The sequence below is a fragment of the Oncorhynchus tshawytscha genome, linkage group LG28 (genome assembly GCF_018296145.1).
Source record: "Oncorhynchus tshawytscha isolate Ot180627B linkage group LG28, Otsh_v2.0, whole genome shotgun sequence".
NCBI classification, from domain to species: Eukaryota; Metazoa; Chordata; class Actinopteri; order Salmoniformes; family Salmonidae; genus Oncorhynchus; species Oncorhynchus tshawytscha.
Genome location: NC_056456.1, coordinates 36645592 through 36788397, shown reverse-complemented (window position 1 = coordinate 36788397; position 142806 = coordinate 36645592). Strand labels below are relative to the sequence as shown.

The 142806-nt window shown below is 44.4% G+C and overlaps 1 protein-coding gene, 39 non-coding genes and 1 pseudogene across 41 annotated transcripts; 40 read left to right on the top strand and 1 right to left on the bottom strand.

Annotated features, from left to right (window-relative positions):
• The first annotated feature begins 64545 nt into the window (after nucleotides 1-64545).
• On the top strand, nucleotides 64546-67754 carry LOC112227233 (annotated as a pseudogene).
• Nucleotides 67755-72605: 4851 nt separating this feature from the next.
• LOC112227232 (WW domain-containing adapter protein with coiled-coil-like) lies at nucleotides 72606-83548 on the bottom strand. Of its 2 annotated transcripts, none has more exons than XM_042307988.1 (13): nucleotides 83265-83548; nucleotides 82976-83009; nucleotides 82055-82241; nucleotides 81219-81298; nucleotides 80258-80373; nucleotides 79873-79967; nucleotides 79237-79497; nucleotides 77790-77912; nucleotides 76930-77081; nucleotides 76648-76733; nucleotides 75794-75971; nucleotides 74391-74518; nucleotides 72606-74281 (listed from the first exon to the last, which is right to left on the bottom strand). In XM_042307988.1, the coding sequence occupies exons 1-13, from the start codon at nucleotides 83303-83305 to the stop codon at nucleotides 74212-74214; spliced, it is 1551 nt and encodes a 516-aa protein (XP_042163922.1). In that variant the 5' UTR covers nucleotides 83306-83548; the 3' UTR covers nucleotides 72606-74211. The 2 variants fall into 2 exon arrangements, with proteins under 2 accessions (XP_042163922.1, XP_042163921.1); XM_042307987.1 differs by having other exon boundaries at nucleotides 75794-75974; nucleotides 83265-83547.
• Nucleotides 83549-90599: 7051 nt separating this feature from the next.
• On the top strand, nucleotides 90600-90671 carry trnaw-cca. Its single transcript has one exon. It is a non-coding gene; the product is annotated as a tRNA-Trp (tRNA).
• Nucleotides 90672-91363: 692 nt separating this feature from the next.
• On the top strand, nucleotides 91364-91435 carry trnaw-cca. The gene has a single exon. It is a non-coding gene; the product is annotated as a tRNA-Trp (tRNA).
• Nucleotides 91436-92129: 694 nt separating this feature from the next.
• trnaw-cca lies at nucleotides 92130-92201 on the top strand. The gene has a single exon. It is a non-coding gene; the product is annotated as a tRNA-Trp (tRNA).
• Nucleotides 92202-92895: 694 nt separating this feature from the next.
• Nucleotides 92896-92967, top strand: trnaw-cca. The gene has a single exon. It is a non-coding gene; the product is annotated as a tRNA-Trp (tRNA).
• Nucleotides 92968-93660: 693 nt separating this feature from the next.
• On the top strand, nucleotides 93661-93732 carry trnaw-cca. The gene has a single exon. It is a non-coding gene; the product is annotated as a tRNA-Trp (tRNA).
• A 695-nt stretch (nucleotides 93733-94427) lies between these two features.
• trnaw-cca lies at nucleotides 94428-94499 on the top strand. The gene has a single exon. It is a non-coding gene; the product is annotated as a tRNA-Trp (tRNA).
• Nucleotides 94500-95197: 698 nt separating this feature from the next.
• trnaw-cca lies at nucleotides 95198-95269 on the top strand. Its single transcript has one exon. It is a non-coding gene; the product is annotated as a tRNA-Trp (tRNA).
• Nucleotides 95270-95962: 693 nt separating this feature from the next.
• trnaw-cca lies at nucleotides 95963-96034 on the top strand. Its single transcript has one exon. It is a non-coding gene; the product is annotated as a tRNA-Trp (tRNA).
• Nucleotides 96035-96728: 694 nt separating this feature from the next.
• trnaw-cca lies at nucleotides 96729-96800 on the top strand. The gene has a single exon. It is a non-coding gene; the product is annotated as a tRNA-Trp (tRNA).
• A 695-nt stretch (nucleotides 96801-97495) lies between these two features.
• Nucleotides 97496-97567, top strand: trnaw-cca. The gene has a single exon. It is a non-coding gene; the product is annotated as a tRNA-Trp (tRNA).
• Nucleotides 97568-98261: 694 nt separating this feature from the next.
• Nucleotides 98262-98333, top strand: trnaw-cca. The gene has a single exon. It is a non-coding gene; the product is annotated as a tRNA-Trp (tRNA).
• Nucleotides 98334-99026: 693 nt separating this feature from the next.
• Nucleotides 99027-99098, top strand: trnaw-cca. Its single transcript has one exon. It is a non-coding gene; the product is annotated as a tRNA-Trp (tRNA).
• A 694-nt stretch (nucleotides 99099-99792) lies between these two features.
• Nucleotides 99793-99864, top strand: trnaw-cca. Its single transcript has one exon. It is a non-coding gene; the product is annotated as a tRNA-Trp (tRNA).
• Nucleotides 99865-100556: 692 nt separating this feature from the next.
• trnaw-cca lies at nucleotides 100557-100628 on the top strand. The gene has a single exon. It is a non-coding gene; the product is annotated as a tRNA-Trp (tRNA).
• Nucleotides 100629-101322: 694 nt separating this feature from the next.
• Nucleotides 101323-101394, top strand: trnaw-cca. The gene has a single exon. It is a non-coding gene; the product is annotated as a tRNA-Trp (tRNA).
• A 694-nt stretch (nucleotides 101395-102088) lies between these two features.
• trnaw-cca lies at nucleotides 102089-102160 on the top strand. The gene has a single exon. It is a non-coding gene; the product is annotated as a tRNA-Trp (tRNA).
• A 694-nt stretch (nucleotides 102161-102854) lies between these two features.
• On the top strand, nucleotides 102855-102926 carry trnaw-cca. Its single transcript has one exon. It is a non-coding gene; the product is annotated as a tRNA-Trp (tRNA).
• Nucleotides 102927-103619: 693 nt separating this feature from the next.
• Nucleotides 103620-103691, top strand: trnaw-cca. Its single transcript has one exon. It is a non-coding gene; the product is annotated as a tRNA-Trp (tRNA).
• A 694-nt stretch (nucleotides 103692-104385) lies between these two features.
• Nucleotides 104386-104457, top strand: trnaw-cca. Its single transcript has one exon. It is a non-coding gene; the product is annotated as a tRNA-Trp (tRNA).
• A 693-nt stretch (nucleotides 104458-105150) lies between these two features.
• On the top strand, nucleotides 105151-105222 carry trnaw-cca. Its single transcript has one exon. It is a non-coding gene; the product is annotated as a tRNA-Trp (tRNA).
• Nucleotides 105223-105918: 696 nt separating this feature from the next.
• On the top strand, nucleotides 105919-105990 carry trnaw-cca. The gene has a single exon. It is a non-coding gene; the product is annotated as a tRNA-Trp (tRNA).
• A 1458-nt stretch (nucleotides 105991-107448) lies between these two features.
• trnaw-cca lies at nucleotides 107449-107520 on the top strand. The gene has a single exon. It is a non-coding gene; the product is annotated as a tRNA-Trp (tRNA).
• Nucleotides 107521-108977: 1457 nt separating this feature from the next.
• trnaw-cca lies at nucleotides 108978-109049 on the top strand. Its single transcript has one exon. It is a non-coding gene; the product is annotated as a tRNA-Trp (tRNA).
• A 2989-nt stretch (nucleotides 109050-112038) lies between these two features.
• Nucleotides 112039-112110, top strand: trnaw-cca. Its single transcript has one exon. It is a non-coding gene; the product is annotated as a tRNA-Trp (tRNA).
• A 695-nt stretch (nucleotides 112111-112805) lies between these two features.
• trnaw-cca lies at nucleotides 112806-112877 on the top strand. Its single transcript has one exon. It is a non-coding gene; the product is annotated as a tRNA-Trp (tRNA).
• Nucleotides 112878-113571: 694 nt separating this feature from the next.
• Nucleotides 113572-113643, top strand: trnaw-cca. The gene has a single exon. It is a non-coding gene; the product is annotated as a tRNA-Trp (tRNA).
• Nucleotides 113644-114337: 694 nt separating this feature from the next.
• On the top strand, nucleotides 114338-114409 carry trnaw-cca. The gene has a single exon. It is a non-coding gene; the product is annotated as a tRNA-Trp (tRNA).
• A 1028-nt stretch (nucleotides 114410-115437) lies between these two features.
• Nucleotides 115438-115509, top strand: trnaw-cca. Its single transcript has one exon. It is a non-coding gene; the product is annotated as a tRNA-Trp (tRNA).
• A 691-nt stretch (nucleotides 115510-116200) lies between these two features.
• On the top strand, nucleotides 116201-116272 carry trnaw-cca. Its single transcript has one exon. It is a non-coding gene; the product is annotated as a tRNA-Trp (tRNA).
• A 694-nt stretch (nucleotides 116273-116966) lies between these two features.
• trnaw-cca lies at nucleotides 116967-117038 on the top strand. Its single transcript has one exon. It is a non-coding gene; the product is annotated as a tRNA-Trp (tRNA).
• A 695-nt stretch (nucleotides 117039-117733) lies between these two features.
• Nucleotides 117734-117805, top strand: trnaw-cca. Its single transcript has one exon. It is a non-coding gene; the product is annotated as a tRNA-Trp (tRNA).
• Nucleotides 117806-118502: 697 nt separating this feature from the next.
• On the top strand, nucleotides 118503-118574 carry trnaw-cca. The gene has a single exon. It is a non-coding gene; the product is annotated as a tRNA-Trp (tRNA).
• A 692-nt stretch (nucleotides 118575-119266) lies between these two features.
• Nucleotides 119267-119338, top strand: trnaw-cca. The gene has a single exon. It is a non-coding gene; the product is annotated as a tRNA-Trp (tRNA).
• A 693-nt stretch (nucleotides 119339-120031) lies between these two features.
• Nucleotides 120032-120103, top strand: trnaw-cca. Its single transcript has one exon. It is a non-coding gene; the product is annotated as a tRNA-Trp (tRNA).
• Nucleotides 120104-120798: 695 nt separating this feature from the next.
• On the top strand, nucleotides 120799-120870 carry trnaw-cca. Its single transcript has one exon. It is a non-coding gene; the product is annotated as a tRNA-Trp (tRNA).
• Nucleotides 120871-121561: 691 nt separating this feature from the next.
• On the top strand, nucleotides 121562-121633 carry trnaw-cca. The gene has a single exon. It is a non-coding gene; the product is annotated as a tRNA-Trp (tRNA).
• Nucleotides 121634-122326: 693 nt separating this feature from the next.
• On the top strand, nucleotides 122327-122398 carry trnaw-cca. The gene has a single exon. It is a non-coding gene; the product is annotated as a tRNA-Trp (tRNA).
• A 694-nt stretch (nucleotides 122399-123092) lies between these two features.
• On the top strand, nucleotides 123093-123164 carry trnaw-cca. The gene has a single exon. It is a non-coding gene; the product is annotated as a tRNA-Trp (tRNA).
• Nucleotides 123165-123858: 694 nt separating this feature from the next.
• trnaw-cca lies at nucleotides 123859-123930 on the top strand. The gene has a single exon. It is a non-coding gene; the product is annotated as a tRNA-Trp (tRNA).
• Nucleotides 123931-142806: the final 18876 nt, after the last annotated feature.

Here is a 142806-nt window from a genome sequence, read left to right as displayed (position 1 = left end):
TCATTCACGACTCAGACGACTCAGTAGAAATCATTCACAACTCAGTAGAAATCATTCACGACTCAGACAACTCCGTAGAAATCATTCACGACTCAGGCAACTCTGTAGAAATCATTCACGACTCAGACGACTCTGTAGAAATCATTCACAACTCAGTAGAAATCATTCACGACTCAGACAACTCCGTAGAAATCATTCACGACTCAGGCAACTCTGTAGAAATCATTCACGACTCAGACAACGCCGTAGAAATCATTCACGACTCAGAACTCAGTAGAAATCATTCACGACTCAGACAACTCCGTAGAAATCATTCACGACTCAGACGACTCAGTAGAAATCATTCACGACTCAGACAACTCTGTAGAAATCATTCACGACTCAGACAACTCCGTAGAAATCATTCACGACTCAGACAACTCCGTAGAAATCATTCACGACTCAGACGACTCTGTAGAAATCATTCACACCTCAGACGACTCAATAGAAATCATTCACACCTCAGACGACTCAGTAGAAATCATTCACACCTCAGTAGAAATCATTCACGACTCAGTAGAAATCATTCACACCTCAGTAGAAATCATTCACGACTCAGTAGAAATCATTCACACCTCAGTAGAAATAATTCACGACTCAGTAGAAATCATTCACACCTCAGTAGAAATCATTCACGACTCAGACAACTCAGTAGAAATCATTCACACCTCAGTAGAAATCATTCACGACTCAGATGACTCAGTAGAAATCATTCACGACTCAGTAGAAATCATTCACACCTCAGTAGAAATCATTCACACCTCAGTAGAAATCATTCACGACTCAGTAGAAATCATTCACACTCAGATGACTCAGTAGAAATAATTCACGACTCAGTAGAAATAATTCACGACTCAGTAGAAATCATTCACGACTCAGACAACTCTGTAGAAATCATTCACGACTCAGGCAACTCTGTAGAAATCATTCACGACTCAGACGACTCAGTAGTAATCATTCACGACTCAGACGAAATCATTCACAACTCAGTAGAAATCATTCACGACTCAGACAACTCCGTAGAAATCATTCACGACTCAGGCAACTCTGTAGAAATCATTCACGACTCAGACAACGCCGTAGAAATCATTCACGACTCAGACGACTCAGTAGAAATCATTCACGACTCAGACAACTCCGTAGAAATCATTCACGACTCAGACGACTCAGTAGAAATCATTCACGACTCAGACGACTCAGTAGAAATCATTCACAACTCAGTAGAAATCATTCACGACTCAGACAACTCCGTAGAAATCATTCACGACTCAGGCAACTCAGTAGTAATCATTCACGACTCAGACGACTCAGTAGAAATCATTTACAACCCAGTAGAAATCATTCACGACTCAGACAACTCCGTAGAAATCATTCACGACTCAGGCAACTCTGTAGAAATCATTCACGACTCAGACAACGCCGTAGAAATCATTCACGACTCAGACGACTCAGTAGAAATCATTCACGACTCAGACGACTCAGTAGAAACCATTCACAACTCAGACAACTCCGTAGAAATCATTCACGACTCAGACGACTCAGTAGAAATCATTCACAACTCAGTAGAAATCATTCACGACTCAGTAGAAATCATTCACGACTCAGTAGAAATCATTCACACCTCAGTAGAAATCATTCACGACTCAGTAGAAATCATTCACACCTCAGTAGAAATCATTCACGACTCAGTAGAAATCATTCACACCTCAGTAGAAATCATTCACGACTCAGACAACTCAGTAGAAATCATTCACACCTCAGTAGAAATCATTCACGACTCAGATGACTCAGTAGAAATCATTCACGACTCAGTAGAAATCATTCACACCTCAGTAGAAATCATTCACACCTCAGTAGAAATCATTCACGACTCAGTAGAAATCATTCACACTCAGATGACTCAGTAGAAATAATTCACGACTCAGTAGAAATAATTCACGACTCAGTAGAAATCATTCACGACTCAGACAACTCTGTAGAAATCATTCACGACTCAGGCAACTCTGTAGAAATCATTCACGACTCAGACGACTCAGTAGTAATCATTCACGACTCAGACGAAATCATTCACAACTCAGTAGAAATCATTCACGACTCAGACAACTCCGTAGAAATCATTCACGACTCAGGCAACTCTGTAGAAATCATTCACGACTCAGACAACGCCGTAGAAATCATTCACGACTCAGACGACTCAGTAGAAATCATTCACGACTCAGACAACTCCGTAGAAATCATTCACGACTCAGACGACTCAGTAGAAATCATTCACGACTCAGACGACTCAGTAGAAATCATTCACAACTCAGTAGAAATCATTCACGACTCAGACAACTCCGTAGAAATCATTCACGACTCAGACGACTCAGTAGAAATCATTCACGACTCAGACGACTCAGTAGAAACCATTCACAACTCAGTAGAAATCATTCACGACTCAGACAACTCCGTAGAAAACATTCACGACTCAGGCAACTCTGTAGAAATCATTCACGACTCAGACAACCCCGTAGAAATCATTCACGACTCAGACGACTCAGTAGAAATCATTCACGACTCAGACAACTCCGTAGAAATCATTCACGACTCAGACAACTCCGTAGAAATCATTCACGACTCAGACGACTCAGTAGAAATCATTCACAACTCAGTAGAAATCATTCACGACTCAGACAACTCCGTAGAAATCATTCACGACTCAGGCAACTCAGTAGTAATCATTCACGACTCAGTCTGTAGAAATCATTCACAACTCAGTAGAAATCATTCACGACTCAGACAACTCCGTAGAAAACATTCATCAGGCAACTCTCTAGAAATCATTCACGACTCAGACAACTCCGTAGAAATCATTCACGACTCAGACGACTCAGTAGAAATCATTCACGACTCAGACAACTCCGTAGAAATCATTCACGACTCAGACGACTCTGTAGAAATCATTCACACCTCAGACGACTCAATAGAAATCATTCACACCTCAGCCGACTCAGTAGAAATCATTCACACCTCAGTAGAAATCATTCACGACTCAGTAGAAATCATTCACACCTCAGTAGAAATCATTCACGACTCAGTAGAATCATTCACACCTCAGTAGAAATCATTCACGACTCAGTAGAAATCATTCACACCTCAGTAGAAATCATTCACGACTCAGACAACTCAGTAGAAATCATTCACACCTCAGTAGAAATCATTCACGACTCAGATGACTCAGTATAAATCATTCACGACTCAGACGACTCAGTAGAAATCATTCACGACTCAGACGACTCAGTAGAAATCATTCACACCTCAGTAGAAATCAATCACGACTCAGATGACTCAGTATAAATCATTCACGACTCAGACGACTCAGTAGAAATCATTCACACTCAGACGACTCAGTAGAAATAATTCACGACTCATTAGAAATAATTCACGACTCAGTAGAAATCATTCACGACTCAGACAACTCTGTAGAAATCATTCACGACTCAGGCAACTCTGTAGAAATCATTCACGACTCAGACAACTCCGTAGAAATCATTCACGACTCAGACAACTCTGTAGAAATCATTCACGACTCAGACAACTCCGTAGAAATCATTCACGACTCAGACAACTCCGTAGAAATCATTCACGACTCAGACTCTGACTCTGTAGAAATCATTCACACCTCAGACGACTCAATAGAAATCATTCACACCTCAGACGACTCAGTAGAAATCATTCACACCTCAGTAGAAATCATTCACGACTCAGTAGAAATCATTCACACCTCAGTAGAAATCATTCACGACTCAGTAGAAATCATTCACACCTCAGTAGAAATAATTCACGACTCAGTAGAAATCATTCACACCTCAGTAGAAATCATTCACGACTCAGACAACTCAGTAGAAATCATTCACACCTCAGTAGAAATCATTCACGACTCAGATGACTCAGTAGAAATCATTCACGACTCAGACGACTCAGTAGAAATCATTCACACCTCAGTAGAAATCAATCACGACTCAGATGACTCAGTATAAATCATTCACGACTCAGACGACTCAGTAGAAATCATTCACACTCAGACGACTCAGTAGAAATAATTCACGACTCATTAGAAATAATTCACGACTCAGTAGAAATCATTCACGACTCAGACAACTCTGTAGAAATCATTCACGACTCAGGCAACTCTGTAGAAATCATTCACGACTCAGACAACTCCGTAGAAATCATTCACGACTCAGACAACTCTGTAGAAATCATTCACGACTCAGACAACTCCGTAGAAATCATTCACGACTCAGACGACTCAGACGAAATCATTCACAACTCAGTAGAAATCATTCACGACTCAGGCAACTCTGTAGAAATCATTCACGACTCAGATGACTCAGTAGTAATCATTCACGACTCAGACGACTCTGTAGAAATCATTCACAACTCAGTAGAAATCATTCACGACTCAGACGACTCAGTAGGAATCATTCACGACTCTGTAGAAATCACCCACGACTCAGATGACTCAGTAGAAATCATTCACGACTCAGACGACTCAGTAGGAATCATTCACGACTCTGTAGAAATCACCCACGACTCAGATGACTCAGTAGATGACTCAGTAGTAATCATTCACGACTCAGACGACTCAGTAATAATCATTCCGTTTCTGCTGGAGCGACAGATTCTACAACATCATCCATCACCCTATGACAGCCCTTTGCTGGTTCATCTATCTCATGCAGAAGGGTTTTCGCAAAATCCTACCCCTTCAGTCATTTACCCAGCAGTCTGTGAGGTTGCACATATAGGGCTCTAAGGTTGCTCGAGCACCTACCATTTTGCCCTCATAAGAGACATTTTGCCTTCATATAAGAAAAGTACCCTTGCAGATTGTTGATGTTTATTTTTTTATTTTATTCTCTCTTGTAACTGTAAATGTAACAAATTCCCATCAAACCAGTCAATGTCACAAGCTTTTGAATCTTAGAAAATATCTGTACTTCTACTGTAGCAGTTCCCCAAAGGTCTGTCCACGGCACTGGCAATGTTGCTGTGAAGAAAGCCCGGCCCTGAGTGAGGCTGTGGGAGTGAAGAGGGCGGTGGGTTGTGGTGGCTAAAGGACAGCTAGCTAACTGTGAGGATAATCTCTATTAATGTGCTGATGAATAGGTTAAGGCACTGGATTTTCCATCTGCCCTGTTTGGAGAGGACACTTGGAAGCTCCATCTCGGTTGGCTGCAACCCAGCTGCCCTGTCTAGTTGGCGGCAGTAGCTACAACTCAGTCGAGACTTTAAGTAGAAGTCCTGCTGTCTTTCTTTTATGTGGTCCATCTCTCATTCTCTCTCTGTTTCTCAATCTATCTCTCTGTCCATAAAGAAAGAGCAAGAGTGACATTTTTGAGGCCCCATCTCCCTTTTCTGTCTCTCTTTTCTATCAATCTCTCCCTCTCTGAAACATTTGTCTGAGAGACAACAGCAGGGGGTGTCCTAGTGGGAAATCTGTACGACCGTCCAAACGATAGACAAGGCCATCTGCTGTCTCAAATGGAAGAAACAAACAAACAAACAACAACATAAATTGTTCAGGTCGTGCTTCAATGCTAATCAATGCTAATCAAATTGGCATCTATCTAGGGGGTGGGGGTGGGGGGTGGGGGGGGTTGGGGGGTTTGGAACACAATAAAGAACTGTGACACAAAAGACCTCCACTAACTCAAAGAGAGAATAAAGCAGAGATTTTTGAAAGTAGCTCAACATACTCGATTTCCCCCCGACCTTGACGAAGTAGCTGAAATAATTGAATGGGCAGGAGATATCCTCCCCTAGGTGTTGACTTCACACAGGTGCCGTCTTGGCTGCGACAATTTCCAAGCCAAACAAGTTCATCAATAAGTGTCACGCCACAATAAATAACACCTGGCCAATGTTGAAGAACGCCCAAGTAGTGTATTTCTTCATCTTTTGCAGAGAAGTTAGTTTCTCTGTACTGTGGTTCTGAGAGAACAATTCTCTGGTTTGCTGGTGTATATCAGGGTGGTCCTGGAAGATGGCCAATCTAATCAATATGCTCTTGGTATTATGTTATCTCCCTTCTATCTGATCTTGGGGAGAGAAAAAAACAAACCCAACCTCTCAACATCCTAAATATTTTAAAAGTTTACCTCCTTGTTCAAACTTTTAGTAGACCCTAAAGCAATACTTTTCTTTGTTGAGTAAAGTATTAGAAAGCAGGAACCGTACATCTATCAAACCCCAATGAAAGAAAAAAAGAGTGAAAGGGCCTTGAGGGGGTGGGGGGGGATATTTCCAAATTTATACCGGAGCTCTAATGTTTGTAGACAGCTAAACACTTTACCGGTAACTTGAGTGGACAAAACATTAAGAACACCTGCTCTTTCCCTGACATAGGCTGACCAGGTGAATCCAGGTGAAAGCTATTATCCCTTATTCATGTCACTTGTTAAATCCACTTCAATCCGTGCAGATGAAGGAGAGGAGGCAGTTTAAAGAAACATTTTTAAGCCTTGAGACAATTGAGACATGGATTGTGTGTGTGTGCCATTCAGAGGGTGAATGGGCAAGACAAAAGATTTAAGTGCCTTTGAACAGGGTATGGTTGTAGGTGCCTGGCGCACCGGTTTGTGTCAAGAACTGCCACGCTGCTGGGTTTTTCAGGCTAAACAGTTTCCCATGTGTATCAAGAATGTTCCACCACCCAAAGGACATCCAGCCAACTTGACACAACTGTGGGAAGCATTGGAGTCAACATGGAACGATTTCGACACCTTGTAGAGTCCATGCCCTGACGAACAGAGGCTGTTCTGAGGGCAAAAGGTGTGGGGGAGGGTGCAACTCAATACTAGGAAGGTGTTCTTAATGTTTTGTACGTCCTTGGGAAGGAAAGTGAGTATATCTTTGCCACCTGGTCACATAGACCTCATCACGCAATCCCCCCGGCGAAGTTGACTGATGAGCTGTGTGATTAATGATGTCTTTATAATCTCAAAGAAATTCACAGGGGCAGAGGCAACTGTCAGAGGAAAAAAAAGGGATTAAAGGTAAGGCTGAGCATGGAGCTGCCACTGGTGGACAGCCACTGGTGGACTTAACATTAGGCAGAAGAGGCAACTGCCTCAGGCCTCACTCAACCCCCCTATGATTGGGTTGAGTCACTGACGTGATCTTTCTGTCTGGTTTCATGCGGTGGAGGAGATCTTTGTGGGCTTTACTCAGCCTTGTCTCAGAGTTGGTGGTCTTTTGATATCCCTCTGGTGGTGTGGGGACTGTGCTTTGGCAAAGTGGGTGGGGTTATATCTTGCCTGGTTCTCCCTGTCCGGGGGTAACGTTGGGCGGTGCCACAGTGTCCCCCACCCCCGTCTCAGTCTCCATTATCTATGCTGCAATAGTCTATGTGCCAGGGGGCTAGGGACAGTTTGTCCTTATCTGGTGTAATTCTCCTGTCCTATCTGGTGTAATTCTCCTGTCTTATCTGGTGTAATTCTCCTGTCTTATCTGGTGTCCTGTGTGATCTTAAGTATGCTCCCTCTAATTCTCACAACTCTCTCTCTCTCTCCCCCTTCTCCCGGAGGACCTGAGCCCTAGGACCATGCCTCAGGATTACCTAGCCTGATGACGCCTGGCTGTCCCCAGTCCACCTGGTCTTGTTGCTGATCCAGTTTCTACTGTTCTGCCTGCAGCAATGGAACCCTGATCTGTTCACCGGATGTGCTACCTTTTCCTGGACCTGCTGTTTCGACCTTGCCCACTCTCTCTCTCTCTCTCTCTCTCTCTTTGTCTCTCTCTCTCTCTTTGTCTCTCTCTCTCTCTTTGTCTCTCTCTCTCTCTCTCTCTCTCTCTCTCTCTCTCACATCTGTTGTCTCAACCTCTGAATGCTTGGCTATGACAAGCATTTACTCCTGAGGTGCTGACCTGTTCCACCCTCTATAACAACTGTGATTATTATTTGACCCTGCTGGTCGTCTATGGACATTTGAACATCTTCAAGATCGATCTGGCCGTAATGGACATGTGCTCTTATAATCTCCAGCGTGCCAGAAGAGGACTGGCCACCCCTCAGAGCCTGATTTATCTCTAGGTTTCTTCCTAGGTTCCTGTCTTTCTAGGGTGTTTTTCCTAGCCACCGTACTTCTAGATCTGCGTTGCTCTATAGGGTTGTAGGCTGGGTTTCTGTATAAGCACTTTGTGCACACTGCTGATGTAAAAATGGCCTTTATATATACATTTGATTGATTCATCAAGGGGCCTCATGAACTTGGCGTTATGAAAAAAGTATATACATTTTCATTTGTATTTTTGTAAATAATTTCAAAAATACAAATGCCCCCCTGTGCTCCTCCCCCTGACAAACGACCTGTTGTTGTGGATTGCTCAGCTCATTGCTCTCACTCTGTTTTGGTTTAGCAGTTTGGTCTGTGGGAAGCTTCAAAATTGCAAAGGACATTTGCAGGGAGGGGATTTTTCCTGGCTACTGTGCCGAGGTTAATGAGGACACATTGTTGAGAAAAATGGACCTCCAAAAAATGTTATGAATCCATACAGCCGAATAATAATAATAATAATAGATTAATACTTGTTTCCATACATACATACATTTCATATCAATATTAATATAATCCAAGTTTTTCTCATAATAGTAGAAACAGGCTTCATTCATCACCCACGGGCCGGTTCACATTAATAATGAATTATTCCACCCTGACTATAGTTATCTTGCTGGTATTGCCGTGCATTGTTTCACGTGATATGATTGAAAATGTGACTTTCATTGAACGTAAGCTAGAGCAAAACATTCTGTGATGAGGTGGTTTCAGAAGAGCAGAGACAAGAAAAAGAAAGAAGATGACATTTTAACCAACGATTGACTTTCTTTAGTTAAAAGACAGGTGCCGCTGATAATGCTGCCATCATCGTCGAGGCAGAAGACACGACGACAAGCCTATAGGCGGCAGGGTAGCCTAGTGGTTAGAGCGTTGGACTAGTAACCGGAAGGTTGCAAGTTCAAAACCCCTGAGCTAAAAAAAATAGACAGTGTATTCAAGTGAAGAGGGCATGACAATGCCTATTCCCCCATCAGGAGACTGAAAAGATTTGGCATGGGTCCTCAGATCCTCAAAACGATCTACAGCTGCACCATCGAGAGCATCCTGACCAGTTGCTTCACTGCCTGATATGGCAACTGCTCAGTCTCCAACCAAAAGGCACTAGTGAGTACGGCCCAGTACATCACTGGGGCCAAGCTTCCTGCCATCCAGGACCTCTATACCAGGCGGTGTCAGAGACTCCAGCCAAAGACTCCAGCCACTCGAGTCATAGACTGTTCTCTCTGCTACCGAATGGTAAGCAGCTTCTACCCCCAAGCCATAAGACTCCTGAACAGCTTATCAAATGGCTAACCAGATTATTTTAATTGACCCCCACACACACATTTTTGTTCTGCTGCTACTCGCTGTTTATTATCTATGCATAGCCACTATACCTCTACTACATGTACATATTACCTCAATTACCTCGACTGACCGGTGCCCCCGCACATTGACTCTGTACTGGTACCCCCTGTATATAGCCTCCACATTGACTCTGTACTGGTACCCCCTGTATATAGCCTCCACATTGACTCTGTACCGTAATACCCTGTATATAGCCTCCACATTGACTCTGTACCATAATACCCTGTATATAGCCTCCACATTGACTCTGTACTGGTACCCCCTGTATATAGCCTCCACATTGACTCTGTACTGGTACCCCCTGTATATAGCCTCCACATTGACTCTGTACTGGTACCCCCTGTATACAGCCTCATTACTGTTATTTTATTGTTGTTCTTTAGTTACTTTTTTCTTCCATTTATTTAGTAAATACTTTCTTAACATTTATTTTTCTCTCAGTGCAAGAGGTGTTACTACAGTCCCTGGTTCGATTCCAGGCTGCATAACATCCGGCTATGATTGGGAGTCGGTGCACAATTGGCCCAGTGTCGCCGGGGTAGGCCGTCATTGTAAATAAGAATTTGTTCTTGACTGACTTGCCTAGTTTAAATAAAGGTGGAAAATGTATTTAAAAGATTGTACTGAGCATTTACAAAACGGAGAGCTGGCAAAGATTGAAAACAGGCACAACGATTGATGCAATTCGCCCAGGAGTTAATGGCACTTGAGTTAAATCACTGGAGGATGATTTTGAGGATATTGCTCGCCATTTTCTGTCATTAGGCTGAACGAAACCAGGCCTTTCGTGGACACTTAAAGGATCATCATGCGCCTAGAAATGGCAACTTCCTTGGGCAGGTGGAGTTAACGGCACAATTTGACCCTGTAATGAGGGAACGTTTGAAAATCAGGAAATAAGTGATCGTTATCTAAGCAAGTGTATCCAGAATGAACTGACAACTATGGTTACACAAAAAAACAATAGAGCCAATCGTTGAGAAGATTAAAAAGGCAAAATACTCTGTTGTCATTATGGACCCCAGATATAAAGCCTGAACAGCTGTCGTCAGTCTTACACATATCGTACATTGAAGAGCACTTTGTGGGATTCATCAATGTCCATGACAAAACTGGGAGGAGACTGTTCAACACTTTTCTTTTTTAAACCCTCTGAACAGACTCAAACTGAACATCTATGACCGCCGTGGCCAGTTATACGTGAACGGCAGCAACACGCAGGGGGGTAGAACCATGGGGTACAACGAAGACTGCTTGATGTAAACAAAAAAAGGCTCTGTTTGGTCCATGTGAGAGTCACACCCTCAATCTGGTAGTAGTGGATGCAACAAAATCATTTGTAAAGTCGCTGAGGTTCTTTGGACTTCTCCAGAGGTCAACTTGTTCAGCTCCTCTGTGCAGCGTTAGGAGATAATGCAGAACAAGCAGATGTTGTTAACACTGTTAACAGATGTTGTGCAGACAGTGTTAACAGATGTTGTTAACACTGTTAACAGATGTTGTGCAGACAGTGTTAACACTCTTCGGTATCAAAACGCCTGAAGTTTTTGAGTGACAGTGACTGGTGTGGTGTACTCCTCAATGCCATCAGACAAATCCCTGAACATATTCTATTCTCCGCTAGCAGCACAGTCCTGTAGTTTAGTACCTGCTTCATCTAACCACTTTGTTATAGACCGAATCACTGGTGCTTCCTGCTTTAATTTTTGCTTGTAAGCAGGAATCAGGAGGATAGAATTGTGGTGAGATTTACCAAATGGAGGGCGAGGGAGAGCTTTGTACGCATCTCTGTGTGTGGAGTACAGGTGATCTAAAACAAAATTCTCTCTGGTTGCGCATTTAACATGCTGATTGAAATGAGGTAAAAACTGATTAAAGTTTCCCTGCATTAAAGTCCCCGGACACTAGGAGCGCCGCTTCTGGGAGAGCGGTTTCCTGTTTGCTTATTTCCTTATACAGCTGACTGAGTGCGGTCTTAGTGCCAGCATCCATCTGTGGTGGTAAATAAACAGCCACATGAAAACTCGCAAATAGTGTGGTCTACAGCTTATCATGAGATACTCTACTTCAGCTGAGAAAAATCTAGAGACTTCCTTAGATTTTGAGCACCAGCTGTTGATTACAAATATACACAGACCACTCCCCCTCGTCTTACCGGAGTGTGCTGTTCTATCTAGCCGGTGCAGCGCATATCCCGCCAGCTGAATGTTATCCATGTCGTCATTCAACCACGATTCGGTGAAACATAAGATATTACAGTTTTTGATGTCCCATTGGTAGGATATTTGTGATCGTACCTCGTCTAATTTATTGTCCAATGATTGTATGTTGGCAAGTAATATTGATGGTAAGGGCAGATTTCCCACTCGCCGTCAGCAGATCCTTACGAGGCACCATCTGTGTCCTCTGTACCTGCTTTTCCTTTCTCTTGCCAATGACAGGGATTTCAGCCTTGTGGGGTGTCTGAAGTACATCCTGCACTTGTTGAAGAAAAAATATTTTCTAATCCGAGGTGAGTGATCGCTGTCCTGATATCCAGAAGCTCTTTTTTGCCTGTAAGACACTGTGGCAGAAACATTATGTACAAAATAAGTTACAAATAACGCGAAAAAACAAACACGTAATAGCACAATTGGTTAGGCGCCCGTAAAACTGCTGCCATTTCTACCGGCACCATTTCTCAATTGGAGCTGGATGTAAGGGCTGCTGTTAAGGCCTTCCCCGACTGCATTTCTACACCAACACAATTGCTGGACTACATGCTTGATTTGTATCCCAACTTAAGCATCGCCTTCTGCCTAAGATGAATGATGTAAGTATTTACACCAGGAGCCCTGCAGCGTGTGTTTGAAGCAGGACTATATTATCCTGGTGGAGAAGCAGTACAGGATGCAGCCTAAAGCTCTGGGCAGGGCTAAAGATGTGTAGGAGATCAATGATTGGGTCAAGCAGCTGACTGGCTACGAGGTAGATTGTATCCTGACAAAGCCCCTGGGTGGAAGCGGTATCTTGGTTGATCTGGGTGTTACCTACTTCAAAGGAACTAGAGGGCTGGGGTTTCATCTCCTGATGTTGTTTTCACCTTTCACCTATGGGCTCGTGTGTGTGTGTGTGTGTGTGTGTGTGTGTGTGTGTGTGTGTGTGTGTGTGTGTGTGTGTGTGTGTGTGTGATGGATAACTCGGTTCAGTCAAAGTAGAGGGATGGAGGACTTCCAGCTAGATGGGGAGGCGCTCACCCACATTGCCATGATGACCCAGGACCATTACTGTGCAACCTGGGTTGCACAGTAAGTACACAGTTAATTTGTTCTTACAGCATAAAAAGTTTTTCATCAACATATTTTCCAATTCATCTGATCTCTCTCTCCCCTTCTCTATTTTCTCCCTGCCTCTTTCTCTTTCTCCTTCCCTCCCTTTCTCTCTGCAGATTGTTCAGATGAGGGCACCTGAGTGGCACAGCGGTTTAAGGCACTGCAGCTCAGTGCTAGAGGGGTCACTATAGTCCCTGGTTCGAATCCAGGCTGTATCACATCTGACTGTGATTGGGAGTAGCATATGGTGGCGCACAATTGGCCCAGCGTTGTCTGGGTTTGGCCGGGGTAGACCGCCGTTGTAAAATAATGATTTGTTCTTAACTGACTTGCCGAGTTAAAAAATGCAGAATGTTTGTGCTGCTCCCTGATGAGGTCACTATCAAACTCATAACCCTGGTGGTGAGTTTGTCCAGGACCTCTCCATGAGCCTTCCTAGAGTTCAGCTACACCACTGACCTGCTGCCTCTGCTCACTGACCAGAGGGAGTACTCATTCATCCTGTCTTTGAATGGTTGTCCCCCTCACTTCTCAAACCTTAGGACCACTAAAACTCATAGCTTTAGGAGTAAAGTAACTATAATGAAAAAAATGATGAGGGAAGATAATAGGTGTGTCCAGTGGTGATTTTAGCATGTAAATCTTATTGGGGGGGATGCATGCCAGAAAAGCCACTAAACAATACATTAATTGCACCTTAACGGTGACAAACGTTGCCCACAAACTGTTAGGGCCGACATAAAGCTGTCCCTATAGCAGACCATTCAGCACCATGGAGTGAATCCTTACCACCTCTACACCTGGCTATCAGCAGAGCCTTGTCTGGCAGAGAAACAGTTCATTCACCATGGACTGAATCATTACCACCTCTACACCTGGCTATCAGCGGAAGCCTTGTCTGGCAGAGAAACAGTTCATTCACCATGGAGTGAATCATTACCACCTCTACACCTGGCTATCAGCAGAGCCTTGTCTGGCAGAGAAACAGTTCATTCACCATGGAGTGAATCATTACCACCTCTACACCTGGCTATCAGCGGAGCCTTGTCTGGCAGAGAAACAGTTCATTCACCATGGAGTGAATCACCTTACACCTGGCTACAGCGGAAGCCTTGTCTACACCTGGCTTACCACACACCTGGCTATCAGCAGAGCCTTGTCTGGCAGAGAAACAGTTCATTCACCATGGAGTGAATCCTTACCACCTCTACACCTGGCTATCAGCGGAGCCTTGTCTGGCAGAGAAACAGTTCATTCACCATGGAGTGAATCATTACTACCTCTAGACATGGCTATCAGCGGAGCCTTGTCTGGCAGAGAAACAGTTCATTCAGCCTCATTTACTGCCTTTAACAAAACATCGCTGATATGGCTGACTTTCTTCAACAAATGTGGTTTCTCCTGACAATTGAGATGTACAAACTATGGCATAAGGGGATGACAAGCGGATAAGAGGCACTCCGTAAATTTGATTAAGACATTAATGAGCGAGCGACGACAGATGTTGTCAATATAACTATTTGTTCAGCACTTTTGAAATGTACAGCGACATAATTCAGAACATGGGCAATTCTTACAGTGTTCTCCCTGTACACCAAGTCAGAATTGTAGGATAAATCAAAGGGCACATAAGCAGACAATGAAAGCTCTTACAATATTCAATGATTACATTTCTCTAAAACTGGTTAAAGGCTTCATGTGCACCACCAAGTTAGAACAGTAGGTGAAATTAAGAGGTGAAAATATACCAAATTATTAGGGTGAGGCACTTAGAATGCCATTTGTGTCTTTGTCAAAAAAGATATACGTCAAATAACAGTATTTGACGTGCTAAATAAGCTTTTAATATGCCACGTCAAAAAACACAATTATATTATAGAATGTTGTGTGTGCTGAATTTGCACAAGCCAATCATCACCACTACTATCAGTAGCACTGTCAAAGCTGTACAAAAAAAGGTCTGCATACAAGCACACACCAGCCACAAACGATGTGTTTACAATACCGCGTTGGTGGAAATAGACCAATTTATTAGGGTGAGGCACATGGGCTACTAACTTACTACACGACATACACTTAGTATTAGTTTCTTAGCTACAATATACATGTCCCCTTGCATATTACATCATGTATGCAGCAGCAAAACATTACAAGACATTTTTGTACTCGCTTAAACAGGAAGGTGTGTGTCAAGCAGAGATTCAATATCTACCTAGCAGCCAGTGGTGCAGGGGGAGAAGATGACAAATTGAAAGCTTCCATTGTTCTGCATGTTATTGGAGAGGATGCATTGGACATTTACAATCGCTTTCAGCAAGACGAGGCAAACTTCACATTGACTGTGCTAATGAGAACATTTGAGGAATACTTTGTACCAAGCCAGAATCTTGTATCTCTCAAACGTCATGTTTTTCTCTCATGATTCGAAACAGGAAGTCAGTTTTGACCAGTATTTGGCTGAGCTGAACACACTGAGCAAAACGTGTGAATTTGAAAATCTGAAAGACTCACTAGATATTGGACTCAAGGAGAGATTGCTGCGTGAGCAAGATTTAACTTTGTATAAAGCAGTGAATATGTGTCGAGCAGCTGAACGTACAGACTGGGTAAGCTCACTGGTTATTGTGGTGAAAAATAATGGCGATCTCAGGAAATGTCTAGACCTGAGAGATCTCAACAAAGCAATCAAGCGAGAGCATTTCAAGTTGCCAACCATAGAAGAGATAATGTTGCAGTTTTGTGGAGCAAAGTGGTTCAGTAAGCTTGAAGCCTCATCAGGATTCTGGCAAATGAAGCTAGACGATACAAGCTCAAGGCTATGTACATTCAACACACCTGAGGACAGGTACACATTTCTTCATCTACCATATGGGATTCTCTCAGCGCCAGAGGTCTACCACAAGACAATCCACATGATCTTTGAGCACTATGATGGATGACATCATCGTCTGGGGGTCCACAAAAGAAGAACACGATGTGAGAGTGAGACAAGTGAGACAAGTGCTGGACCTGACACGGAAAGTCAACCTAAAACTAAACAAGGACAAATGCGAGTTTGGTGTGAAAACACTTACCTTCGTGGGAGATGTACTTTCAGAGGACGGAGTCAAACCAGACCCGAGGAAAACATCAGCCATCAACAACATGGACCGCCCGAAGAACAAGGACGATGTGAGACGCTTTATGGGCATGATCACCTACCTTGCAAAGTTCATACCTCAACTGTCAGCACAGTCCGCTCCACTCAGATGTCTTCTGGAACAGAAAAATGAATGGGAATGGTTCCATGAACAGGAAAACTGCTTCAAAAACCTAAAGAAGACAATCACAGAAGAGCCAGTGCTCAGGTTCTATGATCCAGAGAAAAGCACAAGGATTTCTGCAGACGCGTCACAGTTTGGCCTGGGAGCAGTTCTTCTGCAACAGCATGAGGACACATGGCAACCCATCGCTTATGTGTCCAGAGCCTTGACAGGCGCAGAGACAAGGTATCCACAAATAGAGAAAGAACTACTGGCAAGCACATACGCTTGCGAAAGGTTTCACCAATACGTCGAAGTAGAAACCGACCATAAACCATTGGTGTCAATCATGTCTAAGCTACTGAATTATTGTCCGATGAGAATCCAGAGAATGTTTATCAGACTGCAAAAGTATGACGTGAAGATGATCTATACCCCGGGAAAGTTCATGTTCGCTGCCGACACTCTTTCTCGAGCAGTCGACAAGAAGGAGAGCTTTGACACACAGAAAAACACTGAGATTCAGGCCTCGACATGATCATCACTTCATGATCGTAGCATCAGCTACTTTACCTTGCTACTTACTTTACAAGCTACTTAGCTTGTTCTCTTTTCTACTGTGCAGACAGATGCCTTCCTCTTTGTGAAATCGATGGAATAGCATCACTTTTCAACGATCGACGACATGGCAAACCCATCAGTTGAGACAGTTGAGACTTCAGACTGGCTTCTTTTTGAGACAGTTGAGACAGTTGAGACAGTTGAGACAGTTGAGACTTCAGACTGGCTTCTGCCTGGGGCCTCCAAATCACTAAGTCCGCACCTGCAGACAGCTTCACACCTTCTCTGGAGGAGCAACCTGGTCTCAGAGCATTTCGTATTATTCTGAATGTAAATCCGCAACACTCCCTTTAGTATGCTATTTTACGTTTCGTATGTATTCATTTGTGGATGTCAGACATTTCATATGATATTTTTTTACAATTACAATTCGTATTATATGTTACGAATTTGCTAAATGTATGATATGTTACAAATGTTTGCTAGATGGCTAGCTGTCTAATGTTAGCTAGGTTAGGGGAAGGGTTAGCTGACATGCTAAGTAGTTGAAAAGTAGATAATTAGCTAAAATGCTAAAGTTGTCCGTGATGAGATTCGAACTCGGAAACTTTGGGTTGCTAGACATTTGCTTTATAAGCCCACTCAACCACCCTAAATTAGTTTTTGCCCTAAGTAACCATCTGTCTTCTGTAACCATACCAAACGTAACAAATCATACTTAAATGGGTGTCTCAGTGTTACGTTTACTATGTTACGTCTAGTCTATGAGACCAGGCTGGGAGGAGAACTGTAGCCTCATGTTTCATCTGACAGCTTCTCAATTTCTCCAGAGGAGAAAAACAAGCTTTGGTTGCTTCTAAGAAGTCAAATTAAAACAATGGTATGATATATGTACTCAGTTGTAACCTGTAATTAGCAGCACATCTACATTGAGTCTACTACAAAACAATTAATACCTTATTAATATTCAAATCAAATCAAATCAAATTTTATTTGTCACATACACATGGTTAGCAGATGTTAATGCGAGTGTAGCGAAATGCTTGTGCTTCTAGTTCCGACAATGCAGTAATAACGAGCAAGTAATCTAACTAACAATTCCAAAAAAACTACTGTCTTATACACAGTGTAAGGGGATAAAGAATATGTACATAAGGATATATGAATGAGTGATGGTACAGAGCAGCATAGGCAAGATACAGTAGATGATATCGAGTACAGTATATACATATGAGAAAAGTATGTAAACCAAGTGGCATAGTTAAAGTGGCTAGTGATACATGTATTACATAAGGATGCAGTCGATGATATAGAGTACAGTATCAACGTATGCATATGAGATGAACAATGTAGGGTAAGTAACATTATATAAGGTAGCATTGTTTAAAGTGGCTAGTGATATATTTACATCATTTCCCATCAATTCCCATGATTAAAGTGGCTGGAGTAGAGTCAGTGTCATTGACAGTGTGTTGGCAGTAGCCACTCAATGTTAGTGGTGGCTGTTTAACAGTCTGATGGCCTTGAGATAGAAGCTGTTTTTCAGTCTCTCGGTCCCAGCTTTGATGCACCTGTACTGACCTCGCCTTCTGGATGACAGCGGGGTGAACAGGCAGTGGCTCGGGTGGTTGATGTCCTTGATGATCTTTATGGCCTTCCTGTAGCATCGGGTGGTGTAGGTGTCCTGGAGGGCAGGTAGTTTGCCCCCGGTGATGCGTTGTGCAGACCTCACTACCCTCTGGAGAGCCTTACGGTTGAGGGCGGTGCAGTTGCCATACCAGGCGGTGATACAGCCCGCCAGGATGCTCTCGATTGTGCATCTGTAGAAGTTTGTGAGTGCTTTTGGTGACAAGCCGAATTTCTTCAGCCTCCTGAGGTTGAAGAGGCGCTGCTGCGCCTTCCTCACGATGCTGTCTGTGTGAGTGGACCAATTCAGTTTGTCTGTGATGTGTATGCCGAGGAACTTAAAACTTGCTACCCTCTCCACTACTGTTCCATCGATGTGGATTGGGGGTGTTCCCTCTGCTGTTTCCTGAAGTCCACAATCATCTCCTTAGTTTTGTTGACGTTGAGTGTGAGGTTATTTTCCTGACACCACACTCCGAGGGCCCTCACCTCCTCCCTGTAGGACGTCTCGTCGTTGTTGGTAATCAAGCCTACCACTGTTGTGTCATCCACAAACTTGATGATTGAGTTGGAGGCGTGCATGGCCACGCAGTCGTGGGTGAACAGGGAGTACAGGAGAGGGCTCAGAACGCACCCTTGTGGGGCCCCAGTGTTGAGGATCAGCGGGGAGGAGATGTTGTTGCCTACCCTCACCACCTGGGGGCGGCCCGTCAGGAAGTCCAGTACCCAGTTGCACAGGGCGGGGTCGAGACCCAGGGTCTCGAGCTTGATGACGAGCTTGGAGGGTACTATGGTGTTGAATGCCGAGCTGTAGTCGATGAACAGCATTCTCACATAGGTATTCCTCTTGTCCAGATGGGTTAGGGCAGTGTGCAGTGTGGTTGAGATTGCATCGTCTGTGGACCTATTTGGGCGGTAAGCAAATTGGAGTGGGTCAAGGGTGTCAGGTAGGGTGGAGGTGATATGGTCCTTGACTAGTCTCTCAAAGCACGTTTATCTCAGTTACCTTAGCTTTCTTGGGAACAGGAACAATGGTGGCCCTCTTGAAGCATGTGGGAACAGCAGACTGGTATAGGGATTGATTGAATATGTCCGTAAACACACCGGCCAGCTGGTCTGCGCATGCTCTGAGGGCGCGGCTGGGGATGCCGTCTGGGCCTATTGAGTTGCACCCCGCGTCCCCCTCCCTTTTACTCTCAGAACAGCCTCAATTCTTAGGGGCTTGGACTCTACAAGGTGTCAAAAGCATTCCACAGGGATGCTGGCCCATGTTGACTCCAATGCTTCCCACAGTTGTGTCAAGTTGGCTGGATGTCCTTTGGGTGGTGGACCATTCTTGATACACATGGGAAACTGTTGAGCGTGAAAATCCCAGCAGCGCTGCAGTTCCTGGCACATGTGTATTAACAGACCACATTCAACAACATCCTGTATTTTATTTATTTATTTATATATATATATTTTTTTACCTTTATTTAACCAGGCAAGTCAGTTAAGAACACATTCTTATTTTCAATGACGGCCTGGGAACAGTGGGTTAACTGCCTGTTCAGGGGCAGAACGACAGATTTGTACCTTGTCAGCTCAGGGGTTTGAACTCGCAACCTTCCGGTTCCTAGTCCAACACTCTAACCACTAGGCTACGCTGCCGCCCCATATCCAAGAGCACATCTGTTTATACACTTGGCACTTAGCCTATCACAGAGCAGCTGAACTGGACTGACCATGCAGACAACGGTCACCCCTGTTTGGTACCACGGTGCCTGTGTGTGTTGTTTGTCCGCAGTAGAGCCGTTGCACTCGGTTTGACTGTTAGAGACGTTACATTTGTGAAGCTCATAGATCGCGTGGATGACGAGCACAGAAGTGTCAGGAGAAGGCCGTTTTCTGAGATGTATGTGTTTGTTGCCTTGGAAACACCCGGAAGACAACAAGTGTTGTTTCAGATGACACAGCTGTTTACTCAGAGCATATTTTTTAGAGTATGTTAAAAACACTCCTCAGACTATGACTGCAACATACTGAACATAATCATTATTACACAGTTGTGGTTTTTCCAGGAACAACAAACATTTGTTTCTTTGGAGACAGACTATCCAACCAAATAACTTGTTGTTGTTGTTGAAAAAACAACATCTTCAAATAGTTTACGACATGTTAGACTGTCTAAAAACAACATCTTCAAATAGTTTACGACATGTTAGACTGTCTAAAAACAACATCTTCAAATAGTTTACGACATGTTAGACTGTCTAAAAACAACATCTTCAAATAGTTTACGACATGTTAGACTGTCTAAAAACAACATCTTCAAATAGTTTACGACATGTTAGACTGTCTAAAAACAACATCTCCAAATAGTTTACGACGTGTTAGACTGTCTAAAAACAACATTTTTAAATAGTTTACGACATGTTAGACTGTCTAAAAACATTTCCAAACAGTTTACGACGTGTTAGACTGTCTAAAAACAACATCTTTAAATAGTTTACGACATGTTAGACTGTCTAAAAACAACATCTTTAAATAGTTTACGACATGTTAGACTGTCTAAAAACAACATCTTTAAATAGTTTACGACATGTTAGACTGTCTAAAAACAACATCTTTAAATAGTTTACGACATGTTAGACTGTCTAAAAACAACATCTTTAAATAGTTTACAGTGTTAGACTGTCTAAAAACAACATTTTTAAATAGTTTACGACATGTTAGACTGTCTAAAAACAACATCTTCAAATAGTTTACGACATGTTAGACTGTCTAAAAACAACATCTTCAAATAGTTTACGACATGTTAGACTGTCTAAAAACAACATCTTCAAATAGTTTACGACATGTTAGACTGTCTAAAAACAACATCTCCAAATAGTTTACGACGTGTTAGACTGTCTAAAAACAACATCTCCAAACAGTTTACGACAAAAGGGCAGGACCTGCATTCCAACAAACTCACAGTAGGCCCATGCATCTCCCTCAACCATGAAATAAACACTTCAAACAAAATGAAATATCCTAAATGAATCTTTTCAATCTTTGTCTACTGGTTGGAAAAGGACTTTTCCTTACCCTTATCATTCTGTCTAGTGTAGCCATTGTTTGGTGAGCAGGTTAACTCCCTGTGTTATAAGAGCAGCCTATGGAAACCACTGTCTGCCCTTTTTTATACATTTTTTGTATTTTAGTTTTGTATTTTACCTTTATTTAACTAGGCAAGTCAGTTAAGAACAAATTCTTATTTACAATTGGACGACGCTGAGCCAATTGTGTGCCGCCCTGTCGGACTCCCAATCACGGTCGGATGTGATAGAGCCTTGATTTCTAGAAAGATATTACTCCTTTCAACTTTGTATACTCTTTTCAATCACCAGTACTGTGCCAACTTAAAGGGATAGTTCACCCCAGAAACTTGGGGTGAACTAGGATGATTTGGACAAAATATTGGGGATATTGACTTGCAATGGAGTGTGGATTTCTGCCACAAATGCTAAAACATTTGATTTTGGAGACAATGGTCAGGTAAACAAAACCAAAGAATAGGTTGTGGTCTTTCCTTTTCCTTAGACTGCTTAGACGTTAAGGAAACCAACATCTAATTTTCAAATTTTTGGTAAACTACACCTTTAAAGGTGCACTCTGAAGCCATACGATTTTTGTTTGTAAACAGATGGGTGAGTATTGGAAAATGTGACAGCCACTGACTGATGTATCAGAATGAATTATGTGGTGCTATCTGCAGAATTAACATAACTCTGATCATTTATTGAAATAACAATCTCAGAGGCAGTTACTGTACATGTTCCAGATCCCACCCATTTCATCTCAACAGGGATTAAGAAATGTACCTTTAAGGTGATGGGTTTGGATTTATGAACTTTTACTGTTATTAATCATTAGTTATATTGTTAATCATTAGTTATATTCTTAATCATTAGTTAAATTATGAATCATTAGTTAGAATAGAGACATGGGGGGTGCCATACTTATGCTTGGGAGGGGCTGAGTGCACTGTTTAAGGAACTGTTTAAGGCTCATATCACTCAGCTCCCTGACAGGCAATAACGATGCAATGTTTAGCGATAAGGAGGTGAGTGAGGTATGTATACTACCACGGGTGGAATCATGTCTTTGTCGATTCAGCTGTTCGATCCTCTGGGAAGAATAAACTTGGTTTAAGCTTTCACAGTGTCTGTCTAATAATTAGAACCTAACAAAAGCATGTACATGTTCCGGAACCCACCCATTTAATCTCAACAGAGACTAAGAAATGAAGCGTTAGGGCATAGCACTTTGCTAAAACGCTACATTGTACCCGCCGTCATTACACACTGTGCACTAACCCTAATCCTATCAGTGGTTTGATTGGATTGCTCCAGAGTTTGGATTGCCCCAGATGCCAGATATTGTCCAAGTCTTGGACCCTCTAGGAAAGCCCACAAGGATCCTCAGGATTTCTTGAGATAAATCGGTTAGGGCCTTTAAAAAAAAAAAAAAAAAAATCATTCTGGGGTGGTTTTTGAATTTCCCAAGAGTGTATCGAGAGGAAACTCATCCAGTACCTCACAACCACAGGGCAGAGATAAAATCAGCTACTGACCGTTGACTTTGGAGGGAAAAATATAACTGGTGAAAACATAGAGGGAATGAAGCATAGAGGGCAGAAGAAATAAATTAAATGGGTTAAGAGCCTGAATGACATTCAGGTTAATGGAGACAGTTTCACTTTTTGGCTTTTGTTTGGTCCTAGTGCAGACGCTTAATACACGAGGCTCTTTTTGGTGTTCTTTGATATGTCTAGCAAGGAGCAAGATGCCAAGGTTACAAAGTGATGTTCAGAAAGCGATTGAACAGACAAATGTATATGACCCATGAAAGACGGGATCTGAACATAAGACAGACAATATTTAACTCTACATTTACAGGGCTTCTGGGATCCCCTTTGCAAAATAGGGTGCTTGCCTTTAAAACAAAATGACTGATTCATGTCCACAATTACCTGTATCTGTATCTGTTTTTCCGCCATATAATATTACAGAGTTTATCGTTTCATGCCCATTTCTGTCCTTGACTATAGGTGTCTCGGATTCTGTACATACTGTAGCGATCACAGCTCTATGGTTGAAATGCACAGCTGCCTATTTATGTTCAAATTGATCGACATGCTCTCTCTCTCTCTCTCTGCCGTTTCTCCCTCTTTCTCGCTCATAAAAATCTCCTTCTCTCCGGACTGTACAGGTGAATGAAGTCACATCAAGGCGATATCAAGATAAACATAAAAAGTAGTTCAAGGTTGACAGGAAAATGAGAGTCATCCATCAACCGCTTGGCTACTTACACTACATGTCAGCGAGACCTCAGGGTTCTCAACGTGCCTGACTCACCAGGACGGTGAACCAAATCGATTACGCCTCAAACAAACTGGGAGCCATTAAAAAAAAGAAAAAGGTCACTTTCGTTTCGTTAACGGGCACTTGATCCGTCCAGTCTGCCTTTACACTCCTCATTTTTAACTACCGTACCTCAGAGAAGTGGCGATGTGGTGAGAATTTTCAACACTTTATCTACCTTATGGAATCGGCCACAACCGTCTCCAACCCTCTGCTATATCTGACCCTATATTTTTTTATTTATTTTACTCCACCATTGACCTTTTTGACACAAATGTGTTATATTTCATTCACAGGATAATGACAATCGGTGGGCCACATCATTTTTGTGGTTGTCGGAGATTAGACAATGTTTATAGAGATGGCTCTTCTATGTTAACTCACCGAGGTGAAGCCATCTGGATAAATGCTAAAAAACAGAGCAGTATTTTTTTTGCTTAAACTTATTCTCCGAGGTTATAAATCACTCCCTTTTAAAGATACTTTGAGATTTAATGGTCTTCTATTTGCAATAATCAAGTAGTAATGTAGGCAGAACTCTTGTCTCTACAATTACGCAATTCCTATTCACATCGTATAGCAACCAAAAAAGGTAATGATATAATCCTATTGCAGTGACCTGTAAATTCACCATGATATAATGAGGCCATTAAACACAATCATTTGTTGCCCCAAGCAGCTCACATACACATGAACCGTCTTAATATTCGACTAATTATCCCATTGATTTAGTAGTAAATTAACTTTCCATTACATGTCTATGTATCGATAAATATCAATGAATTATAGCAGCTTCATCAAACGGAAACAGTCAGCAGATGATTTTTCCTGATTAGATCTGTGTTGAAATTGTCACACGGTGTCAATGAACCCCATCAAGGCATGAATACCGAATGATGTATTTCAACAGACAAACATTGTATTTGCAGGCCATATTGTTTAGCTTAATAGCAGATAGTGTTCCAGTCTGGGTGAGGACTTCTAGAACATTCAAACAAGACTTTTTAAATCTCTTTTGTCTCTTTCTGCTCAGAACAGAAGTTGAATAATCATTGTTCACAACCTTTGTCACAGGGAAACGTGTGAGTGGAAGACCTGAACATTGTTACGGGGGAACATGAGTGTGTGAAGGACCTGAACATTGTTACGGGGGAACATGAGTGTGTGAAGGACCTGAACATTGTTACGGGGGAACATGAGTGTGTGAAGGACCTGAACATTGTTACGGGGAACATGAGTGTGTGAAGGACAACATTGTTACGGGGAACATGAGTGTGTGAAGGACCTGAACATTGTTACGGGGAACATGGGGAACATGAGTGTGTGAAGGACCTGAACATTGTTACGGGGGAACATGAGTGTGTGAAGGACCTGAACGTTGTTACGGGGGAACATGAGTGTGTGAAGGACCTGAACATTGTTACGGGGGAACATGAGTGTGTGAAGGACCTGAACATTGCTCCATTCCAAGACTAAAAATGACTCTCAGGTAATTCAATCCGTATAGTGAAAGTTCTGCGTTACAGCGTGATTGAAATTGAAAGGCAATGTTCCCGCGTTAGTGGAGATTGCATTCACGGTTCACGGTATGAAGGTATCTGTGACCAACAGATGCATATCTGTATTCCAAGTCATGTGAAATTCATAGATTAGGGCCTAATGTATTCATTTAAATTGACTGAATTCCTTATTATGAGCTGTAACTCAGTAACATTTTTGAAATTGCTGCATATTGCGTTTATATATATTTTATGAATATGATGGTGCCTATTCTATTACTTTAGTCCATTACCACCACCACTTTCTCATTCACTTTGATTCTTTCCCATAGAAATAGCATTACACCTACCACAGAACAATGATTAGAATCAGACATTCCTGTTCTAGTAATTCTATTTCTATGGTGTATTGTTTTTCTCACCATACTGCAGGCTATGTGTTGATGACTCCTCTACAGCGAGCAGTGTCTTAAACACCCCTTTCTCATTCGCTGTTGGGTGTTGCTTTGTCCACATTGCAGCACACAGCCTGGCCTTTGCAATGTTACTATACATGAGGCATGAGAGCTGGCTGGTCGCCACGTCTTGTGTCAGTCCACAAATCACAGTAGTGCACATGCAGGCCTGAGAGGTAGATAGTGGAGAGTGGACTGTTGCCGAGTGCATGTTTGAAGAGAGTAGCAAGCCCTTCCGACCACACTGTGGTATTCTGGGAATCACTGCTGCGGTCAACACCATTCATCAGTGCCACACGGTAGGTAACATCCCATTAGTTAGAATATACTCTGCCTTCCGTACCGATTCTCACCACTGAGAACAATTTAACTGGAGGAAAGGGCTGAAACTGTACATAGTCTAGGGCCATTAAACTCTGGACCTTGAAGCCTGTTCCACGGCATTTTTTCATTGTTCCACTCTAATCAGGGAGTGATTTAGACCTGGGACACCACGTGTGTACAATTCATTATTAGGTAGGACAGAAAACCCGCAGGCTCCGATCTCCTCTCTGCCTTCTCACTGCTCTACCCCCCTCTCTCCTCTCTACACCCTCTCTCCTCTCTACCCCCTCTCTCTCCTCTCTGCCCCTCCTCTCTGCCCCCTCTCTCCTCTCTGCCCCCTCTCTCCTCTCTCTGCCCCCTCTCTCCTCTCTGCCCTCTCCCTCTCTCTGCCTCTCTCCCCCTCTCCCCTCTCTCCCCCTCCCTCCTCTCTACCCCTCTCTCCTCTCTCCCCCTCTCTCCTCTCTCCTCTCTACCCCTCTCTCCTCTCTACCCCCTCTCTCCTCTCTACCCCCCTCTCTCTCCCCCTGCCCCTCTCCCCCTCCTCTGCCCCCCTCTCTCTGCTCTCTGCTCTGTCCCCCTCTCTCTCTCTACCCCCTCTCCTCTCTGCCCGCCCTCTCTCTCTCTCTCTCCCTCTCTCCTCTCTACCCCCTCCCTCCTCTCTGCCCCCTCTCTCCTCTCTGCCCCTCTCCTCCTCTCTACCCCCTCCTCCTCTGCCCCTCTCTCCTCTCTGCCCCCTCTCCTCTCACCCCTGCCTCCTCTCTCTCTCTACCCCCTCTCTCCTCTGCTCTGCCCCCATCTCACCGCCTCCCTCTCCTCTCTACCCCTTCCCTCCTCTACCCCCTCCCACTCTCTCTACCCCTCTCTCCTCCCTCTCTCCCTCTGCTCTACCCCCTCCTCTCCTCTCTGCCCCTCTCTCCTCTCTACCTCTCTCTGCTCTACCCCACTCTCTACTCCCTCTCTCCCCCTCTGCCCCCTCCTCCTCTCTACCCCCTCTCCTCTCTGCCCCTCTCTGCCCCCCTCTCTCCTCCTCTGCCCCCTCTCTCCTGTCTGCCCTCTCTCTCTCTGCCCTTCTCCGCTGTACCCCCTCTCTTCTCTCTGCCCCCCCTCCTCTCTCTGCCCCCTCTCTCTGCTCCTCTCTACCCCCTCTCTCTCTGCCTCTCTCCTCTCTCCTCTCTACCCCTCCTCTCTCCTCTCTCCTCTGCCCCCTCTCTCTGCCTCTCTGCCCCCTCTCTCTGCTCTCTACCCCCTATCTCTCTCCTCCCTACCCCCCTCTCTCTCTCTCTGCCCCCTCTCTCTCTCGCTCTACCCCCTCTCTCTGTTCTACCCCCTCTCTCTCTCCCCCCTCCTCTCTACCCCCTCTCTCTGCTCTACCCCCTCTCTCCTCTACCCCCTCTCTCTCTCTCCCTCTACCCCCTGCCCTCTCTCTCTCTCTACCCCCTCTCTCCTCGCTCTACCCCCTCTCTCTCTCTCTGCCCCCTCTCTCTCCCCTCTCTCTCAGCCCCCTCCTCTCCTCTCCCATCTACCCTCTCTCTCTCTCTCTGCCCCCTCCTCTCTCTCTCCCTCTCTCTGCTCTACCCCCTCTCTCCCTCTCTCCTCTACCCCTCTCTCCTCTCTCCCCCCTCTCCTCTCTACCCCTCTCTCCTCTCTACCCCCCTCTCTCCTCTCTACCCCCTCTCCTCTCTCCCCCTCTCTCCTCTCTACCCTTCCTCTCTCTCTTCTCTCTACCCCTCTCTCTACCCCCTCTCCTCTCTACCCCCCTCTCTCCTCTCTACCCCCTCTCTCCTCTCTTCCTCTACCCTTCTCTCTCTTCGCTCTACCCCCTCCCTCCTCTCTCCCCTCTCTCCTCTCCCTCTCTCTGCCCCCCCTCTGCTCCCCCTCTCTCTCGCTCTACCCCCCTCTCTCTCTCCCTCTACCCTCCTCTCTCTCCCTCTCCTCTACCCCTCTCTCTCTCCTCTCTACCCCTCTCTCTCTCGCTCTCTCCTCCTCCCCCTCTCTCCTCTCTACCCCCTCTCCTCTCTCTACCCCCTCTCTCCTCTCTACCCCCTCTCTCCTCTCTGCCCCCTCTCTCCTCCTCTCTCCCTCTCTCTCCTCTCTACCCCCTCTCTCCTCTCTCCCCTCTCTACCCTCCCCCTCTCTCTCTCTGCCCTCTCTCCTCCTCTCTCTCCTCTACCCCCTCTCTCTCTCTCCTCTCTGCCCCCTCTCTCTCTCTCTGCCTCTCTACCCTCTCTCTCTCTCCCTTTGCCCTTCTCTCTCCTCTCTACCCCCTCCTCCTCTCTCTCTCTCTACCCCTCTCTCCTCTCTCCTACCCCTCTCTCTCTCCTCTCTACCCTCCTCTCTCTCTCTCTCTACCCTCCTCCTCCCCCTCTCCTCTCTGCCCCCTCTCTCTCTCTCGCTCTCTACCCCCTCTCTCCTCTCTGCCCCCTCTCTCTCTCTACCCTCCTCTCTCCTCTGCTCCCTCTCTCCTCTCTACCCCCCTCTCTCTCTGTTCTCCCCCCTCTCTCCTCCCTCTCTCTCTCTCTCTGTCTACCCCCTCTCTCTCTCTCTACCCCCTCTCTCTCTCTCTCCTCTCCCCCTCTCTCTCTCTCTCCTCTACCCCCTCTACCCCTCTCTCTCTCTCTCTACCCCCTCTCTCTGTCGCCTTCTGCCCTCTCTCCCTCTGTCGCTCTACCCCCTCTCTCTCTCTCTCGCTCTACCCCCTCTCCTCTCTACCCCCTCTCCTCTCTCCCCCCTCTCCTCTCTACCCCATCTCTCTCTCTACCCCTCTCTCCTCCCCCCCTCTCTCTCTACCTTCTCCGCTCTGCCCCTCTCTTCTCTCTACCCCTCCCCCTCTCTAAGAATCGCTCTGCCCCCTCTCTCCTCTCTAAGAATCTCCTCTCTCTCTCTAATGCACCCCTCTCTCTCTGCTCCCCCCCCCTCTCTCTCGCTCTGCCCCCTCTCTCTTCTCTCTACCCCCCTCTCTCCTCCTCTGCTCTACCCCCTCTCTCTCTCTCCCCCTATCCCCCTCTCTCTCTCTGCTCTACCCCCCTCTCTCTCGCTCTACCCTCCTCTCTCTCTCGCTCTACCCCCTCTCTCTCGCTCTACCCCCCTCTCTCTCTCCTCTCTACCCCCTCTCTCCATCTCCCCCTCTCTCCTCTCTCCCTCTCTCGCTCTACCCCCCTCTTTCCTCTCCTCTCTACCCTCCTCTCCTCTCTCATTCTACCTGTCTACCCTCTCTCTCTCTCTGCTCTACCCTCTCTCTCTCTCTCTCTGCTCTACCCTCCTCTCTCTCTCTGCTCTACCCTCCTCTCTCTCTCTCCTCTCTACCCTCCTCTCTCCCTCTCGCTGCTACCCCCCTCCTCTCTCTCTGCCCTCTCCTCTCTCCCCCTCTCTCTCCCCCTCTCTCTCTCTCCCTCTACCCCCTCTCTCTCGCTCTCCCCTCTCTCCCTCCCCTTCTCTCTCTTCTCCCTCTACCCCCTCTCTCTCGCTCTGCCCACTCCCTCTCTCTCTTCTCTCTACCCCCTCTCTTCTCTCTTCCCCCTCCCTCTCTCTCCCCCTCTCTCCCCCTCTCTCTCTCTGCTCTACCCCCTCTCTCTCTCGCTCCTGTCTACCCCCTCCTCTCTCTCTCCTCTACCCTCTCTCTCTCTCTCTACCCCCCTCTCTCTCGCTCTACCCCCTCTCTCTCTCTCCTCCCCCCCTCTCTCTCGCTCTGCCTCCTCTCTCTCTCGCTCTACCCCTCTGTACTCTCTCTCGCTCTACTGCCCCTCTCTCTCTCGCCCCCTCTACCCTCCTCTCTCTCTCTCCCTCTACCCCCTCTCTCTGTCTCTACCCCCTCTCCTCTGTGCTCTACCCTCTCTCTCTCTCGCTCCCCCTCTCTCTCCTCTCTCCTCTACCCCTCTCTCTCTCCTCCTCTCTACCCTTCTCTCTCTCGCTCTACCCCCCTCTCTCTCTCTGTCTGCTCTACCCCCTCTCTCTCTCTCGCTCTACCCCCCTCTCTCTCTCCTCTCGCTCTACCCCCCTCTCTCTCTCTGCTCTACCCTCCTCTCTCTCTCGCTCTACCCCTCCTCTCTCTCTCTCGCTCTACCCCTCTCTCTCTCTCTCTACCCTCCCTTGTCTCTCTCTCGCTCCTACCCTCCTCTCTCTCTCGCTCTACCCCCTCTCTCTCTCGCTCCTACCCCTCTCTCTCTCCTCTCGCTCTACCCCTCTCTCTCTCTGCCCTCTCTACTCCCTCTACCCCCTCTCTCTGTCGCTCTACCCCTCTCTCTCTGTCTCTCTACCCCCTCTCTCTCTCTCCCTCTACCCCCTCTCTCTCTGTCTGCTCTACCCCCTCTCTCTCCTCTCTACCCACCTTGCTCTACCCCCCTCTCTCTCGCTCCTTTCTACCCCCCTCTCTCTCTACCCTCTCTCCTCTCTACCTCCCTCTCTCTCTCCTCTCTACCCCCTCCCTTCCTCCCCTCTCTCTCTCCCCCCTTGCTCCTACCCCTCTCTCTCTCTCCCCTCTCTGCCCTCTCTCTCTCCCCCTCTCTCCTCTCTACCCCCTCCTCCTCTCTCCCCCTCTCTCCTCTCTACCCCCCCCTCTCTCTCGCTCTACCCCCTCCCTCTCTCGCTCTACCCCCTCTCTCTCGCTCTACCCCCTCTCTCTGCTCTACCTCCCTCTCTCTCGCTCTACCCTCCTCTCTCTCGCTCTACCCCCCCTCTCTCTCTCTCTCTCTACCCCCTCTCTCTCTCCCTCTACCCTCCTCTCTCTCGCTCTACCCCCCTCTCTCTCTCTGCTCTACCCCCTCTCTCTCTCAGCCCTACCCTCCTCTCTCTCGCTCCCTCTCCTCTCTCTCTCTTCTCTACCCCCTCTCCTCCCCCCTCCTCTCTCTCTGCTCTACCCCTCCCTCTCTCTCTCTCGCTCTACCCACCTCTTGCCTCTGCTCTCTCTCTGCTCTACCCTCCCCTCTCTCCTCGCTCTACCCCTCTCTCCCCTCTCTCCTCTCGCTCTACCCCCCTCTCTCTCGCTCTACCCCCCTCTCTCTCTCTGCTCTACCCTCCTCTCTCTCTCTCCTCTGCCCCCTCTCTCGCTCTCGCTCTACCCCCTCTCTCTCTCCTCTACCCCCTCTCTCTCTCCCCCTCTCTCCTACCCCCTCTCTCTCTCGCTCTACCCCCCCTCTCTCTCGCTCTACCCCCCTCTCTCTCTCTCCTCTCTACCCCCCTCTCTCCCCTGCTCTCTCCCCTCCCCCTCTCTCTCTCGCTCTACCCCCTCTCTCTCGCTCTACCCCCTCTCTCGCTCTACCCCCCTCTCTCTCTCTCTCTCTACCCCCTCTCTCTCTCGCTCTACCCCCTCTCTACCTCTCGCTCTACCCCCTCTCTCTCTCTGCTCTACCCCCTCTCTCTCTCGCTCTACCCCCCTCTCTCTCGCTCTACCCCCTCTCTCTCTCGCTCTACCCCCTCTCTCTCTCTCGCCTACCCCCTCTCTCTCTCGCTCTACCCCCTCTCTCTCTCTCTCTCTCTACCCCCCCTCTCTCTCTCCTCGCTCTACCCTCCCTCTCTCTCTCGCTCTACCCCCCTCTCTCTCGCTCTACCCTCCTCTCTCTCGCTCTACCCCCTCTCTCTCTCGCTCTACCCCCTCTCTCTCTCTCCCCCCTCTCTCGCTCTACCCCCTCTCTCTCTCTCGCTCTACCCCCCTCTCTCTCTCTCCTCTACCCTCCTCTTTCTCTCTCGCTCTACCCCTCCTCTCTCTCTCGCTCTACCCTCCTCTCTCTCTCGCTCTACCCCCTCTCTCTCTCGCTCTACCCCCCCCTCCTCTCTCTCTCGCTCTACCCCCTCTCTCTCTCGCTCTACCCCTATCTCTCTCTCTCCTGCTCTACCCCTCTCTCTCTCCCTCTCTCTGCTCTACCCCCTCTCTCTCTCGCTCTACCCTCCCTGTCTCTCTCTAATAATCTCTCCTCGCTCTACCCTCTCTCTCTCGCTCTACCCCCTCTCTCTCTCGCTCTACCCCCTCTCTCTCTCGCTCTACCCCCTCTCTCTCGCTCTACCCCCTATCCTCTCTCTCTTCTACCCCCTCTCTCTCTCGCTCCCTACTCTGCTCCCTCTCTCTCTCTCTGCTCTACCCTCCTCTCTCTCTCGCTCTACCCCCTCTCTCTCTGTCGCTCTACCCCCTCTCTCCCCCCTCTGTCGCTCTACCCCCTCTCTCTCGCTCTACCCCCTCTCTCTCTCGCTCTACCCCCCTCTCTCTCTCGCTCTACCCCCTCTCTCTCTCTCGCTCTACCCCTCTCTCTCTCTCGCTCTACCCTCCTCTCTCTCTCTCTCTCTACCCCCTCTCTCTCTGTCCTCTACCCCCTCTCTCTCTGTCGCTCTACCCCCTCTGCTCTCTCTCTCCCCCTCTACCCCCCTCTCTCTCTGTCGCTCTCCCCCCCTCTCTCTCTCTCTACCCCCTCTCTCTCTCTCTCGCTCTACCCCTCTCTCCTCTCTCCCGCTCTCTACCCCCTCTCTCTCTCTCCCCCCTCTCCCTCTCTCTCTCTCGCTCTACCCCCTCCTCTCTCTCTCATCTCTACCCCCTCCTCTCTCTCTCGCTCTACCCTCCCTCCTCTCTACCCCTACCCTCCTCTCCTCTCTCTACCCCCTCTCTCTCTCTCTCCTCTACCCTCCTCTCTCTCTCGCTCTACCCCCTCTCTCTCTCTCGCTCTCCCCCTCTCTCTCTCCGCTCTACCCCCCTCTCTCTCTCTCTCTACCCCCCCTCTCTCTCTCGCTCTACCCCCCTCTCTCTCCCCTTCTCCTGCTCTACCCCCTCTCTCTCCTCCTCGCTCTACCCCCTCTCTCCCCTCTCCCCCCTCTCTCTCTGTCGCTCTACCCCCTCTCTCTCGCTCTACCCCCTCTCTCTCTCTCCCCCTACCCCCTCTCTCTCCTCTCGCTCTACCCCTCCCCCTCTCTCTCTCTCTGCTCTACCCCTCTCTCCGCTCTACCCCCTCTCTCTCTCTCCCCTCTACCCCCTCTCTCTCTCTCTCTACCCCCTCTCTCTCTCTCCTCTACCCCCTCTCTCTCCCCCTCTCTCCTCTACCCCCTCTCTCTCTCGCTCTACCCCCCTCTCTCTCTCCTCTACCCCCTCTCCCCTCTCTACCCCCCTCTCTCTCGCTCTACCCCCTCTCTCTCTCGCTCTACCCCCTCTCTCTCTCTCTACCCCCTCTCTCTCGCTCTACCCCCTCTCTCTCTCTCGCCTCCCCCCTCTCTCTCTCTCTACCCCCTCTCTCTCTCGCTCTACCCCCCCTCTCTCTCTCGCTCTACCCCCTCTCTCTCGCTCTACCCCCCTCTCTCTCTCGCTCTACCCCCCTCTCTCTCGCCCCCTCTCCTCTCCAACCCTCCTCTCCCTCCCCCCTCTCTCTCGCTCTACCCCCTCCTCTCTCTCTCTACCCCCTCTCTCTCTCTCCTCTACCCTCCCCTCTCTCTCTCGCTCTACCCCCTCTCTCTCTCGCTCTACCCTCCGTCCTCTCTCTCTCTGCTCTACCCCCCTCTCCCTCTCTCTGCTCTACCCCCCTCTCTCTACCCCCTCTCTCTACCCTCCTCTCTCTCTCCGCTCTGCCCCCCTCTCTCTCTCGCTCTACCCCCTCTCTCTCTCGCTCTCTACCCCTCTCTCTCTCTCTCTCTACCCCCTCTCTCTCTCTCCTCTACCCTCCTCTCTCTCTCTCGCTCTACCCTCTCTCTCTCTCGCTCTACCCCCTCTCTCTCTCTCTCGCTCTACCCCCCTCTCTCTCTCGCTCTATCCCCTCCCTCTCTCTCTCGCCTCTACCCCCCTCTCTCTCTCTGCTCTACCCCCCTCTCTCTCTCGCTCTACCCCCCTCTCTCTCTCGCTCTACCCTCCTCTCTCTCTCGCTCTACCCCCTCTCTCTCTCTACTCCCCTACCCTCTCCCTCTCTCTCTCTGCTCCTACCCTCCTCTCTCCCTCTCGCTCTACCCTCCTCTCTCTCTCTACCCCCTCTCTCTCCCTCTCTACCCTCCTCTCTCTGCCCGCTCTACCCCCTCTCTCTCTCTCTCTCTCTCCCCCCCCTCTCTCCTCTCTACCCCCCTCGCTCTACCCCCTCTCTCTCCCGCTCTTCCTCTCTCTCCTCTCTACCCCTCTCTCTCTCTGTCCCCCTCTACCCCCTCTCTCTCTCCCGCTCTACCCCTCTCTCTCTGTCTACCCCCTCTCTCCTCTCTCCCCTCTCTCTACCCCCTCTCTCTCTGCTCTACCCTCTCTCCTCTCTGCCTCTACCCCCCTCTCTCTCCCTCGCTCTACCCCCCCTCTCTCTCTCTCGCTCTACCCCCTCTCTCTCTCTACCCCCTCTCCCTCTCTGTCCTCTACCCCCCCCTCTCTCTCCGCTCTACCCCCCCTCTCTCCCTCTCCCCTCTCTCTCTCTCTCTCTCTGCCCCCCTCTCTCTCTCCCCCTCTCCTCCCCCTCTCTCTCTCCCTCCTCTACCCCCTCTCTCTCTCTCCCGCTCTACCCCTCTCTCCCCCCTCCCTCCTCTCTACCCCTCTCTCCTCTCCCCTCTACCCCCTCTCTCTCTCGCTCTGCCCCCCTCTCTCTCTCGCTCTACCCCCTCTCTCTCTGGCTCTACCCCCTCTCTCTCTCGCTCTACCCCTCCTCTCTCTCTCGCTCCTACCCCTCTCTCTCTCGCTCTACCCCCTCTCTCTCTCGCTCTACCTCCTCTCTCTCTCTCTCTACCCCTCTCTCTCCTCGCTCCCCCTCTCTCTACCCCTCTCTCGCTCTCTACCCCTCTCTCTCTCCCCCCTCTCTCTACCCCCCCCTCTCTCTACTACCCCTCTCTCTCTCTCCTCTCTACCCCCCTCTCTCTCTCTCTACCCCCTCTCTCGCTCTACCCCCCTCTCTCTGCTCTACCCCCTCTCTCTCTCTGTCGCTCTACCCCCCTCTCTCTCTACCCCCTCTACCCCCCTCTCTCGCCCCCCCTCTCTCTCGCTCTACCCCCTCTCTCTCTCCTCTCTACCCCCCTCTCTCTCACTCTCTCTGCCCCCTCTCTCTCTCCCCCTCTCTCCCCTCTACCCCCTCTCTCTCTGCCCCCTCTCTCTACCCCCCTCTCTCTCTCGCTCTACCCCCCTCTCTCTCCCCTCTCCCCTCTCTCTCCTGTCGCTCTACCCCCTCTCTCCTGTCGCTCTACCCCCCTCTCTCTCTGTCTCTCTACCCCCTCTCTCTCTGTCGCTCTACCCCCCTCTCTCTCTGTCTCTACCCCCTCTCTCTCTGTGCTCTACCCCCCTCTCTCTCTGTCCTCTACCCCCTCTCTCTCTCCCCCTCTCTCTCTCTCTACCCCCTCTCTCTCTGTCTGCTCTACCCCCCTCTCTCTCTCTGCTCTCTCCCCCCTCTCTCCGCTCTGCCCCCCTCCTCTCTGCCCCTCTCTCTCTCTCCCCCTCTCTCTCTCTCTACCCCTCTCTCTCCTCTACCCCCCTCTCTCGCTCTACCCCCCTCTCTCTCTCTCGCTCTACCCCCTCTCTCTCTCTCTACCCCCCTCTCTCTCTACTCCTCCTCCTTCCTCTCTCTCTCGCTCTACCCCCTCTCTCTCTCCACTCGCTCTCTACCCTCTCTCTCCTCTCTGCTCTACCCCCTCTCTCTCTCGCTCTACCCCCTCTCTCCTCGCTCTACCCCCCCCTCTCTCGCTCTACCCCCTCTCTCTCTCGCTCTACCCCCTCTCTACCCCCTCGCTCTACCCCCTCTCTCTCTCTCTACCCCCTCTCTCTCTCTCTCTACCCTCTCCTCTCTCTCCCTCTCTCTCCCCCTCTCCTCTCTGCCCCCTCTCTCTCTACCCTACCCCCTCTCTCTCTCCCTCTACCCCCTCTCTCTCTCTCTCTACCCCCTCTCCTCTCTCTCTCTCCTCTCTCCCCCCCTCTCTCTCGCTCTACCCCCTCTCTCTCTCGCTCTACCCCCTCTCTCTCTCTGCCCCCCCCCCCCCCTCTCTCCTCTCTCCCCTCTCTCCCCCCCCTCTCTCTCGCTCTACCCCCCTCTCTCTCTCTCTCCCCCTCTCGCTCTACCTACCCCCTCTCTCTACCCCCTCTCTACCCCCCCTCTCTCTCGCTATGCTCTACCCCCTCCTCTCTCTCTCGCTCTACCCCCTCTCTCTCTGCTCCTCTCTACCCCCCTCTCTCCCTCTACCCCTCTCTCTCTCTACCCCTCTCCCCCTCTCTCTCCCTCTCTCTCTCTACCCCCTCTCTCTCTCCTCTCTACCCCCTCTCTCTCTCCTCTCTACCCCCTCTCTCTCTCGCTACCCCCTACCTCTCCCTCTACCCCCTCTCCGCTCTACCCCCTCTCTCTCGCTCTACCCTCTCCTCTCTCTCGCTCTACCCTCCCCTCTCTCGCTCTACCCTCCTCTCTCTCTCGCTCTCTACCCTCCTCTCTCTCCGCTCTACCCTCCCTCTCTCTCTCGCTCTACCCCCCTCTCTCTCTCGCTCTACCCCCTCCTCTCTCTACCCCCCTCTCTCCTCTCGCTCTACTCTCCTCTCTCTCGCTCTACCCTCTCTCCTCTCTACCCCCCTCTCTCTCTACCCCCTCTCTACCCCTCTCTCTCTCCTCTCTACCCCCTCTCTCTCTCACCTCTACCCCCTCTCTCTCTCGCTCCCCCCCTCTCTACCCCTCTACCCCCTCTCTCTACCCCCTCCTCTCCTCTCTCCCCCTCCTCTCTCTCCCCCTCGCTCTCCCCCCCTCTCTCTCTCTCTACCCTCCTCTCTCCCCCCCTCTCGCTCTACCCTCCTCTCTCTCTCGCTCTACCCCCTCTCTCTCTCGCTCTACCCCCTCTCTCTCTCCCCCCTCTCTCCTCTCTCTTCCCCTCTCTCTCCTCCCTCTCTCCTCTCTCCCCCCCTCTCTCCCCCCTCTCTCTCTGCCTCTCCCTCTCTCTCGCTCTACCCCCTCTCTCTCGCTCTACCCCCTCTCTCCTCCCCTCTCTCCCTCTCTACCCCTCTCTCTCTCGCTCTACCCCCCTCTCTCCTTCTACCCCTCTCTCGCTCTACCCCTTCCTCTCTACCCCCTCTCTCTACCCCTCTCTCCCCTCCCCTCCCCTCTACTCCTCTCTACCCCCCTCTCCTCTCTACCCCCTCCTCTACCCCTCTCTCTCTCTACCCCCTCTCTCCTCTCTACTCCCCTCTCTCTCTACCCCCTCTCTCTACCCCCCTCTCCTCTCTCGCTCTACCCCCTCTACTCCCTCTCCTCTGCTCTACCCCTCCTCTCTCTCCCTCTACCCCCTCTCTCTCGCTCTACCCCACCTCTCTCTTCTCTCTACCCCTGCTCTCTCTCCTCTCCTCTACCTCCCCTCTCTCCTCCTCTACCCTGCCTACCCCCTCTCTCCTCTCTACCCCCCTCTCTACTCCTTCTCCCCTGCCCTTGCCCCTCTACCCCCCCCTCTCTCCTCTACCCCCTCTCTCCTCCCCCCCTCTCTGCTCTACCCCCCTCTCCTCTCCCCCCTCTCTCCTCTCTGCTCTACCCCTCTCTCCTCTCTACCCCCTCTGCTCTCCCTCTCTACTCCCTCTCTCTGCTCTACCCTCTGCCCCCCTCTCTCCTCTCTACCCCCTCTCTCTCTCTCACCCCCTCCTCTACTCCCTCTCTCTGCTCCCCCTCCTCTCTACCCCTCTCCTCTCTACCCCCACCCTCTCTCCTCTCTCTGCCCCCTCTCTCCTCTCTACCCCCCTCCCCTCCTCTCTCCCTGTCTACCCCCTCTCTCCTCTCTACCCCCTCTCTCTCCTCTCTACCCCCTCTCCTCTCTACCCCCCCTCTCCTCTCTACCCCTCTCTCCTCTCTACCCCCTCTCTCCCTCTCTACTCCCCTCTCTCCTCTCTACCCCTTCTCGCTCTTCTCTCTACCCCTCTCTCCTCTCTCTACCCCCTCTCTCCTCTCTACTGCCTTGCTCCTCTCTACTCCCTCTCTCCCCCCTTGCTCCTCTCTACCCCCCTCTCCTCTCTCTACCCCCCTCTCCTCTCTGCCCCCTCTCCTCTCTGCCCCCTCTCTCCCCCCCTCTCTCTTCTCTGCCCCCTCGCTCCTCTCTACTCCCTCGCTCCTCTCTACCCCCTTGCTCCTCTCTACTCCCTCTCTACTCCCTCTCTCCTCTCTACCCCTCTCTCCTCTCTACCCCCCTCTCTCCTCTCTACCCCCTCTCTCCTCTCTACCCCCTCTCTCCTCTCTACCCCCTCTCTCCTCTCTCTCTACCCCCCTCTCCTCTCTACCCCCTCTCTCACTCCCCCTCTCTCCTCCCTCTCTCCTCTCTGCCCCCTCTCTCCTCTCTCTACCCCCCCCGCTCTCCTCTCTCTCCTCTCTACCCCCTTGCTCCTCTCTACCCCTTCTCTCCCTCTCTCTTCTCTCTACCCCCTCTCTCTCTCTCTACCCCCATCTCTCCTCCCTCTACCCCTCTCTCCTCTCCTCTACCCCTCTCTCTACCCCCTCTCCTCTACCCCCTCTCTCCTCCTCTACCCCCCTCTCCTCTCTACCCCCCTCTCTGCCCCCTCCTCTCTACCCCCTCCCTCCCCTCTCTACCCCTCTCTCTCCTCTCTACCCCCTCTCTCCTCTCTACCCCCCTCTCCTCTCTGCTACCCCCTCTCCTCTCTCTACCCCCCCTCTCTCTCTCTACCCCTCTCTCTCCTCTCTAACCCCTCCCTCTCCCTCTCTCCTCTCTACCCCCCTTGCTCTCTCCTCTAGCCCCCTCTCTCCTCTCTACCCCCTCTGCTCCTCTCTCTCCCCCTCTCCCCCTCTCTCTCTACCCCCTCCCCCTCTCCTCTCTACCCCCCCTCTCTCCTCTCTACCCCCCTCTCTCCTCTCTCTACCCCCCTCTCTCTCCCCCTCTTGCTCCTCTCTACCCCCTCCCTCCTCTCTACCCCTCTCTCTCTCCCCCTCTCACCCCCTCTCTCCTCTCTACCCCCTCTCCTCTCTCCTTCTCTCTACCCCCTCTCTTCCTCTCTCCTCTCTCTCCCCTCTCCTGTCTACCCCCTCTGCTCCTCTCTACCCCCTCTCTCCTCTCTACCCCTCTCTCTCCTCTCTACCCCCTCTCTCCTCTCTACCCCCTCTCTCCTCTCTACCCCCTCTCTCCTCTCCCCCCTACCCCCTCCCTCTCTCCTCTCTACCCCCCTCTCTCCTCTCTACCCCCTCTCCTCTCTACCCCCTCTCTCCCTCTCCCCCTCTCTCCCCCCTACCCTCTCCTCTCTACCCCCTCTCTCCTCTCTACCCCCCTCTCCTCTCTACCCCCCTCCTCTCTCCCCCTCTCCTCCTCCCCCTCTCTACCTCTACCCCCTCCTCTCCTCTCTACCCCCTCTCTCCTCTCTACCCCCCCCTCTCTCCTCTCTACCCCCTCTCCCCCCTCTCTCCTCCCCCCCCTCTCCTCTCTACCCCCTCTCTCCTCTCTACCCCCTCTCTCCTCTCTACCCCCTCTCCACTCCTCTCTACCCCCTCTCCTCTCTCTACCCCTCTCCCCTCCTGCTCTACCCCCCTCTCTCCTCTCTACCCCCTCTCCTCTCTACCCCCCTCTCTCCTCTCTACCCCCCCTCTCCTCTCTACCCCCTCTCTCCTCTCTACCCCCCTCTCTCCTCTCTACCCCCTCTCTCCTCTCTGCCCTCTCCTCTTCCCTCTCTCCTCCCCCCCCCTCTCTTCTCTACCCCCCCTCTCTTCTCTACCCCCTCTCTTCTCTACCCCTCTCTCCTCTCTACCACCCCTCTCTCTCACCCCTCTCTCTCTCTACCCCCTCTCTCCTCTCACTCCCCCTCCCCTCTACCCCCCTCTCTCCTCTCTACTCCCCTCTCATTGCTCTACCCCCTCTCTCCTTTCTACCCCCTCTCTCCTCTCTACCCCCTCTCTCTCTCTGCCCCCCTCTCTCCTCTCTACCCCCCTCTCTCCTCTCTACCCCCTCTCTCCTCTCTACCCCTCTCTCCTCTCTACCCCTTCTCCTCTCTACCCCCTCTCCTCTCTCTACCCCCTCCCTCCTCTCTACCCCCTCCCTCATCTCTACCCCCTCCCCTCATCTACCCCTCTCTCCTCTCTACCCCTCTCTCCTCTCTACCCCCTCTCTCTCCCTCTACCTCTACCCCCTCCCTCCTCTCTACCCCCTCCCTCCTCTCTACCCCCTCTCTCTGCTCTACCCCTCTCTCTGCTCTCTCTCTACCCCCTATCTCTGCTCTGCCCCCTCTCTCTGCTCTACCCCTCTCTCCTCTCTACCCCCTCTCTCCTCTCTCCTCCCCTCTCTCCCCCTCTCTGCCCCCTCTCTCTCTCTACCCCCTCTCTCCTCTCTACCCCCCTCTCTCCTCTCTACCCCCTCTCTCCTCCCTACCCCCTCTCTCCTCTCTACCCCCTCTCTCCTCTCTACCCCCTCTCTCTCCTCTCTACCCCCTCTCTCCTCTCTTCTCCCCCCCTCTCTCTCCTCTCTCTACCCCCTCTCTCCTGTCTACCCCCTCTCTCCTCTCTACCCCTCTCTCCTCTCTACCCCCTCTCTCTCCCCCTCTCTACCCCTCTCTCCTCTCTACCCCCTCTCTCCCCCCTCTCCTCTCTCACCCCCTCTCTCTCTCTCTACCACCCTCTCTCCTCTCAACCCCCCCTCTCCTCTCTCCTCCACCCCTCTCTCCTCTCTACCCCCCTCTCTCCTCTCTACCCCCTCTCTCCTCTCTACCACCTCTCTCTTCTCTACCCCCTCTCTCCTCTCTACCCCCTCTCTTCTCTCTACCCCCTCCCTCCTCTCTTCCCCCTCCCTCCTCTCTACCCCATCTCTCCTCTCTACCCCATCTCTCCTCTCTCCCCCCCTCTCTCCTCTCTACCCCCTCTCTTCTCTCCCCCTCTCTTCTCTACCCCCTCTCTCTTCTCTACCCCCCTCTTCTCTACCCCTCTCTCCTCTCTACCACCCCTCGCTCTGCACCCCCTCTCTCCTCTCTAACCCCCTCTCTCCTCCTCTCCCCCCTCTCTACCCCCTCTCTCTCTCTCTACCCCCTCTCTTTCTACCCCCCTCTCATTTCTACCCCCTCGCTCCTCTCTACCCCCTCTCTCCTCTCTCTACCTCCTCTCTACCCCCTCTCTCCTCTCTACCCCCTCTCCTCTCTACCCCCTCTCCTCTCTACCCCTCTCCTCTCTACCCCCTCTCCTCTCTACCCCCTCTCCTCTCTACCCCCCTCTCTCTCTCTACCCCCTCTCCTCTCTACCCCCCTCTCTCCTCTCTACCCCCTCTCTCCTACCCCCTCTCTCTCTACTACCCCCTCTCTCCTCTCTACCCCCTCTCTCCTCTCTACCCCCTCTCTCCTCTCTACCCCCTCTCTCCTCTCTACCCCCTCTCTCTCTCTACCCCCTCTCCTCTCTACCCCCTCTCCTCTCTACCCCCTCTCCTCTCTACCCCCTCTCTCTCCTCTACCCCCTCTCTCCTCTACCCCCCTCTCTCCTCTACCCCCTCTCTCCTCTACCCCCCTCTCTCCTCTCTACCCCCTCTCCTCTACCCCCCTCTCCTCTACCCCCTCTCTCCTCTCCCCCTCTCTCCCCTCTACCCCCTCTCTCCTCTCTACCCCCTCTCTCCTCTCTACCCCCTCTCTCTCTCTACCCCCTCTCTCCTCTCTACCCCCTCTCTCTCTACCCCCCTCTCTCCTCTACCCCCTCTCTCTCTCTCTCCTCTACCCCCTCTCTCTCTCCCCCTCTCTCCTCTCTACCCCCCTCTCTCCTCTCTACCCCCCTCGCTCCTCTCTCCCCCCCTCTCTCCTCTCCCCCCCTCTCTCTCCTCTCTACCCCCTCTCCTCCCCCCCTCTCCTCTCTACCCCCTCTCTCCTCTCTCTACCCCCTTGCTCCTCTCTACCCCCCCCTCGCTCCTCTCTACCCCCTCGCTCCTCTCTACCCCCTCGCTCCTCTCTACCCCCTCTCTCCTCTCTACCCCCTCGCTCCTCTCTACCCCCTCGCTCCTCTCTACCCCCTCGCTCCTCTCTACCCCCTCTCTCCTCTCTACCCCCTCTCTCCTCTCTACCCCCTCCCCTCTCTCCTCTCTACCCCCTCTCTCCTCTCTACCCCCTTGCTCCTCTCTACCCCCTCTCTCTGCCCCCTCTCTCCTCTCTACCCCCTCTCCTCTCTACCCCCTCTCTACCCCCTCTCTCCTCTCTACCCCCCTCTCTCCTCTCTACTCCCTCTCTCCTAGTGTATTGAGATCATCAACAGATAAATGAATCATTCTCCAGCACAGCAGTGTATTCTTGTTGAGGTCGCATTCATGGCACCGTCAAATAACAATTGTTTACCGAACGTGTGTGTATTCAGCTGTAACTAAAACTTTAATATAATCAGTTGAGTAGCAGGTTGGATTAATCAACTTGAATTAATAAATCCTCTCCTTAAGCTCGGCTTTTGTCGTTAGTCCCATTCAGCAAGCCAAGCAAACGAGACAGTTATTTCAGTCAGCTTTTCTCTCTATTGTCCCATGAAAATAAAAGCAGGAATGGTGACATTTTTTGTTGTTGTCATCCTCCCAGTTTGATGCAATTTAACTAAAGGGTTCATAGGTGACTTTTTGTAATTATACAAATCATTAAAGGAGGTGTAAGTCCCGCTTTTCAACTTGGCTCAGCTGGAGCTGAAACAACCGTGGGAACCGAGAGACCTTCCCCACACTTATTTTGTTTGACATCCCATGGTTTTGATCCCCCCCATAATTAATTAACTCTAGTAATTAGGGCAGAAAACTTTCTCATGTGTGGTCACTGGTAAAGTGTCTGATATTGTGGTGGTTTTCTCTCGCATCACTAAGGTCTTAGATTTCCTCAGTCTTGTCAGCTGTAACCAACAAACACCCCATTACATATAGTCTTGTAAATCCAACCCTACCAACATCAGTAACTTTGAAAGATGTTACATAGGACTGACTGGTGAAAACCCTCCTTGTACAGACAATCTCTTAGGCAGAAGTTGCCCGTATGCTCAGATCTACAATCAGCTTCTCCAATATCTATTCTTAATAACAAATAATAATTGATTGGATTTATATAGCGCTTTCTTGGCTTTAAACACAAGGAGCTGATCTGACCTTGGATCATTACGTACTACAGGCGAGGGTCACCTGAGCCCTACGGAATTAGATACCAACCAGACCAGGAGTCTACTTTGTCTCTTTCTATATTCCTATTGTCATGACTCTTCTATATCCACCTCAGTACAGACTAGAGGTCTGTCAATATTCTGTTACAAATGGTGCTGTGTTACAAATGGTGCTGTCTTACAAATGGTGCTGTGTTACAAAGGGTGCTGTGTTACAAAGGGTGCTGTGTTGTAACCAGAGACAAAGTTATATAGAACTCAGCTCTAGGACAGGAAGGGGAGAATTGAGCCATGATCCCTTGGCATCCACCAGAGACCAAATGAACATCGTAAGAATGCGATTAAAACAAAAGATAGCCGGTTAAAGTATCTGCCCTGTGTCGTAAAGTTAAGACAGCTAAACAAGTGCATGGTGTACAATAACTCAAATTAAAGATGATCATTCAACGAATCATATCAACCAGGAACAACTGACAGTGATCCAAAGTGACACTCATTCATTATAATAAACTTTGAATCACTATGTTTGGCTCTAAATTTCCCTGGGGGGGTCCAATGGTCTTAGTAGGGAGAAGGGCTGATGCCTTGGTGCTCTGAATACCACAGTAATGGCTTTAGATACATTTGTATATTAAAATTGGCTTGGTCCCGAGCCAAGCCCACTCGTTTATGAAAGGGTATTATTCCTGGTGGTACTGCTATTTATTTCCACGATATTGATGTAGACTCGGCTTTAAGACACCCGGGCAGTCTCATTACAATAAAGTGTAACAAAACCAAGATTGTCTCCCAAATCCTCAGGTAAAGGAAGAATGACAGGATTACTTTTAATGAGGTCCTACCGGGAGAGATGCTCTGGCCAAGCTAAGGTTGATTCTGGACTCGCTGTGATGCCCTTCAAGACTCAAATATGCCCCACAAGCAAAGGACAGGAAGCACGTTTCTCTCAATAATTCACACTTAATTCCTGCGTCTTTGTTGAATGGGGGCTGAAAGGACTTAGCTCTAAGATGGGAATGAGGATTTGAGATAATACTCAATACAGAGTTCATTTTTCACACACATACACTGGGCCATGTTGATTTACCTGGAAATGCATACGGTTTACCTTGACCTCCAAATGCATTTTCCCCCTTGAGATAAATACAAAATAAAAATTTCACCGCTGGTGGTCCGGGGTCAGATTTCCGACGTCATTTACGCGAAACATTTTTTTTTCAAATGACAGGAACATTGACGTTTGGCCATGTCATCAAAATAGATTATGGAGAAAATGACACCGGAAATAAATTCCTATTTAAGCTGTTGTTCTTTCTACCCTTCTGCTCCGTTTCTGTCAGGACGGTGATGAAGTGGATGGAAGAGGATATCGTATGAACCAGGGAAACGGTGATGAACCAGGGAAACGGTGATGAACCAGGGAAACGGTGATGAACCAGGGAAACGGTGATGAACACAGGAAACGGTGATGAACCAAGGAAACGGGGATGAACACGGGAAACGGTGATGAACCAGGGAAACGGTGATGAACCAGGGAAACGGTGATGAACCAGGGAAACGGTGATGAACCAGGGAAACGGGGGAAAATGGGAGAAGTTAGAGCACCAGGGACAGACAAATCCTCTCACTCTCCTACCTCTCACACTTGCGCTCCTTCGACTCTCTGAGTCAGAGGGAGATCAATACTTAATTTAGTCTAATGTTGAGACACCTTTTTTTTTAAGAGTACAAACTTAATTTAAATTCCTTAAGTAACATGGGCCTAATTTGCAAACGCTTTGGTTTGTGCGGTTCTACTTAGCTTGATTACCTCTCCTCATTGCCATGTCAGATGCTGGGCTCTTTAGCTCCTCTTTCTATTTTAGGTGCCAGAAGTGCAATATGAGGACGTGTTTTTGGCAAACCATCATTTTTAATGAGTTTATAAGTTGGTTGATTCGTCTCTATATTAAGTCACCACAGTACAGGAGCCTGCAGCAGACTATATGCTGGAATGCCGAATGATCTCTTTAATGCAACCAAATTAGTGGGCTTCATTAGTAAATGTCTTACTTTCAAATAGTGTTATTGATGGCAACAAACTTTTTAGTTTGAGTTAATGTTGTATTCGATATTACAGGGTTAGAAATTAGCTCGGCGAACCACCTTCATCCTCCACTACAGCATCCAGCCTGAGTCACTACAGCATCCAGCCTGAGTCACTACAGCATCCACCCTGAGTCACTACAGTATCCACCCTGAGTCACTACAGTATCCAGCCTGAGTCACTACAGTATCCACCCTGAGTCACTACAGTATCCAGCCCGAGTCACTACAGTATCCAGCCCGAGTCACTACAGATCCACCCTGAGTCACTACAGAATCCACTGAGTCACTACAGAATCCACTGAGTCACTACAGAATCCACTGAGTCACTACAGTATCCACTGAGTCACTACAGTATCCACCCTGAGCCACTACATTATCCACCCTGAGCCACTACAGTATCCACCCTGAGTCACTACAGTATCCACCCTGAGTCACTACAGTATCCACCCTGAGTCACTACAGTATCCACCCTGAGTCACTACAGTATCCACCCTGAGTCACTACAGTATCCACCCTGAGTCACTACAGTATCCACCCTGAGTCACTACAGTATCCACCCTGAGTCACTACAGTATCCACCCTGAGTCACTACAGTATCCACTGAGTCATTACAGTATCCACTGAGTCACTACAGTATCCACTCTGAGTCACTACAACAGTGTAACTTCATAGGAACCCAGACCCAACACCTAAAGAAACTTCAGTATTTTAAGATTTGGTTTTTCGTCAATATTTAATGACAATGTCTGTGAAAGGCAGCGCTTGCAAGGTGTGTTCGGTTTTAACTTGGCCTTCGACCTCTGATATAGAACAAGCATTTTGAGTGAACCCACTGTCGTATTCTTTTTTTTTCTGATTGCTTTGGGACCTGTCTGTTAGCTTTGGCAGTTGGAATGAGTCTCAAGTCTCCACAACATAATGTAAACATACAACTTCCTGGCATCATAGAAGGGGAGCAATCAGCCCGTAAGCCAATCAGACTCTGTGGTCAGCTAGGGTTATCTTTTAGAAGGAAAAGAGGCTCTTCCCTTTATCAAAGTACCTTTCCACAGACTGTATTTTTGCTGTTCATCTACTGGTTGAACAGAAGAAGAAAAACGGATAATCAGGCCATTTCGGCATAGACGTGCAAATTGGAGTTGTGTGTGTGTGTGGGGGCACAACACAATGATTCAGCATCTACTGTCCCTGAAATATCCCAAAGTGCACAGAGAGGTAGAAATGATTTCCTGCTGAAAAAGCCATCCTGTCATCACTCCTACACTTCCCTCAACGGCACAGGATCTAGAGGTTCATCTTGTTTTCGGAGGCTCTGATATTTCTATCCGTATATCATGGGTAGAAGATGAAGAAATAGACCCAGTCTGTTTGTTAAACCCAACGGTTGTGGGATCATTTTACTCTCATATCCTCGTGTTACACCACTTTGTTTTCTACAGGAAATTAAATATTCTGGCAACCATTTTACAAAGAACACGTAGTCGACTCCTTTTACATGCTAAAAGTTCCTAAATGATCGGTGTAAAAAGAGTATTGATAAGGGACTTAAAATTAGTATTTTATGCCTGGCAGTTTATTATGCTTGGGGCTTTATATCATGTTTTACAGAATGGAAACCCTTGGCCAAAAGATGTGGTGTACTTAGGCTGACCTTTCAACCTTTCAATCATCAAGGGTTCACCATCATCAAACTGCCAAGTTGTGAATGTGTCGACTTTGCAGGACGCTGAGTAGGTCATCAACATGTATCTATGTAATGAAATTCAAATGTCATATTCAAAATGTAACGAAAATACATTTCCCATGCTAACAATATCAAAGATATTCTGTAAACATAGAAATAGTTTTGCCTGCTGCGTAGGAAAATGTTCCTTCATACCAGATCTATGTAAATAGTTCACCTGGAGTATATATTGCAGGAACTACTTTCACGGATTCCTCCGGTACTGCTGCTCATCCCGTTCACCAGCTCAGGAGGTCTATGTCACCGTACTTCTACGCGTCACTGAACTGGACTCATTACCACCAACCCCGGACTGTCTTGTCTCATTACACACACCTGGTTCCCATTCCCCCTAGTATGTGTATATATGTGCCGTCTGTTCCACATTGTCCTTGTTGGTTATTGTTCCATGTTCGTTGGTCTTGTACCTGTGCTCTGTTGTATCAGCTTGCATGTTACCGTGTTAGTGTGCACTACTTATTACGGGTCTCGTCCCGTGTATTGTTATTACGGGTCTCGTCCCGTGTATTGTTATTACGGGCCTCGTCCCGTGTATTGTTATTACGGGTCTCGTCCCGTGTATTGTTATTACGGGTCTCGTCCCGTGTATTGTTATTACGGGTCTCGTCCCGTGTATTGTTATTAAGGGTCTCGTTCCGTGTATTGTTATTACGGGTCTCGTCCCGTGTATTGTTATTACGGGTCTCGTTCCGTGTATTGTTATTACGGGTCTCGTTCCGTGTATTTATTAGAGGTTTACACCTCACTCTTTGTTTGGGTTACAGCCCTGTGTTATATATGTGTGTTTGTTTTGGGCTTTGTCCCCATCATGTTCATGACGTACTCTATTTTGGGTAGTGAAATTAAAATATAAAAATCGTATTCCTGTGCCTGTCTCCTATCATTATTCAACGTGACAACTACACTCTCAGAAAAAAAGGTGCTAGATGTAGATGTAAAATGTTTTTTTTTTGGCTATCCTCATAGGAGAACCCTTGAAGAACCCTTTTTGGTTCCAGGTAAAAACCCTTGTGGGTTCCATGTAGAACCCATCCTACAGAGGGTTCTACATGGAACCAAAGAGGATTATTCTATGGGGACAGCTGAAGAACCCTTTTTGGTTCCAGGTAAAAACCCTTGTGGGTTCCATGTAGAACCCATCCTACAGAGGGTTCTACATGGAACCAAAGAGGATTATTCTATGGGGACAGCTGAAGAACCCTTTTTGGAACCATTTAAGAGTGTTCTATGCAAACAATGAAGAAAAACAAACTTTTAACCAGAGAGTGATGGAGAGTGAATCTTAGAATGCATTTGTGCATGTTGTCTTGGTAACAACTGAATAAAAAAAACGATATTTTCAGTTGCTCTCATTGATTTCATTCATCTGTGTTTCTGTTTTGTGTATCGCCTGAATACAACAATAGTTTTTACCTGTGAAGATATTCATAAAAGGGTGCTAAAGTAATGAATAAATATAGATTTTAGAATCTGATCTAAAAGGAGCGATCCAAATATAATATAGAGGGGAAAGCTGACACCATAACAATTAAATGAAAACAATACAATATCAAGAATGGGGACCAAATGAAAACATAAGCACTTTGACAATAAAATCTCTCTCAGCATAATCCAGGGGGTTCATCCAAGTTAAATCGAGGCATATTAGTGAGTGGTTAGGATAAGATTAGGTTCAGATATGCTAGCAGGTGGTTAGGGTAAGGTTGGGTTCAGATATGATAGTGAGTGGTTACGGTAAGGTTAAGTTCAGATGTGCTAGCGAGTGGGGTTAGGGTAAGGTTGAAATAAGATTGTGATTGGGGTTAGGGTAAGGTAGGATTAGATGTGTTAGCGAGACGGGTTACGGTAAGGTAAAGTTCAGATGTGTTAATGAGTGGTTAGGGTAAAGTTAGGTTCAGATGTGAAAGTGAAGGTTAGGTTCAGATGTGATAGCGAGTGGGGTTAGGGTAAGGTTAGGATCAGATGTGATAGCGAGTGTGGTTTGGGTAAGGTTAGGTTCAGATGTGTTATTTAGAGGGGTTAGGGTAAGGATAGGTTCAGATGTGTTAGCGAGAGGGGTTAGGGTAAGGTTAGGTTCAGATGTGTTAGTGAGAGGCGTTAGGGTAAGGTTAGGATCAGATGTGTTAACGAGAGGGGTTAGGGTAAGGTAAAGTTCAGATGTGTTAACGAGTGGTTAGGGTAAAGTTAGGTTCAGATGTGAAAGTGAAGGTTAGGTTCAGATGTGTTAGGGAGAGGGGTTAGGGTAAGGTTAGGTTCAGATGTGATAGCGAGTGGGGTTAGGGAAAGGTTTAGGTTCAGATGTGATAGCAAGTGGTTGGGGTAAGGTTAGGTGCAGATATGCTAGCGAGTGGTTAGGGTAAGGTTAGGTTCAGATATGGTAGCGAGTGGTTAGGGTAAGGTTAGGTTCAGATGTGATAGGGAGTGGGGTTAGGGTAAGGTTAGGTTCAGCTATGCTAGCAAGTGGTTAGGATAAGGTTAGGTTCAGATATGCTAGCAAGTGGTTAGAGTAAGGTTAGGTTCAGATATGCTAACGAGCAGGGTTAGGATAAGGTTAGGTTCAGATGTGATAGCGAGTGGGGTAAGGGCAAGGTTAGGTTCAGATATGCTAGCGAGTGGGGTTTGTGTAAGGTTAGGTTCAGATGTGTTATTTAGAGGGGTTAGGGTAAGGATAGGTTCAGATGTGTTAGCGAGAGGGGTTAGGGTAAGGTTAGGTTCAGATGTGATAGCGAGTGGGGTTAGGATAAGGTTAGGTTCAGATGTGATAGCGAGTGGGGTTAGGATAATGTTAGGTTCAGATGTGTTAGCGAGAGGGGTTAGGATAATGTTAGGTTCAGATGTGTTAGCGAGAGGGGTTAGGATAATGTTAGGTTCAGATGTGTTAGCGAGAGGGGTTAGGGTAAGGTTAGGTTCAGACGTGTTAGCAAGTGGTGTTAGGGTAAGGTTAAGTTCAGATGTGTTAGCGAGTGAGGTTAGGGTAAGGTTAGGTTCAGATATGCTAGTGAGTGGTTAGGGTATGGTTAGGTTCAGATATGCTAGCGAGTGGTTAGGGTAAGGTTAGGTTCAGATGTGTTAGCGAGAGGGGTTCGTGTAATGTTAAGTTCAGATGTAATAGCGAGAGGGGTTAGGGTAAGGTTAAGTTCAGATGTGTTAGCGAGAGTGTGGGTTAGGTAATAGTAAGGTTAAGTTCAGATGTGTTAGCGAGGGGGTTAGGGTAAGGTTAAGTTCAGATGTGTTAGCGAGAGGGGTTAGGATAATAAGGTTAAGTTCAGATATGATAGCGAGAGGGGTTAGGGTAATGTTAAGTTCAGATGTGTTAGCGAGAGGGGTTAGGGTAATGTTAAGTTCAGATGTGTTAGCGAGAGGGGTTAGGGTAAGGTTAAGTTCAGATATGATAGCGAGAGGGGTTAGGGTAAGGTTAAGTTCAGATGTGTTAGCGAGAGGGTTAGGGTAAGGTTAGGTTCAGATATGCTTAGTGTTCAGATGTGTTAGGGAGGGGTTAGGGTAAGGTTAAGTTCAGATATGATAGCGAGAGGGGTTAGGGTAAGGTTAATTTCAGATATGATAGCGAGAGGGGTTAGGGTAAGGTTAAGTTCAGATATAATAGCGAGAGGGGTTAGGGTAAGGTTAAGTTCAGATGTGTTAGCGAGAGTGGTTAGGGTAAGGTTAGGTTCAGATGTAATAGCGAGGGGGGTTAGGGTAAGGTTAAGTTCAGATGTGTTAGCGAGAGGGGTTAGGGTAAGGTTAAGTTCAGATATGATAGCGAGAGGGGTTAGGGTAAGGTTAAGTTCAGATATGATAGCGAGAGGGGTTAGGGTAAGGTTAAGTTCAGATATGATAGCGAGAGGGGTTAGGGTAAGGTTAAGTTCAGATATGTTAGCGAGAGGGGTTAGGGTAAGGTTAAGTTCAGATGTGTTAGAGAGAGGGTTAGGGTAAGGTTAAGTTCAGATATGATAGCGAGAGGGGTTAGGGTAAGGTTAATTTCAGATATGATAGCAAGAGGGGTTAGGGTAAGGTTAAGTTCAGATATAATAGCGAGAGGGGTTAGGGTAAGGTTAATTTCAGATGTGATAGCGAGAGGGGTTAGGGTAAGGTTAAGTTCAGATATGATAGCGAGAGGGGTTAGGGTAAGGTTAAGTTCAGATATGATAGCGAGAGGGGTTAGGGTAGGGTAAGGTTAAGTTCAGATGTGTTAGCGAGAGGGGTTAGGGTAAGGTTAAGTTCAGATATGATAGCGAGAGGGGTTAGGGTAAGGTTAATTTCAGATATGATAGCGAGAGGGGTTAGGGTAAGGTTAATTTCAGATATGATAGCGAGAGGGGTTAGGGTAAGGTTAAGTTCAGATATGATAGCGAGAGGGGTTAGGGTAAGGTTAATTTAAGATATGATAGCGAGAGGGGTTAGGGTAAGGTTAATTTCAGATATGATAGCGAGAGGGGTTAGGGTAAGGTTAAGTTCAGATATAATAGCGAGAGGGGTTAGGGTAAGGTTAAGTTCAGATATGATAGCGAATGTGGTTTGCAGATAGGGTTATCAGTTAAAGGTAAGGTAAAAAAAAATGAAAAATGAAAAACACACCTGGTTTCAAGACACCGCCACACGTTACATACCAGTCCAGTACTTGTATTTGTATTTATCAAGAAGCCCTCTACTCTTCCTGGGGTCAACCTTAAGGCAGTTATATACAAGTTACGCACTCTGCCACCCCCAACCAACCTCCTTGCACTTCTGTTGTGATTTCAGGCTTGGTTAGTCTTATTTCCATGTAATTAATTACAATGTGTGTAATAAAAAATGATACAGTAACACAGTCAAACCTCAAACATCTTCAATCCATAGGAGAAATCCCAAAAGTTTCCTCATAGTGCTATGTTGGTGTTGAGGTTCAATGCCAGCATTATCAAACCAGATTAAAGCTACAGTATCTAGGTCCAGGCTGAGACCATAATTAGTTGATCAAATGAATCAGGAATATTAGTGCTTCGGTGGAACAAGTAGCTCTCCGGGTTCGGAATCGGAGGTGAACCTGGCTGCAACGACTGTACATGCAAAGGTTCATTGCCCAATAATAATGTACAAATTATTATTAATAATTATAAATACATACTAATAATAATTAAATAATCATACGTATTAAATCATAATTATTAATAATAATACTAATTAAATATGTAATAATAATAATAATTACATAATTCATGATAATTACATAATTCATAATAATAACAATATTGTCCAAGCTAATTGGACTCACACACATCATATATTGTTAAGATGTCTGAATATTTTCCCTCGTTAGTTGTTGGCCATTTAGTTTTAAGTTCTGACTGTAGGACACAATGTCATGACATTTTACATTTCAGCTATGTCTGATATTTTCAGCTAAGGGTTTTCTAAATAACTGATGCTTCTTGCCCAAGGCATCATTCTTCCATGGTTTTACACCAGCAGTTCATGAAAACAGATGTGGCTTCACCGTTCCTAATGTTTTGTCCATATGTATTTGCAAATCCCAGCTATGATATTTAATCTCTAGAGCTTTAAGATCACCATAATAGTTCAAGTGTATTTGGAGTCATATAAGATGAGGACTTAGCTATTGTTTGTTGTTAACCAGGTGGTGAGGGTAGGCAACAACATCTCCACCCCGCTGATCCTCAACACTGGGGCCCCACAAGGGTGCGTTCTGAGCCCTCTCCTGTACTCCCTGTTCACCCACGACTGCGTGGCCACGCACGCCTCCAACTCAATCATCAAGTTTGCGGACGACACAACAGTGGTAGGCTTGATTACCAACAACGACGAGACGGCCTACAGGGAGGAGGTGAGGGCCCTCGGAGTGTGGTGTCAGGAAAATAACCTCACACTCAATGTCAACAAAACTAAGGAGATGATTGTGGACTTCAGGAAACAGCAGAGGGAACACCCCCCTCTCCACATCGATGGAACAGTAGTGGAGAGGGTAGTAAGTTTTAAGTTCCTCGGCGTACACATCACAGACAAACTGAATTGGTCCACCCACACAGACAGCATCGTGAAGAAGGCGCAGCAGCGCCTCTTCAACCTCAGGAGGCTGAAGAAATTTGGCTTGTCACCAAAAGCACTCACAAACTTCTACAGATGCACAATCGAGAGCATCCTGTCGGGCTGTATCACCGCCTGGTACGGCAACTGCTCCGCCCACAACCGTAAGGCTCTCCAGAGGGTAGTGAGGTCTGCACAACGCATCACCAGGGGCAAACTACCTGCCCTCCAGGACACCTACACCACCCGATGTCACAGGAAGGCCATAAAGATCATCAAGGACAACAACCACTCGAGCCACTGCCTGTTCACCCCGCTATCATCCAATCGAATAGTAACTGAATGCCTCGATGTCTGTCTGCCTGCTTTATATAGCAAGCCACGGCTATTTGACTCACTGGGAGCGATCCATCTTCGTGAACGGGGTGTTGTACCTAATAAACTGTCCGGTGAGTTTACAGTGGGTGTCGTAAGAGTTTATTCCCTTTTTGTCGGACTGAAATATGTCAGTGACTACACAAAATACTCCATAATGTCAAAGTGAAAAGAAAATCCTACAAATGTTTACAAATTAATAAATAGTCATTGCATAACAATTCACCCCCTTTGTTTAGGCAAGCCTAAATTAGAACAGGAGTCAAATTTGACTAAACAAATCATGTAATAAGTCACATGGACTCACTCATGGACTCACTCTGTGAAATAACAGTTAAAAAAAATATATATCTTTCTATTTTTATTGATTGAATGTTTAAAACATACAATATACTTGCAGTGAAGCCGCTCAACAACTACTTCACATTAGTCATCTAACAGCCTCCCATCCAGAGCGACACACAGAAGCAACCAGGGTCAATGCCCTGCTCAAGGGCACGTCGACAGATCGCCCACAAGGTCAAAAAAAGGGGACCTGAACCAGCGATCCATCAGCCACCAGCCCAAGCTCCCAACCGCCAGCCCTCCAAGATCTCCCCCACAGTTTCAAGAGCTGCCCCTCAACCATTCGAGACCCCCCTCAGAGAAAAAATAAATAAAAGTACAAATAATAATAATTTAAAAATGACATTCCCCACCCCCAAGACCCCCAATGCACCAACAACCAACAAAATGAACAAAAGAGCAAATAAAAAGACAAAGGAAAAAAGAAAACAAAAATCATAACAGCAAGGCCAACTGAATATGTTTGAGTGAATGCATGGCACTATTTACCTGTGTGTGTGTCCGTGTATGTGCACGTGTGCATTCGAATGAGAGTGTGTGTATATGCATGTGTACAAACACCTACACGGCATCAGCCTCAGACAAACCGACATTGGCTGTAAAAATACTGCCCCTCAGTGTCATTCAAACTGACTTTTTGTTATATTTAGACTTAAAAGTATAAAAATTATCTTTGAACGTTATTCTATCCCCCACCCAGCATCGCCACTTCTACTTGTCTCCAATTCCACATCCCAATCCTCAGCTTCCCTCAGCCCATCCCACCTCCCATCCTATCTCTGCTGGCCACCCTCTTTGGTTTTCTCCACACCATATATCATTCAACTATGCTGTGATGTTAAACTAGAATTTCAATCTCTAATCGAATACAATCCACAGATTGCGAATTGAAGATAAATACTTTTACTAAGAGTATTAGTGTATTATTAATGGACTGACCCAGTCTCTCCAGATTTCCTAACAATACTATTTCTAGGGTCAATTTTAGATCAATGCTTTGCATTTTTAGACATTCCTGAACCTGAGACCAGAAACAGGCTACCTGAGGGCAACACCAAAATAAATGGTCTATTGATTCTGTATCCTCACAACAAAATCTGCAGAGCTTCGATGATTGAATGCCCCAAATATTCAAAATTTTGACGGGGGCAAGAATTCTATATAATAATTTTAGCTAAAAAGCACAAGGTCCTTGTGTCGTTTTATATATCAACTCATACACCCTGTACCATGGAATCGGTACATCAAAAACCTCTTCCCAACTATTTTGCAATCTGTATGGCACAGCTGTCAACATCCTGGTCCTCAAATGAAACTGATATACTTTCCAATTTATGCTATTTTATATTCCTCTGCCAGTTTTGATCCTTTATATTGGGCAGACAGACCAGTTCCCTACCTCCTCCCACTATCACCTGCCTCCTCCATGATTTGGGGCAATGCTGTAATCAGTTGGTTGTACTGCTGGATTGAGCAGACCTTCCCATACAATTCTGACAACTCAATGAAAGACATAACTCTACCATTCCAATTTACAATATCATTTAAAAACAAAATATAATTTTCAAACATCTTTCCCATAAATACAGGTATTTTTTCAGCCAGCGCATTTGAGTTCAGCCATAATATTTGTTCTGTCTTTTCAGGGGGATGAAATTGAAATTGTAGCCAGCTCTGCAATGCTTGTTTGAAAAAGAGAGATTACTTTGAAAAAAAGTTTCATTTTCAATTAATCGAAAATGAGACATGGCAATCTGCACAAAGGCAAAAAGGACATTTTTAAACAATGGATGAGCTTTTCTTAGTAATCTACTTGAGAACCATTTAGGGTTCAAGTAAAACTTTTGAATAAGTGTAGCTTTTAGAGAGGTTTCGTGCTTTTATATTTAATAATATCAACCCACCTAATTCATATTCATTATGTAGATAGGCACTCTTTATTTTGTCTGGTTTAGTGTCCCAGATAAAGCAAAATAATTTTTTTACTCATATGATTTGAAAAATGAAGGAGTAGGCAGCACCATAAGTGAGTAAACTGAGATATGACTAAGGAGTTAATCAGGGCAATTCTTACATAAATAGACAGGTATTTACCTCTCCATGGTTACAGGATCTTGTCTAGTTTTACAAGTTTTCTATTGAAATTCATTGTGGAGAGCACATTTCTATCTTTGTGATATGACTACCAAGTATGTCTACTTCACCATCAGCCCATTTTATAGGTAAACTGCAGGGTAATGTAAAAGTTGTATTTTTAAAGATCCAATACTATAACACTATAATACTATAATAATATTGTACACTTAACATAATTAGGTTAAAGTCCAGAGTCCAAATAACAGGGGTTGACACATCTTGTTTAATGACTTCCCCTTCCTCTGTCCCTCATACATACAACATCTGTAAGGTCCCTCAGTAAAGTATTGCATTTCAAGCATAGATTCAACTATAAAGTCCAGGGAGTTTTTTGAAATCCTCATAAAGAAGGGTTGTGATTGGTAGATGGGTACCAATAATAAATCAGACATTGAATCGCTCATTAAGGTCAAGTTAATAATTATGCTGTGGAAGATGTATTATGATGGCTGCAGTTTTATTGTCTTCACCAACCGTGCTATTTTGTTTGTTTTTTCGCATTGTTTGTAACTTATTTTGTACATAATGTTGCTGCTACCATCTCTTATGACCTGAAAAGAGATTATTAATAATTTTTCTTTAATGTGTTGGATGGGTAGGATATACTCCAAACACCCAAACAGGCCCTCATCCCCATAATTTGCAGGAGAAAGAAACTGAGATTTTGTGGAAAGAGATCGGGATGCCTTGTGAGGATCAGGCGACGAGTGGCTAATCTGCCTTTGCTAACGTTCAATCGCTGAAAAATAAATGGGACGAACTGAAAGCATGTATAGCCTACCACCGGGACATTAAAAACTGTAATATCTTATGCTTCACAAAAGCATGGCTGAACGATGACATTATTAACATACAGCTAATGGGATATACACTCTATAGGCAGGATAGAATAGCAGCCACTGGTAAGAAACAGGGAGGGGGCCTATGCATATTTGTAAACAATAGCTGGTGCACGATATCTAAGGAAGTCTCAGGGTTTTGCTCGCCTGAGGTAGAGTATCTCATGATAAGCTGTAGACCACACTATCTACCTAGAGAATTTTCATCTGTATTTTTCGTAGCTGTCTACATACCACCACAGACCGATGCTGGCACTAAAACCGCACTCAATGAGCTGTATACCGCCATAAGCAAACAGGAAAACACTCATCCAGAGGTGGCGCTCCTAGTGGCCGGGGACTTTAATGCAGGGAAACTTAAATCAGTTTAACCAAATTTCCAACCACATGTTAAATGTGCAACCAGAGGGAAAAAAACTCTAAACCACCTTTACTCCACACACAGAGTATCAGGAATCAAGTTAAGACCCAAGTGCAGACTGTGTGAAGAAGCAATGTTTATTGTAACCACAGGGGCAGGCAAATGACAGATCAAGGCAGGCAGGGGTCAATAATCAGAGGCCAAGGTACAGGACGGCAGGCAGAATCAGGGTCAGGCAGAAATCGATAATCCAGAGGTGAAGCAAAGGTACAGGTCAGCAGGCAGGCTCAGAGACAGACAGTGGTCAGGCCGGTGGGTACAGGGTCAGGACAGGCAAAGGTCAGGCTTGCGGGTACAGGGTCAGGACAGGCGAAGGTCAAAAACCAGGAGGACGAGGAAAAGATAGACTAGGGAAAAACAGGAGTTGAGACAAAACGCTGGTAGGCATGAACAAACAAGACAAACTGGCAACAGAGAGACATAAAACACAGGTATAAATACCCAGGGGATAATGGGGAAGATCAGCAACACCTGGAGGGGGGTGGAGACAAGCACAAGGACAGGTGAAACAGATCAGGGTGTGACACAGAGACACGTACAAAGCTCTCCCTCGGCCTCCATTTGGCAAATCTGACCATAATTATATCCTCCTGATTCCTGCTTACAAGCAAAAATTTAAGCAGGGAGGACCAATGACTCGGTCTATAAAAAAAAGTGGTCAGATGAAGCAGATGATAAACTACTACTAGCACAGACTGGAATATGTTCCGCGTTTCTTCCGAATGCCTTGAGGAGTACACCACATCAGTCACTTTATCAATAAGTGCATTGATGACGTTGTCCCCTCAGTGACTGTACGTACACACTAGAGGTCGACTGATCGGTCACATACACGTGTTTGGCAGATGCTATTGCGAATGTAGCGAAATGGGTGTGTTGCTAGCTCTGACTGTGCAGTAATATATAACAATTTCACAACAATACACACAAATCTAAGTAAAGGAATGGAATTAAGAATATATATATAAATATTTGGACGAGCAATGTCAGAGCGGCATAGACTAAGATAAAGTAGAATAGAATACAGTTCAGAGGTCGACCGATTAATCTGCATGGCCGATTAATTTGGGCCCATTTCAAGTTTTCATAACAATCGGTAATTGGCATTTTTGGACGCCGATTATGGCCGATTACATTGCACTCCACGAGGAGACTGCATGGCAGGCTGACCACCTGTTACGCGAGTTGCTAGCCAACATTAAACTTATCTTATAAAAAACAATCAACCTGAACATAATCACTAGTTAAACTAGTAATATCATCAACCATGTGTAGTTAACTCGCTTGTCCCGCGTTGCAAATAGTCAATGTGGTGCCTGTTAGTTTATCATTGAATCACAGCCTACTTCGCCAAATGGGTGATGATGAATATTTATGCTTATGGATGCCACCCGTTCAATAAAATACAGAACAGTTCCGTATTTCACTGAAATAAGAAATGTTTTGTTTTTTCGAAATTATAGTTTCCGGATTTGACCATATTAATGACCAAAGGCTCGTATTTCTGTGTGTTTATTATATTATAATTAAGTCTATGATTTGATATTTGATAGAGCAGTCTGCCTGAGCAGTGGTAGGCAGTAGCACTCTCGTAAGCATTCATTCAAACAGCACTTTCCTGCGTTTGCCAGCAGCTCTTCGCAATGCTTGAAGCACAGAGCTGTTTATGAATTCAAGCCTATCAACTCCCGAGATTAGACTGGCAATATTATAGTGCCTATAAGAACATCCAATAGTCAAATGGAATATGAAATACAAATGGTATAGAGAGAAATAGTCCTATAATAACTGCAACCTAAAACTTCTTAAAAACGGTGAATATTGAAGACTCATGTTAAAAGGAACCACCAGCTTTCATATGTTCTCATGTTCTGAGCAAGGAACTTAAACGTTAGCGTTTTTACATGGCACATATTGCACTTTTACTTTCTTCTCCAACACTTTGTTTTTGCATTATTTAAACCAAATTGAACATGCTTCATTATTTATTTGAGGCTAAATCGATTTTTATTCATGTGTTATATTAAGTTAAAATAAAAGTGTTCATTCAGTATTGTGAGAATTGTCATTATTACAAATATACATCTAAAAATTGGCCAATTAATCGGTATCAGCTTTTGTTGGTCTTCCAATAATCGCTATCGGCGTTGACAAATCATAATCAATCGACCTCTAGTACATACCCCAACCAGAAGCCATGGATTACAGGCAACATTCGCACTGAGCTAAAGGGTAGAGCTGCCGCTCTTTAACCTGGAAGATTTTTAAGAAATCCTGCTATGCCCTCCGACGAACCATTAAACAGGCAAAGTGTCAATACAGGACGGACTAAAATCAAATCGTACTACACCGGCTCTGACACTCGTCGGATATGGCAGGGCTTGCAAACTATTACAGACTACAAAGGGAAGCACAGGCGACAGCTGCCAAGTGACATGAGTTTATCAGATGAGCTAAATAACTTCTATGCACGCTTCGAGGCAAGTAACACTGAAACATACATGGGAGCATCAGCGGTTCTGGATGACGGTGTGATCACGCTCTCCACAGCCGATGTGAGTAAGACCTTTAAACAGGTCAACATTCACAAGGCCACGGGGCCAGATGGATTACCAGGACGAGTGCTCCGAGCATGCACTGACCAACTGGCAGGTGTCTTCACTGACATTTTCAACCTCTCCCTGAGTCTATAATACCAACATGTTTCAAGCAGACAACCACTGTGCCCAAGAACACTAAGGTAACCTGCTTAAATGACTACTGACCCATAGCACTCACGTCTGTAGCCATGAAATGCTTTGAAAGTGGAGCAGGTTGAGAGCTTCAAGTTCCTTGGTGTCCACATCACCAACAAACTAACATGGTTCAAGCACATCAAGACAGTCGTGAAGAGGGCAAAACAAAACCTATTCACCCTCAGGAGACTGAAAAGATTTGTCATGGGTCCTCAGATCCTCAAAAAGGTTTTACAGCTGCCTGGTATGGTAACTGCTCGGCCTCCGATCGCATTGCACTACAGAGGGTAGTGCGTACGGCCTAGTACATCACCGGGGCCAAGCTTCCTACCATCCAGGACCTCTCTACCAGGCGGTGTCAGAGGAAGGCCCTAAAAATTGTCAAAGACTCCAGTCACCCTAGTCATAGACTGTTCTCTCTGCTACTGCACGGCAAGCGGTACCGGAGCGCCAAGTCTAGGTCCAAGATGCTTCTATGCACCCCCAAGCCATAAGACTCCTGATCATCTAATCAAATGGCTACCCAGACTATTTGCATTGCCCCCCCCACACACCTTCTACACAACTGCTACTCTGTTATTATCTATGCATAGTCACTTTAATAACTCTACCTACATTTAGATATTACCTCAATTACCTCGACACCGGTGTCACCCGCACCGGTACCCCCCCTGTATATAGCCTCTTTGTTATTTACTGCTGCTCTTTAATTATTTGTTACTTTTATCTTACTTTTTTAAGGTATTTTCTTAAAACTGCATTGTTGGTTAAGGGCTTGTAAGTAAGCATTTCACTGTAAGGTCTACACCTGTTGTATTCGGCACATAACAAATACAATTGTATTTTATTTTAATTGTAATTTTCCTAAGTCCCTCTTTGTGGCACCTGACCACACGACTGAACAGTAGTCCAGGTGCGACAATGTTGATGGTGTTGTTAAGATGGCAGAGCAATGCTTTATTATAGACAAACTTCTCATCTTAGCTACTGTTGTGTCAACATGACAGTTTACTCCAAGCAGCTTAGTCTCCTCAACTTGCTCAATTTCCACATTATTATTATTATTTCCACATTATCCATTACAATATTAGAGGTTCAGGGTTTAGTGAATAATTTGTCCCAAATACAATGCTTTTTGTTTATGAAATATTTAGGACTAACTTATTTCTTGCCACTCATTCTGAAACTAACTGCAGCTCTTTGTTAAGTGTTGCAGTCATTTCAGTCGATGTAGTAGCTGACGTGTATAGTTTTAAGTCATCCACATACATAGAGACTTCACTTAAAGCTAGTGGCATGTCGTTAGTGAAGATTTTAAAAAGGGGCAAAACAGCTACCTTGGAGAGGCTTCCATTAAAGAACACCCTCTGTGTTCTGTTAGACAGGTAACTATTTATCTACAATATATCAGGGGATGTAGAGCCATAACACATACAATATAGCAGGGGGTGTAAAGCCATAACACTTTTTTCCAGCAGTAGACTATGATCGATAATGTCAAAAGTCTAAAAAAAACAGCCCCCACAATATTTTTATCACACATCTCTGCCAATCACTTGTAGAAGTGCTGTGCTTGTTGAATAATCCTTCCTTATAAGCGTGTCGAAAGTCTGTCAATTTTTGTACTGTAAAATAGCATTGCATCTGGTCAAACACAATTTTTTCCAAAAGTTTACTAAGGGTTGGTTACAGGCTGATTGGTCGGCTATTTGAGCCAGTTAAGGGGCCTTTACTATTCTTGGGTTGCGGAATGACTTTTGCTTCCCTCCAGGCCTGAGGGCACATACTTTCTAGTAGGCTTAGATTGAAGATATGGAAAATAGGAGTGGCAATATCCTCCGATATTATCCTCAGTAATTTTCCATCCAAGTTGTCAGACCCTGGTGGCTTGTAATTGTTGACAGACAATACTTTTCTCACCTCTTCCACACTCACTTTACATAATACAAAATTACAATGCTTGTCTTTCATAATTTGGAAAGTTATACTTGGATGTGTAGTGTCTGCGTTTGTTGCATGTTATGCCTACATTTACTAATCTTGCCAATGAAAAATCATTAAAGTAGTTGGCAATAGTTGTTGAACCTTTATTTAACTAGGCAAGTCAGTTAAGAGCAAATTCATATTTGCAACGACGGCCTATCTTCCACTTCGACAGTGTATTTTGTGTAGATCATTGACAAAATAATTACAATTAATCCATTTTAATCCCACTTTGTAAGAATAAAATGTGAATAATTCAAGGTGGGTGAATACTGTATGATCTACATCAGTATGTAAATTGCATAATTAGCTAAATTAAATAACATTGCCTACTTTGGGGGCTAATAAAATTAAGTAGGCATCAATCCCATCTCTGTACACAGGGATTTGACAATTGGTTTTACAAAAAAAACGATTTACTATTAAGATAAAATTGTTTGAGAGAAACTTGTTTTTGGCCAATTCTTGTGCTGACCTATTACTTTCTGTGAGAAAGAGATTGAGAGGAAACTACAAGTTTTCCTACTTCATAAACAGTCAGAAAATGAGCAATCAACGTGTTCATTGACCGACTTTGCTACACTCCCAAAGCCGCAAAACTAAGATTGGTTTGAGGAATGAATAGAAAAAAAGGAACAATAAATGAACAAGTCAGACAGTGAGGGTGCATTTATTTTAATTTGGAGCGGCTCCTTACCCACAGAGAAGAGGCTGTGATTTGAATGTGTATGAGGTAGTTGGGTTGGCTGAATATCAAATAGGAGAGTTCTGATAATATTGGCAGATAAGGTTTATGGCAACAGTTCATAGGTCTGATACAGTGGTACTAAAGGGACAAAGGAAAATTCCAGAATTAGATGACTGACTACTCAGTTCTGAGATCAAGTCATGATAAATTCTGGTTGCACTTTGTAATTTGGAGATTTGAAACCACATTTGTATAAAAGCCTCAGTTTAGTAATTAATGCATTGATTTCACCAAGAACAAATAAGTGAAATGTAAGGTTTTCAATTTAATTGGGATTAAAATTCCAGATAGTTGACAATAATTTAGAAAAAAAATCAATAATGAACACTGCTACTGCAAAATGTTTTCAAAAGACAATTTGCCACCACAAATTTGTCAAATTGGTCTTCCAACACCAAGTCTACATGACAAGGCAAACAAACAAAGAGAGCTTTGCGTGTTGTTTGTCGTGGAACAAGATTATTCACATCATGTGGTTTTGCACACATTTGAAAAGACAATGAAAATGCATCAAGAAACAAACATTTGCACACGTTCATCAAAAGTTTCACCAGGTAAAAAACATGCTGTTTAAGGGGATAAATTGGTCACCTTAAATCCCCCATTGACAGTGTGACCAGACTGGCAGAGAGTCGGAGGGTGGACTGCCAGGGGTTAAGGGGTTAAGGGGGAGGAGCTCTGTAAGTCATACTGCCGTTTTGGATCAGCGGGTTCATAAATAATGTGGGACAGAGATAAATAGAGTATGACAGGCAATCAGTTACACATGTCATCCAAGGACACTAGCCACAAGACTACTGGACCGTGACACACTGCTGCTCTGAGTGAGGTTTGTTGTCTGAGGGGACACCACTGAACACTCGTCTCTCCGAGGGGGACAATCATAGACCAGGTAAGAGACCGCAACCTTTGAAGCAGGTTTACAGATATTGGCGCAGATGATGTGATGAGGTAGTCAGCTATTTGGGGGAAACAGTACTTTATCAGCGACAACATTAATCCTTTCACAGATCAAAATAGCAATATCTGTCCATTGGGAAAACTACACCGGACCAAAAAATAAATGCAAAGTGTTGGTGTCATTGGCTGAAATAAAAGATCCCAGAGATATTCCATATGCACAAAAAGCTTATTTCTCAAATTTTGTGCACACATTTTTTACTTCCCTCTTAGTGAGCCTTTCTCCTTAGCCAAGATAAGCCATTGTTACAAATCCCTTTTGGCCCAACAGTCTAGGGGGGGATGGTAATGAGACCCGTAACATAACTCATGCAAATTATAATTGTGACAAAGTAACAGTGTGACCGAAATAACCACGACAACAGAAATCTACCATCAAACTCCAGGTTTATTTATAAACACACGGTAATGGGGGGAGCAGGAAAAGGGGCTGAGCTGGACCCAAGGAATGAAACAATAAATATACAAAAACACCCCTAAGCTAGACTAGCCTACTTTAACAACAGCTAACTAACCAAAAATACAGTGGGTGGTCCGCCCAGTTCTAACTAGTGTATTTAACAAAGTTTACCTACGGGTGGTGTATGCCCATGGGCGACTTGTCTCGTTTCCCCCTTTTCCCACCAGCAACAAACAAACACCATAACCAAAAACAATACTCACAGGTGATGACAAAGTGCTATGGAGGTGCTCAAACAAAAGAGAGGTTAAGACACAAAGCGAGAGTGACCTACAGACATGGCATTTACAGAGAGATTGAGCTGTAGAGCAAACAAATGATGGGGTTTTTAAACCATGGGGAAGGAACTGTGATAGGGTAGTAAATAGGAGGAGGTGTGTCTTCTGATTGATGATTGATTGTTGACTGATTGGGGAGTGATGATTTTCACCTGTGAGGGGAGAAGGAGAGAAAAGAAACACACACACAGGATACACACACACACAGGATAACTGTATCCGTAACAGCCATCCACCTGACAGGTGTGGTATATCAAGAAGCTGATTGAATAGCATGATTATTACACAGGTGTACCTTGTGCTGGGGGGAGGGGGCAATGAAATGGCACTAAAATGTGCAGTTTTGTCACATAACACAATGCTATAATCTCAGGTTCTAGAATTTAATGTTCATTTCTCTTCCATAAGCCACCTCCAATGTCATTTTAGAGTATTTGGCAGTACGTCCAACCGGCATCACAACCACAGACCACATGTAACCACGCCAGCCCTGGACCTCCACATCCGGCTTCTTCACCTGCGAGATTGTCTGAGACCAGCCACCCGGACAGCTGATAATACTGTGGGTTTGCACAACCAAAGAATTTCTGGACAAACTGTCAGAAAACCGTAATGATCATGCTTTTTAATCAGCTGTGAGGTGGATGGACTATCAAATATGTGCACAAAACGTATGCATATGAAACATTTCTTGGATCTTTTATTTCAGCTCATGAAACATGGGACCAACACTTTTTGCGTTTATATTTCTGTTCAGTGTATTTACGAATCCTTGTCTTTGGGATGGGGGGGGCGCGTGCTGCCTTGTCCCAATGTGATCACAGTGTGTGTATGTTTAATGTTCCATTGGTGTCAAAGATTATAGGTTGAGCGGTTATATAGAAAGAGCCATGAAGCTGCTGGGGAGCCTGCTTCTGGGCCTGTTGCTGGCCGGGGACTTGAGCCTGGCTCAGGAGAAAGATGGAGTAGAGGAACCAGTCGAGGAGGCGGCTGCAGAAGATGACGAGGCTGCAGCGGAGTTGGTGGCAGAGCCCAAGAGTCCCGGGACAGAAGTTGGACCACCTAACAACCGGCAACCTTGTACCATGTGGATGGGAGGAGTGCCAGGCACTTCAGGGCACAGTGGGAAACAAGGGAGAGATGATAGCCCACGAGGAGAGAAAGGAGATACAGGAAAGGACGGGGCTGCTGCCAGGTACATCTTCTAAAGTTCACAGTAAATCTAATCACAGTAACCCACAATGACTTACTTGTCATTTTTATCCATGAGGCACAGTCAATTAACATCAATACAGACATCTGCGAGGTTCTGTGTTATGCACTATAGCCCGTTACCATATTATATGTGATTGAATATTATCTGCTGTTGGCTTGTGTGGTTGTATGTGTTATGCAACATAGCTGACATGAGACATTAACAGTTTCAGGGCCATGGGCCTTTCTCGTGATGGAAAAATACAGAATAACATAAAGACAGGAACTGTGCAATTAGTTGCGAGGGACACATATAGAACGTAGTGTAGGGAACAAACGGTCTTTTGTTAAATAACAGGAGCCAGGTGTGTGATAACTGTATCAAGTGTAGGAGCGCATAGATATTCTTCACAACTACAACGACTGACCGCTGAAGCGCCTAGGGGGCTGGGACCAGCTTGGACAATCAACGATAGGCTGGGTGAGTTTAAACCACGCCCAGTCTCTACTCTGTGACAGGCCGGCTCGGAAGCAGGAACTACTTCTGTCAGAGTATATTATAATAACTTTGTCAGGAACAAGTCAGTTCTCTGTTCTACCCTGCGTGGTTTTACAACGAACCCGTATATACGAAAATTGCATTTACCACTTATTGCTTAGCTAATAAAAAATACATAGTATACAATCGGTGACTCAATGTCATATTTATCCTGATACCAGATTCGATTGACGCAACCCTTAACACATCTAAATCCTCCCTGACTCTGGTCTTTGTGTGTACAGGTGAACCAGGTGAGAATGGAGAGCATGGCGACAACAGCCCTCTGGGTCCTTGTGGTTTCCCGAGCAACCCTGGTCTGAAGGGAGCGTAGGGCGAGAGCGTCCTGTCGTATCACTCTTCCTTCAACGTGGGCCTGACAGATCCCGTCCCTGCCTCCAACGTGCCCATCCACTTCAACAAATTCTTTCACAACGAGCAGCGCCACTACGATGACGTGAGCAGGAAGGTCCACTGCTCTCTCCTTGGGGTCTACTTCTTCACGTACCACCTCACTGTCTACACCAAAGATCCTCGGGTGAGCCTGTTCAAGAACGACAAGCCCAACATGTTCACCTATAACCAGTAATACAAGGGCAATGTTGACCATGCCTCTGGGGCTATCACACTGAGGCTGGAGTCTGGGGACGAGGTGTGGCTGCAGATCTACGGAGGAGTTTGGAGGGGGGGGGTGTATGCAGACAACACCAACGATTCCACCTTCTCCTGGTTTCTTTTGCATCCCGACATGGGAGTGTCGAAGGCTAGGAGGAGACTTCGCTCTGTTGAACTTGGTAGATACTGAGGTTATGCGGGTCTTGAAGGGAGATATTGAGACTAGGGTAGGTTGTATCATCTTTTTCCTGACTGCTCTTTAGGCCTCTGTTGCCCACTGACTGGTCTGAGGGGGAGGGGTAACAAGTTGTTTCTTACATTATTACATTTTCAAAAAGATGCACTGAATATTTTTTACTTCTCAAATGTGGGTTTTAATCTATTGGATTCTAGCATTTAAGAGACATTAATGCAATACTATATTTAATATACAATTGAATAACAGTTGTGCACAGAAACAGCTTATGACCTAGATGGCTTTATGACTGTGTCACATCATATGGGGGCAGTGTCTGTGAAGGCAAAAATGTGTTACAGTAAAAATGAAGTCAGCTATGCTTTCTTTGTCAGATAGCCATTTTGCATCATAGTGGTTTGTAACGGAGTTTTACTTTGCTGATAAAATAGGGACATGGCAGGTTTGAGCAAGTATCCCCAACACTTCGGGAGAGTGTGGCAGGCCAGTCACCCTTCAGACATTTGGTGGATCCCATTTAGCCAACCAGTCGGATACGGTTTGTCAGTAGTATATCCTATTTCTGGTTTGATGACCATGGCCATACAACTGTGCTAAGGGGAATTACATCCCTCCCTTCCCCTTACACCTAGCCTGGCTGAAAAGTATCATGAGAATATTTATTTGGAAATCAACTCTACAGAGAAAAGAGACAGAATCTAAAAGTTGTAATGTATTATATCAACATTCAGTTATCTTTCTCATAAAATAAACTTAATTGGCAGATGCAATCCCCAAACTGACAACATCTTCATTCTAATAAAACCCTGCTCGGACGTTTAGCTGTGCCTGTCTCTATGACAACACTGATGCTGAAATAGAAACTGGAGATCGGTGTAAACTACTGTACTGTGTGCAGTGGCTTCTAGCAGTGACCCGGGTAATCTACCTCCAGGTCTAGAGCCAATGGGTGACCATGTACATTGCATCACTTGCTCGTGGACCAATTAGAACTAAGCTATGTTCGTTCTGGAGGATCTATCGTGCTAAGACTAAATAGTAATGAAACAACATCATGATGCTCTTGGCCACTTAAACGGTCAGACTAGTCAGGCACACAGTAGGAATAGATGTGTGCTAAGAAATAACTGCCTTGTGGAGATGTGTGGAGACAACTGCCTTGTTCAGGTACGTGATATCAAATACTGATATACAGTTGAAGTCAGAAATGTACATACACCTCAGCCAAATACATTTAAACTCAGTTTTGCACTATTCCTGACATTTAATCCGAGTTTTAGGTCTGTTTTAGGTCAGTTAGGATCACCACTTTATTTTAAGAATATGAAATGTCAGAATAATAGAGAAAATGATTTATTTCAGCTTTTATTTCTTTCATCACATTCCCAGTGGGTCAGAAGTTTACATACGCTCAATTAGTATTTGGTAGCATTGACTTTTTTCGGGTAGCCTTCCACAAGCTTCCCACAATAAGTTGGGTGAATTTGTGCCCATTCCTCCTGACAGAGCTGGTGTAACTGAGTCAGGTGTGTAGGCCTCCTTGCTCGCACACGCTTTTTCAGTTCTGCCCACAAATTTTCTATAGGATGGAGGTCAGGGCTTTGTGATGGCCACTCCAATACCTTGACTTTGTGGTCCTTAAGCCATTTTGTCAAAACTTTGGAAGTATGCTTGTGGTCATTGTCCATTTGGAAGACCCATTTGTGACCAAGCTTTAACTTCCTGACTGATGTCTTGAGATGTTGCTTCAATATATCCATATAATATTAATTCCTCATGATGCCATCTATTTTGTGAAGTGCACCAGTACCTCCTGCAGCAAAGCACCCACACAACATGATGCTGCCACCCCCGTGCTTCACGGTTGGGATGGTGTTCTTCGGCACGCAAGCCTCCCCCTTTTTCCTCCAAACATAACAATGGTAATTATGGCCAAACAATTCTATTTTTGTTTCATCAGACCAGAGGACGTTTCTCCAAAAAGTACGATCTTTGTCCCCATGTAGAGTTGCAAACCGTAGTCTGGCTTTTTTATGGTGGTTTTGGAGCAGTGGCTTCTTCCTTGCTGAGTGGCCTTTCAGGTCATGTCGATATAGGACTCGTTTTTGCTGTGGATATAGATACTTTTGTAACCGTTTCCTACGGGTTTCTTCACAAAGTACCTTTGCAGTTGTTCTGGGATTGATATGCACTGTTTGCACCAATGTACAGTCACCTCTAGGAGACAGAATGCGTCTCCACCCTGAGCGGTATGACCGCCATGGTGTTTATACTTGCGTACTATTGTTTGTACAGATGAATGTGGTACCTTCAGGCGTTTGGAAATTGCTCCCAAGGATGAACCATACTTGTGGAGGTCTACAATTTATTTTCTGAGGTATTGGCTGATTTATTTTGATTTTCCCATGATGTCAAGCAAAGAGGCACTTAGTTTGAAGGTAAGACTTGAAATACATCCACAGGTACACCTCCAATTGACTCAAATGATATCAATTAGCCTATCAGAAACTTCTAAAGCCATGACATTTTCTGGAATTGTACAAGCTGTTTAAAGGCAGTCAACTTGAAGTGTAAATACACTTCTGACCCACTGGAATTGTGATAGTGAAATAATCTATAAACAATTGTTGGAAAAATTACTTGTGTCATGCAAAACTATAGTTTTTAACAAGAAATTTGTGGAGTGGTGGAAAAACGATTTTTAATGACCTAAGTGTATGTAAACTTCTGACTTTTGACTGGGTTTCCTATGTGTTGGTTTTCTAGTTGACAGACACTTATTGATAAGAAACCAGACCAATGACAGAAGTTACATTTAGGTCATTTAGCAGACGTTCTCATCCAGAGCAATTTACAGGAGCAAATAGGTTTAAGTGCCTAGCTGAAGGGCACATCAACAGATTTCTATTCCAGTCGGCTCAGAGATTCGAACCAGTGACCTTTCCCCGATGCTGTTCTTAACACCTGCCTATCAAGGCCCCACTGGTAAATGAATTCCCCATCTCCTGTTTGATGTTCTACGTCGCTACCCACGTTATCGTAATGTTGCTAATGCACTTGTGACGATCAAAGACCGTTGAAATGTGAACATGAGTATTTTATGCCTCACCACGGTTCTCTTAAAATGCCATAGCTCCTTACAATAACAAATGGTAGAAAATACAGAATTGCTGGTGAATGTGCAGTATTCACACCCCTGGACTTTTTTCACATTGTGTTGTGTTACAGAATGAATATAAAATGGATTAAATTGATATGTTTTATCACTGGCTTACACACAATACCCCATAACGTCAAAGTGGAATTATGTTTAAAAAAAATATATAAAATTAAAATGTATGAAAAATGAAAAGCTTAAATGTCTTGAGTCATTAAGTATTCAACCCTTTTGTTATGGCTTAAATACATCACAACATAATGTGGAGTAAGTCTAGGACTACTTTCTGAAGGCACTGTTAATTAAATGCTTATGAAATAATCTCACATTCATTGCCACCATCACAACATTAATAAAGGGGAACTATTCATGCATGTGTTCACTGATTGGATTTATAAGAATATTTGGAAGATAAATACACAAAGCAGAGAAAGAGGACAATACAGTACTAGAGGTTAGGAGGACAATACAGTACTAGAGGTTAAGAGGACAATACAGTACTAACGATCAATGTAAATAGTGTTTTTTCTGTAATGGGGAATTATTGATTAATGGGTCAGAGACATGGGAGGAATTTGTCTATACAGTGAGCCTGAAATAGGATACTTGTTATTTGGCCATTGGCCCAGTTTTATTGCAAGGACTTCTAATTGGTCAACCACAGGCTAGGGCTGAGTTATAAAACTAGATCCTGTCCCTTTGTTCTGTGGAGAGAATCACTGGGGACAGGGGAGCATGAACATCTACCTCTCTGCATGGATTCGCCCTCTTTGAATAAGAATAAACCTTTTTTCCTCCCGCTGATTTGCTTTGGGGTTTGTGTTATTGAAGAGTAACAACTGCTAATATATTCATACTGTATTTCCTGAATAAAACCACAAATCTAAATTCTGAGGAACATCACAATGCAAACCACGTGATGAGCTCAGTTTAATCAAATGGAAATCAGCATTGAAAGAGCAGGAATCAAGTCTATTCAGTAACTATGCAAAATGTGGGCCTCCCGAGTGGAGCAGCGGTCTAAGGCACTACATAGTAGTGCTGGAGGTGTCACTATAGACCCGGGTTAGTCCCAGGCTCTGTCGCAGCCGGCCGTGACACCCATGAAGTGGCGCACAATTGGCCCAGCGTTAGGGGAGGGTTTGGCCGGCCGGGACATCCTTGTCCCATCGCGCTCTAGCGTCTCCTTGTGGTGGGCCGGGCTCATGGATGCTGACTTCAGTCGCCAGTTGTATGGTGTTACCGCCGACACATTGGTACAGCTGGCTTCCGGGTTATGCAAGCAGCGCGGCTTGGCAGGGTGGTGTTTCGGAAGGACGCATGGCTCTCGACCTTCACCTCTCCTAAGTCTGTACGGGAGTTGCAGCAATGGGACAAGACTAACTACCAATTTGATCAATTAAACTAAATAAAATACGCAACATTTTCACAGAACAAAAAATGTAAACGCAACAATTCATTAAGCCCAAAATCTATGGATTTCACCTCACTGGGAATACAGATGTTCTTTGCGAAGTTGCTGAATATTGGCGGGAACTGGAACACGCTATCGTACACATCGATTCAGAGCATCCCAAACATGCTCAATGGGTGACATGTCTGGTGAGTATGCAGGCCATGGAAGAGCTAAGACATTTTCAGCTTCCAGGTATTGTGTACAGATCCTTGGGACATGGGACCATGCATTATCAAACTCAAACATGAGGTGGTGGTGGATGAATGGCACGTCAAGGGGCCTCAGGATCTCGCCACGGTATCTCTGTGCATTCAACTTGCCATTTATAAAATGCAATTGTGTTCGTTGTCCGTAGCTACTGCCTGCCCATACCATAACCCCACCACGGGGCACTCTGTTCACAACGTTGACATCAGAAAACCCGCTCTCCCACACACCATAAACACCGTCTCCCATCTGCCCGGTACAGTTGAAACCAGGATTCATCCGTGAAGAGCACACTTTTCCAGCATGACAGTGGCTACAACACCAAACTGCAGTCAGGTCAAGACCCTGTTGAGGACGACGAGCACGCAGGTGAGCTTCACTGAGACAGTTTTTGACAGTCTGGACAGAAATTCTTCGGGTTGTGCAAACCCAGTTTCATCAGCTGTCCGGGTGGCTGGTTTCAGACGATCCTGCAGGTGAAGAAGACAGACGTGGAGGTCCTGGGATGGCGTGGTTACACGTGGTCTGCGGTTGTGAGGCCAGTTGGACGTACTGCGGAATTCTCTGAAACGACATTTCTTCAGTCAGCATGCCAATTGTACGTTCCCTCAAAATTTGAAACATCTGTGGCAGTCTTGTGTGACAGAACCATACATTTTAGTGGCCTTTTGTCCCCAGCGTAAGGAGCACCTGTGTAATGATCTTCTTGATATGCCAAACTTGTCAGGTGGATTTAATTATCTTGGCAAAGGAGAAATGCTCACTAACAGGGATGTAAAATTTGTGCACAATTTAATAAAATATGCTTTTTGTGTTTTTCAGCTCATGAAACATGGGACCAACACTTTACATGTTGCATTTATATTTTTGTTCAGTGTAAATTAAAAGCCTCCAAGGGAATCTAGGAGACAATGAAAGACATGGTCATTGCTAATTGCTAGCTCAATATTGCCATCTTGTGTCTAACGAAGGGATCAATTGAGCATCATGTCATTTTAAACTAGCACAACTGTGCTTGTTATGCACTTTGCAGCATTACCAATATGCTGAATTAATGCAGCAATCACATTTGAATGACAAACATGTTTACACCGTACAGTAATACAAGTGACATTGTGCATTGTCAGTTGGAGGCAAGGCAGTGTTGTTTTTCAGTCACCATCTCTGGAACAATGCAACAACTTCACTGAAAACGTCAGTATAAAAAGTGATAACAGTGATAGCCAACAGGCAAAAATGAGAATATCAAAAGATGTGGTAGAATAATGTATTTTATTCTCATATACTTTTAAGAAATAATATACAAAGCTATGGTCGCCCCATCCTCACAAAAACCTCTAATCCCCAACTATCGGATAAGTGAGTTCTCCAGTTCTGAAACCAAAGTTTTGGCCGGTACAGTATGTCACTGATTGGTCGGAGAAGTCTGAGGATGGAGTAGCTAAGTCTGTGGATATGAAAGAGTGAGACAGCATTGTTGTGTAAAATAGTTACGTTTAATTACTGAGGCCTAAAAAAAAAAGTTTAACTTCAGTAAGACAAATGTAGCGAACGTTAACTACGGACTCCATTTAACTAGTGCTGTACTGGATTAGCTGGTATAGCCAAGAGAAAGGTGAGTCCCATGAACATAAGATCATCTCCACCCTCTCTTCCATCATCTTCACAAGAACGCAATTAATAATGTGCAACAATAATTTAGGTTTACATAACCACGTGAAACTAAAGACCCCTTTTTCACAATCGAGAGAAACTGCACATAAGGAATTAATTACTCAAGATGAAGACGAAACAGACAAGCTTCACAAAACAAAAAAACATCAAACGTTCAGCAGAAGAGGGGGAAAATTATCAAGTACAGATCAAAAGGGGGGTTCTGATGCAGAGGTCATGGACGACGAGAACGTTGCCCTTTATCGCATGATCCCATTGGGGGTTCGTGATAGGAACTGGGAGGTGACCTAAAGGTTACGCCATGGGACAGTATGTTCTGAGAAGTATCCTGGCCCAACGTCAGAGGGGTCACAGGTAACTAAGTCTACAGACTATTCCCATCCAGGGGGGAGGGAGAGTGGACCGACACAGACATCTCATGTCAAGCAGCTAAGAATCTTTGTCAGCTCACATTTTAAAAAGTACTCAGCGAACTGGGACTGCTAAATTCAGGATTCCTCACTGAATAGAAGCAACTGTATGAGTCTGGAAGGAATCAAAGTTGGCTTTTAAGAATATGCTGTTAACCTGTGGGCTGTTCGATATCCTATCTGCAATGTGACGCACCACTTCAAGTCTATGCTGAAGAAGTGTTGGCGTTGGAGTCTTCCTGGAATCAGTTGGTGATTCATACATCTCAAGTCAATCGGAGTCCCTTCAGTTCCCTCTCAACTTCAGTTAAGCCACAAGTCTGAGGAGAAAAAGATGCATTCCCAACCAAAACTGGCTATCAACCGCAACAAACACAGTCCAACAGTTTCTCAAATCCAAAAGGACGCCAGCCGAGTTTATCAGGTAACAAAAAAGGTATGACCTGTAGGTTTCTCAGAATCCACTGGTTTGGGTGTCCATGAAAAGCTCAACACGGCTTCTGTATTATTTTAGCCTGCGGTTTCATAGAACAATTTACATCTTGGATGCCTAGACAAAATCTACACTTTTTCAGGGGCTTGGGCAGTGGTACGCTTCATTGCGTAACCCATGACGTCTTCAACAGGCCCAGTCTCTTGTCCGTATCCTCAGACGCCCTCTGGTTCATGACGGTACGGACGTGTTCAGACTGGGGCACATGGGGCATAGAGGACCGCGTTGCAGGCTTTGCCCGCAGCCTAAAGCGGTTCACCGTCTTTCATCTCCCACACAGGTTCTCAGACCATGTAAGAGTTCTGGTTCTTCAGCTTGTCCAGTTCTTTGCTCTGCTGTCTCAGGAACAGTATTCTGGGAGAAATGGACAGTTAAGAAAATAAACAATTCATCGTGAAGATGCATTCCTAGTGTGCGTGTGTGTGTGTGTGTGTGTGTGTGTGTGTGTGTGTCCTGTTCTCACCTCTGTTCCCGCAGCGTGGCCTGGATCTCACACACTCTGACTAAAGATCGGAGGTTTTTGAGTTCGGTGCAGATCTCAGACATGTAGAGACTGCCCATGTTGTGGGCATCCTCCCGTAACCGTGCTGCCTGAAAGAGAAAGGCAGAACCGGGTGAGGGGTTGCATCAAAACACACATCAACTTTAAAGCATTGAGGTCAAATTTCAGAGAAAAACATTTTTATATTTTTAATTAGCCATCTTCAGAAGGAAATATTTATCAGAAATGTATTTTAGTAGTGGTTAGTCAGAGTACCAAGAAGGCTCCTGCCTAGAGTCCTAGGCCTACCTAATGGTTCCATAACCAGCTATACATGTGTACAAAAGTTTAAGTGGGCATGTCTTGTCTGTGTGCCCCGAGGCTTACTCTCCCGCTTTCTAACCAGCCAGCGGCAGCGTTGTTTGGTGGTTCAGCTCTTTATAGGAGAGGCGAGGGCTAAATATTGACTAGAACTAAAAAGGATTAGGGTCCCTCATCTGTCCACCAGGTCTCCATTAGCAGCAGCACCCCAAACAGAATCCAACCACCACATGGCATCCCAAACCAAACAGAATCCAACCACCACATGGCATCCCAAACCAAACAGAATCCAACCACCACATGGCATCCCAAACCAAACAGAATCCAACCACCACATGGCATCCCAAACCAAACAGAATCCAACCACCACATGGCATCCCAAACCAAACAGAATCCAACAACCACATGGCATCCCAAACCAAAACAGAATCCAACAACCACATGTCATCCCAAACCAAACAGAATCCAACCACCACATGTCATCCCAAACCAAACAGAATCCAACCACCATATGTCATCACAAACCAAACAGAATCCAACCACTATATGGCATCCCAAACCAAACAGTGAGCTTAGCCACGCCCTCTCTTTTATCAACTTCAAACAGGAAATGGCCTGGGTGGCCTTGGATGTGTAGCTACTGCCATCTAAGGGTACAACATTTGATTGTATGATAGTGCCGTCTACACTAAATGTAATAAAAAACTGCTGTTTCGTAGTAATATGCACACAAATGGATTACATGCATATATCCTACTACCATCAAGGCATGACTAGTCCAAGTCGTAATTCAACAGTAGCAGCTTCTGTGTATCACGGTTATATCAAAACAGTGTGGTACTATTTTGATAATGACTGTATTTAACCCATTAGTCATACAGTTGACAGACATCCAGACAAAAAAAACGACTAACTCGACGTTCACCCCATTATGTACCCAAATACCTTATTCTACCATCTACTAGAAACTGTTTTGAGTTGAACGCACAAATTCCTTTCTAAACAACTCACTCAACATTGAATGAGCAAAACCAATTGTCCCCACTTCACAGTGGAGGTCCTACCTGCTTCTCGATGTGCTCTGCGGGCCAGTTCTGGATGTGCCTGACGAGGTTCTCGTCAAAGTGAGAAGCCAGCGAGGGAGTGAAGGAGCCGGGAGCGCTGGTGAGGCCTGAGGCAGCGTTGGGAACAGAGTGGCTGCCGGTGGAGTTGCTGTTAGGTCCTGGTGGCGGACTCCCCTGACTGCTGGACGAGAGAGACAGCAGAGAAGTAAAGGACCGGGGGGGGGGACAGACAGAAACTACCTCTAACACCTAGACACTTGTGTTGATTGGATAAGATGCTACTATCATTGGGCTTCTATATACACAACCCTTCCAGACATAGACAAGTACACCTCAACTAGGTCAGGGACACAGAGGTAGGTGACATTAGGAATAAGGACATTTGTCCACACTCATCCAGTGATACTATTCTTCTGACAAGGGTACGAAACGGGATTGCTGTACTTCCATTTCATAAGGCTGTGTATATTGTGGAGGCATACAAGTAATGCTCCGTGTCTACTAAGAACCATTCAACAAATCTAATTTTATTGGTCACCTACACGTGTTTGGCAGATGTTATTGCGAGTGTAGCGAAATGCTTGTGTTTCTAGCTCCGACACTGCAGTAATATCTAACAATTTCACAACAATACACACAAATCTAAGTAAAGGAATTAAAAAATATATATTATATATATATTATATATACATGGATGAACAATGTCAGAGCGGCATAGACTAAGATACAGTAGAATAGAATACAGTATATACATATGAGATGAGTAATGCAGAATACGTAAATATTATTCAAGTTGCAAGTGATTTCAAGTCTATGTAGATAGGGCAGCAGCCTCTAATGTGTCAGTTATGTACCTCCGCTGTTGGAGAGTTCGGGGGTCCTCTGGACGTTTCTCTGCTGAAGCCTGCTGAGAAACTGGTCCTGGTTTCACTGGGGTAACCTGCAAAGGGACAAAATAAGAAAGAAAATTAAAAGCAAGCAAGAGGGAAGGAGAAGAGAGCAGAGGACAGAGATAAAAGAATGGTGAGGTGGGAGAAAGACAAACACTGAGATCACAGGGTTAAAATGACAAAACCATACACCTCGATCATAACAATATCCTTGGACAAGTTTAGAGTTTCCGTGGAGGTGCTGACCTTTGGTTGGGATGTGGCGGGTGGCATACTGAGCAGGGGTTTCTGGGTAAGGAGGTTGGTCTGGGGCGTGCCATTCCTGGGCGACACGTATGAGCGGGGCGAGGAGGCGTCCGACGTTAGTGATATGGGTGACTGACTTGCCTGCAGGGCCGCTATTGGTTCGTGTCCAGGAGGCGAATAAGACAAAGGTACTATTTTTAATAAGAACAGCCTTAATCTCACATACACAAAGGGTATAACTACATTAGAAATATGCCTATAAAGACATGAGTCATTCTAAAAGGTTGCTTTTTTCTTATGCATCCAAAACTTTAATGAAAAGCAGTGGCTATCGTTGCTTAGAGGACGACCCTGGTTAAATACATCCATAGCCAAATTTGATAGATTATTCAACAGCAAAAACTAGCAGACGTTGCCCTGAACTGAACAATGCCCATACATCTTCTTGAAAGACATTGGTCAAATCTTCAGTTAAAGCTTTCAACAATAACAGCTACCCTGAAAATATTCAATAGGAGAATCCTCCCAACAATAACAGCTACCCTGAAAATATCCAATAGGAGGATCCTCCCAACAATAACAGCTACCCTGAAAATATCCAATAGGAGGATCCTCCCAACAATAACAGCTACCCTGAAAATATCCAATAGGAGGATCCTCCCAACAATAACAGCTACCCTGAAAATATCCAATAGGAGGATCCTCCCAATGTATTTCTATCTGAATAGAAGTGTAATTCTATATATCCTAGTTCTATACATCAACCAGGAGACACTGGAATGAAAAACCATTCTAACAGAGAGAGAGAGAGAGAGAGAGAGACATCAAAAAAAGGTGATGACGTGTGACAGCAGCCATACCTTGGTTGGAGTGTTGAGCAGCTTGGGAAAGAAGAGCAGTGATGTTGAAAGCAGATGGTCCAGCAGTGAGGAGTTTATGAAGCATAGACTGCAGGGAAGCTTGGGTAACAGCAGCCGCAAGGACTAGAGAAGAAAACACAGGACAATGAGAAACACACACACAGATACAGGCACCCATATGCGTGTTATGTATGTAACACACAGACCAGTCCATACATGAATATCAAGAGAGACGGGTTGTTGAGTGACAGTGATTTTCAAAATGGCAGCATTATACAATAATCAATTGTAGAAAAGAGGTGAGCAGACATGATATTGGACTTTTACCCTACGAGGGGAACAATGAGACAAATCAGTAGAACTGGCTTTGAGGTCCAGAGTTGAGTTTGAGGGATATAGGCTACAATTGTCTCAGGATCGCCCATGCACAAGAATAGGACCCACAAACCCCTTCCCTCAATTGAGTTACTCTGTTTATCTCGATATGGTGAATTAAGCCTATTCAATATCTGATCCTGTCGGAGTAACAGAAACTTTAGAAATCAAACCCAATGAGATGTCTTCTGAAATATCAGACTGAGGATCAAAACGATTGTGGCCTAGACGGTGTGCAGCTAGGGACCGACAGGTGCGTGTTCGGCTAGACGGTGTGCAGCTAGGGACCGACAGGTGCGTGTTCGGCAGACGGTGTGCAGCTAGGGACCGACAGGTGCGTGTTCGGCTAGACGGTGTGCAGCTAGGGACCGACAGGTGCGTGTTCGGCGGCGGTGTGCAGCTACGACAGGTGCGTGTTCAGCTAGGGACCGACAGGTGCGTGTTCGGCTAGATAGTGTGCAGCTAGGGACCGACAGGTGCGTGTTCGGCTAGACGGTGTGCAGCTAGGGACCGACAGGTGCGTGTTCGGCTAGACGGTGTGCAGCTAGGGACCGACAGGTGCGTGTTCGGCTAGATAGTGTGCAGCTAGGGACCGACAGGTGCGTGTTCGGCTAGACGGTGTGCAGCTAGGGACCGACAGGTGCGTGTTCGGCTAGACGGTGTGCAGCTAGGGACCGACAGTTGCTTGTTCGGCTAGATAGTGTCCAGCTAGGGACCGACAGTTGCTTGTTCGGCTAGATAGTGTCCAGCTAGGGACCGACAGTTGCGTGTTCGAGTCGCGGACAACTGTAGTCTTTTAGCTTCTCCTAACCTGCTATGAAAAGACCCTTCTGAAGCCAAACCCACTGGCTCTGTTGTAATATGATCACTTCAGACATCAGAAAATCCAAATTTGTGTTTCACATTTCAGTATAGCAAAGGCTTTTTTCAATACCTATGCTGCATCTAGTTACAAGGATCACATCATTCTCCAGAGTTGACGTTTGAAACTCCAAAGTCATATTTTCAGGCAGAGCTATTTGGACCCAGGTCTGCTAAAGCTCAAGGAGAAATGTGGTATTGGGCGACTCACCCTCATTGATCTTGGCCATGTCCATGCTGCCATTGCTCATCTGCAGGGTGGCCTGCAGCGCTGGGAGGAGCTGCCGCAGGAGGGCGGGGTCTTGGAGCAGGCCCGAGGCCTGAGATTGGACAGAGGGGGACACAGGGACCATGGAGGAGGATGAGGAGGGGGTGGGGTTAGAGCCAGAGGCTTGGTTCAGGCCCGGATTGGTGGATGAAGATGACTGGGAAGGAGCAGTGTTGGAGGACGACTTGTCCCCGGAAGTACTCTCTGTGGAGGGAAAGGAAGAACAGGACTGAAGAGACTCTGGCTTGATAGACAGGATGCACCTCTCTGTGGTTCAGACTGACTTGCTGTACTCATCTCCATGTTGTTCATTGAAGAGGTGATAGCCATAACGCATACAGTTGTCAAGTCTTTTCAGATCAGTGCAGAGGAAGGAGAGGACGAGGAAATAAGTCACTTCTTACCATCGACACGCGGCCAAATTCTAAGACAGTAGATGATTTCACAAAAGGTATAGTCATACTATAACAACAAAAAAGTTTTATTTAAAGAGGCAAACATCAAAATCCAGATGTGGTTAGTGTATCTGAAACTTAGACAAATCCCATAAACGACCCCCTCTGTAGATTTCATACTTACTTGTGGTGGCTGTGTCCACAGACTCTCGTCTGTAGTCCCGGTCTTTAGGGAACGTGTTGGACTCTCTCTTAGACGGGTCTTTTTGCCTTTGCTCTCTGGACACAACGAAATACAGAAACTGAAGGTCATTGTCAGGATTACGTTTAATCAAACAGTGTAACTGCTGGTTGAATTCAGTATGGGAGTGTTAATGTCAGAACCTGTACTCTACCAATCTAAGTTATGGGACCTTTCAGCATGTTCAATCGATGAGGTTCAGAAATAGGGAATATTGGGCCATATTGGACTGTATTGCGATTTAAGGTAGATACTGAAGAGTTTAAGCTAAAGAGAAGAAGAGTATGATGTTTATGAGACATTGTTTTTCCATTGGTCGAGGCCTTACCTCTCCAGCCAGTCTTTGGGCTTCTCCCACTGAGAGACCTCAGTCCTGCAGTTGTAGTAGTACTTCTTGCCCGAGGAGCTGATGTGCTCCGACCAGTCGTCTGCAGGCTCGTGAGGCTGAGGGAAGAAGGCACAACATAAAGGTCAACTAACTTAACACTAGCGTAGGTTTTGGGTTCAAGTAGGCCTACATTTGGAAAATCAGGATAAAGGCTAGCGGCTAGTAATCAGATTCTAATGTGAAAATCTGTGTGGGAGATACAGGGGCTTGTAAGTAAGCATTTCACTGTAAGGTCGCCTGTGACTAATAAAAACTTGATTTGACTTGCTCAATAATTGATTGATTCCACTTGCTATTAATAAAAGCAAGCTGATCCTGCACACTATTTAGGCTAGCCTGCCTCAGTCAAATGTGGATGTCAGGGTGTATATCTATATTCTGAAACTCCGCATATCTGTGTTACCCTGCCTATATAGAGGACAGATTTACACCTGGGGCTATGAGGATGTGTCCTACAAGGCTAGCAGTGATACTTGGCTACTGGGCCGCTTCAGGTCCATTCACCAGGTAATTTCTTGACAAGTGTATGCTGAGCTAACCCTTCAGTTCCAGGGGCTGATAACTCAATGCGAAAGTAACTCTAGTCCATTGTTTCTCTGCAGATGGGGAGAGGGGATTGTTTCTGGTTGTGAATGTAGGAAATAACAACAAAAAAATCTTGTGACCTGAAAAAAAAGTCTCTTGATAGACAGATTATAATGAGGATGGATGAGACAAACACCAGAGAATAATCATCCTTTACACAACATCCTGACAGAGCCAATTGACATAATTTGTCAGACAAAACTGAACTGTAAACAAGCAGAGCTTGTCCTGTGGCTTAGAGACCCATGTTAGAACCCCAGCCTGGTGGATGCCTACTTTCAGAAATCACTGGTTCAAGTACAACGAGGTATCTTACTGTGTCTGACGCCTTGCTTTGATTTGAGTGCGAGTTGGAGCTGTGGTTGTGAGAATTCTCTTGCGGAGAGTAGCTGGTCCCTTTAAAAGAAATGATATGATGAGAACATCTACGAAGGGGACCACACTATTAGCAACCATAGACATGACAGGTTAGGCTACCCCCTATCCATTGAACAAAAGATGTTTGCAATACCATGGAATTTACAGCACCAAGGTACAGTATGTCAAAATTGTATACTTTAGTGCCCAAAAGCATCATAGTAATGTAGCTAGCCTAGGTGCACTACGGTTTCGTCATGCTACAATACTCTCTCATTTGACAAGACAACGTCGAGTTAACTAGTTTAAAAAAGCGCCTGTGGAACTTCAGCAACATAACTTTCATGTTAATCTTGCTTTGATGTCTGTGTATAGACTTGACCAACAGTTTTGTGTGGATATCTTCAGTCATGAATTGGGCCTTACAGACTCAACGTCTTGTTGTACACAAGTAGCTATGCATGTTTTGAGCAGGTGTCATGTATGCGGAAGTAGTCCAAGAGCTCTCAATAGCCCAATTTACAGTGTAAATCAACAGTTTGATGTAGGCTATTTCTAGCCTGGACCCAGATATGGTGGTGCTGTATAGCCAACTCCTAGGATTGTTTGGCATAACAAGGCCCACAGGAATTGTCTAAACGGCATAAACATATCTAGGACCAGGCTAGGATACCTGAACCTGAACTGGCTAATCAAAAGCAAGCTTCTCTGTGCACACAAGCAAAAACATTTAAGTAATATTAGCAAAATACAGAGAAAAGGTTCTTTAGCTAGGTTCTTTCTCTTTGGGCTTACCACCATCTTGGCCTCGGAGTGTGTGAAATGTTTTTGTTTTGCTGTGTCCGTCACTGTGCTTATTGACTGGACTTTCATCAGAGTGTCGGAGCATTTTGTAGGGTGGTGTAGGATCTGACAACCCATCTCGCATTTTATCGTGACGGTGAAGGGTGGTAGATTGACTCTTGGGCTGGGATTTGTGTGTCTGCAATACATATAGGCTTGTGTCAGTCAACATAGTAATTCAACGTTTCCTCTTTATGGATGAACACCTTTCCACCCACTGACATATGATACTGTAGGCCTACTTCCTACTCTTGACATTGATTGTGCTGTACTTTTCATTCCTGCCTAGCTATGTATGCACAACCGTTTGTAACGTTGTTTCTTGCAAAGCTAGCTAACTAGCTTCCTTAACCCACTTATTTTTTGTCTACATTTGTCAATTTCTTGTACTGCAATTTGAGCCATTTTACGTATTCTGAGTTACTACAATGGTTACTACATCCATCCTTTGTGCAGTATTCACACCATCAACATAGATAGCTAATATATTAGATCGTTATGCTCCATTGGTTATCTAACTGGCAATCAAGGACTGTATTTACGTTAGCTAAATATCGCGTAAAAATAAACATAGCTAGCTAACGTTAGTTGGCTAATGTTACGCCAAGGGAAATACAGTCGGCAGCTAGCTTGTTGGTTAACTATAAGTTATTGTTCAGCATTAGTTAGCTAGGTAATTTAACTAACTAGTTGTAGCCCAACTTGTGTTCACTGACGTTAAGGTAATTTTGCCAAATCCTGAACCAAGGCTTTTGAGTTGCAAAACTAAAAGCCAGCTAAAGGCCTGCATGGCTTACGAGTTAACGTACGTTAGCTAGCTAACACACTTGCTAACTACGTAGCTAGCTAACGTGCTATATTCACTTGCTTTACCTGATAGGGTTGTGAATCCCTTCGGTCGGTACACCTGGAATATAGACAAAAGAAAGTTAGCTAGCTATAGGCACACATTTGAAATGTTGATGCTGCAAAAAAAAAATATGATACTAGCTAACTAGTTAGCCACGGTAGCTACTGACGTTAGTTACCTAGCGACAACGTAGTTCGCTAGTTGTAACTAACTAGCTAGATAAATGAAAACCTTAGCTACATAGCTAACATTATTATGTCAAGGGAAGGGTAGAGCTGTCAAAGAGAAGTGACAAAATGTATGGTCGTTTACCCATCGCTGAGTCTCGGTTGTTTCCTTGTATGCATTACCATCAATGCCGTGTTGATGTGTGTGTGCGCGAAGGGGGTGAACTATTGACAACAAAATAGTATTATCGTCTTCAGTTAATTTATCTTGGTGATGCCTTGGTAATTAGTTAGCCAGCTGGGAAGGCCAGCAACTAGATTTGCACAGTGGATAGCTATGTTGGCCTTTGGTCCATTATTTATTCGCCTAAACTGCACAATCTCTTCTGTGCAGTGCCAGTGAAAGGAAACAGGCGTAGCAAATGAAATCAGCCCCGCCTCCACACACTTAGCTATTTCCGGGATACTCCCTTGTCGAAAAAGGTTCGCAAACCCTTCAGCTAATCAATGATTTGCAATGCAGTCAGACGAATTGCAGTGGTTGAAATAACAACAAAGCCCATCTCTGAGAATGCACATGGCCGATGACATTTGATGATTGAAAAAGTATTGATACAAAGGGTAGTATAGGTCTTTGCACTTTCCCTGCCCCGGCCCAGTATGTCGGATAGTCTAAAGTTAAACAACTCAAAGGGCCCAATGCAACATGACAGAATTATAAACCAACCCCTAGTCTCTACCCTAGTGTTTTTCATTCTTCCATGGGCTGTGCACAGTACTACCCATTATAACTAATCAAAGTATTGCAAGTTAATTGAATTTCATAGCACTAGGCTGAGACAAAAGCCCACATACACTGGCCCTTTGGTACCAGTAAGAACACAGCCCGGAGAGCATATTTTTTGATTGACCCTGTTCTGGATAACCTACTGATCAGGACCGATGCTGTATTTCTGTATCCTTGTCTGTCTGTATAGGACTAATGATGAGGCGACATCAGACCATCCCTTTATCTGGCATTGATTACCAATGCTTGGTCTAGTCCACTCAGGTCTAAAGGAACCAACGATAGCCCATTTTACTGATTGGAAAACTTTTAAGGGGAAGGAAACTGGTGATAGTTGCATTGGGCTAATACTGTCTGGTTCAGACTGGCTCATTGCTTTTACTGTATTTTTGTCTCCTATTCTGTTTGCATGTGGCTGTTCAAATGGACCCCACCTTCTCTCTGGTGAGTGTTACCTTATTTGGACTGTGCTGAGCTTGCTGAATTGCATATTGACAGCAACTTTGTTTACCATTATTTTAATCCTATTGCTCTAGAGAATTAAAAAAACAAACAAATTCATTAATATTAATGAGGAATAAATGCAGCACTTTAGACACGAACAGTATGCAGCTAGTCTGATTTATTAAGCACCATTTCTTAGTTTTTCCTATTCTTTTTAATTATTGAGTCATTTTTTGGGGCCACCTAATACAATAGTTATCTTTTAATTGTTAACTTTAAGTCACAAACGGACTAAGTTGCATGTTAGTCAGCTGTTTAGGAATATAGGTCTTCAGCCTGTATACTTGCTTTCATGTATTCCACAGATGCTGATTGATCTGTCTCAGTGTACAATCTATCAATGAGGCCATATGAGGGACAGAAAAGCTATGATTCCATGGTGAGAGCGTAGACTTATATAATTGGGTGAGAGTGAACGTACACTTCAATGACATGACGCCATGTGGACTGTAGAAAGATTGTGGACTATTGAAAGACTTGCTTTCAATGAGGCTACGCTTACACAGACAGCGTATTTATTTTTTTTCTTCACTAATTGGTCTTTTGACCAATCAACTCTGAAGAAGATCATATATAAACAGATCTGATGTGATTGGTCAAAATACCAATTAGTGTGAAAAGAATATGCGAATTGGGCTGCCTGTGTGAACCCAGCCTTAGAGTTACAGATCTATAACTCACATTTCTATCTGAAATCAGTTGGGTACCACACAAAACAAAATAATAGACCTGCAAAACAGGACATGTCCCATAGGGCAGCGCACAATTGGCCCAGCGTCGTCCGGGTTTGGCCGAGGTAGGCCGTCATTGTAAATAATCATTTGTTCTTAGCTGACTTACCTAGTTAAATAAAGGTTAAATTTTTAAAAAAGTTTAAAAAGAACATGTCATTGCCTCTCTTATCCACTTGGTGGCAGCAATACCATACAAAGGAACACGACTTCGGACGACAGCTGTTTCCTTTCATATTTCTACTCCTTTTAAGATCGTCGGACACTTCATTAAACATCTGAGACTCCACAGAACAGGACAGGTTCACCGTATGCTCCAGTAAATGTCATCTCTGATAATAGGTCAAAATCATAATTCTGTTGTCTTTTGTTTAGGAATGACGTGCCAGCCAATTACAACTATCCAAGTTGGTCAACCAGTACATATCTAATACCAATTGACAATGAAAAAAATACTTGCCTTGATAGAAAATAAAGGGATGAGTGAATACAGCCAAATGTCACTACTGCATGTAGATATCAACATTCTCACCAAGCTATCTTTCCACAGACAAGGTGTATTGCTGAGTCTTTCCACTGGACCAATAGGTACGTTTGGAGGAGAGTGTTTTTGTGATGGAGTGACCAGCATTAATATTTACCTTGAAAGTCAGACTAGACCAGTGTGTGTAAAGAAAGACATTGAAGACTAATTTGGCATACTGACATGTAGATGTCATAAGATGGTATGTTTGGGAATACCTTACATGGGCTCCCCTAGCTGATGTTTTCACCACCCCCTTTGGTTTGACCTCTGACACCTTTTGACTCCTCCCTCATGACCCCTGACCTTGTCCTCTGCTCTGACGGGTTATTTATGACCCTCCCACTGACCCTCTTGTAAATGGAGGGAGAGGAGTGTGTGTGCGCGCGTGTAACTCTTCTCTCCTTTGCTTCACGTGTGTTTGAACTGCAGTCCTTGGTGATCTCTGGGATGAAACCTATAATGGACACAAATGAGGACATTGCGTTTCTAAAAAAGGTGATCATGCAAAGGAGATTCCACCAACTGGTCAAGGTGAAACTGGCTTTATCTACTGTGATGTCACGGCAATGCTACAGTTATGATATACTAATGATATCTGAGAACGTTTATCATGTACAATTACCATATGTCATAGTGTGTAGTTATGAAAATGCAAGAGGGATGCACTGGGTAGTATTCACTAGGACTACAGCTCGGCATTCAACTACAGCTCGGCATTCAACACCATAGTACCCTCCAAGCTCGTCATCAAGCTTGAGACCCTGGGTCTCGACCCCGCCCTGTGCAACTGGGTACTGGACTTCCTGACGGGCCGCCCCCAGGTGGTGAGGGTAGGCAACAACATCTCCTCCCCGCTGATCCTCAACACTGGGGCCCCACAAGCGTGCGTTCTGAGCCCTCTCCTGTACTCCCTGTTCACCCACGACTGCGTGGCCACGCACGCCTCCAACTCAATCATCAAGTTTGCGGACGACACAACAGTGGTAGGCTTGATTACCAACAACGACGAGACGGCATACAGGGAGGAGGTGAGGGCCCTCGGAGTGTGGTGTCAGGAAAATAACCTCACACTCAACGTCAACAAAACTAAGGAGATGATTGTGGACTTCAGGAAACAGCAGAGGGAACACCCCCCCATCCACATTGATGGAACAGTAGTGGAGAGGGTAGCAAGTTTTAAGTTCCTCGCCATACACATCACAGACAAACTGAATTGGTCCACTCACACAGACAGCATCGTGAGGAAGGCGCAGCAGCGCCTCTTCAACCTCAGGAGGCTGAAGAAATTCGGCTTGTCACCAAAAGCACTCACAAACTTCTACAGATGCACAATCGAGAGCATCCTGGCGGGCTGTATCACCGCCTGGTATGGCAACTGCACCGCCCTCAACCGTAAGGCTCTCCAGAGGGTAGTGAGGTCTGCACAACGCATCACCGGGGGCAAACTACCTGCCCTCCAGGACACCTACACCACCCGATGCTACAGGAAGGCCATAAAGATCATCAAGGACATCAACCACCCGAGCCACTGCCTGTTCACCCCGCTGTCATCCAGAAGGCGAGGTCAGTACAGGTGCATCAAAGCTGGGACCGAGAGACTGAAAAACAGCTTCTATCTCAAGGCCATCAGACTGTTAAACAGCCACCACTAACATTGAGTGGCTACTGCCAACACACTGTCAATGACACTGACTCAACTCCAGCCACTTTAATAATGGGAATTGATGGGAAATGATGTAAATATATCACTAGCCACTTTAAACAATGCTACCTTATATAATGTTACTTACCCTACATTATTCATCTCATATGCATACGTAGATACTGTACTCTATATCATCGACTGCATCCTTATGTAATACATGTATCACTAGCCACTTTAACTATGCCACTTGGTTTACATACTCATCTCATATGTATAAACTGTACTCGATATCATCTACTGTATCTTGCCTATGCTGCTCTGTACCATCACTCATTCATATATCCTTATGTACATATTCTTTATCCCCTTACACTGTGTATAAGACAGTAGTTTTTTGGAATTGTTAGTTAGATTACTTGTTCGTTATTACTGCATTGTCGGAACTAGAAGCACAAGCATTTCGCTACACTCGCATTAACATCTGCTAACCATGTGTATGTGACAAATAAAATTTTATTTGATTTGATTTTAGGAACCAACACAGGCTGAAATGGGGAGGGACTACGCTTTTTGCTGCGGTGTGCACAGTGTACAACCCTCTTGCATTTACACAACTACACGCTATGACCTACTACTATAATAATGAATAGGAGAGATGTACATCGTCTGTGATGTACTGTAATAGTACCCCCACCGTCACAGCCTGAATCTGGTTTGGAAAAAGGATTGGATATAGAGACCAAAATATTTTGTACAGGAGCACAAGTGTCCCCACACTGTTTATCCATTGACTATGTCACTATTACCTATCTGAGGCAAAGCTTTGTTTTAAAGGGATATTATTTATTCTATACAGAGTGAAATCATGGCAGACCGTTTTCAGCATTAAGATAATTAATTTCACCCCAATGGGTAATGTTTCAGTTTGCCTACAATTGATGTCAACTCTAACACAAAGTGACACTGAATATTCCCACTCTCCCATAATCCGCTTTTTTCTTTTACCACCTACCCTTTAACTATCAACCCTTCTCCTGTTTATACTCCTTTAACTCTCAACCCTTCTCCTGTTTATACTCCTTTAACTCTCAACCCTTCTCCTGTTTCCACTCCTTTAACTCTCAACCCTTCTCCTGTTTATACTCCTTTAACTCTCAACCCTTCTCCTGTTTATACTCCTTTAACTCTCAATCCTACTCCTGTTTCCACGCCTTTAACTCTCAACCCTTCTCCTGTTTATACTCCTTTAACTCTCAACCCTTCTCCTGTTTATACTCCTTTAACTCTCAACGCTACTCCTGTTTATACTCCTTCTCTCAACCCTATTCCTGTTTATACTCCTTTAACTCTCAACCCTACTCCTGTTTATACTCCTTTAACTCTCAACCATACTCCTGTTTATACTCCTTTTACTCTCAACCCTACTCCTGTTTATACTCCTTTTACTCTCAACCCTTCTCCTGTTTATACTCCTTTAACTCTCAACCCTACTCCTGTTTCCACTCCTTTAACTCTCAACCCTTCTCCTGTTTATACTCCTTTAACTCTCAACCCTACTCCTGTTTATACTCCTTTAACTCTCAACCCTACTCCTGTTTATACTCCTTTAACTCTCATTCCTGTTTCCACTCCTTTAACTCTCAACCCTTCTCCTGTTTATACTCCTTTAACTCTCAACCCTTCTCCTGTTTATACTCCTTTAACTCTCAACCCTTCTCCTATTTATACTCCTTTAACTCTCAACCCTTCTCCTGTTTATACTCCTTTAACTCTCAATCCTACTCCTGTTTCTTAAGTACCTTCTCCATATATCTCACTCCTCCGCTGTTCTGTAGTTTGTCCCTTGTGGGCACCCATACTTGTTTCTAACATGTGCAGAGTTCAGTAAACATGTGGAAAAGATATATGCTGTCAATACCTACTCATTTCATTTCACTAAGGTTCCAATAACCCCCTTGTCCTTGTTCATCCTCTCTTTTCCCATCCCATGTTCTCCTCGCATTCCCCTTACTCTGTTAGACAGCCACTCCAGGCCTGGTTTAAATCATCAATGTCTACTGAAGGGGCCAAACCAAAGAGCTGTTTTCTTCAAAATGGCTACTGTTTGCTTACAGCAGAAAGTAATGACCTACAGGCAGACTTGAATAGTTTCGCTGTTACTGTTGATGTTGTTGTTAATGTTGCTGTCGCAGTTGATGTCGCTGTTAATGTTGATGTTAATGTCAATGTTACTGTTTCTGTTTCTGTTACTGCTACTGCTGCTGCTGCTGTAACTGTTACTGTTGCTGTTGCTGTTAATGTTACTGGTACTGTTAACTTCTTATGGCTTGGGGGCAGTATTTCGACATCTGGATGAGAAGCGTGCCCAAAGTAAACTGCCTGTTACTCAGAAGCTAGGATATGCATATAAATGGTAGATTTGGGTAGACCACACTCTAAAGTTTCCAAAACTGTTAAAATAATGTCTCTAAGTATAACAGAACTGATATGTCAGGTGAAAACCTGAGGAAAATTTATCCAAGAGGTGGGATTTTTTTGAATTTGGTAGTTTTCAATTATATGCCTATTGAGTTTTCAACTCACGTCGTGGTCATGTTTTTACGTGTGCAATCTCTGCCTTCTTTACTCAGTGAATCAGCACAAGTACCAATGTGGCTTTACAGTACTAATCTCGCACGGAAACGAACAAACCAATGCTGCTTTTGATGAAAATTGTCTCTCACAAACACCTGGCACACTGCAAAATCCTAAATGAAATCATGTGATTGTCAGTCTTCGAACAGGTAGTTTAATGTATGCTTGGGGGCAGTTTTTTGACACCTGGATGAGAAACGTTCCCTAAGTAAACTGCCTGTTATTCAGGCCCAGAAACTAGGATATGCATATAAATGGTAGATTTGGATAGAACACACTCTAAAGTTTCCAAAACTGTTAAAATAATGTCTCTGAGTATAACAGAACTGATATGGCAGGCGGAAACCTGAGGAAAATGTATCCAGGAGGTGGGATTTTTTTTTGATGTGGGTAGTTTTCAATTGAATGCCTATTGAGTTTCTAATGGGTTAGGACCCAGATTGCAGTTCCTATGGCTACCACTAGATGCCAACAGTCTTTAGACATTGTTTCAGGCTTGTTTTCATACACTTAACCTGTCGGGCAGAGGCACGTGCTGATGGAGGTGGCATTGTCAGATAGTTCATTTCCCCATAGAACCAGGCCTCCATTCCAAATTATACAGTCATCAAAATCTGAATTAGGCATCCTCTCCAAGGATGTTAACAGTAAAAGACCTCGTGGCGCAATGGTAGCGCGTCTGACTCCAGATCAGAAGGCTGCGTGTTCAACTCACGTCGTGGTCATTTTTTATGTGTGCAATCTCTGCCGCCTTTACTCAGTTAATCAGCACAAGTACCAATGTGGCTTTACAGTGCTAATCTCGCACGGAAACGAACAAACCAATTCTGCTTTTGATGAAAATTGTCTCTCACAAACACCTGGCACACTGCAAAATCCTAAATGAAATCATGTGATTGTCAGTCTTCGAACAGGTAGTTTAATGTATGCTTGGGGGCAGTTTTTTGACACCTGGATGAGAAACGTTCCCTAAGTAAACTGCCTGTTACTCAGGCCCAGAAACTAGGATATGCATATAAATGGTAGATTTGGATAGAACACACTCTAAAGTTTCCAAAACTGTTAAAATAATGTCTCTGAGTATAACAGAACTGATATGGCAGGCGGAAACCTGAGGAAAATGTATCCAGGAGGTGGGATGTTTTTTGATGTGGGTAGTTTTCAATTGAATGCCTATTGAGTTTCTAATGGGTTAGGACCCAGATTGCAGTTCCTATGGCTACCACTAGATGCCAACAGTCTTTAGACATTGTTTCAGGCTTGTTTTCATACACTTAACCTGTCGGGCAGAGGCACGTGCTGATGGAGGTGGCATTGTCAGATAGTTCATTTCCCCATAGAACCAGGCCTCCATTCCAAATTATACAGTCATCAAAATCTGAATTAGGCATCCTCTCCAAGAATGTTAGCAGTAAAAGACCTCGTGGCGCAATGGTAGCGCGTCTGACTCCAGATCAGAAGGCTGCGTGTTCAACTCACGTCGTGGTCATGGCTTTTATGTGTGCAATCTCTGCCTTCTTTACTCAGTAAATCAGCACAAGTACCAATGTGGCTTTACAGTACTAATCTCGCACGGAAACGAACAAACCAATTCTGCTTTTGATGAAAATTGTCTCTCACAAACACCTGGCACACTGCAAAATCCTAAATGAAATCATGTGATTGTCAGTCTTCGAACAGGTAGTTTAATGTATGCTTGGGGGCAGTTTTTTGACACCTGGATGAGAAACGTTCCCTAAGTAAACTGCCTGTTACTCAGGCCCAGAAACTAGGATATGCATATAAATGGTAGATTTGGATAGAACACACTCTAAAGTTTCCAAAACTGTTAAAATAATGTCTCTGAGTATAACAGAACTGATATGGCAGGCGGAAACCTGAGGAAAATGTATCCAGGAGGTGGGATGTTTTTTGATGTGGGTAGTTTTCAATTGAATGCCTATTGAGTTTCTAATGGGTTAGGACCCAGATTGCAGTTCCTATGGCTACCACTAGATGCCAACAGTCTTTAGACATTGTTTCAGGCTTGTTTTCATACACTTAACCTGTCGGGCAGAGGCACGTGCTGATGGAGGTGGCATTGTCAGATAGTTCATTTCCCCATAGAACCAGGCCTCCATTCCAAATTATACAGTCATCAAAATCTGAATTAGGCATCCTCTCCAAGAATGTTAGCAGTAAAAGACCTCGTGGCGCAATGGTAGCGCGTCTGACTCCAGATCAGAAGGCTGCGTGTTCAACTCACGTCGTGGTCATGGCTTTTATGTGTGCAATCTCTGCCTTCTTTACTCAGTAAATCAGCACAAGTACCAATGTGGCTTTACAGTACTAATCTCGCACGGAAACGAACAAACCAATTCTGCTTTTGATGAAAATTGTCTCTCACAAACACCTGGCACACTGCAAAATCCTAAATGAAATCATGTGATTGTCAGTCTTCGAACAGGTAGTTTAATGTATGCTTGGGGGCAGTTTTTTGACACCTGGATGAGAAACGTTCCCTAAGTAAACTGCCTGTTACTCAGGCCCAGAAACTAGGATATGCATATAAATGGTAGATTTGGATAGAACACACTCTAAAGTTTCCAAAACTGTTAAAATAATGTCTCTGAGTATAACAGAACTGATATGGCAGGCGGAAACCTGAGGAAAATGTATCCAGGAGGTGGGATGTTTTTTGATGTGGGTAGTTTTCAATTGAATGCCTATTGAGTTTCTAATGGGTTAGGACCCAGATTGCAGTTCCTATGGCTACCACTAGATGCCAACAGTCTTTAGACATTGTTTCAGGCTTGTTTTCATACACTTAACCTGTCGGGCAGAGGCACGTGCTGATGGAGGTGGCATTGTCAGATAGTTCATTTCCCCATAGAACCAGGCCTCCATTCCAAATTATACAGTCATCAAAATCTGAATTAGGCATCCTCTCCAAGAATGTTTGCAGTAAAAGACCTCGTGGCGCAATGGTAGCGCGTCTGACTCCAGATCAGAAGGCTGCGTGTTCAACTCACGTCGTGGTCATGGCTTTTATGTGTGCAATCTCTGCCCCTTTACTCAGTAAATCAGCACAAGTACCAATGTGGCTTTACAGTACTAATCTCGCACGGAAACGAACAAACCAATTCTGCTTTTGATGAAAATTGTCTCTCACAAACACCTGGCACACTGCAAAATCCTAAATGAAATCATGTGATTGTCAGTCTTCGAACAGGTAGTTTAATGTATGCTTGGGGGCAGTTTTTTGACACCTGGATGAGAAACGTTCCCTAAGTAAACTGCCTGTTACTCAGGCCCAGAAACTAGGATATGCATATAAATGGTAGATTTGGATAGAACACACTCTAAAGTTTCCAAAACTGTTAAAATAATGTCTCTGAGTATAACAGAACTGATATGGCAGGCGGAAACCTGAGGAAAATGTATCCAGGAGGTGGGATGTTTTTTTGATGTGGGTAGTTTCAATTGAATGCCTATTGAGTTTCTAATGGGTTAGGACCCAGATTGCAGTTCCTATGGCTACCACTAGATGCCAACAGTCTTTAGACATTGTTTCAGGCTTGTTTTCATACACTTAACCTGTCGGGCAGAGGCACGTGCTGATGGAGGTGGCATTGTCAGATAGTTCATTTCCCCATAGAACCAGGCCTCCATTCCAAATTATACAGTCATCAAAATCTGAATTAGGCATCCTCTCCAAGAATGTTTGCAGTAAAAGACCTCGTGGCGCAATGGTAGCGCGTCTGACTCCAGATCAGAAGGCTGCGTGTTCAACTCACGTCGTGGTCATGGCTTTTATGTGTGCAATCTCTGCCCCCTTTACTCAGTAAATCAGCACAAGTACCAATGTGGCTTTACAGTACTAATCTCGCACGGAAACGAACAAACCAATTCTGCTTTTGATGAAAATTGTCTCTCACAAACACCTGGCACACTGCAAAATCCTAAATGAAAAATCATGTGATTGTCAGTCTTCGAACAGGTAGTTTAATGTATGCTTGGGGGCAGTTTTTTGACACCTGGATGAGAAACGTTCCCTAAGTAAACTGCCTGTTACTCAGGCCCAGAAACTAGGATATGCATATAAATGGTAGATTTGGATAGAACACACTCTAAAGTTTCCAAAACTGTTAAAATAATGTCTCTGAGTATAACAGAACTGATATGGCAGGCGGAAACCTGAGGAAAATGTATCCAGGAGGTGGGATGTTTTTTGATGTGGGTAGTTTTCAATTGAATGCCTATTGAGTTTCTAATGGGTTAGGACCCAGATTGCAGTTCCTATGGCTACCACTAGATGCCAACAGTCTTTAGACATTGTTTCAGGCTTGTTTTCATACACTTAACCTGTCGGGCAGAGGCACGTGCTGATGGAGGTGGCATTGTCAGATAGTTCATTTCCCCATAGAACCAGGCCTCCATTCCAAATTATACAGTCATCAAAATCTGAATTAGGCATCTCTCCAAGAATGTTTGCAGTAAAAGACCTCGTGGCGCAATGGTAGCGCGTCTGACTCCAGATCAGAAGGCTGCGTGTTCAACTCACGTCGTGGTCATGGCTTTTATGTGTGCAATCTCTGCCCCCTTTTTACTCAGTAAATCAGCACAAGTACCAATGTGGCTTTACAGTACTAATCTCGCACGGAAACGAACAAACCAATTCTGCTTTTGATGAAAATTGTCTCTCACAAACACCTGGCACACTGCAAAATCCTAAATGAAATCATGTGATTGTCAGTCTTCGAACAGGTAGTTTAATGTATGCTTGGGGGCAGTTTTTTGACACCTGGATGAGAAACGTTCCCTAAGTAAACTGCCTGTTACTCAGGCCCAGAAACTAGGATATGCATATAAATGGTAGATTTGGATAGAACACACTCTAAAGTTTCCAAAACTGTTAAAATAATGTCTCTGAGTATAACAGAACTGATATGGCAGGCGGAAACCTGAGGAAAAAATATCCAGGAGGTGGGATGTTTTTTTTGATGTGGGTAGTTTTCAATTGAATGCCTATTGAGTTTCTAATGGGTTAGGACCCAGATTGCAGTTCCTATGGCTACCACTAGATGCCAACAGTCTTTAGACATTGTTTCAGGCTTGTTTTCATACACTTAACCTGTCGGGCAGAGGCACGTGCTGATGGAGGTGGCATTGTCAGATAGTTCATTTCCCCATAGAACCAGGCCTCCATTCCAAATTATACAGTCATCAAAATCTGAATTAGGCATCCTCTCCAAGAATGTTTGCAGTAAAAGACCTCGTGGCGCAATGGTAGCGCGTCTGACTCCAGATCAGAAGGCTGCGTGTTCAACTCACGTCGTGGTCATGGCTTTTATGTGTGCAATCTCTGCCGCCTTTACTCAGTAAATCAGCACAAGTACCAATGTGGCTTTACAGTACTAATCTCGCACGGAAACGAACAAACCAATTCTGCTTTTGATGAAAATTGTCTCTCACAACACCTGGCACACTGCAAAATCCTAAATGAAATCATGTGATTGTCAGTCTTCGAACAGGTAGTTTAATGTATGCTTGGGGGCAGTTTTTTGACACCTGGATGAGAAACGTTCCCTAAGTAAACTGCCTGTTACTCAGGCCCAGAAACTAGGATATGCATATAAATGGTAGATTTGGATAGAACACACTCTAAAGTTTCCAAAACTGTTAAAATAATGTCTCTGAGTATAACAGAACTGATATGGCAGGCGGAAACCTGAGGAAAATGTATCCAGGAGGTGGGATGTTTTTTGATGTGGGTAGTTTTCAATTGAATGCCTATTGAGTTTCTAATGGGTTAGGACCCAGATTGCAGTTCCTATGGCTACCACTAGATGCCAACAGTCTTTAGACATTGTTTCAGGCTTGTTTTCATACACTTAACCTGTCGGGCAGAGGCACGTGCTGATGGAGGTGGCATTGTCAGATAGTTCATTTCCCCATAGAACCAGGCCTCCATTCCAAATTATACAGTCATCAAAATCTGAATTAGGCATCCTCTCCAAGAATGTTTGCAGTAAAAGACCTCGTGGCGCAATGGTAGCGCGTCTGACTCCAGATCAGAAGGCTGCGTGTTCAACTCACGTCGTGGTCATGGCTTTTATGTGTGCAATCTCTGCCGCCTTTACTCAGTAAATCAGCACAAGTACCAATGTGGCTTTACAGTACTAATCTCGCACGGAAACGAACAAACCAATTCTGCTTTTGATGAAAATTGTCTCTCACAAACACCTGGCACACTGCAAAATCCTAAATGAAATCATGTGATTGTCAGTCTTCGAACAGGTAGTTTAATGTATGCTTGGGGGCAGTTTTTTGACACCTGGATGAGAAACGTTCCCTAAGTAAACTGCCTGTTACTCAGGCCCAGAAACTAGGATATGCATATAAATGGTAGATTTGGATAGAACACACTCTAAAGTTTCCAAAACTGTTAAAATAATGTCTCTGAGTATAACAGAACTGATATGGCAGGCGGAAACCTGAGGAAAATGTATCCAGGAGGTGGGATGTTTTTTGATGTGGGTAGTTTTCAATTGAATGCCTATTGAGTTTCTAATGGGTTAGGACCCAGATTGCAGTTCCTATGGCTACCACTAGATGCCAACAGTCTTTAGACATTGTTTCAGGCTTGTTTTCATACACTTAACCTGTCGGGCAGAGGCACGTGCTGATGGAGGTGGCATTGTCAGATAGTTCATTTCCCCATAGAACCAGGCCTCCATTCCAAATTATACAGTCATCAAAATCTGAATTAGGCATCCTCTCCAAGAATGTTTGCAGTAAAAGACCTCGTGGCGCAATGGTAGCGCGTCTGACTCCAGATCAGAAGGCTGCGTGTTCAACTCACGTCGTGGTCATGGCTTTTATGTGTGCAATCTCTGCCCCCTTTACTCAGTAAATCAGCACAAGTACCAATGTGGCTTTACAGTACTAATCTCGCACGGAAACGAACAAACCAATTCTGCTTTTGATGAAAATTGTCTCTCACAAACACCTGGCACACTGCAAAATCCTAAATGAAATCATGTGATTGTCAGTCTTCGAACAGGTAGTTTAATGTATGCTTGGGGGCAGTTTTTTGACACCTGGATGAGAAACGTTCCCTAAGTAAACTGCCTGTTACTCAGGCCCAGAAACTAGGATATGCATATAAATGGTAGATTTGGATAGAACACACTCTAAAGTTTCCAAAACTGTTAAAATAATGTCTCTGAGTATAACAGAACTGATATGGCAGGCGGAAACCTGAGGAAAATGTATCCAGGAGGTGGGATGTTTTTTGATGTGGGTAGTTTTCAATTGAATGCCTATTGAGTTTCTAATGGGTTAGGACCCAGATTGCAGTTCCTATGGCTACCACTAGATGCCAACAGTCTTTAGACATTGTTTCAGGCTTGTTTTCATACACTTAAACCTGTCGGGCAGAGGCACGTGCTGATGGAGGTGGCATTGTCAGATAGTTCATTTCCCCATAGAACCAGGCCTCCATTCCAAATTATACAGTCATCAAAATCTGAATTAGGCATCCTCTCCAAGAATGTTTGCAGTAAAAGACCTCGTGGCGCAATGGTAGCGCGTCTGACTCCAGATCAGAAGGCTGCGTGTTCAACTCACGTCGTGGTCATGGCTTTTATGTGTGCAATCTCTGCCCCCTTTACTCAGTAAATCAGCACAAGTACCAATGTGGCTTTACAGTACTAATCTCGCACGGAAACGAACAAACCAATTCTGCTTTTGATGAAAATTGTCTCTCACAAACACCTGGCACACTGCAAAATCCTAAATGAAATCATGTGATTGTCAGTCTTCGAACAGGTAGTTTAATGTATGCTTGGGGGCAGTTTTTTGACACCTGGATGAGAAACGTTCCCTAAGTAAACTGCCTGTTACTCAGGCCCAGAAACTAGGATATGCATATAAATGGTAGATTTGGATAGAACACACTCTAAAGTTTCCAAAACTGTTAAAATAATGTCTCTGAGTATAACAGAACTGATATGGCAGGCGGAAACCTGAGGAAAATGTATCCAGGAGGTGGGATGTTTTTTGATGTGGGTAGTTTTCAATTGAATGCCTATTGAGTTTCTAATGGGTTAGGACCCAGATTGCAGTTCCTATGGCTACCACTAGATGCCAACAGTCTTTAGACATTGTTTCAGGCTTGTTTTCATACACTTAACCTGTCGGGCAGAGGCACGTGCTGATGGAGGTGGCATTGTCAGATAGTTCATTTCCCCATAGAACCAGGCCTCCATTCCAAATTATACAGTCATCAAAATCTGAATTAGGCATCCTCTCCAAGAATGTTTGCAGTAAAAGACCTCGTGGCGCAATGGTAGCGCGTCTGACTCCAGATCAGAAGGCTGCGTGTTCAACTCACGTCGTGGTCATGGCTTTTATGTGTGCAATCTCTGCCCCTTTACTCAGTAAATCAGCACAAGTACCAATGTGGCTTTACAGTACTAATCTCGCACGGAAACGAACAAACCAATTCTGCTTTTGATGAAAATTGTCTCTCACAAACACCTGGCACACTGCAAAATCCTAAATGAAATCATGTGATTGTCAGTCTTCGAACAGGTAGTTTAATGTATGCTTGGGGGCAGTTTTTTGACACCTGGATGAGAAACGTTCCCTAAGTAAACTGCCTGTTACTCAGGCCCAGAAACTAGGATATGCATATAAATGGTAGATTTGGATAGAACACACTCTAAAGTTTCCAAAACTGTTAAAATAATGTCTCTGAGTATAACAGAACTGATATGGCAGGCGGAAACCTGAGGAAAATGTATCCAGGAGGTGGGATGTTTTTTGATGTGGGTAGTTTTCAATTGAATGCCTATTGAGTTTCTAATGGGTTAGGACCCAGATTGCAGTTCCTATGGCTACCACTAGATGCCAACAGTCTTTAGACATTGTTTCAGGCTTGTTTTCATACACTTAACCTGTCGGGCAGAGGCACGTGCTGATGGAGGTGGCATTGTCAGATAGTTCATTTCCCCATAGAACCAGGCCTCCATTCCAAATTATACAGTCATCAAAATCTGAATTAGGCATCCTCTCCAAGAATGTTTGCAGTAAAAGACCTCGTGGCGCAATGGTAGCGCGTCTGACTCCAGATCAGAAGGCTGCGTGTTCAACTCACGTCGTGGTCATGGCTTTTATGTGTGCAATCTCTACCACCTTTACTCAGTAAATCAGCACAAGTACCAATGTGGCTTTACAGTACTAATCTCGCACGGAAACGAACAAACCAATTCTGCTTTTGATGAAAATTGTCTCTCACAAACACCTGGCACACTGCAAAATCCTAAATGAAATCATGTGATTGTCAGTCTTCGAACAGGTAGTTTAATGTATGCTTGGGGGCAGTTTTTTGACACCTGGATGAGAAACGTTCCCTAAGTAAACTGCCTGTTACTCAGGCCCAGAAACTAGGATATGCATATAAATGGTAGATTTGGATAGAACACACTCTAAAGTTTCCAAAACTGTTAAAATAATGTCTCTGAGTATAACAGAACTGATATGGCAGGCGGAAACCTGAGGAAAATGTATCCAGGAGGTGGGATGTTTTTTGATGTGGGTAGTTTTCAATTGAATGCCTATTGAGTTTCTAATGGGTTAGGACCCAGATTGCAGTTCCTATGGCTACCACTAGATGCCAACAGTCTTTAGACATTGTTTCAGGCTTGTTTTCATACACTTAACCTGTCGGGCAGAGGCACGTGCTGATGGAGGTGGCATTGTCAGATAGTTCATTTCCCCATAGAACCAGGCCTCCATTCCAAATTATACAGTCATCAAAATCTGAATTAGGCATCCTCTCCAAGAATGTTTGCAGTAAAAGACCTCGTGGCGCAATGGTAGCGCGTCTGACTCCAGATCAGAAGGCTGCGTGTTCAACTCACGTCGTGGTCATGGCTTTTATGTGTGCAATCTCTACCACCTTTACTCAGTAAATCAGCACAAGTACCAATGTGGCTTTACAGTACTAATCTCGCACGGAAACGAACAAACCAATTCTGCTTTTGATGAAAATTGTCTCTCACAAACACCTGGCACACTGCAAAATCCTAAATGAAATCATGTGATTGTCAGTCTTCGAACAGGTAGTTTAATGTATGCTTGGGGGCAGTTTTTTGACACCTGGATGAGAAACGTTCCCTAAGTAAACTGCCTGTTACTCAGGCCCAGAAACTAGGATATGCATATAAATGGTAGATTTGGATAGAACACACTCTAAAGTTTCCAAAACTGTTAAAATAATGTCTCTGAGTATAACAGAACTGATATGGCAGGCGGAAACCTGAGGAAAATGTATCCAGGAGGTGGGATGTTTTTTGATGTGGGTAGTTTTCAATTGAATGCCTATTGAGTTTCTAATGGGTTAGGACAGATTGCAGTTCCTATGGCTACCACTAGATGCCAACAGTCTTTAGACATTGTTTCAGGCTTGTTTTCATACACTTAACCTGTCGGGCAGAGGCACGTGCTGATGGAGGTGGCATTGTCAGATAGTTCATTTCCCCATAGAACCAGGCCTCCATTCCAAATTATACAGTCATCAAAATCTGAATTAGGCATCCTCTCCAAGAATGTTTGCAGTAAAAGACCTCGTGGCGCAATGGTAGCGCGTCTGACTCCAGATCAGAAGGCTGCGTGTTCAACTCACGTCGTGGTCATGGCTTTTATGTGTGCAATCTCTACCACCTTTACTCAGTAAATCAGCACAAGTACCAATGTGGCTTTACAGTACTAATCTCGCACGGAAACGAACAAACCAATTCTGCTTTTGATGAAAATTGTCTCTCACAAACACCTGGCACACTGCAAAATCCTAAATGAAATCATGTGATTGTCAGTCTTCGAACAGGTAGTTTAATGTATGCTTGGGGGCAGTTTTTTGACACCTGGATGAGAAACGTTCCCTAAGTAAACTGCCTGTTACTCAGGCCCAGAAACTAGGATATGCATATAAATGGTAGATTTGGATAGAACACACTCTAAAGTTTCCAAAACTGTTAAAATAATGTCTCTGAGTATAACAGAACTGATATGGCAGGCGGAAACCTGAGGAAAATGTATCCAGGAGGTGGGATGTTTTTTGATGTGGGTAGTTTTCAATTGAATGCCTATTGAGTTTCTAATGGGTTAGGACCCAGATTGCAGTTCCTATGGCTACCACTAGATGCCAACAGTCTTTAGACATTGTTTCAGGCTTGTTTTCATACACTTAACCTGTCGGGCAGAGGCACGTGCTGATGGAGGTGGCATTGTCAGATAGTTCATTTCCCCATAGAACCAGGCCTCCATTCCAAATTATACAGTCATCAAAATCTGAATTAGGCATCCTCTCCAAGAATGTTTGCAGTAAAAGACCTCGTGGCGCAATGGTAGCGCGTCTGACTCCAGATCAGAAGGCTGCGTGTTCAACTCACGTCGTGGTCATGGCTTTTATGTGTGCAATCTCTACCACCTTTACTCAGTAAATCAGCACAAGTACCAATGTGGCTTTACAGTACTAATCTCGCACGGAAACGAACAAACCAATTCTGCTTTTGATGAAAATTGTCTCTCACAAACACCTGGCACACTGCAAAATCCTAAATGAAATCATGTGATTGTCAGTCTTCGAACAGGTAGTTTAATGTATGCTTGGGGGCAGTTTTTTGACACCTGGATGAGAAACGTTCCCTAAGTAAACTGCCTGTTACTCAGGCCCAGAAACTAGGATATGCATATAAATGGTAGATTTGGATAGAACACACTCTAAAGTTTCCAAAACTGTTAAAATAATGTCTCTGAGTATAACAGAACTGATATGGCAGGCGGAAACCTGAGGAAAATGTATCCAGGAGGTGGGATGTTTTTTGATGTGGGTAGTTTTCAATTGAATGCCTATTGAGTTTCTAATGGGTTAGGACCCAGATTGCAGTTCCTATGGCTACCACTAGATGCCAACAGTCTTTAGACATTGTTTCAGGCTTGTTTTCATACACTTAACCTGTCGGGCAGAGGCACGTGCTGATGGAGGTGGCATTGTCAGATAGTTCATTTCCCCATAGAACCAGGCCTCCATTCCAAATTATACAGTCATCAAAATCTGAATTAGGCATCCTCTCCAAGAATGTTTGCAGTAAAAGACCTCGTGGCGCAATGGTAGCGCGTCTGACTCCAGATCAGAAGGCTGCGTGTTCAACTCACGTCGTGGTCATGGCTTTTATGTGTGCAATCTCTACCACCTTTACTCAGTAAATCAGCACAAGTACCAATGTGGCTTTACAGTACTAATCTCGCACGGAAACGAACAAACCAATTCTGCTTTTGATGAAAATTGTCTCTCACAAACACCTGGCACACTGCAAAATCCTAAATGAAATCATGTGATTGTCAGTCTTCGAACAGGTAGTTTAATGTATGCTTGGGGGCAGTTTTTTGACACCTGGATGAGAAACGTTCCCTAAGTAAACTGCCTGTTACTCAGGCCCAGAAACTAGGATATGCATATAAATGGTAGATTTGGATAGAACACACTCTAAAGTTTCCAAAACTGTTAAAATAATGTCTCTGAGTATAACAGAACTGATATGGCAGGCGGAAACCTGAGGAAAATGTATCCAGGAGGTGGGATGTTTTTTGATGTGGGTAGTTTTCAATTGAATGCCTATTGAGTTTCTAATGGGTTAGGACCCAGATTGCAGTTCCTATGGCTACCACTAGATGCCAACAGTCTTTAGACATTGTTTCAGGCTTGTTTTCATACACTTAACCTGTCGGGCAGAGGCACGTGCTGATGGAGGTGGCATTGTCAGATAGTTCATTTCCCCATAGAACCAGGCCTCCATTCCAAATTATACAGTCATCAAAATCTGAATTAGGCATCCTCTCCAAGAATGTTTGCAGTAAAAGACCTCGTGGCGCAATGGTAGCGCGTCTGACTCCAGATCAGAAGGCTGCGTGTTCAACTCACGTCGTGGTCATGGCTTTTATGTGTGCAATCTCTACCACCTTTACTCAGTAAATCAGCACAAGTACCAATGTGGCTTTACAGTACTAATCTCGCACGGAAACGAACAAACCAATTCTGCTTTTGATGAAAATTGTCTCTCACAAACACCTGGCACACTGCAAAATCCTAAATGAAATCATGTGATTGTCAGTCTTCGAACAGGTAGTTTAATGTATGCTTGGGGGCAGTTTTTTGACACCTGGATGAGAAACGTTCCCTAAGTAAACTGCCTGTTACTCAGGCCCAGAAACTAGGATATGCATATAAATGGTAGATTTGGATAGAACACACTCTAAAGTTTCCAAAACTGTTAAAATAATGTCTCTGAGTATAACAGAACTGATATGGCAGGCGGAAACCTGAGGAAAAATATCCAGGAGGTGGGATGTTTTTTGATGTGGGTAGTTTTCAATTGAATGCCTATTGAGTTTCTAATGGGTTAGGACCCAGATTGCAGTTCCTATGGCTACCACTAGATGCCAACAGTCTTTAGACATTGTTTCAGGCTTGTTTTCATACACTTAACCTGTCGGGCAGAGGCACGTGCTGATGGAGGTGGCATTGTCAGATAGTTCATTTCCCCATAGAACCAGGCCTCCATTCCAAATTATACAGTCATCAAAATCTGAATTAGGCATCCTCTCCAAGAATGTTTGCAGTAAAAGACCTCGTGGCGCAATGGTAGTGCGTCTGACTCCAGATCAGAAGGCTGCGTGTTCAACTCACGTCGTGGTCATGGCTTTTATGTGTGCAATCTCTACCACCTTTACTCAGTAAATCAGCACAAGTACCAATGTGGCTTTACAGTACTAATCTCGCACGGAAACGAACAAACCAATTCTGCTTTTGATGAAAATTGTCTCTCACAAACACCTGGCACACTGCAAAATCCTAAATGAAATCATGTGATTGTCAGTCTTCGAACAGGTAGTTTAATGTATGCTTGGGGGCAGTTTTTTGACACCTGGATGAGAAACGTTCCCTAAGTAAACTGCCTGTTACTCAGGCCCAGAAACTAGGATATGCATATAAATGGTAGATTTGGATAGAACACACTCTAAAGTTTCCAAAACTGTTAAAATAATGTCTCTGAGTATAACAGAACTGATATGGCAGGCGGAAACCTGAGGAAAATGTATCCAGGAGGTGGGATGTTTTTTGATGTGGGTAGTTTTCAATTGAATGCCTATTGAGTTTCTAATGGGTTAGGACCCAGATTGCAGTTCCTATGGCTACCACTAGATGCCAACAGTCTTTAGACATTGTTTCAGGCTTGTTTTCATACACTTAACCTGTCGGGCAGAGGCACGTGCTGATGGAGGTGGCATTGTCAGATAGTTCATTTCCCCATAGAACCAGGCCTCCATTCCAAATTATACAGTCATCAAAATCTGAATTAGGCATCCTCTCCAAGAATGTTTGCAGTAAAAGACCTCGTGGCGCAATGGTAGCGCGTCTGACTCCAGATCAGAAGGCTGCGTGTTCAACTCACGTCGTGGTCATGGCTTTTATGTGTGCAATCTCTACCACCTTTACTCAGTAAATCAGCACAAGTACCAATGTGGCTTTACAGTACTAATCTCGCACGGAAACGAACAAACCAATTCTGCTTTTGATGAAAATTGTCTCTCACAAACACCTGGCACACTGCAAAATCCTAAATGAAATCATGTGATTGTCAGTCTTCGAACAGGTAGTTTAATGTATGCTTGGGGGCAGTTTTTTGACACCTGGATGAGAAACGTTCCCTAAGTAAACTGCCTGTTACTCAGGCCCAGAAACTAGGATATGCATATAAATGGTAGATTTGGATAGAACACACTCTAAAGTTTCCAAAACTGTTAAAATAATGTCTCTGATATAACAGAACTGATATGGCAGGCGGAAACCTGAGGAAAATGTATCCAGGAGGTGGGATGTTTTTTGATGTGGGTAGTTTTCAATTGAATGCCTATTGAGTTTCTAATGGGTTAGGACCCAGATTGCAGTTCCTATGGCTACCACTAGATGCCAACAGTCTTTAGACATTGTTTCAGGCTTGTTTTCATACACTTAACCTGTCGGGCAGAGGCACGTGCTGATGGAGGTGGCATTGTCAGATAGTTCATTTCCCCATAGAACCAGGCCTCCATTCCAAATTATACAGTCATCAAAATCTGAATTAGGCATCCTCTCCAAGAATGTTTGCAGTAAAAGACCTCGTGGCGCAATGGTAGCGCGTCTGACTCCAGATCAGAAGGCTGCGTGTTCAACTCACGTCGTGGTCATGGCTTTTATGTGTGCAATCTCTACCACCTTTACTCAGTAAATCAGCACAAGTACCAATGTGGCTTTACAGTACTAATCTCGCACGGAAACGAACAACAACCAATTCTGCTTTTGATGAAAATTGTCTCTCACAAACACCTGGCACACTGCAAAATCCTAAATGAAATCATGTGATTGTCAGTCTTCGAACAGGTAGTTTAATGTATGCTTGGGGGCAGTTTTTTGACACCTGGATGAGAAACGTTCCCTAAGTAAACTGCCTGTTACTCAGGCCCAGAAACTAGGATATGCATATAAATGGTAGATTTGGATAGAACACACTCTAAAGTTTCCAAAACTGTTAAAATAATGTCTCTGAGTATAACAGAACTGATATGGCAGGCGGAAACCTGAGGAAAATGTATCCAGGAGGTGGGATGTTTTTTGATGTGGGTAGTTTTCAATTGAATGCCTATTGAGTTTCTAATGGGTTAGGACCCAGATTGCAGTTCCTATGGCTACCACTAGATGCCAACAGTCTTTAGACATTGTTTCAGGCTTGTTTTCATACACTTAACCTGTCGGGCAGAGGCACGTGCTGATGGAGGTGGCATTGTCAGATAGTTCATTTCCCCATAGAACCAGGCCTCCATTCCAAATTATACAGTCATCAAAATCTGAATTAGGCATCCTCTCCAAGAATGTTTGCAGTAAAAGACCTCGTGGCGCAATGGTAGCGCGTCTGACTCCAGATCAGAAGGCTGCGTGTTCAACTCACGTCGTGGTCATGGCTTTTATGTGTGCAATCTCTACCACCTTTACTCAGTAAATCAGCACAAGTACCAATGTGGCTTTACAGTACTAATCTCGCACGGAAACGAACAAACCAATTCTGCTTTTGATGAAAATTGTCTCTCACAAACACCTGGCACACTGCAAAATCCTAAATGAAATCATGTGATTGTCAGTCTTCGAACAGGTAGTTTAATGTATGCTTGGGGGCAGTTTTTTGACACCTGGATGAGAAACGTTCCCTAAGTAAACTGCCTGTTACTCAGGCCCAGAAACTAGGATATGCATATAAATGGTAGATTTGGATAGAACACACACTAAAAGTTTCCAAAACTGTTAAAATAATGTCTCTGAGTATAACAGAACTGATATGGCAGGCGGAAACCTGAGGAAAATGTATCCAGGAGGTGGGATGTTTTTTGATGTGGGTAGTTTTCAATTGAATGCCTATTGAGTTTCTAATGGGTTAGGACCCAGATTGCAGTTCCTATGGCTACCACTAGATGCCAACAGTCTTTAGACATTGTTTCAGGCTTGTTTTCATACACTTAACCTGTCGGGCAGAGGCACGTGCTGATGGAGGTGGCATTGTCAGATAGTTCATTTCCCCATAGAACCAGGCCTCCATTCCAAATTATACAGTCATCAAAATCTGAATTAGGCATCCTCTCCAAGAATGTTTGCAGTAAAAGACCTCGTGGCGCAATGGTAGCGTCTGACTCCAGATCAGAAGGCTGCGTGTTCAACTCACGTCGTGGTCATGGCTTTTATGTGTGCAATCTCTGCCACCTTTACTCAGTAAATCAGCACAAGTACCATGTGGCTTTACAGTACTAATCTCGCACGGAAACGAACAAACCAATTCTGCTTTTGATGAAAATTGTCTCTCACAAACACCTGGCACACTGCAAAATCCTAAATGAAATCATGTGATTGTCAGTCTTCGAACAGGTAGTTTAATGTATGCTTGGGGGCAGTTTTTTGACACCTGGATGAGAAACGTTCCCTAAGTAAACTGCCTGTTACTCAGGCCCAGAAACTAGGATATGCATATAAATGGTAGATTTGGATAGAACACACTCTAAAGTTTCCAAAACTGTTAAAATAATGTCTCTGAGTATAACAGAACTGATATGGCAGGCGGAAACCTGAGGAAAATGTATCCAGGAGGTGGGATGTTTTTTGATGTGGGTAGTTTTCAATTGAATGCCTATTGAGTTTCTAATGGGTTAGGACCCAGATTGCAGTTCCTATGGCTACCACTAGATGCCAACAGTCTTTAGACATTGTTTCAGGCTTGTTTTCATACACTTAACCTGTCGGGCAGAGGCACGTGCTGATGGAGGTGGCATTGTCAGATAGTTCATTTCCCCATAGAACCAGGCCTCCATTCCAAATTATACAGTCATCAAAATCTGAATTAGGCATCCTCTCCAAGAATGTTTGCAGTAAAAGACCTCGTGGCGCAATGGTAGCGCGTCTGACTCCAGATCAGAAGGCTGCGTGTTCAACTCACGTCGTGGTCATGGCTTTTATGTGTGCAATCTCTGCCGCCTTTACTCAGTAAATCAGCACAAGTACCAATGTGGCTTTACAGTACTAATCTCGCACGGAAACGAACAAACCAATTCTGCTTTTGATGAAAATTGTCTCTCACAAACACCTGGCACACTGCAAAATCCTAAATGAAATCATGTGATTGTCAGTCTTCGAACAGGTAGTTTAATGTATGCTTGGGGGCAGTTTTTTGACACCTGGATGAGAAACGTTCCCTAAGTAAACTGCCTGTTACTCAGGCCCAGAAACTAGGATATGCATATAAATGGTAGATTTGGATAGAACACACTCTAAAGTTTCCAAAACTGTTAAAATAATGTCTCTGAGTATAACAGAACTGATATGGCAGGCGGAAACCTGAGGAAAATGTATCCAGGAGGTGGGATGTTTTTTGATGTGGGTAGTTTTCAATTGAATGCCTATTGAGTTTCTAATGGGTTAGGACCCAGATTGCAGTTCCTATGGCTACCACTAGATGCCAACAGTCTTTAGACATTGTTTCAGGCTTGTTTTCATACACTTAACCTGTCGGGCAGAGGCACGTGCTGATGGAGGTGGCATTGTCAGATAGTTCATTTCCCCATAGAACCAGGCCTCCATTCCAAATTATACAGTCATCAAAATCTGAATTAGGCATCCTCTCCAAGAATGTTTGCAGTAAAAGACCTCGTGGCGCAATGGTAGCGTCTGACTCCAGATCAGAAGGCTGCGTGTTCAACTCACGTCGTGGTCATGGCTTTTATGTGTGCAATCTCTGCCGCCTTTACTCAGTAAATCAGCACAAGTACCAATGTGGCTTTACAGTACTAATCTCGCACGGAAACGAACAAACCAATTCTGCTTTTGATGAAAATTGTCTCTCACAAACACCTGGCACACTGCAAAATCCTAAATGAAATCATGTGATTGTCAGTCTTCGAACAGGTAGTTTAATGTATGCTTGGGGGCAGTTTTTTGACACCTGGATGAGAAACGTTCCCTAAGTAAACTGCCTGTTACTCAGGCCCAGAAACTAGGATATGCATATAAATGGTAGATTTGGATAGAACACACTCTAAAGTTTCCAAAACTGTTAAAATAATGTCTCTGAGTATAACAGAACTGATATGGCAGGCGGAAACCTGAGGAAAATGTATCCAGGAGGTGGGATGTTTTTTGATGTGGGTAGTTTTCAATTGAATGCCTATTGAGTTTCTAATGGGTTAGGACCCAGATTGCAGTTCCTATGGCTACCACTAGATGCCAACAGTCTTAGACATTGTTTCAGGCTTGTTTTCATACACTTAACCTGTCGGGCAGAGGCACGTGCTGATGGAGGTGGCATTGTCAGATAGTTCATTTCCCCATAGAACCAGGCCTCCATTCCAAATTATACAGTCATCAAAATCTGAATTAGGCATCCTCTCCAAGAATGTTTGCAGTAAAAGACCTCGTGGCGCAATGGTAGCGCGTCTGACTCCAGATCAGAAGGCTGCGTGTTCAACTCACGTCGTGGTCATGGCTTTTATGTGTGCAATCTCTGCCGCCTTTACTCAGTAAATCAGCACAAGTACCAATGTGGCTTTACAGTACTAATCTCGCACGGAAACGAACAAACCAATTCTGCTTTTGATGAAAATTGTCTCTCACAAACACCTGGCACACTGCAAAATCCTAAATGAAATCATGTGATTGTCAGTCTTCGAACAGGTAGTTTAATGTATGCTTGGGGGCAGTTTTTTGACACCTGGATGAGAAACGTTCCCTAAAGTAAACTGCCTGTTACTCAGGCCCAGAAACTAGGATATGCATATAAATGGTAGATTTGGATAGAACACACTCTAAAGTTTCCAAAACTGTTAAAATAATGTCTCTGAGTATAACAGAACTGATATGGCAGGCGGAAACCTGAGGAAAATGTATCCAGGAGGTGGGATGTTTTTTGATGTGGGTAGTTTTCAATTGAATGCCTATTGAGTTTCTAATGGGTTAGGACCCAGATTGCAGTTCCTATGGCTACCACTAGATGCCAACAGTCTTTAGACATTGTTTCAGGCTTGTTTTCATACACTTAACCTGTCGGGCAGAGGCACGTGCTGATGGAGGTGGCATTGTCAGATAGTTCATTTCCCCATAGAACCAGGCCTCCATTCCAAATTATACAGTCATCAAAATCTGAATTAGGCATCCTCTCCAAGAATGTTTGCAGTAAAAGACCTCGTGGCGCAATGGTAGCGTCTGACTCCAGATCAGAAGGCTGCGTGTTCAACTCACGTCGTGGTCATGGCTTTTATGTGTGCAATCTCTGCCGCCTTTACTCAGTAAATCAGCACAAGTACCAATGTGGCTTTACAGTACTAATCTCGCACGGAAACGAACAAACCAATTCTGCTTTTGATGAAAATTGTCTCTCACAAACACCTGGCACACTGCAAAATCCTAAATGAAATCATGTGATTGTCAGTCTTCGAACAGGTAGTTTAATGTATGCTTGGGGGCAGTTTTTTGACACCTGGATGAGAAACGTTCCCTAAGTAAACTGCCTGTTACTCAGGCCCAGAAACTAGGATATGCATATAAATGGTAGATTTGGATAGAACACACTCTAAAGTTTCCAAAACTGTTAAAATAATGTCTCTGAGTATAACAGAACTGATATGGCAGGCGGAAACCTGAGGAAAATGTATCCAGGAGGTGGGATGTTTTTTGATGTGGGTAGTTTTCAATTGAATGCCTATTGAGTTTCTAATGGGTTAGGACCCAGATTGCAGTTCCTATGGCTACCACTAGATGCCAACAGTCTTTAGACATTGTTTCAGGCTTGTTTTCATACACTTAACCTGTCGGGCAGAGGCACGTGCTGATGGAGGTGGCATTGTCAGATAGTTCATTTCCCCATAGAACCAGGCCTCCATTCCAAATTATACAGTCATCAAAATCTGAATTAGGCATCCTCTCCAAGAATGTTTGCAGTAAAAGACCTCGTGGCGCAATGGTAGCGTCTGACTCCAGAGATCAGAAGGCTGCGTGTTCAACTCACGTCGTGGTCATGGCTTTTATGTGTGCAATCTCTGCCGCCTTTACTCAGTAAATCAGCACAAGTACCAATGTGGCTTTACAGTACTAATCTCGCACGGAAACGAACAAACCAATTCTGCTTTTGATGAAAATTGTCTCTCACAAACACCTGGCACACTGCAAAATCCTAAATGAAATCATGTGATTGTCAGTCTTCGAACAGGTAGTTTAATGTATGCTTGGGGGCAGTTTTTTGACACCTGGATGAGAAACGTTCCCTAAGTAAACTGCCTGTTACTCAGGCCCAGAAACTAGGATATGCATATAAATGGTAGATTTGGATAGAACACACTCTAAAGTTTCCAAAACTGTTAAAATAATGTCTCTGAGTATAACAGAACTGATATGGCAGGCGGAAACCTGAGGAAAATGTATCCAGGAGGTGGGATGTTTTTTGATGTGGGTAGTTTTCAATTGAATGCCTATTGAGTTTCTAATGGGTTAGGACCCAGATTGCAGTTCCTATGGCTACCACTAGATGCCAACAGTCTTTAGACATTGTTTCAGGCTTGTTTTCATACACTTAACCTGTCGGGCAGAGGCACGTGCTGATGGAGGTGGCATTGTCAGATAGTTCATTTCCCCATAGAACCAGGCCTCCATTCCAAATTATACAGTCATCAAAATCTGAATTAGGCATCCTCTCCAAGAATGTTTGCAGTAAAAGACCTCGTGGCGCAATGGTAGCGTCTGACTCCAGATCAGAAGGCTGCGTGTTCAACTCACGTCGTGGTCATGGCTTTTATGTGTGCAATCTCTGCCGCCTTTACTCAGTAAATCAGCACAAGTACCAATGTGGCTTTACAGTACTAATCTCGCACGGAAACGAACAAACCAATTCTGCTTTTGATGAAAATTGTCTCTCACAAACACCTGGCACACTGCAAAATCCTAAATGAAATCATGTGATTGTCAGTCTTCGAACAGGTAGTTTAATGTATGCTTGGGGGCAGTTTTTTGACACCTGGATGAGAAACGTTCCCTAAGTAAACTGCCTGTTACTCAGGCCCAGAAACTAGGATATGCATATAAATGGTAGATTTGGATAGAACACACTCTAAAGTTTCCAAAACTGTTAAAATAATGTCTCTGAGTATAACAGAACTGATATGGCAGGCGGAAACCTGAGGAAAATGTATCCAGGAGGTGGGATGTTTTTTGATGTGGGTAGTTTTCAATTGAATGCCTATTGAGTTTCTAATGGGTTAGGACCCAGATTGCAGTTCCTATGGCTACCACTAGATGCCAACAGTCTTTAGACATTGTTTCAGGCTTGTTTTCATACACTTAACCTGTCGGGCAGAGGCACGTGCTGATGGAGGTGGCATTGTCAGATAGTTCATTTCCCCATAGAACCAGGCCTCCATTCCAAATTTTACAGTCATCAAAATCTGAATTAGGTATCCTCTCCAAAAATGTTAGCAGTAAAAGACCTCGTGGCGCAATGGTAGCGCGTCTGACTCCAGATCAGAAGGCTGCGTGTTCAACTCACGTCGTGGTCATGGCTTTTATGTGTGCAATCTCTGCCGCCTTTACTCAGTAAATCAGCACAAGTACCAATGTGGCTTTACAGTACTAATCTCGCACGGAAACGAACAAACCAATGCTGCTTTTGATGAAAATTGTCTCTCACAAACACCTGGCACACTGCAAAATCCTAAATGAAATCATGTGATTGTCAGTCTTCGAACAGGTAGTTTAATGTATGCTTGGGGGCAGTTTTTTGACACCTGGATGAGAAACGTTCCCTAAGTAAACTGCCTGTTACTCAGGCCCAGAAACTAGGATATGCATATAAATGGTAGATTTGGATAGAACACACTCTAAAGTTTCCAAAACTGTTAAAATAATGTCTCTGAGTATAACAGAACTGATATGGCAGGCGGAAACCTGAGGAAAATGTATCCAGGAGGTGGGATTTTTTTTTGATGTGGGTAGTTTTCAATTGAATGCCTATTGAGTTTCTAATGGGTTAGGACCCAGATTGCAGTTCCTATGGCTACCACTAGATGCCAACAGTCTTTAGACATTGTTTCAGGCTTGTTTTCATACACTTAACCTGTCGGGCAGAGGCACGTGCTGATGGAGGTGGCATTGTCAGATAGTTCATTTCCCCATAGAACCAGGCCTCCATTCCAAATTATACAGTCATCAAAATCTGAATTAGGCATCCTCTCCAAGAATGTTTGCAGTAAAAGACCTCGTGGCGCAATGGTAGCGCGTCTGACTCCAGATCAGAAGGCTGCGTGTTCAACTCACGTCGTGGTCATGGCTTTTATGTGTGCAATCTCTGCCCCTTTACTCAGTAAATCAGCACAAGTACCAATGTGGCTTTACAGTACTAATCTCGCACGGAAACGAACAAACCAATTCTGCTTTTGATGAAAATTGTCTCTCACAAACACCTGGCACACTGCAAAATCCTAAATGAAATCATGTGATTGTCAGTCTTCGAACAGGTAGTTTAATGTATGCTTGGGGGCAGTTTTTTGACACCTGGATGAGAAACGTTCCCTAAGTAAACTGCCTGTTACTCAGGCCCAGAAACTAGGATATGCATATAAATGGTAGATTTGGATAGAACACACTCTAAAGTTTCCAAAACTGTTAAAATAATGTCTCTGAGTATAACAGAACTGATATGGCAGGCGGAAACCTGAGGAAAATGTATCCAGGAGGTGGGATTTTTTTTTGATGTGGGTAGTTTTCAATTGAATGCCTATTGAGTTTCTAATGGGTTAGGACCCAGATTGCAGTTCCTATGGCTACCACTAGATGCCAACAGTCTTTAGACATTGTTTCAGGCTTGTTTTCATACACTTAACCTGTCGGGCAGAGGCACGTGCTGATGGAGGTGGCATTGTCAGATAGTTCATTTCCCCATAGAACCAGGCCTCCATTCCAAATTATACAGTCATCAAAATCTGAATTAGGCATCCTCTCCAAGAATGTTTGCAGTAAAAGACCTCGTGGCGCAATGGTAGCGCGTCTGACTCCAGATCAGAAGGCTGCGTGTTCAACTCACGTCGTGGTCATGGCTTTTATGTGTGCAATCTCTGCCGCCTTTACTCAGTAAATCAGCACAAGTACCAATGTGGCTTTACAGTACTAATCTCGCACGGAAACGAACAAACCAATTCTGCTTTTGATGAAAATTGTCTCTCACAAACACCTGGCACACTGCAAAATCCTAAATGAAATCATGTGATTGTCAGTCTTCGAACAGGTAGTTTAATGTATGCTTGGGGGCAGTTTTTTGACACCTGGATGAGAAACGTTCCCTAAGTAAACTGCCTGTTACTCAGGCCCAGAAACTAGGATATGCATATAAATGGTAGATTTGGATAGAACACACTCTAAAGTTTCCAAAACTGTTAAAATAATGTCTCTGAGTATAACAGAACTGATATGGCAGGCGGAAACCTGAGGAAAATGTATCCAGGAGGTGGGATGTTTTTTGATGTGGGTAGTTTTCAATTGAATGCCTATTGAGTTTCTAATGGGTTAGGACCCAGATTGCAGTTCCTATGGCTACCACTAGATGCCAACAGTCTTTAGACATTGTTTCAGGCTTGTTTTCATACACTTAACCTGTCGGGCAGAGGCACGTGCTGATGGAGGTGGCATTGTCAGATAGTTCATTTCCCCATAGAACCAGGCCTCCATTCCAAATTATACAGTCATCAAAATCTGAATTAGGCATCCTCTCCAAGAATGTTTGCAGTAAAAGACCTCGTGGCGCAATGGTAGCGCGTCTGACTCCAGATCAGAAGGCTGCGTGTTCAACTCACGTCGTGGTCATGGCTTTTATGTGTGCAATCTCTGCCCCCTTTACTCAGTAAATCAGCACAAGTACCAATGTGGCTTTACAGTACTAATCTCGCACGGAAACGAACAAACCAATTCTGCTTTTGATGAAAATTGTCTCTCACAAACACCTGGCACACTGCAAAATCCTAAATGAAATCATGTGATTGTCAGTCTTCGAACAGGTAGTTTAATGTATGCTTGGGGGCAGTTTTTTGACACCTGGATGAGAAACGTTCCCTAAGTAAACTGCCTGTTACTCAGGCCCAGAAACTAGGATATGCATATAAATGGTAGATTTGGATAGAACACACTCTAAAGTTTCCAAAACTGTTAAAATAATGTCTCTGAGTATAACAGAACTGATATGCAGGCGGAAACCTGAGGAAAATGTATCCAGGAGGTGGGATGTTTTTTGATGTGGGTAGTTTTCAATTGAATGCCTATTGAGTTTCTAATGGGTTAGGACCCAGATTGCAGTTCCTATGGCTACCACTAGATGCCAACAGTCTTTAGACATTGTTTCAGGCTTGTTTTCATACACTTAACCTGTCGGGCAGAGGCACGTGCTGATGGAGGTGGCATTGTTTCAGGAGTCTTTTTTCATACACTTAACCTGTCGGGCAGAGGCACGTGCTTTGGATAGAACACACTGTTTCCAAAACTGTTAAAATAATGTCTCTGAGTATAACAGAACTGATATGGCAGGCGGAAACCTGAGGAAAATGTATCCAGGAGGTGGGATGTTTTTTGATGTGGGTAGTTTTCAATTGAATGCCTATTGAGTTTCTAATGGGTTAGGACCCAGATTGCAGTTCCTATGGCTACCACTAGATGCCAACAGTCTTTAGACATTGTTTCAGGCTTGTTTTCATACACTTAACCTGTCGGGCAGAGGCACGTGCTGATGGAGGTGGCATTGTCAGATAGTTCATTTCCCCATAGAACCAGGCCTCCATTCCAAATTATACAGTCATCAAAATCTGAATTAGGCATCCTCTCCAAGAATGTTTGCAGTAAAAGACCTCGTGGCGCAATGGTAGCGCGTCTGACTCCAGATCAGAAGGCTGCGTGTTCAACTCACGTCGTGGTCATGGCTTTTATGTGTGCAATCTCTGCCCCCTTTACTCAGTAAATCAGCACAAGTACCAATGTGGCTTTACAGTACTAATCTCGCACGGAAACGAACAAACCAATTCTGCTTTTGATGAAAATTGTCTCTCACAAACACCTGGCACACTGCAAAATCCTAAATGAAATCATGTGATTGTCAGTCTTCGAACAGGTAGTTTAATGTATGCTTGGGGGCAGTTTGACACCTGGATGAGAAACGTTCCCTAAGTAAACTGCCTGTTACTCAGGCCCAGAAACTAGGATATGCATATAAATGGTAGATTTGGATAGAACACACTCTAAAGTTTCCAAAACTGTTAAAATAATGTCTCTGAGTATAACAGAACTGATATGGCAGGCGGAAACCTGAGGAAAATGTATCCAGGAGGTGGGATGTTTTTTGATGTGGGTAGTTTTCAATTGAATGCCTATTGAGTTTCTAATGGGTTAGGACCCAGATTGCAGTTCCTATGGCTACCACTAGATGCCAACAGTCTTTAGACATTGTTTCAGGCTTGTTTTCATACACTTAACCTGTCGGGCAGAGGCACGTGCTGATGGAGGTGGCATTGTCAGATAGTTCATTTCCCCATAGAACCAGGCCTCCATTCCAAATTATACAGTCATCAAAATCTGAATTAGGCATCCTCTCCAAGAATGTTTGCAGTAAAAGACCTCGTGGCGCAATGGTAGCGCGTCTGACTCCAGATCAGAAGGCTGCGTGTTCAACTCACGTCGTGGTCATGGCTTTTATGTGTGCAATCTCTGCCGCCTTTACTCAGTAAATCAGCACAAGTACCAATGTGGCTTTACAGTACTAATCTCGCACGGAAACGAACAAACCAATTCTGCTTTTGATGAAAATTGTCTCTCACAAACACCTGGCACACTGCAAAATCCTAAATGAAATCATGTGATTGTCAGTCTTCGAACAGGTAGTTTAATGTATGCTTGGGGGCAGTTTTTTGACACCTGGATGAGAAACGTTCCCTAAGTAAACTGCCTGTTACTCAGGCCCAGAAACTAGGATATGCATATAAATGGTAGATTTGGATAGAACACACTCTAAAGTTTCCAAAACTGTTAAAATAATGTCTCTGAGTATAACAGAACTGATATGGCAGGCGGAAACCTGAGGAAAATGTATCCAGGAGGTGGGATGTTTTTTGATGTGGGTAGTTTTCAATTGAATGCCTATTGAGTTTCTAATGGGTTAGGACCCAGATTGCAGTTCCTATGGCTACCACTAGATGCCAACAGTCTTTAGACATTGTTTCAGGCTTGTTTTCATACACTTAACCTGTCGGGCAGAGGCACGTGCTGATGGAGGTGGCATTGTCAGATAGTTCATTTCCCCATAGAACCAGGCCTCCATTCCAAATTATACAGTCATCAAAATCTGAATTAGGCATCCTCTCCAAGAATGTTTGCAGTAAAAGACCTCGTGGCGCAATGGTAGCGCGTCTGACTCCAGATCAGAAGGCTGCGTGTTCAACTCACGTCGTGGTCATGGCTTTTATGTGTGCAATCTCTGCCGCCTTTACTCAGTAAATCAGCACAAGTACCAATGTGGCTTTACAGTACTAATCTCGCACGGAAACGAACAAACCAATTCTGCTTTTGATGAAAATTGTCTCTCACAAACACCTGGCACACTGCAAAATCCTAAATGAAATCATGTGATTGTCAGTCTTCGAGGTAGTTTAATTTAATGTATGCTTGGGGGCAGTTTTTTGACACCTGGATGAGAAACGTTCCCTAAGTAAACTGCCTGTTACTCAGGCCCAGAAACTAGGATATGCATATAAATGGTAGATTTGGATAGAACACACTCTAAAGTTTCCAAAACTGTTAAAATAATGTCTCTGAGTATAACAGAACTGATATGGCAGGCGGAAACCTGAGGAAAATGTATCCAGGAGGTGGGATGTTTTTTGATGTGGGTAGTTTTCAATTGAATGCCTATTGAGTTTCTAATGGGTTAGGACCCAGATTGCAGTTCCTATGGCTACCACTAGATGCCAACAGTCTTTAGACATTGTTTCAGGCTTGTTTTCATACACTTAACCTGTCGGGCAGAGGCACGTGCTGATGGAGGTGGCATTGTCAGATAGTTCATTTCCCCATAGAACCAGGCCTCCATTCCAAATTATACAGTCATCAAAATCTGAATTAGGCATCCTCTCCAAGAATGTTGCAGTAAAAGACCTCGTGGCGCAATGGTAGCGCGTCTGACTCCAGATCAGAAGGCTGCGTGTTCAACTCACGTCGTGGTCATGGCTTTTATGTGTGCAATCTCTGCCGCCTTTACTCAGTAAATCAGCACAAGTACCAATGTGGCTTTACAGTACTAATCTCGCACGGAAACGAACAAACCAATTCTGCTTTTGATGAAAATTGTCTCTCACAAACACCTGGCACACTGCAAAATCCTAAATGAAATCATGTGATTGTCAGTCTTCGAACAGGTAGTTTAATGTATGCTTGGGGGCAGTTTTTTGACACCTGGATGAGAAACGTTCCCTAAGTAAACTGCCTGTTACTCAGGCCCAGAAACTAGGATATGCATATAAATGGTAGATTTGGATAGAACACACTCTAAAGTTTCCAAAACTGTTAAAATAATGTCTCTGAGTATAACAGAACTGATATGGCAGGCAAAAACTGAGGAAAATGTATCCAGGAGGTGGGATGTTTTTTTGATGATGTGGGTAGTTTTCAATTGAATGCCTATTGAGTTTCTAATGGGTTAGGACCCAGATTGCAGTTCCTATGGCTACCACTAGATGCCAACAGTCTTTAGACATTGTTTCAGGCTTGTTTTCATACACTTAACCTGTCGGGCAGAGGCACGTGCTGATGGAGGTGGCATTGTCAGATAGTTCATTTCCCCATAGAACCAGGCCTCCATTCCAAATTATACAGTCATCAAAATCTGAATTAGGCATCCTCTCCAAGAATGTTTGCAGTAAAAGACCTCGTGGCGCAATGGTAGCGCGTCTGACTCCAGATCAGAAGGCTGCGTGTTCAACTCACGTCGTGGTCATGGCTTTTATGTGTGCAATCTCTGCCGCCTTTACTCAGTAAATCAGCACAAGTACCAATGTGGCTTTACAGTACTAATCTCGCACGGAAACGAACAAACCAATTCTGCTTTTGATGAAAATTGTCTCTCACAAACACCTGGCACACTGCAAAATCCTAAATGAAATCATGTGATTGTCAGTCTTCGAACAGGTAGTTTAATGTATGCTTGGGGGCAGTTTTTTGACACCTGGATGAGAAACGTTCCCTAAGTAAACTGCCTGTTACTCAGGCCCAGAAACTAGGATATGCATATAAATGGTAGATTTGGATAGAACACACTCTAAAGTTTCCAAAACTGTTAAAATAATGTCTCTGAGTATAACAGAACTGATATGGCAGGCAAAACCTGAGGAAAATGTATCCAGGAGGTGGGATTTTTTTGATGTGGGTAGTTTTCAATTGAATGCCTATTGAGTTTCTAATGGGTTAGGACCCAGATTGCAGTTCCTATGGCTACCACTAGATGCCAACAGTCTTTAGACATTGTTTCAGGCTTGTTTTCATACACTTAACCTGTCGGGCAGAGGCACGTGCTGATGGAGGTGGCATTGTCAGATAGTTCATTTCCCCATAGAACCAGGCCTCCATTCCAAATTATACAGTCATCAAAATCTGAATTAGGCATCCTCTCCAAGAATGTTTGCAGTAAAAGACCTCGTGGCGCAATGGTAGCGCGTCTGACTCCAGATCAGAAGGCTGCGTGTTCAACTCACGTCGTGGTCATGGCTTTTATGTGTGCAATCTCTGCCGCCTTTACTCAGTAAATCAGCACAAGTACCAATGTGGCTTTACAGTACTAATCTCGCACGGAAACGAACAAACCAATTCTGCTTTTGATGAAAATTGTCTCTCACAAACACCTGGCACACTGCAAAATCCTAAATGAAATCATGTGATTGTCAGTCTTCGAACAGGTAGTTTAATGTATGCTTGGGGGCAGTTTTTTGACACCTGGATGAGAAACGTTCCCTAAGTAAACTGCCTGTTACTCAGGCCCAGAAACTAGGATATGCATATAAATGGTAGATTTGGATAGAACACACTCTAAAGTTTCCAAAACTGTTAAAATAATGTCTCTGAGTATAACAGAACTGATATGGCAGGCGGAAACCTGAGGAAAATGTATCCAGGAGGTGGGATGTTTTTGATGTGGGTAGTTTTCAATTGAATGCCTATTGAGTTTCTAATGGGTTAGGACCCAGATTGCAGTTCCTATGGCTACCACTAGATGCCAACAGTCTTTAGACATTGTTTCAGGCTTGTTTTCATACACTTAACCTGTCGGGCAGAGGCACGTGCTGATGGAGGTGGCATTGTCAGATAGTTCATTTCCCCATAGAACCAGGCCTCCATTCCAAATTATACAGTCATCAAAATCTGAATTAGGCATCCTCTCCAAGAATGTTTGCAGTAAAAGACCTCGTGGCGCAATGGTAGCGCGTCTGACTCCAGATCAGAAGGCTGCGTGTTCAACTCACGTCGTGGTCATGGCTTTTATGTGTGCAATCTCTGCCGCCTTTACTCAGTAAATCAGCACAAGTACCAATGTGGCTTTACAGTACTAATCTCGCACGGAAACGAACAAACCAATTCTGCTTTTGATGAAAATTGTCTCTCACAAACACCTGGCACACTGCAAAATCCTAAATGAAATCATGTGATTGTCAGTCTTCGAACAGGTAGTTTAATGTATGCTTGGGGGCAGTTTTTTGACACCTGGATGAGAAACGTTCCCTAAGTAAACTGCCTGTTACTCAGGCCCAGAAACTAGGATATGCATATAAATGGTAGATTTGGATAGAACACACTCTAAAGTTTCCAAAACTGTTAAAATAATGTCTCTGAGTATAACAGAACTGATATGGCAGGCAAAAACTTGAGGAAAATGTATCCAGGAGGTGGGATTTTTTTTTGATGTGGGTAGTTTTCAATTGAATGCCTATTGAGTTTCTAATGGGTTAGGACCCAGATTGCAGTTCCTATGGCTACCACTAGATGCCAACAGTCTTTAGACATTGTTTCAGGCTTGTTTTCATACACTTAACCTGTCGGGCAGAGGCACGTGCTGATGGAGGTGGCATTGTCAGATAGTTCATTTCCCCATAGAACCAGGCCTCCATTCCAAATTATACAGTCATCAAAATCTGAATTAGGCATCCTCTCCAAGAATGTTTGCAGTAAAAGACCTCGTGGCGCAATGGTAGCGCGTCTGACTCCAGATCAGAAGGCTGCGTGTTCAACTCACGTCGTGGTCATGGCTTTTATGTGTGCAATCTCTGCCGCCTTTACTCAGTAAATCAGCACAAGTACCAATGTGGCTTTACAGTACTAATCTCGCACGGAAACGAACAAACCAATTCTGCTTTTGATGAAAATTGTCTCTCACAAACACCTGGCACACTGCAAAATCCTAAATGAAATCATGTGATTGTCAGTCTTCGAACAGGTAGTTTAATGTATGCTTGGGGGCAGTTTTTTGACACCTGGATGAGAAACGTTCCCTAAGTAAACTGCCTGTTACTCAGGCCCAGAAACTAGGATATGCATATAAATGGTAGATTTGGATAGAACACACTCTAAAGTTTCCAAAACTGTTTAATGTCTCTGAGTATAACAGAACTGATATGGCAGGCAAAAACTTGAGGAAAATGTATCCAGGAGGTGGATTTTTTTTTTGATGTGGGTAGTTTTCAATTGAATGCCTATTGAGTTTCTAATGGGTTAGGACCCAGATTGCAGTTCCTATGGCTACCACTAGATGCCAACAGTCTTTAGACATTGTTTCAGGCTTGTTTTCATACACTTAACCTGTCGGGCAGAGGCACGTGCTGATGGAGGTGGCATTGTCAGATAGTTCATTTCCCCATAGAACCAGGCCTCCATTCCAAATTATACAGTCATCAAAATCTGAATTAGGCATCCTCTCCAAGAATGTTTGCAGTAAAAGACCTCGTGGCGCAATGGTAGCGCGTCTGACTCCAGATCAGAAGGCTGCGTGTTCAACTCACGTCGTGGTCATGGCTTTTATGTGTGCAATCTCTGCCGCCTTTACTCAGTAAATCAGCACAAGTACCAATGTGGCTTTACAGTACTAATCTCGCACGGAAACGAACAAACCAATTCTGCTTTTGATGAAAATTGTCTCTCACAAACACCTGGCACACTGCAAAATCCTAAATGAAATCATGTGATTGTCAGTCTTCGAACAGGTAGTTTAATGTATGCTTGGGGGCAGTTTTTTGACACCTGGATGAGAAACGTTCCCTAAGTAAACTGCCTGTTACTCAGGCCCAGAAACTAGGATATGCATATAAATGGTAGATTTGGATAGAACACACTCTAAAGTTTCCAAAACTGTTAAAATAATGTCTCTGAGTATAACAGAACTGATATGGCAGGCAAAAACTTGAGGAAAATGTATCCAGGAGGTGGATTTTTTTTTTGATGTGGGTAGTTTTCAATTGAATGCCTATTGAGTTTCTAGTGGTAGGACCCAGATTGCAGTTCCTATGGCTACCACTAGATGCCAACAGTCTTTAGACATTGTTTCAGGCTTGTTTTCATACACTTAACCTGTCGGGCAGAGGCACGTGCTGATGGAGGTGGCATTGTCAGATAGTTCATTTCCCCATAGAACCAGGCCTCCATTCCAAATTATACAGTCATCAAAATCTGAATTAGGCATCCTCTCCAAGAATGTTTGCAGTAAAAGACCTCGTGGCGCAATGGTAGCGCGTCTGACTCCAGATCAGAAGGCTGCGTGTTCAACTCACGTCGTGGTCATGGCTTTTATGTGTGCAATCTCTGCCGCCTTTACTCAGTAAATCAGCACAAGTACCAATGTGGCTTTACAGTACTAATCTCGCACGGAAACGAACAAACCAATTCTGCTTTTGATGAAAATTGTCTCTCACAAACACCTGGCACACTGCAAAATCCTAAATGAAATCATGTGATTGTCAGTCTTCGAACAGGTAGTTTAATGTATGCTTGGGGGCAGTTTTTTGACACCTGGATGAGAAACGTTCCCTAAGTAAACTGCCTGTTACTCAGGCCCAGAAACTAGGATATGCATATAAATGGTAGATTTGGATAGAACACACTCTAAAGTTTCCAAAACTGTTAAAATAATGTCTCTGAGTATAACAGAACTGATATGGCAGGCGGAAACGTGAGGAAAATGTATCCAGGAGGTGGGATTTTTTTTGATGTGGGTAGTTTTCAATTGAATGCCTATTGAGTTTCTAATGGGTTAGGACCCAGATTGCAGTTCCTATGGCTACCACTAGATGTCAACAGTCTTTAGACATTGTTTCAGGCTTGTTTTCATACACTTAACCTGTCGGGCAGAGGCACGTGCTGATGGAGGTGGCATTGTCAGATAGTTCATTTCCCCATAGAACCAGGCCTCCATTCCAAATTATACAGTCATCAAAATCTGAATTAGGCATCCTCTCCAAGAATGTTTGCAGTAAAAGACCTCGTGGCGCAATGGTAGCGCGTCTGACTCCAGATCAGAAGGCTGCGTGTTCAACTCACGTCGTGGTCATGGCTTTTATGTGTGCAATCTCTGCCGCCTTTACTCAGTAAATCAGCACAAGTACCAATGTGGCTTTACAGTACTAATCTCGCACGGAAACGAACAAACCAATTCTGCTTTTGATGAAAATTGTCTCTCACAAACACCTGGCACACTGCAAAATCCTAAATGAAATCATGTGATTGTCAGTCTTCGAACAGGTAGTTTAATGTATGCTTGGGGGCAGTTTTTTGACACCTGGATGAGAAACGTTCCCTAAGTAAACTGCCTGTTACTCAGGCCCAGAAACTAGGATATGCATATAAATGGTAGATTTGGATAGAACACACTCTAAAGTTTCCAAAACTGTTAAAATAATGTCTCTGAGTATAACAGAACTGATATGGCAGGCGGAAACCTGAGGAAAATGTATCCAGGAGGTGGGATGTTTTTTGATGTGGGTAGTTTTCAATTGAATGCCTATTGAGTTTCTAATGGGTTAGGACCCAGATTGCAGTTCCTATGGCTACCACTAGATGCCAACAGTCTTTAGACATTGTTTCAGGCTTGTTTTCATACACTTAACCTGTCGGGCAGAGGCACGTGCTGATGGAGGTGGCATTGTCAGATAGTTCATTTCCCCATAGAACCAGGCCTCCATTCCAAATTATACAGTCATCAAAATCTGAATTAGGCATCCTCTCCAAGAATGTTTGCAGTAAAAGACCTCGTGGCGCAATGGTAGCGCGTCTGACTCCAGATCAGAAGGCTGCGTGTTCAACTCACGTCGTGGTCATGGCTTTTATGTGTGCAATCTCTGCCGCCTTTACTCAGTAAATCAGCACAAGTACCAATGTGGCTTTACAGTACTAATCTCGCACGGAAACGAACAAACCAATTCTGCTTTTGATGAAAATTGTCTCTCACAAACACCTGGCACACTGCAAAATCCTAAATGAAATCATGTGATTGTCAGTCTTCGAACAGGTAGTTTAATGTATGCTTGGGGGCAGTTTTTTGACACCTGGATGAGAAACGTTCCCTAAGTAAACTGCCTGTTACTCAGGCCCAGAAACTAAGTTAGGATTGTGCTCATGTTGTATTTGGCATTGTCCTTTGTGAAAAATTCTATGAACACATGTATAATTTCAGATAAGAAATCAGAATGACATTTTATAACCGATACTTGACTGCCACAGTGATAGGTCTGATACTTGTCAGATCAGCAGTGCAACAATATGGGACATGCTGAAGGTTAAAGCCACAGAGAATAGCTTTTAAGAACAGTCCAATTGTCAATTAATTGTAGCCTCGTCTCGTTACAGCCTTAGTAGCTGGTTTAGTTCTTGGTGCTGAGATTGTAGTCGCACAACCTACTGTATTCCATGGAAGCCACACAAGTGAAGGTGTAGTCAGGACAAAATATGGAACGACAACATACGGAACAGGGTTCTAGAAAACCCTGGATCACCTTTGTGGCTGCAGTCTCTCCAATCCCAGGCTTTGGACAGTCAATTCTTCCATATCTTTGAGGCCATATATCTACAGTGACACATTGCAGAGTTACAACATTCTTGTGTGTTTGTGTGTGTGTGTGTGTGTGCATGTGCGTGTCTGTGTGTGCGTATTTCTGTTTGCGTGTGTGTGTGTGTGTGTGTGTGTGTGTGTGTGTGTGTGTGTGTGTGTGTGTGCGATCGAGGTTGGATGGTGTTTTCAGACAATAACAGAAAACATAGCTTTGTACAGGCTGATTGGTATAACCAACCTTAAATGGAACGTTAGGACTGACCTTTTTTGACCGGGTCTGTTTTTACTGATGCAATATGCCGCCATTGTTCCTGAGCCGTAATGCAAAGTGCTTCATCCTAGCGTGACCTGATTGTAGGTAACGACATGAGATGCTGTGTTTCCATTGATAACATCTGGTGAAAACACTGTGGAATAACCTCTCCAGCTGTGTGATTCTGTCTGTCGCACACTGCCAAAATGGTTTTGTCTCAAACAAATTGGCTGGAATTAAGTGACATTTACGGCCAGGGTAATAGCATCAATATTCATGGTCCAGGGTAATAATCTATATTCATGGTCCAGGGTAATAATCTATATTCATGGACCAGGGTAATATCATCAATATTCATGGTCCAGGGTAATAATCTATATTCATGGTCCAGGGTAATAATCTACATTCATGGTCCAGGGTAATAATCTATATTCATGGTCCAGGGTAATAATCTATATTCATGGTCCAGGGTAATGATCAATATTCATGGACCAGGGTAATAATCTATATTCATGGACCAGGGTGATATCATCAATATTCATGGACCAGGGTAATATCATCAATATTCATGGACCAGGGTAATATCATCAATATTCATGGACCAGGGTAATATCATCAATATTCATGGACCAGGGTAATAATCCATATTCATGGGCCGGGGTAATAATCTATATTCATGGACCAGGGTAATATCATCAATATTCATGGCTGTATTAGAAGTTTGCTTATTGGGAGCAGCAAATGGTGAGCAGACTTGCATCTCTATCTTTCTGGCCCTCACTTTTTCATTCCCCATCTCTCTCTCTGTAGCTCTCTGTAGCTCTCTCCCTCTCTGTATCTCTCTGTATCTCTCTCTCTCTCTCTGTAGCTCTCTCTCTCTGTAGCTCTCTCTCTCTGTAGCTCTCTGTATCTCTCCCTCTCTGTATCTCTCTGTATCTCTCTGTATCTCTCTCTCTCTCTGTAGCTCTCTCTCTCTGTAGCTCTCTCTCTCTGTAGCTCTCTCTCTCTCCCTCTCTGTATCTCTCTCTCTCTCCCTCTCTGTATCTCTCTCTCTCTCCCTCTCTGTATCACTCTCTGTAGCTCTCTCTCTCTGTATCACTCTCTGTATCTCTCTCTCTGTATCACTCTCTGTATCCCTCTCTCTGTATCTCTCTCTATATACCGTGGGGCAAAAAAGTATTTAGTCAGCCACCAATTGTGCAAGTTCTCCCACTTAAAAAGATGAGAGAGGTTTTCTGGATTTTTTTTCTTCATTTTGTCTGTCATAGTTGAAGTGTACCTATGATGAAAATTACAGGCCTCTCTCATCTTTTTAAGTGGGAGAACTTGCACAATTGGTTGCTGACTAAATTCCTTTTTGCCCCATTGTATAACCCTATCTCTGTAGCTCTCTCTCTATAGCTCTCTCTCTCTGTATCTTTCTCTGTATCTCTCTCTCCCTCCTTCTCTCTCTGTATCTCTCTCTCTCTATCTCTCTCTGTAGCTCAATTCAATTCCATGTAAGGGCTTTCTTGGCATGGAAAACATATGTTTACATTGCCAAAGCAAGTGAAATCTTGCTGCTGTGATGGCACACTGTGGTATTTCACCTGATAGATATGGGAGTTCATCATAATTTGATTTGTTTTTGAAGTCTTTGTGGGTCTGTGTAATCTGAGGGAAATATGTGTCTGGCCTGTCTTCTGGACTGCACCTGGCCTGTCTTATCTTGAGAGCCAGGTCTGCCTACGGCAGCCTTTCTCAATAGCAAGGCTATGCTCACTGAGTCAGTACATAGTCAAAACTTTCCTTAAGTTTGGGTCAGTCACAGTGGTCAGGTATTCTGCCACTGTACTCTCTGTTTAGGGACAAATAGCATTCTAGTTTGGTATGTTTTTTTGTCAATTCCAATGTGTCAAGTAATTATGTTTTTGTTTTCTCATCATTTGGTTGCGTCTAATTGGGTTACTCTCCTGGGGCTCTGTGGGGTCTATTTGTGTTTGTGAACAGAGCCCCAGGACCAGCTTGCTTAGGGAACTTTTCTCCAGGTTAATCTCTCCGTAGATGATGGCTTTGTTATGGAAGGTTTAGGAATCACTTCCTTTTAGGTGGTTCTAGAATTTAACTGCTATTTTCTAGATTTGGATAATTAGTGGGTATCTGACTAATTCTGCTCTGCTTGCATTATTTGGTGTTTTACATAGTACACAAAGGATATTTTTGAGGAATTCTGCATGCAGAGTCTTAATTTGGTGTTGGTCCCACTTTGTGAATTATTGGTTGGTGAGTGGACCCCAGACCTCACAACCATAAAGGGCAATGGGTTTTACAACTGATTCAAGTATTTTAAGCCAGATCCTAATTGGTATGCCAAATTTTATGTTCCTGATGGCATAGAAGGCCCTTCTTGTCTTGTCTCTCAGATCGTTCACAGCTTTGTGGAAGTTACCTGTGGCGCTGATTTTGTATGCTCTAGGGCAACAGTGTCTAGATGTAATTTGTATTCGTGGTCCTGGTCCATTATTTTTGTCTTACTGAGACTTACTGTCAGGGCCCAGGTCTGACAGAATATATGCAGAAGATCTAGGTGTTGCTGTAGGCCCTCCTTGGTTGGGGACAGAAGTACCAGATCATCAGCAAACAGTAGACATTTGACTTCTGATTCTAGTAGGGTGAGGCCGGGTGCTGCAGACTGTTTTTGGTTGGACAGGATTCTCAGTTTCTTTCTTAGGTTTTTGCATTCCTCATTAAACCATTTGTCATTGTTATTAATCATCATAGGTTGTCTGCTTGACATTTTTAGATTTGATAGAGAATCTGAGAGGTCAAATATACTGTTTAGGTTTCCTCCTGCCAAGTTTACACATTCAGTTTTACAGTGAAACCTCTCTCTCTCTCTCCAGTTTCCTTCTCTCATTCTCCAGTTTCCTTCTCTCATTCTCCAGTTTCCTTCTCTCTTCTCCAGTTTCCTTCTCTCTCTCTCTCTCTCTCTCTCTCTCTCTCTCTCTCTCTCTCTCCAGTTTCCTTCTCTTTCCTCTCTCTCTCTCCAGTTTCCTTCTCCCCAGTTTCCTCTCTCCAGTTTCCTTCTCTCTCTCTCTATGTCTCTTTCCCTCTCCCGTGTCCTGCTCTCGCTCTCTCTCCAGTTTCTTACTCTCTCCTGCTCGTTTCCTTCTCCCTCCCGTTTCCTGATCTCTCTTTATCTCTCTCTCCTGTCCTGCTCTCTCTCTCTCTCTCTCTCTCTCTCTCTCTGTAGCTCTCTCTCTCTCTCTCTCTCTAGCTCTCTCTCTCCCTCTGTAGCTCTCTCTCTCTCGCTCTCTCTCTCTCTCGCTCTGTCTCTCTCTCTCTGTAGCTCTCTCTCTCTGTAGGTCTCTCTCTCTCTCTCTCTCTGCTCGCTCTCTCTCTCGCTCTCTCTCGCTCTATCGCTCTCCAGTGTCCTGCTCTCTCTATCTATCCAGTGGTGCAGACTATGGAGCCATTACTGGAATCCACATCGGTGAGATGTTACGTTTTCCCCATCCCTAACCCTGGAAAAGGTATCAACTCCTTACTCTCAATAAGATCCAGACACGGAATGTAAAGACCATGCAGGGTCTGAACCAGAAACGAACTGGAACCAGAAATCGACCCGGACATCGGCCCATTTTTAGACAGGCCCAAATATGTACCAGCCCGTCTGGCATTTGCCCGAACTTCCATATGGCAGCTCTATTTACAAATCAGATTATTCAATCAGTATGTGGTCCAAAGAGTTATAGAGGAAGCCGAGGAAAGCCAACGAGGTTTGAACAGCCAGATATAATTTATCCCATTTCTCAAGATCCCTTCAATGTGTTTGATGTCGGTGTGTGTGTGTGTGTGTGTGTGTGTGTGTGTGTGTGTGTGTGTGTGTGTGTGTGTGTGTGTGTGTGTGTGTGTGTGTGTGTGTGTGTGTGTGTGTGTGTGTGTGTGTGTGTGTGTGTGACAGAGATAGTTAATCCAAACTTAAAAAGCATTTCCCAGAAGGAGTAGTCGAAACCATGGGTGTCTGATCATTGTTCAGGGACACAGGTGCATTATTAGGTTTCAAGCAGCAAGATCACGAGAATAATAGATACCCACATATTTGAATAGATACCCGTGTATTTGAATAGATACCCGCGTATTTGAATAGATACCCGCGCATTTGAATAGACACCCACATATTTGAATAGATACCCACATACAGTGGGGCAAAAAAGTATTTAGTCAGCCACCAATTGTGCAAGTTCTCCCACTTAAAAAGATGAGAGAGGCCTGTAATTTTCATCATAGGTACACTTCAACTATGACAGACAAAATTAGGAAAAAAAATTCTCTCTCTCTCTCTCTCTCTCTCTCTCTCTCTCTCTCTCTCTCTCTCTCTCTCTTCTCTCTCTCTCTCTCTCTCTCTCTCTCTCTCTCTCTCTCTCTCTCTCTCTCTCTCTCTCTCTCTCTCTCTCTCTCTCTCTCTCTCTCTCTCTCTCTCTCTGTAGCTCTCTCTCTCTCTCTCTGTAGCTCTCTTTCTCTCTGTAGCTCTCTTTCTCTCTATCTCGCTCTCTCTCTGTAGCTCTCTCTCTCTCTCTGTAGCTCTCTCTCTCTCTATCTGTAGCTCTCTCTCTCTCTCTCGCTCTCTCTCTTGTTGTTGCTTGACCATGAGACACTTGCTTTCAGTCTGCATGGTCAACGCAGCACATGCAACAATGTTGTTTCCACTTTCATCTTAATATTAATCTACAAGCATCCTATAATTACAATATTAGTTTGTGTTTCTTACATCTGCAAACAGCTAGTTTGTATTTTCTTAGCAAGTTAAGCTAAATCGTGTTAGCCACTAATGCTAATCACTAGTTAGCTAGCTAAAATAAAAGTACTGAGTCAGAGTAAACGTAGCTAGCTAATACAGCCTGATACCAATAGTGGTGGAGGCTTAAATCAGCATGTTGTTTGTGCAACAGTATCTTCTATATCAAAGAGGAATAGGCGAAGCATGAATATGTTGGCTATATGAATAAAGATTAAATGTAGCCCAAGATTATAGGGTCCCCTAAGAAACACTGAACATCACTTTGGTTCCTACCCTGTCACGATAACTCTTCCTTGACGTTTTCATTCGTTGTCATGTCAAACAACACTGTAATCAAAGTGCCCACTATTATTTATATTCTAACTATAGAATTATAATAAACCTTCTATTTCCATGATTCCAAAAGTTCACCCAAGGGTTTTGATCTAAATCGCAATTGCAACATTTGGTTAAAAATAAGGCCTAGTATTTTTTGCCCGTATCGTGGCAGTGTGGAAATTATCTCAAATGAGTGCAGGAAATGCAGGAAATTGTTTTAGGTTGAAGTTGAATTGAACAGTATAAACCAATCAGAATGGAGAAAGACCCATTGAAATAATGTAGAATATATGTGTTGCCACCCTAAGGTCACTACTCATAAAGCAAATGTAGAACTTTTATTAATCAAAAACATAAAATACCGTGAAATTATATCTTGGCCATATGGCCCAGCCCTAGCTACTGCATACAATTACATTCTAGACGATTCTTAGCTTCCAACTTTGTGGCAACAGTTTAGGGAAGGCCCTTTCCTGTTTCAGCATGACAATGCCGCCATGCACAAAGCGAGGTCCATCAGAAATGGTTTTGTCGAGATCAGTGTGGAAGAACTTGACTGGTCTGCACAGAGCCCTGACCTCAAGCTTCTACGGTCATCTTCGGTGTTTAAATCTTACCTCATTTTATCTCATTTGTCTTGTCATACTTTAGGTGTTGATCACCTTTTCCTGTCCGTTCCCATGACTGCCATCGTTCTTACATTACACTCTGATGTACACTGAGTGGACAAAACATTAAGAACACCTGTTCTTTCCATGACATATTTTCACCAAGTACTTGCTCCCGAGTGGTGCAGCGGTCCTAAGGCACTGCACCTCAGTGCAAGAGATGTCACTATATTTCCTGGTTCGAATCCAGGCTGAATCACATCCGGCTGTGATTGGGAGTAGCATAGGGCGGCACACAATTGGCTCAGCCGTCATTGTAAATAAGAATTTGTTCTTAACCGACTTGCCTAGTTAAAAAAATTAAACATGGAAATACACTGAGTGGACAAAACATTAAGGACAACCTGCTCTTTCCACAATATGGACTATCCAGGTGAAAGCTATTATCCCTTATTGATGTCACTTCTTAAATTGACTTCAATCAGTATAGATAAAGGGGAGGAGACAGGTTAAAGAATGATTTTTAAGCCCAGAAACAATTTAAATATGGATTGGGTATGTGTGCCATTCAGAGGGTGAATGGGCAAGACAAGATTTAAGTGCCTTTGAACGGGGTATGGTAGTAGGTGCCAGGCGCACCGGTTTAAGTGTGTCAAGAACTGCAATGCTGCTGGGTTATTCACACTCAACAGTTTCCCGTGTGCATCAACAATGGTCCACCACCCAAAAGACATCCAGCAAACTTGACACCACTGTGGGAAGCATTGGAGTCGTCATTGGCCAGCATCCCTGTGGAATGTGGAGTCCGTGCATTGCCACAAAGAATTGAGGCTGTACTGAGTGTCAAAGGGCATACAACTCAATACTAGGAAGGTGTTCCTAATGTTTTGTACACTAGGTGTATAGTTTTAGCTCTGGTCAGATCCAAAATCACTCGCTTTCTCTCCTTTCATACTAATGTAAACCTTCTAAGACAGATGACAAACTGTACTGAGGAGACCACCTTCAGAGTTTTCCTACGGCCTGAAGCTATTCTGGTCGATGTATCTTTTACCATGTCTCTCCTTATGGGGTTCAGGCAAAGGCTTTGCTATGTCATCTTTATTGGCCCGGTCGTAACCGGATAGAGGACAGGCGGTCTTTTGTGTCACATACAGACAGAATCATTTACTTTTGAACCCGTCTGGGGGCGCTAGATGGGCTGTGTTTGCACTTTTGGGACTATCCCGTTGGTTCCATTGTGCCAGACAAGCTCAATCAAAGTGCAGTTTCTGCAAGAAAACAATTACTATTTGAACCCAGTTCTTGGCTGGACTTGTGAATAAGATTACAGATAATGACAGGCGAGCTATTCATCCAGACATAAGGGATGAAATAAAGAAAAAAAAGTTTGAATCCAGACTTCACCCTGTAATTGAGTTGGACTCCACTCTATCCAACAGTTTCTGTTTAATGCCATGTCATGTAGACTCCATCCATAGCCAGAAGTCATCAGTGGGGAGGGAGATGTATGAGCCATGTTTATCTGCTATGGTTTTCATTTAGATATTTATTAGCGGATACAGACACACACTCTTTTCTCTCTCTCTCTCTCTCTCTCTCTCTCTCTCTCATCCAAAGTAAATTCTTGGTGCTATAAATTTCCAGAACAGACAAGCTCATTTTTACTATGAATCAGATAGGGGAGTGAAGTGTGTGTGTCTCTCTCTCGCTCTCTCTCTCTTTAGAAAACATACAAATATGTCGGTGCAATCTTAGAGTTAATCGTTTTAAAATGTGATTATACTATATTTAGAAAGCATATAAATAACTTCAAGCCTTATTCATACAGTTTTGTTTCAGCAATTTATAACTAACTACCAGAAAGGTGGGATTTTAACATTTCTTAGAGAATGCAGCCTTATTAGTTATTGTTTATTGCCCTCTCATGATAAATAATTACTTCCTGGGATTACATAGATTACATTTTCAATTACATTCAACTGGTTTAACCAACAGTGCATAATTGTATGCTAGGTGCAATGCTACCACGTGAAGGGAAAGATTATTTGTTCCATTTCACAAAATACTTGGATAAGACACATTCGGGCCTCCAGTTATTGAAAATTAAAACACGCAGGTGGTTCCCATTTAAAGTGCAACATGGGAGATTAGACAAAACGCTACCATTCCAATATTTTTGGAACAGTCAGGCCTCTGCTGTGTGTTAGTCAAAGAGGAGCAGTGATCCTGATATTCCAATGTTTTCATGGCATTACTCTCCCTAATCCTGAACCAGGACAGGAAATCAACAAAGGAGGGGGAATGTGGTGTTCCCTGGGACGGATTCCCATTTTCCCATCCTCTTTTAGTTACAACTGGCACTGTAGCACACAAGTATAAGGGTTGATAGTTCATTCAAACCCAAAACGGGTAGCAAGCGTCAGGAAGATAGAGGTTTTCCTAATCAGGAATGACATATTATTAAACCTTAAAAGGTAAGTTAAGGGATGGGTAGCGTCAAGAAGTTAAAGGAATAGTTCAGCGATTTGACATATTTTTTTTTGTCTATGGACAAGGAGCCACTTTTACAACATTATCATTCTTGTCAATCAGGTCAATCTCAGCCATTTAGCATGCAAGTATCCCTTCTAAGTTGATATGTGTTTGTCTCAATTTGAAATAGTGTCCCATATTTAATGTATGTAGTTCTGTCCTTAAGCCGTTCTTGTCTAATGATGTTCTGTATTATGTCATTCTGTATTACGTTTGGTGTTTTTGTGTGGAACCCAGGAAGAGTAACTGCTGCTGCAGCTAATGGGGATTCTAATAAAATACCAAAATACCTGTATCTCAGGTTTCTAGAGTGTGGGGAGCACAGAGGGAACTACTACGAGACAATTCTGGAGTCGGTGCACAAGCCTGTGGTGGACAAGGTGTACTTCTGGACGTTGCAGCGTCATGTGAGTGAGAGGCCAGCAGGCCAATCACAATCCGAGACCAGTAAATTACAGGTCAAAGAGCTAATTCCTTTGATAGAGATGTATTGGTCTTATTTATTGGACATCGGGCCAAATGTGTGTGCTTCTGGTGCTTTACAGTTTTTTCCAACTGCTTACACACAAAATCTTTTCATGTCACATGATTTTTGAAGCCTCTCACTCAAAGTGCAAAACTACACACCAAATATCCAAAACCATAAGCTATTTCTCAGCCTTTGACTCAGTTGTCAATTGCATAAACACTTTTTTCAAAACACTACACACAATTCTCTACCTAAAACACAAAAATCTAACAAGAAGGGACTTGCTTTCCTTTTCCAAACTTTGGCCAACAATGCAATTAGGATTCGAGAGATAAGAGAGCATATCTTGAATAATGACACCATATTTAACAACATCAATGCTGTAATCCTGTCGACCATACAACGCATCCTCCAACGGCACCGAGTGACGATGAAACAACTTTACAAGGTGCCATTTGAGACAAACTCTGACAGAGTCAAGAATATGCGACATGATTTTGTAGAGGTATGTATGCAACACTACTTCCAGTACTTCAGACATACCATATTTACTCATCTGTATATCCTTTTGTCTGTTACAGAGAGTATTGGAGATGGATGCCCATGTAATTCGCCATGAATTTATTTATGTGGATGAGGTTGGCTTCAACCTCACCAAACCAGGTGCCGCGGAAGAAATGTAATAGGACAGAGGGCAATTACCAATGTCCCTAGATAGCGTGGGGGTAATATAACTATGTGTGCTGCCATCACTCAAAACGGGGTCCTCCATCACAATGCCACACTGGGTCTGTACAACACAGGCCATATGCTCAACTTTTCTGGATGCAATTTACACAATGCTAGTCCCTGATCCAGATCAGGAGCCTGCTAGATTTGTGGTTTTATGGGACAATGTTAGTTTTCACCGGGCTGTTCTGGTCCAAAACTGGTTTGCCACCCATCCACAATTTCTAGTTTTGTACCTACCCCGATATTCACCTTTTCTTAAATCCCATAGAGGAATTCTTCTCAGCCTGGCACTGGAAAGTGTATGATCGCCAACCCTATGCCCGCATGCCGCTTCTCCGGGCAATGAAGGACGCATGTGGGGACATAGAGGTTGCCTCTGTCCAAGGTCGGTTACGCCATGCTAGGAGATACTTCCCTCGATGTTTGGCAAGAGAAAACGTATCTTGTGATGTGGACGAAGTATTGTGGCCAGACCCAGGCCGGAGAAGAGATGAATCGAAGCGTAGCTTCTTTACGTCTTTCGGATGGGACGTTAAACAGGTGTCCTGACTCTCTGTGATCACCATAGAACCCATGGCACTTATCGTAAGAGTAGGGGTGTTAACCCCTGTGTCCCGGCTAAATTCCCATCTGGCCTTCATACCATCATGGCTAACTAATAATCCCCAGCTTCCAATTGGCTCATTCATCCCCCCTCCTCTCCCCTGTAACTATTCCTCAGGTCGTTAATGTAAATGAGAATGTGTTCTCAGTCAACTTACCTGGTAAAATAAGGGTTAATAATTTGAAGATATGATAGGCTCGGCAGACGAAGAAACCAGATGATTTTCTCGGCAGAAGCCATGGACAGCCAGTAAGGCCACCTATTGGAGAAGGTTGCAAATGGCAAGGACGCCATGGCAATTCCAAGATCTGAGGGAGGACCTGGAAAAGCTTGCAACTGAGGAGCCTCAGTGGACTCCTGTGGAATGGACAGAACACAGAGACCTTGTGCTGAACCTGGACATTACATGTCTGATTCACAATCTAGGAAGGGACCTGAACCGTACTGCAGCTGGCTCTGATATTTTATTTTCGCATTGTCCTTTCCAGCTCGGTTCCAGCAACTTTGAGGGATGCCTAGCCAGGCCAGGTTAGTACAGCTACTAGGCTTGGCTTGGCCCTATAGTGGGAATCAGCCAACAGAGACTGATTAAATGCAGGGAGAGTGCAATATGCATCCATTCTATCCTTCATAAGTAAAAAATAATAAATAAATACGACTGATAAATTGTAGATGGCCTCCAACTGTTGTCAACATTGAGAGTGGTTACATTTATCCAGCCCCATTCCTCAGCTGTTTACCCACAAAAAAAAAGTGGCTGGGTGAACCACTTTGTTGCTGTTTGAATCGTAGATTGCCCCTTTAAACTGGACTAAGACTCTCCTTCCAAAACAGAGGATATGTCCCGTGGAAGGAGTACAGAACTTTAAAGGGAAACAGACAAAGCAGAACAAATAATGCAGTACATTCTCTGATTCATTAGGCTAAATGTAAAATAATATGATGGTTATGTACTGTATGAGTGCAGTGTGAAATAACTAGTCCAGCTTCAAGTTAGTCACAGAGCACGGCTCTTAACGAACTATAGGAATGCAGATCCCTATGCCTCCTGTCTGAAAATAGTGCTTACATAGACATAAACAGTGCTATCGCGTGGCTATCGCCTGTGTGCCTGATTTTATTTTCTTGAAGTTGGCATTTCTACATTGGCAACAAGGGTCGAAACATTACACATGTCCAAAAGCTTGTGGCCACACAGACCTTCTCCCTGCCAAGTTACAAACAGGAGCGTGTAATTACTTTGACAGCTGCACTACCTCAATTAAACTCGCAATGTATCCCAGAGCAAATATTACACAGACCCTCACCACATATAAAACGAGAAAACAGTGCGCAGACGTGTAGTGAACACTTAATTTAGGTGAAACTAAATGAATTGAAGACATTATTTCGACAGGGAAACGTTAGCAAGGAAACATGGATAGATATGCATGAAGCAAATTCATTGCATCTGTTGGGTCAGTGTCAAATCTTGTAATAGCAATTGAATTGTAAGGACGTTGTGGTAGGAGTGGTTGAATGTGAAAGGATTACGTTGTAAGATGACTGTAATTAGAAGGTGTCTGTTAATGTGTAAAGTTAAAGCAACCGTATGATTCAAACGTTACAGAGGATGTGAAATAATGCCTTGAAAATGGTCATTAGTGACACATCATTGACAAACATCACATCATCAACATCAAATGATCCTTCCGCAGGTTCACCTACGGAAACCTTGTTACGACTTTTACCTCCTCTAGATAGTCAAGTTTGATCATTTTCTCGTGATACAGTGATAATTACAGGATTTCACAGCTAATTTAGCAGAATGGCATAAAGCACACAACACGCCCAGTAAATCTTTCTGGAAATCGATTTAACGGATGCATTCCTTTACAGGGGAATTTCCATCCTCTTCTGGACCATACTGTCAATTGGGTGTGAAAGAGCGTAAATGTGTCCATCATGTCTTCAAGAGGAAACCGGCATGATGAAAAGTGAAAGTAGTTAAGTGTTTCCTGGGGATTCAGGCTCTAGAGAGTTATTAGAGAACACACTAAAGAGACGAGATGGCATTAGACTGAGAAGACCAAATCACGGACGTTACTTTACAGCAGGCTATTGGTCATACTCACTTAGGAGTTAGTCATTTAGTAAGTTAGTATTTGATTGTTTGATGAAAATATGTCTGAATTGTCCAGAGGCATTCAAATAAAAAAATATTATAAAACATTTTACAAATACAACATATTATGAATCTGTTTTCAGCACTTTCAGTAACAATCACAGTTAATAAGCATTTATGCAAAACAGCATGGTCCAAGTTGTTTAACAGTATGGGTGGGTTCATTTTGGAGATGACAGACAGGTAGGGTCTGAGGGTGCATGAGGGGAGTGCCTCTGTGTAGGTATATTCACACAACGGAGAATTTGGAATAGAATTTTCAAAGAGAAGGGGAAATTACTAGAGGAAGGCTTTATTCAAAGGTCATATCAATCCTGGCGCTTTAGGAGGGAAACATGGTAACTATTTCCATGGGCAATGATGTGTTAACGTAAACTAGGGAAATTTGTTACAGGCTTACTGTTGGACATTTTCAACGGCTAACTGATTTGATTGTGGTTTATTATTGTTCATATTCTTGCCGACCGTCCAATTGATGTAGACTTTAGGACACTGTCTGTGGCAGCCTTGCTGCAAGACACCAGCCATGGATGCATCCAGCGTGGCAATATCATTTTATAATCGCACTGTGAGCATCCGCAGGCACACTCTGACATCATAACAAGAGTGAGTGTAACGATTCAATGAAAATCCTTCTATTCTGTGTTAGTATTACAGTGGCTCGCAGTTCACGGATGGTCCATTTTAAAGAAGTACAATGAAGGAATGACCAGGGTAACACTTTATTTAAAGCATCCAGGTATACTGCTTTATAACTTGTTATAAACATGTATGAGCCTTATAAAGTACACTGATTATAATAACCATCGATTTGCACAATAAAATCGATTCACAACTTAAAAGTTAAATATACAATTAAATATACACTAACAATATTTACCAAGCTAAAAGGATACAATGTCATGTGGTTGTCCCACCTAACTATCTTAAAATGAATGTACTAACTGTAAGTCGCTCTGGATAAGAGTGCTAAATTACTAAAATGTCAAACGTAAAATTTTTATTTGAGGATACAAATCCTAAATCTAGCTTTGAGCAGCCATGAACGGGGTTCACAGGATGACAGAAAGGACACAAGATCAGTTGGATAACAAAGTAAGAACTCCATCATGTAGGAACTATCATCCTTTATGTTCAAATCAGCGAAAACATGACCATGTTTATCTCTCAATACCACAAGGATGACGCAAGTGAGGTTTAGTCTAGTGCGGTAAGTTGGTTATGTTTGGATTCAGCAGGTCATCAATCTTAAAGTCATTACTTATTGTATTGACTTTATATACCAATTCTGGGGTCAATTTGACCAATGGTTTATGGTTAGACTTGTAAAAAAAAATCTGCATTAGTGTATTAGACTTTATTTTGTCTAAATATGTTTGTTTCAATAAATCACATTCCAAAAGAGTTCCAAAACATGTGAATACATTCAGACAGCTGTAATACGCTAACTGTGCAAGCAGCAGGACTTCCGTTTTTTTATTTTCCCAAATAAAATATACATTTTTCACTATGCTCAGGCCATATAATAGGGCAAAAATGTGTGTTTATACAGCTCTACTATACAAGATATTTAACATTTTTCGTTTGCATCATTTAAATCTGATATTCATTCGTATGAGACAAAGTCCACCTGATCAATAATTATCGCTCTAGCATCCTATGGTGCCACTGGTCCCAATGACATCTATAGTGCCACCAACTGGTCTGGTGCAGCCAACTAAAGTTGCAGTGAGTTTAAATTCACACAGCTTCATATACATAAGGTTTACATACACAAATTTCATGGCACCATGTCCATCGGTTCAGTTCTTATAGTCCTGGTGGGATATGGTCCCATCTAGTGGTGTAGCATAGCCGAAATTGAATGCAGCAACTAATCATTCTCAAATCCATTAGAGGCTAATTTACTGAGCGCATTCGGAAAGTATTCAGACCCTTTGACTTTAACCACATTTTGTTACGTTACAGACATATTCTAAAATAGATTAAATGGCTTTTTCCCCCCTCATAGATCTACACACAATACCACATAGTAACAAAGCAAAAACAGTTTTTTAGAACTTTTTGTAAATGTATACAAAACCCATATATATTCACACACACACACACACACACACACACACACACACACACACACACACACACACACACACACACACACACACACACACACACACACATACACATACATATACACACATACACACACACACACATATATACACACACACATACTAACACATACACTCTACACACACACACACACACACACACACACACACACACACACACACACACACACACACACATATATAATTCCACACACACATACTAATACATACACTCTACACACACACAAACACACATATACACATACACACAAACACACACACACACACACATACTAACACATGCACTCTACATACATATATATACACACACACACACATACACACACACATACTAACACATACACTCTACACACATATATACACAGACACATACACAGACACACATATGCACACAAACACACATACACATATACACATATACACACGCATATACACACACACACACACACACATACTAACACATACACTCTACACACACACACATACTAACACATGCACTCTATACACACACACACACACACACACACACACACACACACACACACACACACACACACACACACACACACACACACACACACACACATATATATAATTCCACACACACATACTAATGCATACACTCTACACACACACAAACACACATATACACATACACACAAACACACACACACACACACATACTAACACATGCACTCTACATACATATATATACACACACACACACATACACACACACATACTAACACATACACTCTACACACACATACACACACACACATACACAGACACACATATGCACACACACACAGACACACATACACATATACACACACACAAATACACACACACACACACTAACACATACCCTCTACACACACACATACTAACACATATACAATCTACACACACACACACATAGTAACACATGCACTCTACACACACACACACACATACACACACACACACACTAACACATGCCCTCTACATGTGTGTGTGTGTGTGTGTGTATATTTATATATATATATATATCTATATATATATATGGGTTTTGTATACATTTACAAAAAGTTCTAAAAAACACTAAATGCTGTGTGGTATTGTGTTATTATGGATTCTATATTGTTAATTTGTAATAAGATAGTAATAATGCAATTATGTCTTGTTTGATGCATTGTGTTATTTATAATGTAGTCTTTGTTGTGTTTTATTGTGATGTAATTGTTTTAACTTTTTATGGCTGCAGGGGCAGTATTGAGTAGCTTGGATTAAAAGGTGCCCATTGTAAACGGCCAGCTCCTCAGTCTCAGTTGCTAATATATATATGCATATTATTATTAGTATTGGATAGAAAACACTCTGAAGTTTCTAAAACTGTTTGAAATATATCTGTGAGTATAACAGAACTCATATAGAAATCTGAGAAATTCCACTTCCTGTTTTTTTTCTGGGGGTGGCAGATCTTCAACCAAGCTCTCATTGAAATTACAGCGAGATATGGATGAGTTTTCACTTCCTACGCCTTCCACTAGATGTCAGCAGTCAATAGAACTTCGTCTGATGACTCTAATGTGAAGGGGGGTCGAATGACACAGGAAATAATTACCACTGCCACGAGTTGACCATGCATTCACTATGCGCGTTCACGGGAAGCACCTGCGTTCCATCGCTCATCTGAAGTCATTCTAATTCTCCGGTTGGAACGTTATTCAAGATATATGTAAACAACATTCTAAAGATTGATTCAGTACATCATTTGACATGTTTCTACTGACTGATACGGAACTTTTGGACATTTCGTCACGTTATAGTGGACGCGCTTTGTGACTTTGGAATTGTTTACCAAACGCGCTAACCAAAGTAGCTAATTGGACATAAATAAACAGACATTTTCGAACAAAATCAAGCAATTATTGTGGACCTGGGATTCCTAGGGCTGCATTCTGATGAAGTTCTTCAAAGGTAAGGAAACATTTATCATGTATTTTCTGGTTTCTGTTGACTCCAACATGGCGGCTAATTTGGCTTCTGTTCTGAGCGCCTTTTTTATTGCATGTGTTGCTTTTCTGTAAACTTTTTTTGAAATCTGACCCAGATTTTTTTATATAAATATGAACTTTATCAAACAAAACATGCATGTATTGTGTAACATGAAGTCCTGTGAGTGTCATCTGATGAAGATAATTCAAGGTTAGTGATTAATTTTATTTTCTTCTGATTTTTGTGAATGCTATATTTCACTGGAAAATGGCTGTGCTTATTGTGGTTTGGTGGAGACCTAACATAAGCGTTTGTAGTGCTTTCGCTAAAACGCCTATTTGAAATCAGACACTTTGGTGGGATTAAGAACGAGAATAGCTTTAAAATGATATAAGACACATGTATGTTTTAGGAATTGTAATTATGAGATTTCTGTGGTTTGAATTTGGCGCCCTCTATTTTCACTGGTAGTTGTCATATTGATCCCATAACAAGTTAACCCTGTTTGGAATCTAATATACACCCCGGGAATCTAATATACACATACGGAAGCAATAGATTTGACAGCAAGAATAGAGGGCAAGAATAGAGGGCAATTGAACATGTTTAATCTCAATTCATTTTTAGAATTCCCATTCAATGCACTCTGACCCTGTTGACACAACAATGGAACAGGATAGGTCTGAAACGCATACCGGCGGTTCGAGAAAGTAGAGAAACCAACCTGATCTGTTTTTTTTTTATTGTAGAATATAACATCCCCAAGCTACCTAAATGAGACAAAGTCAATAACCCACTGTTTTTTATTCTACAGGTCCCCAAGCTACTGAATGAAGAAAGAGCAGTGTAATGCATCACTGAGGGACATTTATGAGCTGTGATACCATGTGCTGAAATATTCTCGCACCGCCGCTAAGGAATGCATTTGTGGAATTCATGGTACCTGTTGGGAGAAGCTGCATGTGTTTTTCAGCTTTGAGACGATTAAACCGAACTTCTGTTGCTGCTGAATGTTGTGTGTGGTTGAGCGTCACAGGAAGAGTACATTAGTGTACCTATATTATGACGTGTGTTACGAAGCAGCCGTTTCACGTCAGCTGTAGTAGGACAAGTAGTATACAGACAGTGACGTTTTCTTGGAAATAAGATTTGACCGAGTTACAGTTCATATGAGGAAATCAGTCAATTGAAATAAATTCATTAGGCCCTAATCTATGGATTTCACATGGCTGGGAATACAGATACAGTGGGGCAAAAAAGTATTTAGTCAGCCACCAATTGTGCAAGTTCTCCCACTTAAAAAGATGAGAGAGGCCTGTAATTTTCATAATAGGTACACTTCAACTATGACAGACAAAATGAGGAAAAAAAATCCAGAAAATCACATTGTAGGATTTTTAATGAATTAATTTGCAATTTATGGTGGAAAATAAGTATTAAGTATCACGGTATCGCTGTGCATTCAAATTGCCATCGATAAAATGCAATTGTGTTCGTTGTCCGTAGCTTATGCCTGCCCATACCACAACCCCATCGCTGTCACGATCGTCGTCAGGGTGGAAATGACCGG

What these genes read in the sequence shown, in the direction of transcription:
- LOC112227232 (XM_042307987.1), bottom strand. Translation starts at nt 83,305, where the DNA reads ATGGTAATGCATACAAGGAAACAACCGAGACTCAGCGATGG. An exon ending in AAAGCAAGGCGTCAGACACA is followed by an intron (nt 80,374 to 81,218) that starts GTAAGATACCTC and finishes TTCTTCCCTCAG; the next exon opens with CCTCACGAGCCTGCAGACGA. An exon ending in CCCAAAGACTGGCTGGAGAG is followed by an intron (nt 79,968 to 80,257) that starts GTAAGGCCTCGA and finishes CGTTGTGTCCAG; the next exon opens with AGAGCAAAGGCAAAAAGACC.